Source organism: Zootoca vivipara, chromosome 7, assembly GCF_965207765.1.
Source record: "Zootoca vivipara chromosome 7, rZooViv2.hap1.1, whole genome shotgun sequence".
NCBI classification, from domain to species: Eukaryota; Metazoa; Chordata; class Lepidosauria; order Squamata; family Lacertidae; genus Zootoca; species Zootoca vivipara.
The window spans coordinates 14,974,697-15,085,269 of NC_142590.1; the positions used below are offsets into that span (position 1 = coordinate 14,974,697).

The following is a 110,573-nucleotide window of genomic DNA, read 5'->3' on the forward strand; positions in this document are numbered from 1 at the left end:
ATGCACAGTTCTGAGTCAGGACCTCGGGGAAAAGACATACAGTAGCTGATGTTTAGGAAGAGGTTGTAGTAGCACACAGTCAATGGCCCAATCTAGTTTTAGAGACCGCTCTGAAGGTCAAGTGATGCCACATTTGGATTGTGTAACACATGGCCAGACATCAGGGTGTTTCTTGACACCAGTTTTCTCCAGGAATTGTAGTGCTTTTCTCAGGCGACAACCCTCTGACAAAATGGCATGCTGACATACAGTGGTACCTCTACTTACGAATTCAATGTGTTCTGAATGCACATTTGTAAGTCGAAAAAAATTGTAAGTCGAATCCCATAGGAATGCATTGGGAGAAAAAATTCGTAAGTAGAAGCAACCCTATCTAAAAATGCGTAAGTAGAAAAAATCCTATCTAACCTGCATCCAAGATGGCGGACGGAGCTCCATTCGTAAGTAGAAACATTTGTAAGTAGAGTTATTCGTAAGTAGAGGTACCACTGTATTGCTCACCCACAATCCGGACAGCAACTGCGCTTGCCTCCCAACAAACCACAGCACACACAAAATGCTGGTCGCTATTATTTGAAACTTTCTAGCAGTGCATCAGGTTTCACCAGTATGTATGCTCAGATGTTTTGGACTACAACTTCCATCAGCTCCAGCCATCCTAGCCAATGCTCGGGGGTGATGGGAGTTGCCCACATCTGAAGGGCTATTGCTACATGTTTTTGTGGCATTCCTTCCAATTTAGGGAGGTAAATCAAGGCATCAAGAAGCTGTAACATACCCTCCAACATTCCTCAGACGAAAATAGGGACATTTCTTACTCCTCCTGCAACTGACCCTCCTCACCCCCCCATTTTTGTGTCACCGTCCCCCCACTGAGCATTTCCTATCAGAAGAAGGGTGACTGCCTTCAGTGGGACACAGCACATACACCCTTCACTGTCCTGTCCACTCCCCTTAAACCCAATTTTATTCTGTTTTATTATTTGGTAGATTTACAAAAAGAAAAAGAGATGCCAATTTTTTTTTTTAAAGAGCAAGATTAGGCATGGATACACAAAGCGCGTGCGCGCGCGCGCACACACACACACACACACACACACACACACACACACACACACATATATATATATATATATATATATATATATATATATATATATATATATATAATGTCCTTGCCCTCCACTCCATCCCCTTTCTTCTTGCCCAGGGCACTCCTGCCCTCTCCCTGCCCCTCAGAGCCAGCACAGCATGTGGGGCTCGGCCTCGATGTGGCAGCCTCTCCTCCTGCTCACCCACTCTCCAGGAGCTGCTACGAGCAGCAGTGGCAGCCATGGAGAGGCAACAGAATCGCAGTCCTTGCAGCCACCACTGTCACCACTCGGGATAAGCACCAGCTCATGTGACTTTACACCACAGTGGGTGGCACTGTGGTCTAAACCACTGGGCCTCTTGGACTTGCCAATTGGAAGGTCGACGGTTCGAATCCCCGTGACGGAGTGAGCTCCCGTTGCTCTGTCCCAGCTCCTGCCAACCTAGCAGTTCGAAAGCACGCCAGTGCAAGTAGATAAATAGGTACCACTGTGGTGGGAAGGTAAACGGCATTTCCATCGCGGTGTCCCATTGCACCAGAAGTGGTTTAGTCATGCTGGCCCCATGACCCAGAAAGCTGTCTGTGGACAAACGCCGGCTCCCTCGGCCTGAAAGCGAGATGAGAGCCACAACCCCATAGTCGCCTTTGACTGAACTTGACCATCCAAGGGTCCTTTACCTTTATCTACCTGACACTAGTTTTGCTGCCACTTATCTGGATGGAGCGGGTGCCAGGCAGTGAGCTTGAGGGTGTGCTGGTCGGAGCACCACATTGATGTTGCCAGTTTGCCCATGCTGCACTGCACCGGCCATGTAAGCAGCTGTGGTACCAGTGTTGGGATGACAGCTCTGCAGCGCCGTCTCCACCATGCCAGCTGTTCCTGGGTATTACGTTTTGCTCTGCCACAGGCAGGACTAGTGAGCAGGAACTCAAGAGATGAAGTCTGCTGATGCTGGATTTTGTCCATATGTAAAGGCCATTGTGCACTCGGTTCTGCTCATGTACATAGGTGCAGAGGCTGGGAGAAGTGAGTGTAAGGACAGCTCCAGATATTTGCTTTGCTTTTCCCAGCTCACTTACCCCCCTCCCCTTACTGTATATCCATTTTGCTGTAATGACACATGCTAACCACTCCCAACAGTTTAGTTTACATAGGTTTTGGAGTTTTTAAACTGGATTCATGTAATATTTTATTAGTACTGATGCCAACCAGCAGATGTCACTCTTTACTGTGAGCAAACATCTTGAGAAAACTCTTCTTGACTTCAGATTCTAATATATTCCATTTTCGGGGGAGGGGGGAGGGGGGATCCTCTTGCCAAGCATCTCAGTTACATCAAAAGCCCTTAAAGATGGGGTAAAATGTTTGGCACTAATTCCTCCAGTAATTAGGTTAACGCCGTGATGCCTTTTAAAGAGACTTGGAGAATTACTTCATGTGTCAGTCAGTCTAAATCCAAAGTGATCGGCAGTTTATTTTAATTTTTTTGGATGTTAAATATTAATTTTTAAAGAAATCTCTGTCAAAGCAGGTCACTGCTAAGTGATCTTAATTGGTTGAGAATTGGAGGGGGGGCACGTGTGATTCTTATTCTGCATTCAAAGAAAGAGCTTGCTCCCAACATCCCTGCAGATTTCAACCCCACTCTCCTCCCTCAAACCCTTTTTACACTCCTTTCTGACACTGTTAATTGGGACAATATTCTTGATCGAAGAACAGATGTTTGCACCTCGAGCATGAGGAAGCCCATGTGCCTATGCGCAGCAGGCTGATACCCCCTACCATGGGTTACTGAAACGGCAGGTCGCAGGAAAAGCGGCTCTCATGGAATCAGATACTTGCTTTCCTGCACGGAAAGGTCAGAAGCCAAGAAGCTCTCCTGTCTTTCCCTTTCCATTTTCCTGCACGCAACCCAGTTCAGCCTGCACCTTGAGAAGGACGTTATGGCAAGGTGGCACTGTGCCCTGTTTTATAGAGAGCTGACCTCTGTTTGCAGGGCTACCGGACAACAGTCCTCTATTTGAAAGGCTGTCTGGTCCAAGTCTGGTTTGAAGATAAGAGACCACAAAAGAAACCCAGACGGCAGGTCACCTGGCCACATTTCTCCTTATTATAGCAAGATGTATTGCATTTCTTCTTAAATCACAGCAATCCTTTCTAAAGTTGTGCCTATACATCTGAATTAGCATGTGTACATTTTATGCAAAACTGAACCTTTTTTGTGATGATGTATTTTCATCATTATTATTAATTACATTTGCATGCAGCCTCAAAACATCTCTGAAGAAGCTTACGATTAATAAGTTTAAAAAAAAACCTCTGCAAATGGCAAAATGAGGCATAAAACTGTAAGAATAGAAAAGCAACAAAAATACAGCAGGAAGATAAAACGTACCATGATTCCAAAGTTAGAACACAAATTTTGAAAGCAAGAGGTTTTATTGAAAGAGTTGGTTTTTGGTTTTGATTTCGTTTTAGTTTGGGCAAAGTCTAAGTGGCCATTCTAAGCTATGGAAAACAGCAAAACCCATTATTCACATTTGGCCAGATCCAAAGCTATGATAGATATTGCACAGAACACAGGTGTAACCTCCACAGTCTCTACACACAGATCCTGCAGTCTAAATGGTTATGAAGGCAAGCAGGAAGAAGGAGAATAATGTGCAGATAAAATAATAGATGTGAGGAATGTGGCCTGGGGTGGGTCCTGAAGGCCAGGTTGAAAGGTATGGAGGACTTTATTTGTTCCTCTGGCTTTGCAGAGCCCTGTCCCTATATGCAGTGTCAGCAGAGAGAATGAGGAGGTAAACAGAAGGCAGAGGGAAAATTGGAAATCTTAAACTACCTGACATTTATTTTCCATAATAAATTGCACTTTTGCATGTCATGGTTCACCGATAGATTAATTTCTGTGCACACTTCACCCCATATATGCTTTGGGTTTTTTTGTACACGTCGCTTGGCTGGAGAAGTGCATTGCAAAAATAAGAAAAGAAATTGAAGGAATGTTGTGTTTTGACTCATGTATTGTTTTGGGAAGGGTGAGCTTGTAAGGTTCTCCTTAAATCTGCAACCTCAACAGAATTTCTCTCCCGCCCCCACCCCAATCCTTAGCATAGACGACAACATTTTGTTGCAGCCACCCCACTTCTTGCTATACATTTTAATTGTCCCTGGAGTTGCCCATTAACCACTTGCCTTTCCTTTTTTAGAGTCACTTTGCCTAAAAGATGGTCCCAGGTGCCTGTCGAGCTCTTGCCAAAAGGATCCGGAATGTGGCGGTGCTGCCACAGAGGGTGGCTGCGGCTGTCCGGACTCGCCAGGTGTCACCCCGGCCAAAGGCTGTGCCAAGCGACCCTATGACCCTTGCTCCTCCAGCCCATGTCTTCACAATGCTACCTGCTCAAGTGCTGCAGGGAACCTCAGCTTTATTTGCACCTGCCCTGCGGGGTACGCCGGACCTACCTGCGAAACCGCTACCAGCATGTGTGGCTCACACTTCTGCGGCCACGGAGGCACATGCATGGAGGAGCCCGGTGGCCTCGCTTGCCTCTGTACAGAAGGGTACACAGGCCCATCCTGTGAAGCTGACATTGATGAATGCCTTTCCAGCCCTTGCCTCAATGGAGCAGTGTGCAGGGACCAGGTCCGTGGGTACGCCTGCTACTGTGTCCCGGGGTACCAAGGGAAGCACTGTGACCTGGAAGTGGATGAGTGTGCTTCAGATCCTTGCCTGAATGGTTCCACATGCCTCAACCTGATAGGGAAATATGAGTGTGTTTGCCCTCTTGAGTACACAGGTAAGAGCTCATTCATTCATTCATTATATTAGATTCATATACCACCCTTCAACATAAGCCCCCAGGGTGGTTCACAGAATAAAATACAGGATAAAAACATGGATATTATTATTATTATTATTATTATTATTATTATTATTTATTGAATTTATATACCACCCAATACCCAGGGCTCAGGGCGGTTCACAGAAAAAAATCAACCACAAAATACATAATAAAAATAAAAAACAACAACCCAATAGCCCCCCTTGGTTGATTTTAGAGCACCCAGAGGTGGTGAGTGTCGAGGAGCTGCCTCTCCCTCTCTCTCCATTGGAATCCTTCTCACAGAGCAGTTGTTGGTAGATCACTCTGTTTTTTTGTGGGGGGGATCTCTATACATTTGCAGAACCATCACACCCATCACACCCATCACAGTGGTTGGGTGACACAGTGTACAATGTTCAATGAATGACGGACAAGATTACTAATTTCCTAATGAATGTGGCATCTCAAAGTCTTTACATTGGAAGTGCCTGAAAGCTACTTCTGCAGAAACCTTGGCTGCTCACACTCCTTAAAACCCTGATCTGCAGCTCCAAGAATAATGTGCAGATTGAAACATAATTATCCTTCAGATTTCACGCTTCTCTGAATTTTCTGCTGTATAGTTTGTACATGGTTCTTCTCACCATTCTTCTGTAGCATGGAATCCACTTCTGAGGGCAGTCAGCAGGGGTGGTGAACCACTTACTCTCCTGTGTGGTAAACCCATGTCAGTCAGCGAGTAAGCACATACTTTCTTGTGCATGGTCAAAACAGCAAGACAATCACACACACCCTTCCCACAGACACATCTAAAAGGCTGTAGAATATTAAACAGCCAAAGGCCTGGCTGAAGAGAAATGTTTTCACCCAGCACCTAAAAATCTGTGATGAAGGTGCCAGGCAAGCCTCCCTGGGGAGAATATTCTGCAAACAAGGGGCCACTGCAGAGAAGGCCCAGTCTCATGTTACCACCCTCCGAACTTAAAATTGAGGAGGCACATGAAGAAGGGCCTCAGATGATGAGTGCAGGGTCTGGGTTGGTTTATATGGGGAAAGGTGGTCTTTGAGGTATTGCAGTCCTCAAAGGCTTTGTAGGTCAAAACCAGCATTTTGCATTAGGCCCGGAAACTAACCAGCAGCTGGGCCAGCAGTAGTGTAATATGCTCAAACTGTCTTGCCCTGATGAGCAACCTGGGCGGTGAATTCTACACCCACTGAAGCTTCTGAACCGTCTTATGATTCCTACTGATGCAAACAGCTTGTACTTTGCAAGCTTAGATGCAAAGGTGACCAGGTGGAACTCCCCTTTCTTGGCAAATGCAAGGCCGATTCAGCTGCGTAGTGTCAGGAGCAGGTAAGCAATAAGTCGCACGGTGTCAGCAAAGCTAACTCTTTATTCGAAGAAACAAAACAGCTCAGGAGGCCAGGCCTAGTGAGCGCAGCAAGCCTTCCCAGTAGATCTTGCCCTAATAAGGCAGTTGCGAAGACTGGAGGCCCTTGCCTTCCCACAGCTCGCTAAGGCTTCCCCTCCCTCAGCTCCTCCCCAAGCAATCTGAGACGCTGACGCCTCGTCTGCCTTTGCTCCGCTATCTTCATACCTCTTTTGGTGCTGAGAGACCAGAGGAGAGGGAAGCTGGTCGCAGAAGGAGGTGGGGTGCCCCTGGCTTCTTCAGTAGCCTGCCTGATCTCTGCCTCTTGGCATCTCTGCCCCAGTTCATATCACTAGCTGCATTTAGCAGTATGCTGGAATTGTGCAGAGGCAGGAAAGTGTCTCTGTAGGGTACATTCAGTACCCCTACTGTATAAACAAGCCAGGTGCTCTCCCTGCCCCCGAATCATATTTATTAAAACACAAAGTAGCATTCCTATACTGCAGCTATTAAAGACTAGCATTTTCATTTTAAAAAAAATACAACTCTTAAGTTGAAAAGGATGCTTAAGTGGTGAATGCCTACAGCAGGAGCAGGAAACCTGTAGCCGTCTAGATGTTCCTGGACTACGACTCCCATCATCCCTGACAATTAGCCATGCAGGCAGGGACCGCTGGGAGATGAGTCCAGCAGCTTCTTGGGGGGGATCACGTGTTTCCCAACCCTAGCCTACAGCTAACACACAAATGAAACCTGCAAGATTATATGTTCAAAAAACAGCAGGGGGGAATGTAAAAGAATAGGAAAACAATAATGCAAGCTTTTGCATTATCTCAGATTTTATGCATCTCAAAAAGAGGAAATGGAAGACAGCATAGCATGTACCACAGACTGCAGTCTGTTACAGGGTCAAACTACATGCTTTTTTTAAAAAAAGAAATGCATGCTTAAGCGGCCCGCTTTTGTTTGAAGGAGAAGCAGCTGCACAGAGGCCTGAATTGGATAGTGCTCCAAATTTAGGCTGGTGTTCCATGCAGTTCCCCACAGAACCCCATGCCCTGGCTCCTGTTTGCCCTCAAAGGCACTGTTTTGAACCCTTGCTCTGTTGACTTCATGCCAGTGAACGCTTCCTATATGCTGCTAAACCGTGCCTTTGCAGATCAATTGGCACCTGCCCAGACAATGCCTCCTGACCCCAAAAGCCTGTCTGTGGAGTAGTCATGTTCAGACAATTTCCTGTTCACCTTTGAGGTCTCGTTTCCATTCATCCACAGTCCATTCCTTTCTTTTCTGTGGAGAGGGTTTATTGAGCAAGCCATGCAACGCACTAGATTCTGTCTCTCTTTTTTCCAAAAGCCCTTCTGTATCTTCCACAACTGTCAGTCATCTTTGCCTTCCCAGCTCTCCGTGCCCACTAAGTTGTTCTAGCGATCTTCTTGACCTACAGTATTGTATACAACTTTCTCACATTCATGACTACCAGTGTCATTCTCAGCTGTGCTTCCTACTGCTCCTACATAATGTAGCCAGTAGCTTCACTATTCTGTTGCAACCTCTGGACACACAATCCCATTACGTTACTGACTACCACGTAAAATTATCTCTTAACTATTTAATTGGGAGACTGTATGAAACTGAAATTCCAGGCTCTCGTTTCACAATAACAATCACAATAATTTCATTATTTATACTCTGCTCATTTGGCTGGGTTTCCCAGCCACAATGTGCAACAGCTTTCCCAAGAATCTTATACTTTTGCACTGTCTTAAAAGTGAATGTTAATTTATCCAAACGTGGGTGTCTAATAACCCAGTTCTTTGAAAGCCCCTGAATTACCTCCGCATATATTTGGCATATATTTTGCAAACACAACCAATCCCCTTTGTGCATTTTAAAAATCACTTGGGGTCCCTATTTTACCTGCCATACAAGCAGAACCAACTAATCATTATTGTATATGCTTGGCATTTGCATTGCATGCGTACTAAGCTAGCAAACTCTCAAGCAGGGAAAGGAAGCGCAGCTGGAGGTCAGCACAATATGTTCTCAGTAAACCCATTTTCACAGAGTGCCTTTCTCGGGCATGCAAAATCTCCCCATGAAATTTTCTATAATAACCTTTAATATTGGACATAGTCTATAATAGTCAGTCCCTGAGCTTTAGCCACCTTTACTTGAAGACAGAGAGAAAGCATCTGTTTGCTGTTTGATAGGATTCCTTTGTAAGTAAGTTCTGTTAAAATCAAAGAGACTGACTTCTAAGGCAGCAGTCCAAACAAAGATCCACCCAAATGAGCATGTTAGGATCCATTGGATCTCCATCTCAGCTGACCAATTTCTGGGACAGTAGAACCCCACATCCTGGCTCAGTAGGACGTGGGTGGCGCTGTGGTCTAAACCACTGAGCCTCTTGGGCTTGCTGATCAGAAGTTCGGCGGTTTGAATCCCCACGACAGAGTGAGCTCCCATTGCTCTGTCCCAGCTCCTGCCAACCTGGCAGTTCGAAAGCACACCAGTTCGAAAGCACACGCTGTGGCGGGAAGGTAAACAGCATATCTGTGCGCTCTGGTTTCCATCACGGTGTTCCGTTGTGCCAGAAGTGGTTTAGTCCTGCTGGCCACATGACCTGGAAAGCTGCCCATGGACAAACGCTGGCTCTCTCAGTCTGAAAGCGAGATGAGCACCAGAACCCCATAGTTGCCTTCGACTGGACTTAACTGTCCAGGGGTCCTTTACCTTACCTTTTTGCATCCTGGCTCAGCCAGAGATACACTGGCATCATTCCTAATCTCGTTTTAGCCAGTTGAGTCAAGACCACCAATATAAGCTCTGAAAAAATGTGCCTTCCGTAGCAGGGGTGAGACTAGGCTTCAACTGGATCCTAATTCAGTTTATCTTGGTCACATGACCTGACAATTTGGCAGAGCTTACCCTGGAAAAATGGGTGGTGAAAAGGGCTTGCTTTTCCTCTGCCACTGGATTAGAAGAAATTTATGCCAGTTTAAATTAATTCTGCCAGCTTTGTTCAGATTTGGGGAAATGTTAAATTTGTTTTAATTTAATTTAATTTGTTTCAATTAGTGATCAGTTTGAAAAATTTGAAAATCAATAAAAAATGATTTGTTGGAGAAAATAATAATTTTTCCAGTTTCTTAGGCTTAGGCATGCTCTGCTTGCAAATTACCATAGACTAGCATAGAGTTAGCTATACTTATATTCAGTGAAATCAATAGACTTAAATTCTTCAGCAGATTTTGATGTGGCCAGTATGTCTCATAGCAGAGCACTGCTAGGATATTTCCATTCTTGTTTCGTTCAATAACATGACAGAAACTTGTCAGATTCTTTTGACGGTAACAATGTTTAAATGGCATTATGCAGACTAAAAACACGGGGCTGTAACTACTTGGAGTTTCTTATGAACAATTTGGCAGTGCCTTTTTTGAGGGGGGGGATATTTTTTTCACCACTCCTTGTGAAAATATTTGCTTAAACTGTGCTCCCCCTGCACTTTCCCTCACTCACCCTCACCAATAGCATCTTGCAACAAAATTGGATTGCAATGTCACTGATTAAGTAAAAACACCCATGTGATTGATCTGGGAAGGAAAGACCAGCTTCCAAGGGGGAAAATAGCACAGGAAAAGCAACTACAGTACAGGGACAAGAATACCACACCAGACCCTCCAAGTGCCCCTGTTTTCCAGGGACAGCCCCAAATTTACAGAAGCCATCCTGGTTTCTGATTAGATCCCAGAATGTCCTGCTTTTAGGGCATTCCTATTTTCGCCAGAGAAATGTTGGGAGGGTATGGAGTTATGTAACCCCTGAGCAACAGAGATAAGTAACTATACAACCTTTAGAAAACAGCCCTGCATATGGATTTTTTTAAATGTTCTATTATATTTATTTATTTATTTATTTATTTATTTATTTATTTGGAAGCTACCCAGAGTACCTGGGGCAACCTAATCAGATGGGCAGGGTATATATATATATATAAGATGATTATGGAATAGGATGTCCCTATTTTCATTGGAGAAATGTTCGAGGCTATGCCGTGCCAGTTTTAAAAAAGAAAAGTAAGTTAGCGTTTCCCTGAAGAAACTGGTAGTTTCCAAACTGGAAGTAAAAGGTGGCGGATATTTTGTACAGTACTATCTAAAAACAAATGGACACACACACACTCATAAACAAACAAGGTTTATTGGGCAATTTCTAGTGAGCTAACGAGACAAGAAGAGCAGACACTGCACGGTATACAAAGACATTATGATGGCTGCAAGCATTTTTGGAGAATGTGGATTAAAAATAGACTTAAGCCACTGTCCCATCCCCGCCCCCGCCCCCCGTCCCCAGCCACGAGTGCAGGGGTATGTAGAAAGGCAAAAACAGATCTCCTCTGTTGACCGACATCGGTTTCATTTGGGAGCCTGCCTTCAGTTAAGATCCATCATGCGCACACTGAGTGTTATTTCAAACAAGAAGTATGTTGCCTTCCTGCCTCCCTGCTGTTACCAGTAGGTGTCTCAGCTCAGGCCAAGTGATGAGAGAAACTACCGAACCACAGGAAAAGCTGGAGAGGGGAAGGAAGGAAAAGCCCATTAACTGCCAGCATGGCTGCTCTGAAATGATCACATTCGACCCGGACCTCCTGTCGTACGGAGGAAGCTGCATTTGTAACTTGTGACTCTCAGCCAAGCCTAAGGTTGTAGCACAGGGATGGACTCCTTGATGGACAGCGGGACATAATCCCCTCACCTCCAGGGACCATGAGAGAGAGGACAAGGCTCAAGTTAGGGAAGAACCAAAGCTTAGACAGGACTGGGGTTGCCCAGCAGGCCTGGTGAAGAGACAGTGGGCAGCCAATTCACAAACAGTAACTGGTTCCCTGCCTCCCTGCCTCTCTCTGTCTTATTATAACTTTTATCAGTTTATTTCCACTGGTCATCCAAATGCTTTGGCATTGATTGCTTATCTTCAAACATGTCAGAGCTGAAAAAAGGGACAGTCCTGTGTACTTGTAACCTCTGTCCTCACACTAAGGAACACTGCTGGAGGCACACACACACACACACACACACACACACACACACCGCCCACCCATTACTAGTTTCCAAAGGATGTGTTTGTAAATTGAGCTTAACATTTCCCCTCTTAAAAATTTGAAAACAGACAGTGTAATCTTGCCAAGGGAGTGGTTGGATACATTGTGTAAAAACTGCGACTCAAACTTACTCAGCACCATTTATTCTCTGGATATGTGAATCCCCCCCTCTCTCTGTGTGTGTTTGTGTGCATGCCTGGGAAGAAAGGAAGGAGTATACAGTGGTACCTCGCAAGACGAATGCCCTGCAAGACGAATATTTCGCAAGACGAATGGTGATCTGATGGTGACTCGCAAGACGAATTCGTTTTGCGAAAAAATTGTCTCGTGAATCGCGGTTTCCCATAGGAATACAGTACACTGAAATTTAATTAATGCGTTCCTATGGAAAAAAAAAAGAAATTTCAATGCACCCCTATGGGAAACCGCGATTCGCAAGATGAATTTTTCACAAAACGAATTGACTCGTGGAACGAATTAAATTCGTCTTGCGAAGCACCACTGTACTGGCATATATTGTGTTCATGTGCATGCATTTACATTCACCGGAGTCAAGCAACATCGTTTTCCTTTTATAGCATGGTCATATGCATGCTTTCTCAGATGAAAATGCCGCAGTTTTCAACTGAGTTTACTCAGCGGCAGGTGGATTTAGGATTGCTTCGTCAAGAGCTTTAACCTCTGCAAACCAAGGGGAAAGTCTGGGTCAGGGAGAGGAGAGTGCAAGAAGCAAGCTGACAAAATGTTTACAGGCAATTTCAGATATCTCCCCCAAAGGGAGCATAGTCCAGGGTCTATCAGGAGCAGGCAACCAATTGCTGCAAAATGTGGAGAACTGGAAAAACAGGAAACGGAGCAAACGGAAATTGACAGATCCTTCCATCCCTAATTACAGTACAGGAGGGCCTCTGCATAAACAGCTTCCCTAGGTACCCATTCATAAAAGTTGTTGTTGCTGTTTAGTCATGTCCGACTCTTCGTGACTCCATGGACCACAGCACGCCAGGCACTCCTGTCTTCCACTGCCTCCCGCAGTTTGGTCAAACTCATGTTCGTAGCTTTGAGAACACTGTCCAACCATCTCATCCTCTGTCGTCCCCTTCTCCTTGTGCCCTCCATCTTTCCCAACATCAGGGTCTTTTCCAGGAAGTCTTCTCTTCTCATGAGGTGGCCAAAGTATTGGAGCCTCAGCTTCACGATCTGTCCTTCCAGTGAGCACTCAGGGCTGATTTCCTTCAGAATGGATAGGCTTGATCTTCTTGCAGTCCATGGGACTCTCAAGAGTCTCCTCCAGCACCATAATTCAAAAGCATCAATTATTTGGCAATCAGCCTTCTTTATGGTCTAGCTCTCACTTCCATACATCACTACTGGGAAAACTATAGCTTTCTTTGTCAGCAAGGTGATGTCTCTGCTTTTTAAGATGCTGTCTCTGTTTGTCATTGCTTTCCTCCCAAGAAGTAGGCGTCTTTTAATTTTGGGACTGCTGTCACCATCTGCAGTCATCATGGAACCCAAGAAAGTAAAATCTCTCACTGCCTCCATTTCTTCCCCTTCTATTTGCCAGGAGGTGCCGGGACCAGTGGCCATGATCTTGTTGTTGTTTTTTATGTTGGGCTTCAGACCATATTTTGCGCTCTCCTCTTTCACCCTCATTAAAGGTTCTTTAATTCCTCCTTACTTTCTGCCACCAAGGGTGTGTCATCAGCCTTCCAGCAATCTTAATTCTTCCGACAATTTTCGGGCAATCTTAATTAATCTTAATCTTAAAAATCTTAATCTTAATAAAAGTTACCAGTGTAATATAATTGTTCCCTGTTGGCAGTCATCACAGTGCCATATCATAAGTGTAGGTCATATTATGTGAGTACAAAGGGGCTGCTGATTTGGGATCCAGCCTGCTCATTTTGATTAAATATTGTTACATTACCTGTGCATCATGAGAGCCAGTAATTGTGGAGCTCATGGTTGGGGGCAGCAGCTGTAGCCTGTGGAATGATCCTAAGCCTTCCTGGGACTTGGACCAAGTTTCATTCCTTGCCCCCTACTAAGACCTTCATTGCTTTGAGTCCTTCCAAATCCCTTAAATTTTCAGTGTTCTGCAGAGTCGAGTCTGGTTCCTGTTCCACCCGCCCCGTCTCTTCTTTGCAGAGCAGCCCATTCTGACTCTTAAAAAAGGCTTCCCCACTTAAAAACCACAAAACCAACTTTAGGCACATGGAAGATATGCACACAGAAGCAGCCTGCAGGACTCCTCTCTGGCTTGACAGCCCTCTCCCAGATTTTGGAGGCAACACATTTAATGTGTAATAAAAAAATTCCTTCAGTAGCACCTTAAAGACCAACTAAGTTTTTGCACACGAAAGCTCATACCAAAATAAAAACTTAGTTGGTCTTTAAGGTGCTACTGAAGGATTTTTTTTTATTTTGCTTCGACTCAGACCAACACGGCTACCTACCTGTAACATTTAATGTGTGTTTGTCCTCTCCCTCCCTCTGCTCCAGTCACTTCAGTCAGGGAAACCCAGGAGTCACTGGCAATGCTGAATTGTCAGGAGCATGAGAAGGGTTGAAAGTAGAGGAAAGAAACAGAGGAAAGAAAGTGGGGCATAAAACACAGACCCAAAGAGACTACATACGTTGACATATGGCTTGAGAACGGCTTCCAGCAGCAATGACTAAAATAATAAGGGTAAGAATGCCATAAAGGGGTAGTTTGCTGTTTCTGCCATAGTAAAATATTGGATTTTAAAGTCTGCTTAATAGTGATTTATCAGAAGCCTTTCATTTTTTTTTTTTTTGTGGTGGCTCTTGTTGTTGTGGTTGTTTGCTTTTCTGCACCTCGCCATGAGATGTGTTAAATGCACGAGCCAGAGGGATTCTTGGATGAAACCCCCAAGGTGTCCCTGCTGGTAATAAAAATCCTCATTTAGTCTGTCAGAGGGAGCTTGCCTATTGCTATTACCCCAGCCTGACACCATGAATCACAGTGGGGAATCATCCAGCCTCATCTCATTTCCCCAGGATGTTAAAAAGCTTATAACTTTTGATGTGTATGCCGAGGACTTGCAATAAATCGACAGCGGTAATGCTAACCAAATGCTCTCGTTACTGGCTCCGGGTTGCTACTTGCTCCGTGGGCTCTGCAGGCTGCTCTTACGCGGCTGGTATGCTGTGTGCTTCTTCCCTCAAAGAGCTGAGAAATGTCTCACATAATTCTCACACAAATGGAAGAGGTTATTGTGCAGGGATAACGGGAGGGCGGAACATTTAAGGCAGCCGGAGGAGGAGGAGGAGGAGGAGGAGGAGGAGGAGGGGTGGGTGGCTGCAAGAGGAATCTGCATTTTTATTACGATAATGCACCGCACATGTGCGCTCTGTTGACGGTGCATGTGCTGCACAGCTGTTGAATAATGGGACGCAACTGGTGCCGGGATAGGCTGGCGATCAAACGTAGCATCTCACCATTACTTTTAATGCTCTTTAATCCAAAGACGGAAGAATTTGGAAATCTAGTCCAGACAGTGGCTTCTCATGCTCCTGATTTCACATTGCAAAGCACGGCTGAGCGTAGGGGATTGACAATGTAGATGGTCTCCATGCAGAGACCAGGCCAAGCCACACAAAGCTAAAGCATCTCCCAGATCTGAATTGTGGTAGATCCTTTATCTGATCCTAGCTAGTATTCCAGAGCTCCCCAAGTCCACACTATGTTTTATATAGAAAGGCAAGGGCACTCTGATAAGAAAGATCAAACAAAGACTTGGCTGTGTGTGTGTTTGTGTGTGTGTGGGTTCGCCAGTGGAGATATTAAACTTTCCAGCCTATGTTGGCCTTATAAAACACTGAGTTTCAGCTCCGGCTATTTCTGAGGTTCCTGATAAAGTTTATTGGTCCCATCTTTTTCATGACATAGCTATTAAAGCTAACTTGTAATGCTCTGATTCTACGCAAGTTTTATATCCATTTCACTTCCATGGCTTCCTCCACAAAGAAGTGCTTACAGATCCACAAACTAGAAATTAAATAGGTTCACTTTAAAATGTGGACCGAACAAAATTCTCCTCCATCCCTAAGCACCTGGAATCTCCAAAGACCTTGCTCTCTAGTTGCTTGGAGCAGGAGGAACTGCTGAGCTGACATCTGCTATGTTGCTCTCTAGTTGACCTGGGGGTAGCATTGCTTCTGCCAGCCCATCAGGGTTCAGCTGACGCAAGGGACCATCGTAAGTCTCTACAGTGGCTTGCTCTGGCCCGGCTCTCCGGCCACTTTGACACAGAGTGAGCTGTCAGCAGATTGCTTATCCTTGCACGATCCCCTTCCTGCTTTATTCCATGCCATAGGCTCCGATGGTCAGAATGCTTACCCCACAATCTGGTCAACATTTGTTGGGATTTGATTAGATGCTAGGACAGTGATGGGCAACCTTTTGAGCTTGGTGTGTCAAAATTCGCCAAAAAACCAAGCATAACTCGGGTGGTGTGTCACTTCGAGAGAAAAAACCCCCACAATTTTGCGATATTTATAGTTTAAATAATAAAAATGTATAATTGTGATATATAACTGTATTTAATAAACCAAAAACTAATTATTTAACCTAACCAAACTAAAAAACCCTTATTTATCACAAAGTGACCAGAGTTATTGAGCATTTTGGGGGGAGCTGCTGACCAAAGTTTTGGAGGTTTTTTTGGGCGGTGCAAAAGTTGCTTTGCTTTTTTGGGGGGGTGCCCCAAAGCTGCCGCACTTTTTTGGGGGGGGGGAGAGAACAGAAATAACACGCAGCACCGACATAGTCTGCCAAAGTGCCAAAAAACCAGCATAGAACAGGTTAAAAAACGAATGCTGTTACACCCAATCATAGTCTGCCAAAGCGCCAGAAAAAAACAGCACAGAAAGGGTTAAAAAAACCAATCTCTGGCTACCAGCAGCAACAACAACAACAAAAAGGATCCGGGTTTTAACAGCGGAGACAAGCTGTAGCGGAGACAAGCTGTAGGAGGAATGGGAGAACAAATGGGGGGGGGACAACAACACCAGCGCGAATGGGCCAATGGGGCGCATGCCAGCAGTGAGGGCTCTGCGTGTCACGTCTGACACGCGTGTCATAGGTTCGCCATCACTGTGCTAGGAGAAGATTTATCTTTCCTTCCTCATGTTAGTGAGTTCAGCAGAGCGCCATTCCTTTGCAGATTAAAAGGGAGCTTGGGTAGTTTTAGCCTTTTAGCATTAATAATCCAGGATGCTTTAAGGCAGACTGGATGTTCCTGGTATTAACCCCCCTTTTCTCCCCCTCAAAATAATAACCACACACAATTTTTTTTTTTTAGTGAAAAGGTGAAACTAACATTTACTCGCTCAAGAATAGCAAATACAGCAGCACGACGTAGGCAGGCTAAAAATGCTAATTAAGTTACTAACGGATACTAAAGTCTAGCTTAAAAATGGAGTCTGAGCTAGAACTGAGACACACAGATGCTCTCACATTACAGACATGGTCGGAAAAAGTGTGCGCCGAGGCAGGGAAGAGCATATTAGGTTACGCCCCTTCCTGTTGGGGCACAAAAGGGAAGTGATGTCGTCAGAGGCAGAGCTAGCTGCTCCGGCACCTGGAGCGGTGCACATGGGGCAGGGGTGGGGTTAGAAGCCCACAGGGGCGAGTGGCGATGGCACCCCCCCTTAGGGCTAACACACGGGGCGGACTGCACCCCACCGCACCCCCTTTCTCCACCAGTGGATCTCGCATAATCGTCTCTAGGAAGTACCACAGGAAAACACTATGAGCTTCAGCCCCTATTATGTGCTTATCCCATATTGTTGATTTGACTGGGATAAATACCCCACACTTTGTTGGATCTTGTCCAGTACTTTTATTTGAATAACTAGAGACACAAGCTGCCATAGCCACAAAAGTTTGTGTGGGTCACAATGTTTCCTTCATTGCCACCTTACATGGCCCATATTTGGTAGGCTGTTAGGTAGGCTATTATTTTGTTTACAGATGGGGAATTGGGGCAGAGAGAGAATGATTTGCCCAAGGCTAGGAAGTGACATGCTGCCCAGTTGGGGGAAGAGAGCCATTTCCCTCTATCATCACCTTCCAAATTCCAGGTGAAAGCCATCTGAATCATTTGTCTGCTAGATAAGTCTGCCACCAAACTATAACATGTGCATATCCCCTTTCTTTAATTGAGAATACTTAAGTTTAAAATTCACCCGACTGGAGTCTTCTGGTTTTGTTTTGTTTTAATTTAGAGGAATGTAAATACAGTATACCTAATTTGCTTCATAGAATAACTTTTATGGCAGGGCATTGCATGCAAATGCCAAAACAATTCCATATCCATTTTCCCTCCTCCTCCTCCTCTTCCATGTCTCTTAAAATCCCATGTTTTTACAAGTTGACTACAGCAGTAGAGACCGGGGGGAATCCCTCCCATATATAATCCATCACATTGGCTAGACATTTTATAGATGGAAAGGACTTTTCGCTCAGTTGCCTAAGGCCGGTTACTTGATTTGACAGACCAATGGCCTGATCCAACATAGCAAATCCTGTGGTTTCATGTTAATAATCAGGCTGTTTTTCGGCCCGTAGTTTTGAATCTGGCTATGCTGAGACTCTCGATACACACTGCGTTTATTTTTGTCACTGTGTTTTCAAATGTTCACAGGGAGCTGCTGTTAACAAGCCCTGACAGATTTACGGTCACTAGACATAGTTTGGCAAATGCACACTAAAAAAAATAAAAATCCTTATGATGAATTCATAGAGCAAACAAAACAAAACAAAACAAGACAGAGACTTGCTTCATGTAATGATGGTGTAGGGGTGGCATACGTCCAGAATTTCCCGGATGTAGCCAGGATTCAGCCTTTGGAAACAGTATCTGGGCAGAAATCACTTAAGTGTCCAGGAAAATCCAGACATAAGGCAACCAATGTCGGAAGCGTAGAATTCCCTTAGAAGTAGCTCAAAAACTCGACAACTTTGCCCACCTCCCCAAACAAAGTTCAACAACTTTGTCAAGAAAATCTCAACAACTTCTGTGTACGGATTTTCACTTTTTGAAATATGGCAACCCTATGATGGGGCCTTTTTAGTCTTAAAACTGGCTCACACAGTTGTTCAGTAGGTAGAGTTAACAGACTGTGGGACATAGCAACGATTCTCGGGTTGAAAGATGTTCCCCATACATCCAGTGATCCACTGGCATAGGAACGGGGGTGCAGAGGGTGTGGACCGCCCCCGGCACCGCTATTCTGGTAGGGTGCCATCGCAGCGGGCCCCCCGGACACGCGCCGCGCACCCTCATGCGCCGGGCATCATGCCCTCAGAATGTGCACCACGACCTCGCGGGCGGCGTACCACACCCCGGGATGCGTGTCATGCCCCGCGGGCGGAGTGCCATGCCCCCGGGATGCGTGCCATGCCCCCGGGGGCACCAGCCATGCCCCCACCTGCCCCCAGTAGCGGAGCATGCAGCTTCGCCACTGCCGCAACCCCATAGTCGCCTTTGACTAGACTTAACCATCCAAGGGTCCTTTACCTTTTTGCCCCCCCCCCTTTTTAGTCACTGGCAGTTCACTGACTCCTTTTAAAAAATGAGGATACTTTTCACCTTTGCTCCAGAATTGCTGTGCTGTTGGATGGTATGGTGGAGGGATAGCACAAAGCTGCTTCAGCATATGACAGCAATGCTAACACGAGGAACACCAGCACAATCATTGGGGAGGGGAATAATGCTCTCCTGAACTTGTAAATATAATGTCATCCGTATGGAGCTGGGCATGATGCAACATGTAGATAGGACCAGAGCAACACAGCCTTCAGTAACCAACAGCTGTTCTGTAGTAATTGCCATGCTCACAGTAAATCTCGATGGCATGGCAGCCAGATACCAGTGGGCAACTGGGATCCTCTTCCCCTGCTACGCTTGCACTAGCTGAGCTATGCCAATACTAGAACAAGCATGTGAGATATACCCCACAAACTCAGCACAGCCAAGGGCACTGCACATCAGGGTAGCGAACAGAACACACCCAGAATTAATCTGCCAGCAGCTCAAACTGCAGCAATTTATGAGGATGAATAAGAGCCAAAATCAAGGCATGAACTTGCACTATTTTACCATTATCAGAAGAAGAAGAAATCAAGACGAAAGGTGCCAAATGAAAGAAGAATTTCATGATGCGCAGTTCATGAGCACTTAAGAAAAATTATTTTATGAATCTTATTTTTCTATCTTTCACTTTTAATCTCTCTACCCTTTTTCTTTCTTTGTATCTTTCTCCCCTCGCTTTTTGTGTTTTTATTGTATTTAGATAAAAGTCTTGGTTTGGCTAAAAAACAGGAAAACATACTAAGTTTTATAGTTTCTTCCATGTACCTTAATAGAATTATTTTATTTTTTTTAAAAATCTGCATGATGCAAAATAGAAGAGAATAAATATCAGTTCAAGGTCCAGACTTTAGAAAGGCTGTAGGTCAGTGACAGACCCCATGCCTTGTAAGCAAGAGGTCCCAGATTCAACCAGGTATGGCTGGGATTAAGATTCCCACCTGAAACCCTGGAGACCTGTGGGCAATGTAGATTTTGCAGAGCTAGAAAAATCAATGGAGCAACTCTGTGGTTCTAATGTTTAGTTAGTTTGTAGAAAATATCAGGGCCAGTGCAAAGCACTAAAGCACATAAGGCAGACAGTTACCACCTTCCCCCTCTTGCTGCCCCCCTCTGCACAGTTTTTGAAAGGAAAGAGCTGTAGCTATATGGCCATTTCCTATGTCCTATGTTGCAGGGACGCAGGTGGCGCTGTGGTCTAAAGCACTGAGCTTCTTGGACTTGCCAACCAGAAGGTTGGCAGTTCGAATCCACACAGCGGGCTGAGCTCCCAATGCTCTCTCCCAGCTTCTGCCAACCTAGCAGTTCGAAAGCACACTGGTGCAAGTAGATAAATAGGTACTGCTGCGGCGGGAAGGTAAATGGCATTTCCCGTGCACTCTGATTTCTGTCATGGTGTCCCATTGTGCCAGAAGTGGTTAAGTCATGCTGGCCACATGGCCTGGAAAGCTGTGGACAAACACTGGCTCCCTTGGCCTGAAAGCGAGTTGAGCGCCACAACCCCTTAGTCGCCTTTGACTGGACTTAACAGTCCAAGGGTCCTTTATATCTTTTTTTTTTTACCTTTACCTCCTGTTGCCCTCGTGGTAGCAGCACTAACACGCCCAAGATTTCCAGGGACATTTCACTTCTCACTTCCATGCTCTGATGGAATCCTTCAGAGCAATGCATTTAGGGTGAGGCGGCCCCAAAGGGAGCTTGTGCCACCACAACGGCCACGATGATGGCAAATACTGATGAAAGCTTAACAGCATCTCAATACCACTTAACAGAGGCAACTAAACATTAACTATTGTTTGTTGGCATAACAGCAAAATGACAGCGAGCCAGGCATCCCCCAGGGCCGCCTTACCCACAGAGTTTCAATCATAGAACTGTAGAGGGGGAGAATTCTAGAACGGACCACAAGGATCACCTCGTCCAGCCCTCTGCTATGTAGAAATCTTTTGCCCAACATGGGGCTCGAACCCATCAGATTAAGATTCTCATGCTCTACTGACTAAAGTGATCTACTTTCTGTCAGTGTGGTTACCTGACCCTATTTCCTAATCACCAATAGCTACTGGGCACTTAAGATTTCTAGGAACAAGAAGAACTGGAATAAAAATAAGCGTTGTAAGATCCGAGAACCAAAAGGTTCTGACGTCTCGCAAAGCAACCATCTCTTATCAAAATCACTTTCCAGAACAGGTGCTTTTGATGTGCACCCTTCAAACTTCCCCCTTTATCTGTCTTTTCCCACAGGTATCAACTGTGAGCTGGAAATTGACGAGTGTTTGTCACAGCCTTGCCTGAACGGCGGAACCTGTCATGATAGACTGGGTGGCTATTACTGTTCCTGTCCACTTGGCTTCCTGGGTGATCTCTGTGCCGTCAACATTGATGAGTGTGCAAGTCAGCCATGCCTCAATGGGGGGCAGTGTATTGATGGTATCAACGGGTACGTAATCTCAGTGTTGGGGAATGTGCTTACAACACATGACAAGCACTTGTTACCTTTATCCTAATAGACTGGAATCACCTCTAGGCCAAGTAGGCTGAGAATGTGAATATTATTATTATTATTATTATTATTATTATTATTATTATTATTATTATTATTCTGAAAATTTGACCTTTCATTGATTCCAGCTAGAATCTGTGTATATTTAGAAATATAGCAGAGACTATATTTAGCAGAGCCAAAATGGAAAAATTATGATTTCTCTAAAATATTATCCTTCCATTTATGGTGTGCAAAGGAGACTGCTTTTCTTAGGAATATATTTTAGGCATTCAAAACTGGAGGTAATAAATAATAGAGCTTTAGATTTGGACTTGGAATTGAACAGTAGCTGTTGTTTATGCCACTATACAGGTCATCTAGTTCATCCTCTTGCTTAGTGCTGGAATTTACATTGTCACAATAATGATAATAATTTATTATTTATACCCCGCCCACCTGGCTGGGTTTCCCCAGCCACTCTGGGCGGCTCCCAACAGAATATTAAAAACACGATAAAACATGAACCATTAAAAACTTCCCTAAACAGAGCTGCCTTCAGATCTCTTCTAAAAGTCAGATAGTTGTTTATTTCCTTGACAGCTGATGGAAAGGCATTCCACAGGGTGGGTGCCACTACTGAGAAGGCCCTCTGCCTGGTTCCCTGCAACCTCACTTCTTGCAGGGAGGGAACCAGCAGAAGACCCTCAGAGGTGGACCTCAGTGTCCAGGCTGAACGATGAGGGTGGAGACACTCCTTGAGGTATACTGGGCTGAGGCCATTTGCAGGGGTCAGCAACCTTTCTCAGCCGTGGGCTGGTCCACCGTCTCTCAGACCATGTGGTGGGCCAGACTATATTTTGGGGGGAAATATGAACAAATTCCTATGCCCCACAAATAACCCAGAGATGCATTTTAAATAAAAGAGCACATTCTACTCATGTAAAAACACGCCTATTCCCGGACCGTCCACGGGCTGGATTGAGAAGGCAATTGGGCCGTGGATGGCCCACAGGCCTTAGGTTGCCTACCCCTGATTTAGGGCTTTAAAGGTCAGAACCAAGACTATGAATTGTGCTCGGAAACATACTTGGAGCCAATGTAGGTCTTTCAGGACCAGTGTTATATGGTCTCGGCGGCCACTCCCAGTCACCAGTCTGGCTGCAGCATTCTGGATTAGTTGAAGTTTCCGGGTCACCTTCAAAGGTAGCCCCATGTAGAGCGCATTGCAGTAGTCCAAGCGGGAGATAACTAGAGCATGCACCACTCTGGCGAGACAGTCTGTGGGAAGATAGGGTCTCAGCCTGCGTACCAGATGGAGCTGGTAGACAGCTGCCAGATGGACATCCAGCCTCTTTTTAAATACCTGCTTTAATGAACACCCATGGGGTCAGGTACCAAGCTCCACTTATACGTCAGAACAGAGGTGGCTCACCTGTACCCTCCAGATGTTGCTGACTGCACAATCCTTTGGCTATGATGACCAAGCCTGATGGGAATTGTAGTTCAGCAACATCTGGAGGGCACAGATTTAGCCATCCATGCATTAGAGCAGGCATCCCCAAACTTCGGCCCTCCAGATGTTTTGGACTACAATCTCCATCATCCCTGACCACTGGTCCTGTTAGCTAGGGATCATGGGAGTTGTAAGCCAAAACATCTGGAGGGCCGCAGTTTGGGCATGCCTGCATTAGAGTGTCTAAAGCAGCGAGGGGAGACCTGTGGTCTCCCAGATGTTGGGTATCAAAGCAACTACTTAGCAACAACTGCCAGGCACGCCCTGAAAAAACAAAACCCACTAAAGTATCAAAACTTCGAATTTGTGTATGTGAGAAACAAAATACAGACTACCAAATTAAAACCAGTTAAATATTGCCTGGTTCTCATGGAGCTAACAAACCTATGGCTGGGTTACACAACTTCAAACCGCTGCGCTGACTGAATATTCTTCCTGACTAAAACACAAAGCCAGCATGTCACCTTCCTCATTGACACCCACTTTGATTTGCATAGGAAACATTTTTGTATGGGGGTGTATTTATGCATGGGAGATACCCGACCAGTAGGCTGAAGTGATACAGCCCAAAGTCCCAGATAAAGAGAGGTTTGCCACCTCAGTGACAGCTGAGCCAGAGTTTCCCAATGACTGGATACGAATCCATTTCAAGATAACTGCAATATCTGAATCCAATGAATTGTGGTGGTGGTTTTTTTTAAAAAAAGAGAGACCTGTTCAGATTGAAAGGGTTTCTGATCAATAGCTGAGCGGTCTCAAAAGCAGACTTTGGAATTAAACATTGAACGCATAAAGCGTTGCATTCTCCTGTCGCGGCGGAACAGATGTCACACAGAGGGAGAATTCCCTGTTCTGCTTGAATTGAACAATAGCAATTATTTATGCCACTATGGAGTCGGTGTGTGCCAATAAAGCTGTCCACCGAACTAATCTTTCCAATAAAGACACAGGTTTTCTGCTCTCATTAGATAAACTGAAATGCAAATTAGCACTGTGAGTGTCATGAAAGGCGTAGAGGACACACCAGCCCAGGGAGCTAGACAAACGTTTATTATCTCTCTTAAAAAAGGAAAAGAACAATAATAGGAGACTCCAGGCTCTTTCCAGATACTGCAAAGGCTAGTGCCACCCACTCACTAAACTATTTAATGACACTATCCATGCACACTTTGCAAAGGTGACTCTCAAGACAGTTTTGTATTGAACAGTGATGGGTTTTTTTTAACTAGATCTTTTGATTTGGGGGAATGATAAAATTTGAAGACTGGTGGGTGCAAATTCAGGAGCATGTATATGAACATGAACTGTGACAATTAAAAGTTCACCTTTTGACTATTGGAAGTATAAATCTGCCCATTTCAAATTTAAGGTTTTCACCCAAACAAGAAGCAAAATTTCATGTCAGATCTAGGGATTGCGGGGGGCGGGGGGAGGGCGGGAATGGTTTGCCGTTTACGTGAGCCTCTCATCTAGAAACTTTCTTACTCAGGAACACTTGCCGTACACTGGTATTATGTTTTCTGATTTTATATTGGCGAAAAAGAAATGCATATTATAGACAGAGTCTTAAGAAGTACGACTCATTGGAAATACGAAGCATTGGGTGCTAGGCAAATTGTGAAAAAGAGAAGTGGAGGCTGCTGGAATGGAATGGAGAAGTAAGTGAGAGAGGCAGAAAATGAAGAGGGAACTTGGACAGGAAATCAGAAGGTGTAACTAGGTGTATAGCTATAAGATGCTCCGATGAATCAAGGCTGGGGAAACTGTGGTTCTGTGATTCCCACCATTCATTGACCCAGCTAGTTGGGTCAGATGGAAGCTGGAGCTAAGGATGGACAAATCTATTCCTTTCAGTTCTGTAAGTTTCTCATTTTTTCCAGTCTTAAATTCAGTTCTCTCTCCACATTTCTACAACAATTCGCATTTTAAAAAAGAAAATCCTCATGAAAATTCACCCACATTTTAGTGCAAAGTTCTCCTAGGAACCATGTTTCTGTATGCTGCTTTGACTAATATGTACATTTTGCAAGCGATTCCCCCTGTTTGCACTTAATATATACCTCTTAATGTTACGCTAGTAGATGCGTTTTTTGCACATAGTACTTGGGCAGAGAACCTTATTGCAAAATGCGGAAAAGTGCAAATTTCAAAGAATAGCTGTGTTTCGGTTTGCACATTGTTGAGAAAAGTGTGAATTTGGTAGGCTTGCCTTTAAAGGCAAACCAAATAATAATAATAATAATAATAATAATAATAATAATAATAATAATAATAAATTTCCCATCTCCAGCCAGAGCTCAACAACAACTGAAGGGCTACAGCAGGCATCCCCAAACTGCGGCCCTCCAGATGTTTTGGCCTACAACTCCCATGATCCCTAGCTAAGAGGACTAGTGGTCAGGGAAGATGGGAATTGTAGTCCAAAACATATGGAGGGCCAAAGTTTGGGGATGCCTGGGCTACAGGTTCCCCATCTCTGTAATAAACAGTCTCTCTCTCCAGGCACCTCTCCTACACATGCTCATTCTCTATGGATATGGGACATCCAAGGGGCTATGGACCGCTGCAAGAGTGTAGAAGAGGCAGTCAAGTATGAAAGGGCACATTCTGAATCTGATTCAATATAAAAAAGATAAAGAAACATACCGGGAAGGGGACTTGATGCAACAGCTGAGAAAGAAGGGTGGATGCAAATGTGGGTCTGGAAATCTTTGCACGAGCACTGAGTTTTCAAAGACGAGCCCTCAGACCGAGGATGGCATTGATTTAATCAATTTTATTGCAATGCAGGTATAGTTGCAACTGTACAGGCAGCGGATATATGGGCCTTCACTGTGAAACGTTAATTCCTCTCTGCTGGTTCCACCCGTGCCTCAACAATGCTACCTGCGAGGATGCCGTGGAGAGTTACGTATGCCACTGCTGGCCAGGTAAACTCTGTTTTCTCACACACACAAGCTCCCCTCTCTTTAACCTCTGTGAGCTCTCTGTGTAAACAAACAATAAAAATAAATTAAATGATGCACCATGGCAGCCTAAATTCTATGCAGGCAGCCACTCCCCCCCCCCGGGGGGGGTTTTTACTGAGGGGTTACATTCTGAGGCAGCACGCGTGTCGGTGAAATCGTGTATTATTGAAACCCATTGAAAAAGCCTGCAAACACCCCGTTCCACCCTTTCGGTGAGGTTTCAGCAACATCTTTATGACATTTCTGGGTCACTTCCAGGTTCGGTGTGATGTGCCATCCTATGCCCCTTTAAAATGTGGTTTTTTTGGGATGGGGGTTATTGGGTTGTTGTTTTGATTTTGATTACAGTGGTACCTCGACTTACGAAGATAATCCGTTCTGAAGGCGCCTTCGTAGGTTGAAAATTTTGGAAGTCGAAAAAGCGGTTTCCTCTTTTAAAAAAAAGGATACAGAAACATTCGCAAGTCCAGTAAACCGCATCTAAAACGTCGTAAGTCGAGGAAACCGCACCTAAAAGCTCAGTGGTTTCCCTTTGGAGGTCGAAAAAAACATAAGCGTGCGGCCGTTTTGCCGCTCGTAACTCGAAAAATATGGAAGTCGAGTACATCGTAAGTCGAGGTACCACTGTGTATATTTTGTGGTTTTATATTTTGCTTTTGTTCTGTGAACCGCCCTGAGACCTCCAGGTATAGAGCAGTATATTAATAATAATAATAATAATAATGATACTATAATAACTTGCATATACACAGTTGCACACATGTTGAATGTATGTAAATGGGGGTTGGGGTGGGCCTGCCTGTACCAAAATATGCTGAACATCAGCAAAATATTATTAGGCAATTGAAACAAGTTCATCATATACGGATTTAGTATGCATTATTTATTCCATTCCTTCTAATTGCAGAGTGATGCAGTGAGATATACAGGGCCCTAATGGTCCAGGTCTGGAAGCCCTGCTTAAAGCTGCTATGGCAATTTCACAAGGCATTGCCAGAACACATTGTCATGGCTTTTAAAAACATAAATACAGTATGTTTAGATTCTCTGAATGGCATGGTCCGCACTGGCTACCAAATCCAGCAGCTTTTGTGCACTTGCCTGGAATTGCTGAAGATCACCCTGCCTGCACTTCTTCTGATTTGTTTTTTTGTTTTTGTTTTTTAAACTGGTACAATAGGGAACAGCAGTATGTACCTATTGAATGGGTGGCTCTTCGAGCTCTTAGTTAGTGATGATAGGCCAAGCGTCTGTGACTTCCCTACAAGCCACTGATTGAGTCCATGTGTCTTGCCTGGCTGAAACTCTATCCAACTCCTCTTTTCCATGGCTTTCATGCCAAATACATGCAGTGGCTCCCCGTCTGCGGAATGCTCTCCCCAGGGAAGTTCACCTGGCGCCTTCATTATTCACCTTTAGGCGCCAGGCAAAAACGTTCTTTTTTATCCAGGCCTTTGGTTGATCTATGCCCTTTTAAAATGTGGGGTTTTTTGGGGGGGTGACTATTGGGTTGTTGTTTTTATTTCTATTGCGTTTTTTGTGGTTTTATATATCTTGATTTTATTCTGTGAACCGCCCTGAGACCCCCGGGTATAGAGCAGTACAGTGGTACCTCTAGTTATGGACTCGATCCATTCCGGGGTGCTATTCGCACCCTGAAAAGTCCGTAACTGGAGCGCCGTTCCTGCGCATGCACGCAGCGCGATACAGCACTTCTGCGCATGCGCAAAGTGCGCAGCATGCTTCTGCGCGCACATGCACGGTGAAACCCAGAAGTATACACTTCTGGGTTTGCCATGTTTGCAAGCCGAAAAGACGCAACATGAACCTAACGCAACACAAGGTATGACTGTACTGTATATAAATTCAATTAATAATAATAATAATACAGTGGTACCTCGGGTTACAAACACTTCAGGTTACAGACTCTGCTTACCCAGAAATAGTACCTCGGGCTAAGAACTTTGCTTCAGGATGAGAACAGAAATCGTGTTCCTGTGGTGCAGCGGCAGCAGGAGGCCCCATTAGCTAAAGTGGTACCTCAGGTTAAGAACAGTTTCAAGTTAAGAATGGACCTCCAGAACAAATTAAGTTTTTAACCCGAGGTACCACTGTATAAAAAGATGGATACAGAAGTGGTTTGAGTTCTCCTACAGCTTTCTTCACTCTCCCCTGGCCCCATCCTTTCAGGCCCCTTAGATGTTCCGCAATACAGTCATACCTCGGTTTAAGTACGCATCGGTTTGAGTATTTTCAGTTTAAGTACTCTGCGGACCTGTCTGGAACGGATTAATCCACTTTCCATTACTTTCAATGGGAAAGTTCGCTTCAGGTTAAGTACAGACTTCCGGAACCAATTGTGTTTGTAAACCGAGGTACCACTGTATTATCTTTGCTGCTTCCACAGCGAATATAGCACAACCCCAAATAATGAACAATGAGATCGCTGTCCTAAACAACCTCAAGTTACAACCCCTTCTCAATTCTGCAGGCTATGGAGGGTCTCACTGTGAAATGGATATAAACGAGTGTAGCAGTAATCCCTGCCTCCATGGGAGTGAGTGTGTGGAGCTATCATGGTCGAGCTGGTATGGAAGAATACCAGAGCTACCCTCGGAATTCAGCTACCAGAGAGCATCGGGTTATGTGTGCAGCTGCCGTGCAGGATTCACAGGTAATGCAACCTCCAGATTTGTAGACTTGGTATTTTTAAGTGTCACAGTCTGAAGGGTCCCTCTGGTGGACTTACGCTGCAATAGAGGCTTAGGGCTGTTTTGTAAGCAAATGACTTGCCTTATTAGAAAAACTAACCACTAAACTGAAACAGACACAGGGACAAATAGAAGAAGACGCCTTCACCCCGGTTTGGTTATCACATACACAGCCCAACGAAACAACAAGAAGAACCCGCCGATAACATATGAATCAATCTGGCTAACCTGATCCACACACACACACACACACACACACACACACACACACACACACACCTCACTACAGGCAACCAAAGACAACCAACCACACCCTAAGCCACCCCCCAGCCTCTCTCGCCACCAAGGAAATACAACAAGCGAATAGTAAAAGAACCCATACAAGTAACGCTGACACAAAACCCCATACATACACTAAAAGTAGAAGAATAGAAGCATAACCACCCAACCCCACCCTGTTTACCATCCCCCCTTTCCCCCTCTTTCCTTCCTAACAAAACAAAACAAAAGGTTAGGAAGCTTTAAACAAAACAGAGCCGAGCAGTTCTATCCTGTTTCCACTTGCTGTTTTTATTCAATCCACTCCACCTGGTTTATTTAAACCCAGGATTTGTACATTGACCACTAATAATGAATCATATGTTGTAGATATTATTGCAAATTTATTATGCTATTTTTGTGGTGTACAAATGACATTAGAAGGCTTGGTCTTTTTATTTAGACCATTTATTGTTCCTATGATCCTTGTTTGTCAGCAAACGATTTCATACATAGCTGTGCTCTCGTGTGGAAGAAACCAGGGGTGCCGTCTCCTGTGTGATGAATATGCATTTGCTTCTGTCTGTCTGTCATATAAATGGTGTACAAATTGTAGTCCATTTTCACCTTGCCTTGAACAGCAGAGGGGTGCAGAGCCAGCCAATGTATAGAGGCCAGCAGCTATGATCCTGGCTCTTCTCCATTCACGGATAAAAAGTTAATTACAATTTTGAGAGTATCTTGTTTGCCTGGCGGCATTTCTGTTTGTTGCGTTAATAACAACTCTTTAAACGCATAATAAAATATTTCAGTGATTTGCTTCAGGAGCTAGGTTCCTGCAACATCTGGCTTCATTCTGGGAAATGTTCTATGTTATTTCCATCAAGTTGTGTGCATTTCAGGATAGTAATTAAATAAGGATGCGGGTGGCACTGTGGTCTAAATCACTAGGTCGGCAGTTTGAATCCCCACAATGGGATGAGCTCCTGTTGCTCTGTCCCAGCTCCTGCCAACCTAGCAGTTCGAAAGCACACCAGTGCATGTAGATAAATAGGTACCACTGTGACTGGAAGGTAAATGGCATTTCCATGCATTCTGGTTTCTGTCACAGTGTCCCATTGCACCAGAAGTGGTATAGTCATGCTGGCTGCATGACCTGGAAAGCTGTCTGTGGACAAACACCGGCTCCCTTGGCCTGAAAGCGAGATGAGCGCCACAACCCCATAGTTGCCTTTGTCTGGACTTAACCTTCCAGGGGTCCTTTACCTTTACCTTTTTACCTTATTAATTAAATAGTACTGTTCTTCTCATTTAGCATCCTTTCCAGGCACTGGCTAATTATTACAAAAAATACAGAATACCCTCTGCCTCGTTCATAAGTTGACTTCCAGCCTTTCTTACATTTCAACATACAATAATGCTAAAAACTAGCATTGAGTGTTCAATTTCAGCCAGAGTTTTGCAGGGTTGAGCCCCAGAATATTCTTTGGGTGCAAGTGCAGGCTATACGTTCATTTCAGAAAATACTATGTGACACCATTTAAATTTCCTACAATTCTCCTGCTGCCTCATCATTCCATTGTATTGCGATGAAATAACATTGGCATTCGACACCAGTTGTTGGGGGCAGAGCAAGTGTCAATGCCAGAGGCCCTAGCAACTCTTGAGTACCAATGCCAGGTCTGATCCCAGAACACATTTTGAAAACCACTGCCCTTTATGAGTCTAATTTCCTGAACACAGTGGGGTATTTTGAATGTGTCTGCTGCTATTTGCTTGTTCCTACTCTCTTTAAAATATATATTTAATTTTATTGAGTTTAAGAACAAACACAAAACAGACTAAAACCTTACTGTATTCAGAACTCAAAAATGTAAGTCCCCCTTCCCCACAACATCCACTGACCTTCCTCACCACCCCTTCCCCAATTCCTTTCCTTTCCAGATTCGTCTGTTTAGCTTTGATTCCAATTGTCTGCATCTTTTGTAACTTTAAAAATCTAATTTTAAAACAATATTTCTTGGTAGTGAATATGAGCAAAGTCCTTCTCAGTTGCTGGTCGTGAGAAAGGACAAACAGAACACCACCCTGATGGGAACAGTAATTCCTTCCATTTGCAGGGAAATGTGCAGGCTCCATTTCATGTTGCATCATCAACAAATTAATGAAGCCCTTGGCTGATTAGAGATTGCTGTAATTCATTTGACAGCATGGGCCCATGGGTTCGTGAATGTCCAGCAGTCACCTCCAGCAATGACAGGGCATTCAGGAGCATATTTCCTAACAATTCTTCCAAGGTCAGTGAGTGGGACGCACACACACACTGTTTGTTCAATATGTTGGTCAACACACCCGATATTTCTGAAGGTCAGTTGCTGGCTGGACGAGGAGGTGTGGGAGGTGGGAGGCTCCAGGAGGAGAACCCCCTAGAAAAGCCAAGGGCGTGGTGGTGGGATCCTGAAGATAGGTCAGAGGATCAAGAGGGGTGGGCAGAATGGTTGGATGCTGAACAAGCAGCAGGCTTCAGTGAGAGAGAGGAAGAAGAGGCAGAAAGCACTGCAGATGTAGGCCAGGCAGCTGAGGAGGAGGTGAGGGCTGAGGCTGCAACAGATTCAGAGGAGCCGGCCAGTCCTACTGTCTCCAGCTCCCCTCCTCCCTTGTCCCCAAAGGCATTGAGAGCTTTGCTTGTAGAAGAGCAGAGAGCACAGAGAGTCCATCCCCAACAGATTTTAAGACTGATGGGGAAAGAGCTGGACAGGGAGGAGACTTAGGGGAGACACAGATTGTCAGGTCTGGAAACTGGCTTACTGGAGCCAGTCTTGCTCATAGGCTTCTCTGTTTGGATTCTGCTTCCTTGAATAAAGAATCAACTTTACTGCTCATCTCTGAGTCTCCGTGCTGACCTGTAGCTGAACCAGCCCTGAGAGTTGCCCTCCTAGACAGAGCAGTATCAGGGCTGATTGACACCTTAGAAAAGGGGTTCGAGAGAGAGCATAGCCAATGAGTCGTTTTTGGGTTGTGAGCTGGCTGGGTTGCAGTGGAGCCAGGAGCTGGGTGTGTCATAATCTCCACACACACACACACACACACACACACACACACACACACACACACACCAATCTCATAACTTTATCATGACTGTCATTCACCACGGATGGGCTCAGCCCACATTCTAACTATACCAATTTATTCTTGTGAATTGGTCTCTCTAAAAGGTTACTGTATAAAACTTTGAGCATCTGGACCAGTCCCTTTCTCGTGAACCTCAGGAAACATCCAGTTGGTCTTGGAGCTGCAAAAGTCATTTTAGAAACGCACACATTGCCAAGGATTCTCTATTATCCCGCACCACTGCCAACAAAATGTCACAGATTAAGACTGCTTTCCCTGTAATCCCACTTTGTGTGAAATTTACACTCCTGTTATTACTATCCCACATGGCATACTAACACATGGGGTGATATATCACAGGCATCCCCAAATTGTGGCCTTCCAGATGTTTTGGCCTACAACTCCCATGATCCCTAGCTAACAGGACCAGTGGTCAGGGATGATGGGGATTGTAGTCCGAAACATCTTGAGGGCCAAAGTTTGGGGATGCCTAATATATCACATTGTTGTTGTTTAGTTGTTTAGTCGTGTCCGACTCTTCGTGACCCCATGGACCACAGCACGCCAGGCACTCCTGTCTTCCACTGCCTCCCGCAGTTTGGTCAAACTCATGTTCGTAGCTTCGAGAACACTGTCCAACCATCTCATCCTCTGTCGTCCCCTTCTCCTAGTGCCCTCCGTCTTTCCCAACATCAGGGTCTTTTCCAGGGAGTCTTCTCTTCTCATGAGGTGGCCAAAGTATTGGAGCCTCAGCTTCAGGATCTGTTCTTCCAGTGAGCACTCAGGGCTGATTTCCTTCAGAATGGATAGGTTTGATCTTCTTGCAGTCCATGGGACTCTCAAGAGTCTCCTCCAGCACCATAATTCAAAAGCATCAATTCTTCGGCGATCAGCCTTCTTTATGGTCCAGCTCTCACTTCCATACATCACTACTGGGAAAACCATAGCTTTAACTAGACGGACCTTTGTCGGCAAGGTGATGTCTCTGCTTTTTAAGATGCTGTCTAGGTTTGTCATTGCTTTTCTCCCAAGAAGCAGGCTTCTTTTAATTTCATGACTGCTGTCACCATCTGCAGTGATCAAGGAGCCCAAGAAAGTAAAATCTCTCACTGCCTCCATTTCTTCCCCTTCTATTTACCAGGAGGTGATGGGACCAGGAGGTGATGGGAGGTGTTGAGCTTCAGACCATATTTTGCACTCTCCTCTTTCACCCTCATTAAAAGGTTCTTTAATTCCTCCTCACTTTCTGCCATCAAGGTTGTGTCATCTGCATATCTCAGGTTGTTGATATTTCTTCCGGCAATCTTAATTCCGGTTTGGGATTCATCTAGTCCAGCCTTTCGCATGATGAATTCTGCATATAAGTTAAATAAGCAGGGAGACAATATACAACCTTGTCGTACTCCTTTCCCAATTTTGAACCAATCAGTTGTTCCATTTCCAGTTCTAACTGTAGCTTCTTTTCCCACATAGAGATTTCTCAGGAGACAGATGAGGTGATCAGGCACTCCCATTTCTTTAATAACTTGCCATAGTTTGCTGTGGTCAACACAGTCAAAGGCTTTTGCATAGTCAATGAAGCAGAAGTAGATGTTTTTCTGGAACTCTCTAGCTTTCTCCATAACCCAGTGCATGTTTGCTATTTGGTCTCTGGTTCCTCTGCCCCTTCGAAATCCAGCTTGCACTTCTGGGAGTTCTCAGTCCACATACTGCCTAAGCCTGCCTTGTAGAATTTTAAGCATAACCTTGCTAGCGTGTGAAATGAGGGCAATTGTGCAGTAGTTGGAGCATTCTTTGGCACTGCCCTTCTTTGGAATTGGGATGTAGACTGATCTTCTCCAATCCTCTGGCCATTGCTGAGTTTTCCAAACTTGCTAGAATATTGGGTGTAGCACCTTAACAGCATCATCTTTTAAAATTTTAAATAGTTCAGCTGGAATATCATCACTTCCACTGGCCTTGTTATTAGCAGTGCTTTCTAAGGCCCATTTGACTTCACTCTCCAAGATGTCTGGCTCAAGGTCAGAAACCACACTACCTGGGGTGTACGAGACCTCCATATCTTTAGAGAGATATATCACATATATCTCACTAAAAATAGCTGCTCCTTTCTCCCTGTTCTCCAACCACTTCAAATTTACCGTATTGGCCCAAATATAAGCCGCACCTTAAAAATTGGAGGGGGGAATACTTGAATATAAGCCGCTCCCTTCCTTGCTGCTCCTGGCTGCATACTGGGGGGGAGCGAGCCACGCTGTGTTGCTGGTGGGCTTTCCCTTTCCTCGCTCTCTTTCCCTTCCTGGCCTTGGGGGAGAGGACGGGGGACTATGCGTGAGGCAGGCACTTCACAGCACTTCTGGCGTTGTTTGCCCCTCACTGCTGGCTGTATACTGTAAGGTCACAGATATAAGCCGCACTTTAACTTTTCACGGTCGGAATTTTTGGGGAAAGTGATGCTTATATTCAGGCCAATATGGTATTGCATTTACTTAACAGTTCAAAACCTTTTCCCGCTGTCAAACCCAGTCACTCAACAATCACACTCCATGCACCTACCGTACCATATAAGTTGTACCTTGGTTGTCGAATGCCCTGGAACTCGGACGTTTTGGCTCCTGAATGATCAAAACCCGGAAGTAACTGTTCCGGTTTTCAAATGTTCTTTTGGAAGCCGAACGTCCGATGGGGCTTCAGTGGCTTCCAACTGGCTGCAGGAGCTTCAGAAACCATGATTTGGAAGTTGAATGCTTTGGAAGTCACACGTACTTCCAGAACGGATCCGTTTTACTTCCAAGGTACAACTGTACTGATTTCTGACTTCAGTAAAACACTCAAAATGTTCAGCAACCAATACTCATTGTACAGATGCAACAGCAGGTGAAAAGCCAGAGCAAAAAACAAATTCCAATCATTTCCATCCCCTCTCTCACCAGGACCAAGACCAAGACCGTCTCTCCACCCCTTAACTAGGGAGACTTAGCCTTTCTCTGTCAACAGACTTCGCCTGCAGAGGGAGTTTCTGCTGTGAACTCTTTCCTGGGCTGGGAAAGAGATCTAACATCAGCTGCTGGCCTTCAATAAGGACAAGGAAAGGAATGGTAGGCTACAATTGGGTCCTTTTGGCTGTGAGATCTCTTGGACATTCTGTGTCCAAGCTACTGTGAGGGGGGAAATGTCGGCCTTCATTATACTGTTCACACAGTCTAGGCCCTCCTTGCCTGCAGGTACCATTTGGGGTGGGCTTTTCATAAAGGACTCTGCTAGCTGCCTCTCTTCCAGCACCACTATTCATCTTGGCATCTTAAATCCCCAGGGGGACTCTCTCGACATCTTTAGTCCTTTCCTGCTGCGTCGAGCCAATGCGAAAGAGAAGAATGTCACAGTACTGGAAACGTATGTGCATTAATTTCTTGGCACAAGAATCATAGATTTGGAAAAGACCTTGGAGTCCAGCCTTCTGCTCAGTGCAGGATCTGTGACTACAGCATCTCTGACGGATGGCCATCCATCCTCTGCTTAGATACCTCCAGCCACCACCTTCTCTCTTTCAAGAGAGAAGGAGAGGGGCACTCTGCACCATTGCCAAACAGCTCTTCCTGTTAGAAGGTCTCTCTTAATGACTAGCTAACATCTGCTGACCTGTCTCATTTCCACCAATTAGTCTTAGTCCTGCCTTCTGGAGCAAAACAGAACAAGTCTCCATGTTCTGCAGGGTGGACCTTCAGATATTTGAAGACCGCAATCGTGTGTCCTCTTATTTTTTCCTCTCCTCCAGGTTAAATGTACCTGCCTCTTTCAACTCATAGGACTTGGTTTCTTGACTCCTCGCCTTCCTGGTCACCCTCCTCTGGTCTTTCTCCCCAGTAGATTGATGTCCTTCTTAAAATGTGGCACCCAGAATTGGGCACAGTATTCAAGATGTGTGCTGACCAGCATAATACACAATGGGACTATGCCTTCACCTGAGCTCGACACTATGCTCTGTTAGTACAGCCTAAGTTTGCATTAAGTTTTTTAGCAGCTTCATCGAATTGCTGGCTCATGTTCAGGTTACGATTGACTATTGACACCTGGATCCTTTTTACATGTACTGCAGCTAGGGATGGATGAATCTGTCAGTCTTGGTGTGTCTCGGTTTCTCATTTTTCCAAGTTTTAGTTCAGTTTGCAATATTCCAGCATCAGCATGTGATTGTTATGATTTTTAAGTCCTCATGAAAACACATAAGTATTTTGGTACATGCGTCTCCTAACATACACATTTTAGCAAACAATTTTCCCAGATAAAATGCATCTTGGATGTTATTTCCATGCGCCACATTTTACAATCAGGAATATACATTTTTATGCACAATTCTCTAAAATACACATTTTATTAGAGGTTACCGTCCACACACTTTCGCTGCGCAGATACTGGTGGTTAGGTAATACCTCTTTTAAACTGTTTAGCAGAGTTTATCTTCTTTCTCTCGCGGAAGTGGTATACAATGACAAAGTTGTTCTAAAGATGACTCACAAACTCTGTGAAGACTTGGTCAAGAGATTTTATTCCCAGTCCGGGTACAAGCATTACGGTAGCAAAGATATTTTCAACTGTTAAAATAAACAGCAATTAACAGTACACTTTCAAACAAATGTCTTTTCTTATCTCCCACACGTCGTAAATTACAGCAACAGTCCTTCAGCAGAATTTACAGACAGTCCTCTTTGGACAGACGTTTGCTATCAGGCGTCTGCAAAAACAAATCCGAGTGGCCGTCTTCTTATTGGCCAATGCCAATTCAGTGGCTCAGAGTGCTACTCCCATACATAAAGGAAAAACCTCTGGAACCTTCTAGAAACTTTCTACTTTTGTTTCTTTGCGGAATGATTCCCTAACACATTTTTGTACGTTTTTGATGGGGAATTGCATTGCACAGTTTTGAAAAGTGTGACTTTTGAAGGATAGGGGTATCATCTGAGGAACTGTAAATAAGGCAGGTTTACATTAAAATAGCTCCTGCATCCCTATGCCTCCCCTTTGAGTCATCTCTCATACACAAAGTCCACTGGATGGCTCTGGGTAGCTTCTTATCTCTTATTCCCATCTGCCGCTCCGTACCATTGCATAATAAGGAACAATGATTTTGGCAGGGCCGGCTCTAGGTAGAGTCCTGGTGGCGCGGGGCGCCAGGCCGGTAGGCAGGGCGCCGCAAAGCGAAGCTGCGCGGAAGCCATGCTGCACCCTGTGAGGGCGGGGGCGCCGGAGCGATTTCCACCCCTCAGCGCCAGGGCACGCGACCTGCTCGAGACTGCCCTGGATTTTGGACAATGGAGGTATTAACAGTAGAATGGACTCCCTTGGGAGGTAGTAGACTCGCCTTCCTTGGATGTTTATAAGCAGAGGTTGGATGTCCAGCTGCAATGGATTCTTTAGTTGAGGTTCCTGCATTTCTTGGGGTTGGGCTAGATGAACCTCGCGATCCCTTCTAACTCTACAGTTCTATGATTTAATGAGGACACAGTTCTAACTTAGGGGCTATGAGCACTGAGGGAAAGGGCAAAGTGATTCACTGCTTCCTACTGCCATCTTCTTTCATCCACCAAAGCTACCAAGATCCCTGGAGGTTTATGCTGGAGGGAATCCAGCAGACTGATATTGATGACTGGTGGCGATTGTTGTATTCCAAAGCCTGCTGTTCTGAAAGCCTTGGGCATTCTCAAGATCGGTTCTGCATCAGCTGCCTGATTTAGCTTGGAGGGGAGGAATAAAGGCAGCCAAACCCCTTTCAGGAATGGACAGGACTGTCAATTCTGGTTTCCTCTCCATTTCTCCTTTTTCCAGTCTCCACATTCAAGTTCAGTTCTCCACATTTCCAAATCAGTTTTCAATTTTTTTTAGAAGTCTTTATAAAAATTCACCAGCATGTTAATGCAATCTTTTCATCGTATATACATTTTTGTACGCAATTCTGCCTTATATTTTCGCAAAGTATTTCCCCCTAATATAGTGCATTTTTGTATGTTATTTTCATTAGCATATGCATGCACAGTTCCCCCTATTATATGGATTTTTGCACACATTACTTGGCTGGAGAACTGCATTGCAAAATTCAGAGAAGTGTGAATTTTGAAGGATTGTAGCAATTGTAAATTAGGTAGGTTTTAAATGTGAACTGAATTGAAAATCTCCCCCTGCAGAACAAGAAGACTCTAGAGTTTGTTTCCTTGCCCTAACAATTTTTGAGATACATTGTTTCCCTATCCATAGCTTTCGTATCTTTCCCATCTCTGTTGCAGTCCAACACTGAAATCACTTGGGGGGGGGGAGGTTGGAGGCAAACTTCTGAAACAGTCTGTCGTAATACATTTAGCCAGGTAATTCAGTTCCAAAATATGACTATAGAGAAGGTAATTCCATAAGATAAGTGCCACCACCAAAAAGGCTTTGCTCCATGCAGGGGTGCCAACTTGAATAAAATATTGTGGGGGCCCAGATAAGCCCCACCCACACATAGTCGGTCACATGATGCAGTGCACACACACCATTTGAATGGGAATGCCCATCAACTTTGTGGGGGCCCAGCATAGCTGCCAAGTCTCCCGTATTCCCCGGGAAACCCCCATTTTTCCAGCTGTTCCCAGCCCCAAAAATGGAATTTTTTGTTTTCCCCCGGTTTATTCTGGCGCAGTGGCCATTTTGGAACTGGGCGGAGCATGCTCAGAAGGGACTTTTGATGCTGCTCTGCCCAGTTCCAAAATGGCTGCAGTGCGACTTCTGGTGCGGCGGCCATTTTGGAACTGGGCGGAGCAGCATCAAAAGTCACTTCTGAGCATGCTCCGCCCAGTTCCAAAATGGCGGCAGTGCTACTTCCCGTCTGCTACTTCCGGTCCGATCCCTTAATTTTCAGGCAGGAACTTGGCAGGTATGGGGCCCAGCCCCCTCAAATATTTTATTGTGGGGGCCGAAGCCCCTGTGGCCCCTAGGAGTTGGTTCCTATGACCCATGCTTCAGTGCAACAGTAGGGAACCTGCACCCCTACAGATGTTGAACTACAACTCCCATGAATCCTGATTATTCTGGATGGAACTGATGGGGGCTGGAGTCCAATAAAACAGGTTCTCCATCCCTATTTCAGCTTCGCATTTAGAGGAGAATTGAACGAATTGTTTCTGCAGTCCTATATTTGCATACCTGCGGGTAAATCCTATTCAGTTCAGTGGCATGTCTACAGTTGCACTGTAATATAATGCCCTCAGCCTAGCATCACAGGACCCCCTCGGGACTAGTGAGTATGTGCCGTCTGCAATTAAAAATATATATGAAAAAGAGAGAGACAATTAGCACTTTAAAGCACTTTTCCCTCTTTCAGAAACCTTCTGATCTTGAAAGAGCATTTGGACAAGCTCAAAATAGATCTTAGGGTTTTTCTTTTTGCCGTCATTTTTTTAAACCTTTCTTTAATCCATCGCATCCCTAATGTGAAAAGCTGTTCGCCCTGTCATCGACGGCGCACACAACGGCTTATCCCACACCCCTTCTGCTGTTGACTTTCATGGGGCTTGTTTAGTTTGGGAGAAATCCTGACAAAGTGTTCTCTTTGAATTACATATAAGCATCACTTAACCTCAGTCACAAGAGGAGAATGCTTGTAAGAGGAATGGGACCGGGGGTTTTGCATATAAGCAGCTCATGCTGCTAAATTCTGGTTCCCCTCGGTTCTTCTTACATGCCAGGACTGTGTCTTTCTTTCTGTGATTTCACGGGAACACGGGGGTGGGGAGAGAGAGTACAGGACGTGTTATTGGCTTGAGAATTTGGCTTCCAGAGAATTTGGGGTTATGCTTTCATTTTTTAAAAAAAAGAACAAGCCTCTAGTCCATATGGATGTGAAAATCTACATGAACGTGGACAACACCTAGTAAAGTTTCACAAATCAGAGGGTTGGCTAAAGCATAGCTGCCAAGTCTCCCGTTTTTCATGGGAAACCCCCGTATTTAAACCCGTTTTCCGCTGTTATCTACGCATGTCCAGACATGTGAAGAAGCCATAGCTGCCAAGTTATCCCTTTTTTAAAGGGATTTTCCCTTATGCTGAATAGGCTTCCTCGCGAGAAAAGGGGAAACTTGGCAGCTATGGTAGAAGCGACTTCCGGTGCCATGCCGTTGCTGATCCCGGATTTCTCTTACCGGGATTTGGAGGGTATGGGCTAAAGAAGGTTTTTACTGCTTTGAGTGGATCTTTTCAGCTCTTTGTCCATTCCAAATGCTAACAAGTCACACAAAAGTAGCAAAAATGGCAGAATTATGTCAGCTAAAAGAATACGTGGCGCAGCTTTTGTCAGCACATAACTTTCTGGGGAGTGGGGAAGGGTGGGTACAAACTGCACACAGCTTTGGCTATAAAGATTTAGGTCAAGACAATTTGATGCAGATTGCACCAAACAGTCAAAATGGGTGCTTCTCTGAATTTTGCAATGCAATCCTTCAGCCAAGTAATGTGTACGAGAACGCACACACCGGGTGAAAATAACATTTAAAAATGCATTACATTGGGGGAAATGTACATACTCGGAAAAATCCTCACTAAAATACCGATGAATTTTTGTAAGGCCATTAAAACAAATTGACAAAAGACTGTAAAAATTAGAAACTGAGAGAAATAAAAATTGACAGATAGCTACAACTGGGTAAGGACACTTTCAGCTGATTTGCCTTTTTACTGACTCAGCCAATTAAATTTGAATGGTTTTTGAAAATATAATCAAAAGCGTAATGTAGGTGGGTTATAAGACCTTGTAAGACCTATGAGATACTTTACAAGATGTACCCATGCTGTTTGGAAGCAAAACATCTGTTCTAATATTTCTGTGCCACCAAAGGCGTTGGAGGGAGAACTGACAGGGTCAGAAATTCCAGTGAGTGTTGCACCAGCCTCAGAAAAAAGATGAAGACCATGTGGTTCTTATCTCTGTATTTTATGGTTAGTTTTAAGTAATACCGTATTGGCCCGAATATAAGCCACAACTTCAAAATTCAGGGGGGGGGGAGAGAAAAGACAATACCCGAATATAAGCTGCTCCCTTAAAAATTCCACAGGCACTCACACCCATTTTACTGTATGTCTGCTTCAGCAGCTATATCATAAAAGCCTATATTTGTAAGGCCGTGAATTTAAGCCGCACTTTAACTTTTCATGGTCAGAATTTGGGGGGGAGAGTGTGGCTTATATTCGGGCCAATATGGTAGATACTCTTAAGTGATAGGATATATAGGCAGCAGAAAGGCGGGACTCCCCCCCCCCCACATCATAAACAAATACAACTTGGACCGTAGGATTAAAGCTTTCCCTTATTTCAGCCAAGGAAGGTGGCTTCTCCAAACGCTGAATTGCGACAAGCTCCTGTAATGTGTGTTTTCCAAATGGAAACTCTGCTGTGCCATGCTGAAATATCCAAATGCTATTTAAAGTACTACCAAAGTTTACAAATACTCAGTTCCAATCACACACCGGCATTTTACTCTCCGGAGGTGAGGCACTTTTGTGCACTGGCTGCACAGCACTGAGGACTTGCTTTCCCCTCTATGATCCATCCTGTCTTGTTGCAAGAACTCTGCTGCATAATACAACTGGACGTGATTGGCAAAGCCTTCAGGCAGTAGATCCTTGGAACCTGGCAGATCTCTCTGTGTTTGCCATTGATTCACAGAAACCTTTGGGAACATACGCCTCTGACTTTCCTGAAATTATAGGTGAGGGGGTGCCTACATGCCAGTCACCCCAGAAGGACAACCTATCTTCAGCGAACAGTTCCTGATAAAACACGGTCCATATTTTGCTTTGGGGGTGGATAACGGGATGCCTTTTAAAAACTCGTAAAAATCTCCGAGAGTACAAATCTCTTAAGTGCCACTGAGTAGCCCTGTGTAGGATTCGCAGCCTGAGAAATGTGTTTGGGGCTGCCTCTTGATCTGAGCTTCCATGTACGTAATTATGCACAGACACAGAAATGAAAAACAGGCCTAAGGTTTGAAGTCTCTTCATGACGAGAGTTTCACACACAAAAATAGAATTTCCAAGAATCCGAGAGCATTTTCTTTTCCAATAATTGAATTAAATATAAGAGTTTTGGGTGTGAAAAATTAATCAAATTTCAACACTGCATTGTAGAGTGCTTGTAGTCACTCCAGCGGGGATTTGATATAATTTAGAAATAAATGTTCTGAGGATAATAGACAGTGGCCCAGATCCAGTGGCGTTCTCCCTCCCCTCTTTTTTAACATCGCTGGGTTAATAGCTGATGCTATCTTCATATTAGATGTGCCCATCCAATTAAATGCAGACAGATGGGCTTCCTCATCTAAAACTATGAAGTTCATTGCTGAGGATGAGATGCTTTGGGCGAGGTGTGTCTGCATCCAGACACAGATACCCACATTAGGTACATACAAACAGCTCCCTGGCTGGATCGCCATGAATGCATTTTAAAGCCAGCTTGTTCTTCTTTTAATCTCCTGCGCTTCAGAACAGCTGCTCCAGTGGTTATGTTAATGGTCTCCTTCCAAAAGGCTTCAGTTCCTCAACAGCTTTCGTTGAGCCAGGCATAGAGCAGGGCAAGTGTTCTGCATTATCTGTTACTAAATCGACTAATTCAAAAAGCCCATCTCTCAGTTTTTTGTTCTGGTAAATGAAGAATGCATTTGTCTTCACTTCTCCTTCTGCGCTCTTATGCGTGTAATGTTGAATGGGTGCCCTTTCCCCCCCTTTTTCCTTTACAAATGAGCCAGTGCCCACATTTTCCCCACATGAGCAAGCCTTCAAAAGCTTGGGACCAGTTTGCCTTACCCCAGAGATGCCCACTTTGATCTGCAGAACAAACACTTCTGCAAGTGCAGCACAACGTTTGTAAGTAAATAAGTAAGCAAGCAAAGAATTGATCTTTCAGTGTGGCAACATCTAGATTCTGGAACTGCTGCCCACTGACATTCGGCAGGTACCTTTGCTGCTAAAAAAAATACGTTGCATAGGCAAACCTACCCAGATAGGTTAATAATAATAATAATAATAATAATAATAATAATAATAATAATATATTTATACCCCGCCCATCTAACTGGGTTTCCCCAGCCACGCTGGGTGGCTCCCTACCGAATATTAAAAACATAATGCTGCATTAAACATTTAAAACTTCTCTAAATAGGGCTGCCTTCAGATGTCTTTTAAAAGTAAGATAGTTGCTTATTATGTAGATTTGGCTCATATACATATGCTGGTTTTATTTCTACTTAATTTTTTTTAAATTCAACTTGTTTTTAGCTTTCACTTACTTTTATTGGTACCTTTAATGTATGTTTTATCTTTTGTGTACATTGCTTAGAGCAGGCATATGCAAACTCCGGCCCTCCAGATGTTTGGGACTACAATTCCCATCATCCCTGACCACTGGTCCTGTTAGCTAGGGATGTTGGGAGTTTGCCCATGCCTGGCTTAGAGGCTTCTACAATTATGCAGCATACAGATTCTGCAAATCTAGCCCCGCCCACTGAAAACAACTGATCCGACAACATCTTGAATGGTCCTCTAAGCCAGTGGTCCCCAAATCCTTTTGGGCCACTGCCTCCTTGGTTCAATAAACTCATCCCCGGTGCCCCCGAAGCATGATTCAGAATAGCACTTTGCACAATCCACTAAAGAACCTGATAATGAAATTCAAAACAGTAACCATTAATTGCACATAGAATCAAAGTCCAAGTAAAACTATTTAGCCTAATTAATTCAACAAAATTGATGCCCTTCATGCGGTGAAACCAGATTTTCAGAGTCTGAAAGTCATTTACACCTCCAGTGCCCCCCCCTGCTGCCTCACCTGCCTCTTAGGGCCCTCTAGGTAATCCCCCCCCCCGAGAACCCCTTTGGAAACCCCTGCTCCAAGCCCCCATCATACTGTATCCATACAAGAAAGTTGCCATGTGAGAGAGGGCAGTGGGTATGGTCACACTAGCTCCCCCCCCCCCACCAAGCACGTCTGTTTTTTATCACCTTCCAATTTGTGGAAGCTGAAAGGGCGAAATAGTAGTTTTGGAACCCTGGAAATTATTAGAAGAGTCCGTTATCAAAAGGCCAGTTCTATAAAAATTTCAAGCCAGCTGCCCTTCTCAGAACGATGACAACTTTTTCTTTTTTCAAGAAACATATTTTTGTGTGTGCAAAATTGGTTTGCTGTGCAACGTAACATACATTTCCCCAAGGCCCATAAAAAACAAACCTAGCGCATTTTGCCGCTGTATCTTTAACAGGAAAATTATAGGAGTAAAAAAAGAGGGCTGTAGAGCGGGGGAGAGGGGGGGTCACTTCCTAATTAGCAGTACCCACAGTGTGTTGCACAATCCCAGGAAAACAGATCTCAAGTTTAGCTATTCTATATGTTCTCCTTTATGTTTGCTAAAGCTGCAGTAATGCAGATTAGAAGCCAGTCTGTAGCCACTTACATAAGGATTCCATAAGGCCTGTGGCAGGAATGATGTCACCTTAGAAAAACAACTCTGTCGTAGCGGTCGCAGTTAGGAGGCTCAGAAATGTCTGTAACAATTACAAACTTGGCTCTCAAATCTATTTCAGACTTTTTATGGATGGTGTGAAACACGTCTTCGCCCCTTTGAACTCTCCCGAGTTTCTGGGGTGCGCAAAATGGCTCGTGTTTTCCTTTAAACATAATTGCACCTGGAATCCAGGAACTGCATGCCGGGCCGCGGCCTGGCGTATAAATTAAGTGGCTTGACTGAGCAGGCTGGCCTGAGGTAGAATTCAGCGCTGCCATACAAGAGGCTTCCAGAATACGACCTCTCAAGTTAAGGGGTCAGAACAGGTGGGGAACGCGGTGGTGATCGGATTTTTTTTGGGGGGGAGGGGAGAGCAAGCGAACACTGACAAGTCCCAAACTGTCCAGTCTGCAAAAGAGAAACAATGTCATCCTCCACTGAGAAACCAGGTTGAGTGTACATAGGTCATTGCAGGTCTTTCCTCAGATTGGTGGAAAATGAGGGAAAGGCTGAGAAGAGGTTAAACACCCTCCAGTCTGTTTCTCATATACACACACACACACACGCACACAACCCCTTAATTATACCAGCACCGCCAAGGGCATCTTGAACGCTCTCAGCTGCAAAATGGTGTTCAGCTTCGTCTCGAAAGCATTGAGATGTAAACATATTTCCATTCACACTGTTTCCAACCCCCTTTCCTTCACAGCCGTTTTCTTGTTATTTAATGTGAAGTCCTTCAGTTTCCACAAATGAATGCAGCTTTAAAGAAGTCAAGTACAGACAGTACCTATTTTCTAAGTTTAATGGTTAATCCCTCCCTCCCTCCCTCTCCCCTCCCTCCCGCTACAAAATAAATAAAATAACATTCCATTTCTGGGTTTAGCAGATGGTAATAAATCTAAGGGCTAATTCACCTGCCACAATATGGAGGGCATACCTGGAGATGAGCGTTTGTTTGTGTTTTACTAACTCGGTGGTAGGGCCAGGCTTGCTGTATGCAGTTGGCCATTTTGGGCACTGGCTGAGGATCCCAGGACCCCTCACCCTCCTGACTCAGCTGCACCACCATTCACTGTGCTGCCCATTGCCTCCCCCCCCAAAAAATATACATTTAAGTGGTGGATGGTTGTTAGCTCTGCTTCCATCCATGGTGGTCACCCACCATTTTAAGTTGTAATGCCTCAGGCCATAGATCTATGAATAAATTTCATAGATCTGTGGGCCAGGGCATTACATTATATTCTGGGTTATTTAACAACGTGGGTGCCCACCATGGATGGGAACCAATCCAAGTTCTTGAGAATTATTTTTAATTATAGCAGGAGGGGCAGAATGTGGCTTCTTCCTGGTGATGGAAGCCCAGTTGAATTCAGTGGGACTTACTCCTGGTAGGTAGATAAAGAATTGTAGCCTGAGAGGGAGTTTGCCCGTCTTGGCAATCTTAACCCATTTTTGTAACCACTACAGCACGTTGGACTTTGAAGTCTCGATGATTATGCAACTCATAATGCCTGCATGCACCGGGCTCTAACTTCCCTCCAGCAGACTCAGCAGCAAAGCCTTGGGGGGTTCTCCCCACACTAGGAACTACAGGGGTTCCTTGCATTAGCGTGGGTAATTATTGTAGGTGAGCCTCATGAATAAGCTCACAACAAACAATGCGAAAAAAACCTGTTGTGATGCAAACCGCCAAAATAAAGTGTGCTAACAAATACCAGAGAAGGTACATTTTAGGTGGTGTGTCACATAAATTATCTTTTTACCTAAATGATCCCCCATAGCATCTCAGCTCCTAATTGCAGGGTGTTTACAGGTAAGTAAGAATGTGAATGATAATGCATATTTATAAAGACTTCTACCACACTGTAGGAAACAGATGCTGAGTTTGATTATGAAGAGGCATTACGCGTTTTAAGTTTTTAAGATAACCTTCACGCACCCCAAGCTAACCTTTCCGGACATGAAAGTTGTGGCACGAAAAATGTTTGGGAGCTATTTTAAAGGAAATTCAGCAAAATCTAGATTTCTGACATGGATTGCCATACATCCGGATTTTCCTGGGCATTTCAGCAATTTGCAGCCGGACGCAGCTTCTGACTATGTCCAGGAAATCCCGGGCATATGGCAACCCTATATGTCAACACCATTATTATAACTCTGCAGAAGAGGACCTCTTGCTGCCACCTAATGGCTATCATTTTATTATTCCTCAATTATGACTGTTCTGAGAGGCTTCCTGGAGTTGTTTCTGTCCATCCCATGTTGCAGTCAGTTGGTCACAAAATATCACTATGACAGCATTTCCAATTCCCAGCGAAGCGGCTGAGGGATGTGGCATTAAAAGAAAAGAAAAGAAAAGCAGCAATTCTCACAAACATGTGGCCAAAGTTTTAAGTAGAGCTGCAGAACTCCTTTGCTCTTCCATTCCTCCTTTTATGTCCTTTCACCTGATCAGTAGCAATAGCCAACCAGAGAAGTCCCTCAGAACCTGTTAAGTGACTTAGGGCTTGTGCCTCAGATTTTGGGGGTGTGCAAGAAGAGGAGAGGGAAGCAGCCTAGCCTACTGTGGCCTAACCTATGAATAGCTCAGTTGGTACAGCATGAGAGTTGTGGGTTTGAGCCCCACACTGGGCAAAAGATTCCTGCATTGAAGAGGGTTGAACTAGAGGACCCCACGGCCCCTTCCAACTCTGCAGTTCTATGGTTCTCTCTCGCTAGATTGAATTCAGTTAGATGCTAATAATTGTACGACTGCATTAAATGTCCACAGTACCTTTGGTAGGGAGAAAGATGGGGAGAAAATAACATTTTTTGGTTTTTATGTATTTTTGTGATTGTGGAGTTGTGCCGCTCATCTCGTTTTCAGGCCAGGGGAGCCGGTGTTTGTCCGCAGACAGCTTTCTGGGTCATGTGGGCAGCATGACCAAACCACTTCTGGTGCGACGGAACACCGTGACAGAAACCAGAGCACACAGAAACACTGTTTACCTTCCCACCACAGCGGTACCTATTTATCTACTTGCACTGGCCTGCTTTCGAGCTTGCTAGGTTGGCAGGAGCTGGAACAGAGCAACGGGAGCTCATTCCTTTGCGGGGATTCCAATAGCCAACCTTCCAATTGGCAAGCCCAAGAGGCTCAGTGGTTTAGACCACAGTGCCACCTGCATCCCTCTTGTTTAAATAATAACAACAATAACAGCAACAAATTGACCCTGCTTCTGGTGAACCCCTTCTCTGCCTCACCAATTTCACTTCTCACCATTCATCTGGTTCCAGTATCAATGGATGATATTTCCGGGAGGTCTCTCAGAAATGGGGCACGGTGACCATCCCCCAGCCTTCTGCACCCGAACCCAATTTGAAAACAAACAAACAAACACAAAGGCAAATGCAAATGTTATGCACACAGCTACTAGACATAAGCGATATTCTAGATTGGCTATTGGTGCGTTACAGATATGAGCCACCCAGGCTTTCTTTTCTTCTGTGCTCCTCTTAGGACTGTGTTCCTCTTCCAACTAGCCCCATCCTATTAAAACTATCACTTTCTACCTTGCTGGCTCCAAGACTCTGTTTTAACATGGTCTGACAACGAGGCTATGCAAACTCAGTCACTTTTACATATTACACAGACGCGTTTGCATTTTAGCGATACAGGGAATTCTCGCAAGCCACTGAACTGTTTCCCGCAGCTGCTATCTCCCTGGGCAAGAGTTAAAGGCAGGAGCAGTTTCACACTAGACAGCACAATGGCTGTACATGCCCATCTCAATTAGGGTGAACAAGAAGCAGCCAACAAGCGACAAGATGCACAATCCCCTTTCATAGCAGATTGGACGTTGCCCAAGCCCTCTATGTAATGGAATTCATCTAAGAAGCAAACATGCTTTTAAGCCCCTTAAGTGTTGTCAAGAAGGGAAAGCAAATTTGCTTGCCAAGTCCACTGCAATATATATATATATATATATATATATATATATATATATATATATATATTATTTAATCCAGTGCTCTCAACCATTTGGAAAGCAACACATTTTGACCTTAGCCAGTCTTTTCAAAACAGATGAAAGGTAATAGCACTTACCGTCATACCTTTGTACAGCTTGTAATATAGACTATATCCTCAGGAATACAGAATCAGATAGATGTCCGAACACGCAGATGGCAAGAAAGTGTTTCTGCCGCACAGGGCACAGGTGGTGGGGCTCCTAAGCCATAGTGAGGCTTGAACCACCACGAAGGCTTGAAGAACAAGGTTTATTCCCCAGGGATCCTTGAGGACAGGAGACTAGAACTGCCCCTCCCAATGGCAGGGTCCAAATAAGTGATCCTCCGCAGGGGAAGGGCCATCTCACTCCCCACAACAGGCCCTTCCCCTGCAGATAGTCAAGTCTCCACTTTCAATTTTTGCATGCTTTCCTCCTTACCTGTGTTCTCCTTTCTGCACTTTCTGTGGCCCTCTCCTTTCCTCATGTTCTCCCACCATCCGCACTAGCTTAGTCAGCAGAGGTAAAGGCCTTTGGAGTAGACGGCCCGATGGAGATCTGGGCCCCAGGCCTGCTGTATGCATTCCCACCCGAGGTCTTGCACAGGATCTGACTGATGAGAGCGGACATAGTTCTCGTGGCACCCGCCTGGTCATGCAAGTCTGGGATCTCAGATGTTCTCCATCTTTCTAAGGAACCCCTCTCCCTTTGTCTCCCCCACTCCTGACGGTCCTTCTTTTGCAGTGGCTAGTTGTCCATCCACATCAGAAATGTGGCTCTGGTTGAAGGAACATTGCCAGGCAATGTTCTAGAGATGTTACTAGCAGGGCATTTCCCCCCCCCCAGATGGAACTTGCTGGAACTCAATTCCGGCACCTCTCAGGTGGGCGCCATTGTAAGAGAGCAAGAGAGGTGTTCATGGCATCCCTACCAAGTTCCTCTCTGAAAAATAAGGGACCGGACCGAAAGTAGCATACCGGAAGTAGCGCGGCGGCCATTTTGGAACTGGGCGGAGCATGCTCAGAAGTGACTTTTGATGCTGCTGTGCCCAGTTCCAAAATGGCCGCCGCACCAGAAGTCGCGCTGCAGCCATTTTGGAACTGGGCAGAGCAGCATCAAAAGTCGCTTCTGAGCATGCTCCGCCCAGTTCCAAAATGGCCACCGTGCCAGAATAAACTGGGGAAAAATAAAAAAATCTGTTTTTTCGGCTGGGGACAGCTGGAAAAACGGGGGTTTCTCGGGGAAAACGGGAGACTTGGTAGCTATGGTTCATGGTGAGTTATGGCACCTCTTTTTCTAGAAAAATAGCACTGGTTCATTGATTGGTGCAGGAATAGTGGGAAGGAGGGGATGAATATTCTGAACGTCCCCACAGGTGTTTCATCAGATGAGGTGGGGGCTGTGAGCAGTATTCTGGGGTGCAAGTGGGACTTTGTCCTGTCAAGCAGTGCTCTCTTTTGATGATTTCTGAAAGGGGTTAAGCAGATGAACCTGCCTACAGCGCACCAGCACCTGAGGTGGTTGGAGCAGCACTGTGCAATTGGGGTAGAAGGGATTGTCTCTGCTCTAGCAGCCAGTGCTAATCAATGTGTTATTGGTGATATATAAAGCCTAAACAACTTGGGATCCGGACAGCCCATGTTCTTCTCAATATTCTGCTGCCAAGAATGGTAGTTAGCAGAAACACAGAAAGGGGCTCAATTGGGGAATATCTTTCTTTAGGAGGTACAGTTGGTGTCAACAATATTTTATTTCTGGTGTCAATTTAAAATGTACCTGTTCTCTCAAACATTTATATGCAATGAGCCTGTGAGATTTATTTTTGCGGTATCATCTGGACTTTTTAATATGATTTTTTAAAAATCGGTGTTTTAACTGTAGTGTTATCTGCTCTAATTTCATTGCATTGTTTTGATTTCCTATATATGACATAACCCACCCTGAGCTTAGTGACAAAGAAGGTTGGAATAGAAACATTCAAAATAGGGCAGGTTCCACCAGGGACAACAGCACCACGTCAGTTGTGTAGGCATGTATTATTATGAGGAGGACGAGAAAATGTGAGAGAGGTCAAGACAGAGAGCAAGAAGGGGAAAACAGAGAGGGAGAAAGATGATCATACATGGGGACCGGGGAATGAAATGAGACCAGTGCACTAGCACAGAAGGAAACAGTGTGAGCTGAGCAGTGGGATTCTGAATTGTACTTTGTGGTGTTGATCAGGCAAGTTGATTTGTTGGCTACAAGCAGGGAACAGCTACAGCGAGCACAATAAAATAATGTAGTTGCCTCTCAGGCAGGGCAGAGACGTGCCTTAGCCGTACTAATACAATCATGAGGTTTGCTGGACCAGATTAGGTTATTCAATTTAGAATCTAGCAGCCCTCGGAATGAACAGAAGAAAGGGAAAGGCTTGGATGATCCTTCCATTCGCCAGCTGAAGTAAAAGGGGGAGAGATGATCATTGGTTGGACTGAACATTCCTTTCCAACCCTTTCAGCATAGAATGGATTTATGCCCCGAAGCATGAGGGTTAATTACCATTACTTTAGCCTGGCTGGCTTCACTTCCTTGCTCACCCGCTTCCTCTCAGTCTCTCTCATGAAGGTGCATTTCCTCCTTTCAGCAAGGAGCAATTATCACTTGACAATTAGCAGCACAGATGTGGCAAAATTTGAATTTTCATGATTATTCAATAAGATATGGAGTGGCGCCTCAGGATGAAGAAGCCTTTGGAAAATACTGAGCGGTAAAGAATTGCTGCAGCTCATTTATTTATTTATATTAAGCATGAGGCAGTCAGTGTTAAAACCGGGGGTGGGGTGGGGGGGTGAGTTTGATAATCAAAACGCTCAAGCCATACTCACCAATCCCTTTCTCCAAACTGCAGTTGCCACCTTTGAAACAGAACAGTTTGTTGTTGTTGTTGTTTAGTCGTTTAGTCGTGTCCGACTCTTCGTGACCCCATGGACCAGAGCATGCCAGGCACTCCTGTCTTCCACTGCCTCCCACAGTTTGGTCAGACTCATGTTGGTAGCTTCGAGAACACTGTCCAACCATCTTGTCCTCTGTTGTCCCCTTCTCCTTGTGCCCTCCATCTTTCCCAACATCAGGGTCTTTTCCAGGGAGTCTTCTCTTCTCATGAGGTGGCCCAAAGTATTGGAGCCTCAGCTTCAGGAGCTGTCCTTCCAGTGAGCACTCGGGGCTGTTTTCCTTCAGAATGGATTCTTACAGTCCATGGGACTCTCAAGAGTCTCCTCAAGAGTTTAGTTGTACAATTTATACACGGTGGTACCTGCAGCCAATCGGAAGCCGTGCCTTGGTTTCCGAATGTATTGGAAGTCGAACAGACTTCCAGAACGGATTCTGTTCGACTTCCGAGGTACCACTTTAGAAGACACCTTCAGAAGAGCCCTGTATAGGGATGTTGTTTAATGTTTAATGCTTTCTTACGTTTTTAAATATGTTAGAAGCTGCCCAGAGTGGCTAGGGCAACCCATAATAAAATTGTTGTTGTTGTTGTTGTTGTTGTTGTTGAATAGGAGGTCCCTGTTTTCATCAGGGAAATATTGGAGGGTATGCAATTTATAGGTCAACCTTCGTTGTAGCTGAATTGTATTGGATGTTGTGGGCAGTTCAGTGGGCAGGGAATGTACCACACATCAAAAACACCATCAAAAACACATTAACCTAGAAGTTATTGAATTCTGTCAGAATATAATTCCAGGTTAGTGTGTCTGGGATTGCAGCCTAAGTATATATAACGTGCAATAATTGCGTCAGCACGTAATGAGCCTTAGGTTAAGCCCTGCTGATCTGGCTTGTCGAGGAAAAACGCTACCAAGCTAAACTGACATTTGCAGATTCACCTGCCCAGGTCTTCCTCTTCAGACCCCATACTTATCTCGTGGAATATGCAATGCAGCTATAAGGACCACGTCTGCCGTGGGGGAAAATGGTTGCGGCTACAATACAAGCTTGGGCTCTTTTAATCACAATGGTCGCAGGTAATTTTGGTTGTGGCGTTGGTTGTTTTCAGGCTCTAAGCTAATATTTTTTCTCAGACCTAGATGTTAGGCTTACAATTTGAATATCACATTGCTTCTAATAAAATATAATTGGGATATATTTTGAGCAGGGTTGGAAGAAAATGTTGTTCATGTATCTATTTTTCCAAACCAACAGGCTTGTGTTGCTTATCTATGGTAGTGGTCACGGGTTATTATTTTCTTTCTGTCTCAACTCAGATCTAGCTGTTACATCTCTCACCACCTAAATATCAGATTTCTAATTATATCAGTGTAATATAATTAGAATATATTTGGAAACTGTGGGAAGAAAGACATGTTTTGGGTTTTTTTCCCCTAAACCAAGTTTGCTGTCAGTAATGATATCAAGCAGTTGCTTCGTGTTTGGCGAAGTCGTAAAAAGTAGTGTTCACAGAATAGCGTTCAGCCTGATTAACTGCTTTTGTAAGCCCGTGAATCTATTCAGAGCCACATTTAAGGCGGCTTACATTGCAATCTTACGCTTACCTACTTGGAAGCAAGTCTCACTGAGTTCAATGAGGCTTACGCCCAGGTAAGTGGGCACAGAATTGCATACTCATAGTTATTTTTCATGAACGCCAGTTAGCTGCAGCTGGGCAATACAAAAAGCATGAAGGAAGTATCAAAGGGAAAGGGTCTGCAAATAGAAGAGGAATGGGAGATACCTGGCCTCATTTTCAAGTACAATCCATGACAATGGACAGAAAGAGAGCTACTGAATGCTGTAGGCAGGGAGTAGAACATCTGACGTATGCTTACTTAATCAGAAACGTCTGCTCGCTGTAAATATCAATAAAAGTTGGGATAGTTTGATCCCCCCACAATAACAAAATGCAGAACATTTGGTTTAGCAGATGCCGGTGCTGGCTGAAAACAATTAATGCCTGAGAAACCCTTCCCTTTCCACACCTAACTTTTGAGGCATCTCACACTTTGCTGGCACGCAAATAATTTTCAGTCCACTGAAATATGGGCCTCTCTGAGTGGCTGGATCTGAAGTTCTCTAAATGCTCTCTAATCCAGTTAGCGTGAGTGACAGTGGCCTTGCTTCCCAGAAGGCCACCAATAAGCAATATTTGCTGCTAATTACAGAAAGAGTTGGTGGCGCTGCCTCGAGAACGTAAGACAGATTCCCTTCATTAGCTCTACAAGCTACTTTCAGATGAAAAATCTAAAGTTTAAAAATGCACATACCCTGCAATGGTTCAAAGGTATTAAGGACACTCCCCACTTTCTGATTCCTGACCTTGATTAAGCACTGCGACTGTTTTGCTGCTATGTTTAGTCTGAAGGGATATCTGAAGGGTGCCATTTAATTTAATTTAATTTTTTGCTTGAATTTGGACAGTTAAGAGAAATCTATTTCAATTGAGGTTTAGATTCCTCAGCCTGGTTTTAGAAGTTAAATATCTGAGTGGACAGTAGTGTAGATAAGATAAGCATAGCAGACCCTCCAGGTCCCCCTATTTTCCAGAGACAATCCCAGATTTACAGAAGCGGTGCCAGTTTCTGATTTGATTCTGGAGGAATGTTCCGCTTTTCCTTAGGACATCCTTATTTTCTTCAAAGAAAGGCTGAAGGGTGTGGTATAGGCTTTGATTTAATGGTTTTATGGAGGGTGCTGTTCAGATGGGCATTACTCAGGTCAGGGGGGACCCAGGTGGCGCTGTGGGTTAAACCACAGAGCCTAGGGCTTGCTGATCAGAAGGTCAGCGGTTCAAATCCCTGTGACGGGGTGAGCTCCCGTTGCTCGGTCCCAGCTCCTGCCAACCTAGCAGTTCGAAAGCACGTCAAAATGCAAGTAGATAAATAGGAACCGCTACAGCCAGAAGGTAAACAGTGTTTCCATGTGCTGCTCTGGTTCACCAGAAGCGGCTTTGTTATGCTGGCCACATGACCTGGAAGCTATACGCCGGCTCCCTCGGCCAATAATGCGAGATGAGCGCGCAACCCCAGAGTCGGTCACGACTGGACCTAATGGTCAGGGGTCCCTTTACCTTTACCTTTACTCAGGTCAGGAGTAGGTGTCATCAAGCACCTGCTACGGCCCTCACCCCTGCAAGGCTCTCTCACTCTCTTGACCTTCCTGGTCCTTCTGTTCTTTCTCCTCCCCTACCCTATCCAAACATGAAAGCAATGACAAACGTGCTGTGCCTTTCAATCCAAAAATCTGTATCTTCTCCTGATTAATTAATCTCCCGGGGGGAGGAGGCAAATATACAATCCCACTGCATATGATAACAATGCCTTCTTTCTGACTTTTCTAGTAAATAGGCAGAATTTATTTTATTTTATTTATCTATGCCAGTGAAAGGTACCATCTTTTCATAACTATATCATTGTCTAATGTGGCCATGTTTAAAGAGAATTTGTGTGCTGTGTTCCGTAACTTCTCCCATATGTCTGCTGCTGCTCCTCTGTACGTTGAACCCATTCTTAACATGTAGTGGCATCAGGGATCAAGCTGGAACCCCTGTTTTGGCAATCTGCAATGAGGTTTCAAGAGTGATCGGGCAGCGATGGCGTAGTATAAGGGCAGGAATGTTTCAAGCAACATTGTAGTGGAGCTAGGGACCAGCCAGGGACGAGGCATTGCCACTTATGTCACAGCAGGGATGGTGGTGATATCTCTTGGGGCACTATTTGCAAATCCTCTGCATGCAAAAATGATTAAGCAATAATTAAGTTATTGATTGTTAATTAATTAATTAGTAAGTAAGTAAGTAAGTAAGTAAGTAAGTAAGTAATAACCCCAAGAAGGTAGTAGCAAAGAGAGGAATTCCCCGCCTAGACTAGACAATGAGATTAATTACGCTATCGTTTTCTCACTTCTGTGCCCACAATATTCAATAAATACTGGAAGCTCACAGGGTCTTGTGTGGTATCTAACCAAACCATTTTCCGAGTAGATCCGTTGCAATCAGTTAAGTTAGTCATTATTTTACCCACTTTGTCCCGATTTCCCACAGCAGGTGCAAGTAATTTGTGTGGGCTGCAAGGCGTGGACTGACACCTTGGCTGCCTTTTTCACTTTTCTTTTAATTGACACACTTGTCTTTATCTCAGGAGCCCCTTGAGAAACTAGATCCTTATTTGAGGTGTTCTTCATTTTGCTTCCAAACTCATAGATGCTCGACCACCTGAGTTTGGTATTACAGGGCCTGACACATAACTCCATACAGGGACGGCACCATAGAGTTCGTCTGCTGCAGGATAGAGTGGCCTACCTTCTGTAAGCCACCTTGGAACCTGGCAGACCTGAAAGGTAGATAATCAGAGGAGATGATTTGGAAAGAGGCCAACTCAGAATCAAGAGAAAAGTTCTGAATTCTTCCTCAATTTTTTCTTTCTTTTAAAGTTAATAATGTGTTCTGTATTGCAATAGGACAATACTGTTGATATTGAATCTACTATTTGGTGGTGGCACTTTGTTTTGGTTTCTAAAGCATTTTCCTACATTCAGGCTGTTTAGAACTAGCAAATAAATCTCACCTCATTGTTACTTTAGATTCACTTTGCATTAACAACTGCATTTTGCTCCATAGCACATTTTGTTGCTTCTACTAATTATAAAGCGTGTTGCTTAATTTAAAGGTGGAAATGTATTGGCTTTACAAACAAATGTTTTCCTGGAACTATTTTCCATCTCTCTCTCTCCCCCCCCCCTCTCTCTATATAAACACATGATGTTAATATTTTTTAACATAGCCGGCACCATTCATTGCTGCCTTGCAGCTCAAGCAAGTCATTTGCACCTGTGGGAAATGAATACAAAGTGGGTAAAATAATGTTTCCTTCCTGACTTAGAAATACTTTGCAGCTGTTTTGCACTGCTGTCTTCCAGGGCAAGTGACTAGACAAGAGGCAAGAAGGTGGGGAAACAGCCCCGGAATGTACCTGCTTCAAAAGCTATAGCCAGTTCACACCAGTGGCGGAGGAACCCTCTCTGCCACCCAGGGCGGCACAGCCCATACAGACTGCACATGTGCGGCATCCTGTACGGAGTACGTATGTGCAGACGCCCGTACGGACGCCGCTCCCTCGGCCGCTCTACAGCTGGGGGGAGTCAGGGGCCATCTTGTCGCCCCTCTCAGAGTGGCACCCGGGGCGACCCACCCCCTCTGCCCCCCCTTCCTACACCACTGGTTCACACCAACTATGAGAGAGATTTCCAAAGTGGGAGCTTGACTTACTACATAAGGATTAAGGTCCAATTGCTGAAACAATGTGGTTGGCTTCACATTTTAATCAGACCCTCAGCTAATAAAGTTGCAATGTGAGTATGCCAGCAGCCACAAATCCCTAAGGTATTTAACATGCACATAAGCACTGATACAAAATGTGACAGTGAGCACGTGGGCAGTATTTTCTCTATATATACACCATCTTGTTTAAATTGGATCTAAGAAGTCCAAAAGGGAGTAGACAGATACAGCAAGGACAGTTTAGGTATCTCCCCCCCCCCCGGCCATCAACAAACTCAGCCATACTTGGGGGACAAAAACATACATTTTTTGCCACATGGTTCATTATGTTTCTATTTTTGAGAGATGAAAAGATGCTTCCAGACAGGTGTATATTGTGGGATAAGGTGCTCCTCATGCATTAAAAATTTTTTTGCAGCACTCACCAGATGCCATAGTCTGTATTTTACTCCAGTAAGTTAAAAAATAAACTTGGCAATGACCCATTTGAGAGATCTCAGTGACCCATTTACAGTATTAAGTCTCCACCTGGAAGCACCCCAATTTTAAGCCTAACCTGGTCTATAGGATCAAGGCCTTCATTCTTCCTTTCTGCTTTCTCGCAGGCATCCACTGTGAAGAAGACATTGATGAATGTCACACGAACCCTTGCCAAAACGGAGGGACCTGTGAGAATTATCTTGGGAATTATACTTGTCATTGCCTAACCGGAGTGGAGGAGGGCATATATTATGGCGGCTGGAATTGCACAGAAGTCCTTCTCGGATGTGTTCAACATAAATGCCAAAATGGGGGGCTGTGTGTTCCTCACTTTACAGACGGACAACACAGATTTAGCTGCATATGTTCAAATGGATATACCGGAGTACACTGTGAAACAATGACCACATTGTCTTTTCAGGGAAATGGGTTCCTTCAGGTTAACAGCGTCACAACGCCTGTCCAGGATGGTTTCTATAACATAAACCTTAGGTTTCTGACTATTCAGCCAACAACTTTTCTATTCCACCGAGGGGACAAAAGCACATTTGTGAAGTTGGAGTTACTGAATGGCTACTTACACTTATCCATGCAAGTCAATAATAACCAGTCAAAGGCCTTTTTGCATATAGCACAGAATGTCAGTGATGGTGAATGGCATTCAGTGGAGGTAACCATAGCAAGAGCAGTTACTCTTAGGTTACTCGACAGCTCTTGTATAGAGCCATGTCTCAGTAAAGCTACTGCCACAGTAGATAGCGATCAGCCAATGTTTACTTTTCAGAGCACTTTTTTGGGTGGTTTGCCAGTGGGGAACAGGAGCGATGACTCTCCACTAAACATCTATAATATGCATTCTGCACCTTCGTTTGTAGGCTGTCTTCAGGACATTGAAATAGACTTGAACATTATAATCCCAGAGAACATGTCATCTGATTCATCTTTAAATGTCAAGGCAGGCTGCACCAAAAAGGATTGGTGCGAACACCACCCTTGTCAAAACAAGGGGCGCTGCATCAACTTGTGGCTGAGCTATCAGTGCGATTGCTACAGGCCCTATGCGGAGCCAAACTGTGCTACAGGTAAGGTAATGCCCTCAACCCCAGAACCTTAATTGCCACCTGAAATCATATTGTACAACAGGTCTTATCAGACTGCAGAGCCCTATACTCCAAGCTTTGCTATTGTCCGTCATCTGCTGCTGGAATATTCCTCAGCTACAATGGTGGCCAAAAATTTACAGCTTCACCACCATCTTTGCATAAGCATAAGCTATGCATATACAAAGATGGTGTCAATGCTGCCATGTTGAAGGATATGCCAGCAGTCAGAACTCAGGCTATGTTAGGGGAGAATGAATGCAGATGGAGGGGGCATTGCGTTCTTTTCAAGGGTTTTCTGCTTGCTACTACCTGTTTGGTTGAGCTATCCGCGCCACTACAATTGTAAACGATGTTGGCCCACCAAAACTGGCCCAAGATCCACTGGGGAATTTGAGTGAACTCCTACCCATCTCTGTTGTAGAACATAAATACACACACATATGCACCAGTTACAAACTCTGTAAAGTGATCACAAATGCACAGATACTGGAAGGTTTGCAGAATTTTAGTCCATGTTTTGAAAATTTAGACCCAGGTGTGCGGATCCCCAGCTCATTTTTGGACTGAAACTTAAAGCTTATTGCCACAGATAGACCACTGAACAAAATAACACAACACAGTGGCCAATAACAATGGCACTAAACACTATTTATAGACTAATACAAATGATCAGAAATTACAACCATTATCTCTAAATCTTCTTCACCAGTCATGGTAGAATAATTCAAAAGTTTGATATATACATAATCTGTCACCAAATATCGCTGGAACAGAGTTTCTGGATAACCAATCTGTTGCGTTCAATGCTTCATCAGCCAATCTTGATCAATTCTTCATCAGCCAGACTTGTAAGAATTAACATGAGAAGGATGCAGTTCAATTTCTTAACAAGCCAATCTTACATGTAAGTAAATATAAACGCTGTAGAAAATATGCTCTGTATCAGTGCTCATATGATACTGTAGTCACTGATGACTAGAGAAAGGGATTTATGGAACAGGAGATGAATTAGACTACATAGCTTCTAGGTAAGTGAGGCTTTACTATAAGTATACAAGGAAGCAACTTGTCTCACTATACAAGATGACATCTCATGGCCATGAAGGAACGAGGAATTGCTCACAGCACCAGTTCAGTGTTTTCTTGTTTTGTCTCTCTCTACAACCCATTTCCAGCCAGGTAGAAAAGTCCAGGTAGTTTCAAGCTAACTAAATGCCTCTCCAATAGCTAGCAGGCATATTTGGTACTTGTTCTGGCTGGCATCAATATGCCACATTCATTCCTGGTCTTTTGTTCCCAGGCCTCTTAATAATGGCAGTCTCTACCCTTCTCTTTAATGTGAAACATGTTGGCTGTTAATTATTCAGATAGATCTGAAGTGAGGATGGGGATTGTTGCAATGGCTCCCTAAGGCAGTGAGGAGAGAGGCAGAGAGAAGGAATTAATTATTCCCCTATATAGTTTCTAGGGATTTTACTGGTGTTGTTAATATTGGTCCAGATCAGGGGGGGATTGCAAAAACAGCTCCCAGGGCAGAAAGGCTCTGGTGCAATTGTCTTTCATGAAGCAGCACATGTGAGGTGGGTCACAGCATCTTGACTTTTCCACCAAGCTAGTCAAAACAGACTTTTCTAACGTTGTATTATTTCCATTCTGTGCTGTTGTTTTGATTTCTTCCGAGACATGTGGCCATGGGGTGATAATGAGTTGTCTGGTGAGGCGATGTAGCTAACATCTCAACTTCCTGACAGTGGCCAAAGATAGCCTTTCAGAAAATGTTATGGGAGCCAATTCTCACATGCGTTTCATAGTCCTCCATTATCTGCATTGCTGTGAAAAATAGCAACAGTGATACATGGGATTCCTTCCCGCTTTTCCTCTGCAATCAAGTGGTTAATTCAGTGTCTCAAGAATATACAAACCCAGGGTACAATTTAGTTAAAGTCTTAAACCCCAAAGATTTCAGCAAGTGACTTTTAAACTTTATTCTAGGCATTTTCTTTACTGTCCTGCCAACCTCAGCCTGTTCTTTTCCAGCCTCTGCCTTCTTACTTACAATCAGTCCAGGGAATGACACCGCCTGTCATTTGCCTCCTTCTTAGTAGTGTCAGACTTATGCACATGCTAAGGTGACAGCCATGTAAAGCCAGAAATTATGAGGGCCCTCTAAGTCCATAAAAAGTTATATATTTTGGTCAGATTGTTAGGGTTTTTTTTGTTGCATATTCACCTAATTTACTGGCTGTTGGCACCCATCTGTCTCTTGAGACAACGGCATGTGCCTCTGTGGGTGAAAGCGTGGGCAGCGTGTATGGAGATCCCGGGTTGCCCTGTTCTCAGCCTCACTGATTTGGTCCAAAGGAAAGCAGAATAATACGGTTGGCACCAGCTTGGCTGCAGGAGTTTCCAGAAGGAAGCATACAAGGCACCCACCGTCCAACCGTCTTTGGGACTTCAGTCTGGATTTGTGGAGGGTTTACTCCTTAGCCTTCACTTTCCTCAATGATGTTCCACAAGGCAGAAGAGGTTTAGGATCAATGCGATACAGCAAATTAACCAGTTAGAAGTACTGTTTGTGGGGGACAGGAGGCGGGCAGGTGTGGAGGACTCCCTGGTCCTGAATGGGGTAACTGTGTCCCTGAAGGACCAGGTGCGTAGCCTGGGAGTCATTCTGGACTCACAGCTGTCCATGGAGGCGCAGGTCAATTCTGTGTCCAGGGCAGCTGTTTATCAGCTCCAACTGGTACGCAGGCTGAGACCCTACCTGCCTGCGGACTGCCTCGCCAGAGTGGTGCATGCTCTAGTTATCTCCCGCTTGGACTACTGCAATGCGCTCTACGGGGGGCTATGTTTGAAGGTGACCCAGAAATAACAACTAATCCAGAATGCGGCAGCTAGACTGGTGACTGGGAGCAGCTGCCGAGACCACAAACCACCGGTCCTGAAAGATCTACATTGGCTCCCAGTATGTTTCCGAGCACAATTAAAAGTGTGGTGCTGACCTTTAAAGCCCTAAACGGCCTCGGTCCAGTATACCTGAAGGAGCGTCTCCACCCCCATCGTTCTACCCAGACACTGAGGTCCAGTGCCGAGGGCCTTCTGGCGGTTCCCTCGCTATGAGAAGCCAAGTTACAGGGAACCAGGCAGAGGGCCTTCTCAGTGGTGGCGCCTGCCCTGCGAAATGCCCTCCCACCAGAGGTCAAAGAGAACAATTACCAGACCTTTAGAAGGCATCTCAAGGCAGCCCTGTTTAGGGAAGCTTTTAATGTTTAATAGATGATTGTATTTTAATATCCTTCTGGAAGCTGCCCAGAGTGGCTGGGGAAACCCAGCCAGGTGGGCGGGGTATAAATAAAAAATTATTATTATTATTATTAGGCAAATAAAAAGGTCTTTATCTTCTGCCCAAATGACATCTTAGTCGGTGCCGGGCAAGTCTCCCAGGGATGGGCATTTCATAAGCAGGGTGTCATAACTGAAAAGCCCATCACTAGTCAACCATTGTTACCTAACTTTGCTGGGGGGCGGGGGGCATCTGGAAGAGAGTCCCAGACATCAGACATGAATATTCAGGCAGGCACGTGTGATGAAAAGTGACCCTTTTAAGTAATCTAGTCCCAATGCAATTATGAACTTAAAAGGTTAAAGTACCAGTACTTTGAATGGTGCCCAGAAACAGACCAGTAGCCAAAACAATGGGCAGGGATCCAAATATGAGAGATGGGTCTGGCATCCCCGCTTTCGTCCTGAAATTGCAAAGTATAAAATCATGCAAAACTAGCCACCACAGGCCAGAGAGAATAAAAATATTGGGCTGCAGTTCTATACCTACTGTACTTACCTAAGGCCCATTGAACTCAGTAGACAGACAGTGAGCTACTTGAACATATACAGCAAAGCAGTTAGCTCTGAGAGTTTGTCTTATATTTGAACGTATTTAACTTTGACCAAACTGCATCCACCGTTCGCATTCAGATATTTTTATCTGTGAGAAAAGGTAGCTCTTCTTTTCTTAACCCTCCCCACCAAAAAAGCACAGCAAAATCAGATAAAAAGTGTGGGGGAGGGGAGAGACATGAAAGGCAACGTTGCAAATCTCTGGCTCAATCCAAAGCGCCGTATCTATTGCAGATGTTAAATGGCACAGTTGCACTGAATTTAGTGGAGTTATATGGATTTACACCAGCTGATATCTGGTCTGGTTGGGGAGGGGGGGCTTACTAGATCCATTTGTTCAGAAAGCTTCAGCTTCAAAATGCATTCCAATATTTTTTAAATACTATATCATTTCACATGCTACCCCGTGTGTGCACCTACCTCTTTTTTTTATTATTGAAAAATGACATTACCGGAGCTGTAATTGTAGCAGACGGCTTTGAAGTTGAGCAGTAATTTATCCAAAGGTTTGAAAAGCAACTTTGTGATAGGGGGACCCCATCTGGTAAATATGTTTGCCTCTTTATATGAAGCAAAATTAAAACCATGCAGCTCCAAGAGAAGCTTATACTTCCATTAGGACTGTTGCAAATGATTAGAAAGTATTTGAAACTCCCCCTGCCCACTTCTCCCTAACCGCAATATTCTTCTCAATTCACAGCATCCTACCATTTTGATTAAAGGTGTGTGTGTGAGAGGGGGGGGGGACGGAAGGGAAAGAGAAGATTGGGAGCAAATAACAGTCTCACTGACTGAGTGAGTGTATCCAAATTGCTAGAGTATTCCTTTGAAAAGGTGGTCCAAGCCATTCAAACTTTTAGAAAAATCCAAACATGCAGCACATCTCTTCTGAAAACAGGGAACATGAAGTATATTCTGAAATGGTTAAGGTATGCTCATATTGCCTAGCTAGTTGAAACTTTGCAACAGTTTCTCACACATGTTTACCTCATGCATAGGTTTGGCTCACAGCAGAGATATAAAGAAACCCAAGTCGATTTCCTATACTAGCCAAGTATAGTATAACATCTGCCTGTCAGCAAATAAATTACATGTCTGTGCACACATATGTGTGTTGATTTAAGTAACTGGCAAAATGGAGATCGTCTTAGCTTCTTTCAATAAACTGATAGTCAGATTAGATGAAACGTTGGAGTGCTGTAATCATATCTTCCAGCTCTTTAATTCCCCTCCCCCCCCAAAAAAACACACAAAAAGTAGCTGCAGGGAGGGGATTTGGACTGGGACTGCTAGGACAGAGGAAGAGTTTGGACTTGATATCCCGCCTTTCACTCCTCTTAAGGAGTCTCAAAGCGGCTAACAACCTCCTTTCCCTTCCTCCTCCACAACAAACACTCTGTGAGGTGAGTGAGGCTGAGAGACTTCAGAGAAGTGTGGCTAGCCCAAGGTCACCCAGCAGCTGCATGTGGAGGAGCGGGGAAGCGAACCTGGTTCACCAGATTGCAAGTCTACTGCTCTTAACCACTCCACCACACTGGCTCCTTTATCCCTTTCCCCCTGAGGTTTTCTCAATGAAAATGACCCCTCCCCCCTATTGCTATGGTATTTGTCTTGCTGGGGGAAACCTATTGGTGCAGGGGCGGGTTTTATGGGGGAAATGGGACAGAGGAAAGGGTTAACTGGGCTCCAGCACTGGGGTCCTGATATGAATCAGGATAATCCGCAGCTTGATTTTATCAAAAGAAAGAACTCAAAGAAATTAGAGATTTGATCACAGATGTCGTTTGGAGTTCAACACTGGGCATCACAGTGCTAGTTCTAAGATGTGGGTGGCACTGTGGTCTAAACCACTGAGCCTCTTGGGCTTGCCGATCAGCGGTTCGAATCCCCACAAAGGAGTGAGCTCCCTTTCCTCTGTCCCAGCTCCTGCCAACCTAGCAGTTCAAAAGCACACCAGTGCAAGTAGATAAATAGGACAGGGGCATAGCTGCCAAGTCCGGATCGTAAAGATCCGGGATCGGCAGCTCGCGCACGACCGGAAGTTGCGTGACGCAACTTCCGGTGGCGCTTTGCCCTTCTATGGGCACCAGAAAATGGCGGCGCAAGCGCCGAAAGTCGCTTCCGCGCATGACCGGAAACACGTAAAAGCGACTTCCGGCGCCGGTGCCGCCATTTTCTGATGCCCATAGAAGGGCGAAGCGCCACCGGAAGTCGCGTCACGCAACTTCCGGTCATGCGCGGAAGCGACTTCCGGCGCCGCCGGCGCCATTTTCTGGTGCCCATAGAAGGGCAAAGCGGCACCAGAAAAATGGCCGCCAGGAAGAATCGAATTTAAGGGACAATGCCGGGATTCTCTGCCAAACGGGAGACTGCCGGGAAACGGTGAGAAAAAAGGGGTTTTCCCGGCGGATACGGGATACTTGGCAGCTATGGACAGGGGCAGGAAGGTAAACAGTGTTTCTGTGTGCTCTGGCACTCATAATGGTTCTCTCTGGTTTCCGTAAGGGTGTTCCATTGCATCAGAAGCGGTTTAGTAATGCTGGCCACATGACCCAGAAAGCTGTCTGTGGACAAATACTGGCTCCCTTGGCCTGAAAGTGAGATGAGCACCACAACCCCCACACTGGCGGGGGAAGAGGAATGCGGGAGGAGTGCACCGCCCCTGGCAGCACGATCCCAGTGGGGTGCCATCATGGCTGCCCCCCGCCCATGCTTGGTGCCACACCCCCACAGGCGGTGTGCCACTCCCCCAGGCTGCATGTCATGCCCTATGGGTGGCACACCCCATGCCTGGGACACACGCCAGCCCCACCCCGCCTGCTCTCTGCCCCCCAGTGCTTGAGCATGAAGCTCTGCCACTGCAACCCCATGGTCACCTTTGACTGGACTTAACCATCTAGGGGTTCTTTGCCTTTTACCTAGTTCTTAGAATGAGGAGGATGGGGAAAATATCAGGAACATTGGTCATACCTCATGTTGCGTCCGCTGCGGGTTGCGTTTTTGCAGGTATGCGAACGCGGCGGACCCGGAAGTGTTTACTTCCGAGTTTCATCGCATGTGCATGCGCAGAAGCATTCTGTGCACTTCGCACATGCGCCAGAAGTGCTCTATTGCGCTTTCGCGCGTGCGCAAAAGCACTGCTCAGGGTGCGAATGGCATCCCGGAATGGATTGGGTCCGCAACCCGAGGTACCACTGTATTTCTGTGATGACCTCTGCTTCAAGGGGCACAATGAGGGCAGCAGAGTCAATGAAGGCAGGAACAAGATCTGGTGGAACAAGCCTTTTAGAGGCATGGGTCATAGCAGGGAGGGGATAGTGCCATTGGGGCTTCACTTCAGGCAGGAAAGTGCCTCAGGCCAACACTGCATAAGACAGTGTTTCTCAACCTTTTTTGGGCCACGGCACACTTGTTCCGTGAAAAAAATCACAAGGCACACCACCATTAAAAAAGTTAAAAAAATTAACTCTGTGCCGCCCTATATTATAATTATGACTGTAAGAAACACTTGCCAAATATTGCTTTCCGATGGGTTAGTGTCGTGTATTGGCGGCCGCCAGGCTCGTTTGCACTGAGCTTTGGGAAAGAGGAGGAGAAATATTGCTTTCCGGCGGGTCAGTGTTGTTTATTGGCGGCCGCCAGGCACGTGACAATGCAAATCGCCCTTCACGTCGCCGCACGTCGCGGCACACCAGCCAGCGTCTCGCGGCACACTAGTGTGCCGCGGAACAGCGGTTGAGAAACGCTGGCATAAGATACACTGATTACAACATTTGTTGTTCAGGAGTCTCTCTCTCTGTGTGTGTGTGTGTGTGTGTGTGTGTGTTTGCATGCGCATGCGTGCTTGCCCAGCACGGGCGGGGGGGGGCAGCCGTGTGTGTGTGAGCAACACACCAAAATTCAGCCTAATGCACAGGTTCATTTGCTCTGTGCTGAAACACACTGGTCTCTTTTATGAGATAAACTACATGCTCCAAGTTAGGTACAAAAATGTCCTGTTTCCAACTTTTGTCATAATCAGTGTACCTTGGGCTATGAGTGTACCAAATTTCAACTTTCTGGGTGGCCTACTTGTATTTAGCTTGTGCCCCCCATTTCTGGGGGGAGAAAGCAAACAGCTTTTTGCATGGTGCAGAAAGATATTTATCATACGGGGATGCACTTTGCTAACCCCTAGAGACTAACAGCTGCCACATTTTCAGACGTTTCTGGTAATCGGGGTGTCCTGGACTATAGAATTCCCCAGATATACATCTGAATGAGTGTAAAAGGGCCCCATTTCCTATAAATGTTCAGCTTACTGGGATTGTGGCTTGGGGGAAAGTGGGAGAAATAAGCAGAAGCTCTTCCAAAGCGGGCCAAGCCCAATCCAGGCAAAGTCAAGGCAGGTCACTCTAAGCAAGTCAAAACCCTGGACAGTTCCCAGTGCCCCTTGCTGAATGAACTATAGGAGGTGTTATTTCAAGCAAGAACTGAGGCAATTTGAGGCATTGCAGAGGTTGCTAGAGCTTATACTGCATTTGGCCACATCTCCTTGACATAACGGCTCTTCTGACTTACCATGTCCAGGTTTTGTTTTTACAAACATTATTAATTTATATTTTGACAAATTAATAATCATAAATAAATAAGAATAAAAACGTGCATCCCGTCACCGAGAGTGTTCCATTGTAACTATCCAACCTCCCAAAATTTCAACACCTCTTGCGGTGGTTTGACCCCTTTCCGTTTTAACAGTACAAATTCTACAAAAACCTTCCAAATGTCTTCGAAATCATTTCTCCTGCATATTCTCCATCTTGCTTTAATGTCACATGTTAATTTATCACAAATAGCTATACCCCACACCATTCTTCCATTTGATATTCTGCTTGCCCCTCCCACTTCCTAGCTATCATAATTTGTGCAGGTGTCAATAAATTTGTGAGCAAGTCCTCCATAGCCTGCGAACCTTCCACCTCATACCATGTCCAGGTTTTCAGAGTCTACAGTTCACTGTGGATGTGATGGGAATGTTCATGGGGGGCTCCTCTTCTGAGACTGAGGAAGGGCTATAACCTCAGGCTGGGAGAACCCAAGGGGAAGGTCTGAGATTCCTGCATTGCCAGGGGTTGGACTAGATGACTCATGTGGTCCTTTCCAGCTCAATTCTACCTATGATTCTATGTGCACCAAATGCACACATATTAGGGTTGCCCACCAATTATATTGAATAGCCATTGGATTAATGAATTGCTTTTGATAGAATTGAATTGATTAAATTGATTGATTGATTAATTAACTGATTAATTGATTAAATAAATGGATTGAATTGAATTGATTAAATTGGTTAATTGATTAAATATAACCACATCTGCGTATCACTAAAGCCCTAGTAGGTGACTTTTGAGTGTGTTGAAGGAAGCAAATGCAAATTGCAACTTAAGAAACAAAGACTGGAACCCTCAACACATTTACTTGGGAGTATGACCCCTTCATGGATCAATGCCTTGTTCAAGCCCCTTGAAGGGGCTTGAATAACTCAGAGAAGCTATGAGCTATGCCATGCAGGGCCACCTAAGATGGACAGGTCATAGTGGAGAGTTTTGACTAAACGTGATCCACCTGGAGAAGGAACTGGCAAGCCACTGCAGTATCCCTGCCAAGAAAACTCCATGGGAAGACTCCCTGGAAAAGACCTTGATGTTGGGAAAGATTGAGGGCACTAGGAGAAGGGGACGACAGAGGACGAGATGGTTGGACAGTGTTCTCGAAGCTATGAACATGAGTTTGACCAAACTGCGGGAGGCAGTGCAAGATAGGAGTGCCTGGCGTGCTCTGGTCCATGGGGTCACGAAGAGTCGGACACGACTAAACGACTAAACAACAACATGACCCACTGAATGCAATGGGATTTGCAATCATTCATAGAGTTGAACAGAAGTGAAAGGCCCACCAACCAACATAAAATAAATAAATAGAATCAAACATAGAAGGAATTATCCCCTTAAACTGCAACTTCACTGAATAAAATTGACCATCCCCAATCAGTCTATTAAAACTTTACAGCCAATCCTGTTCATGCTTATGCAGAAATGAGTCCCAATGGATTGAATGGAGCTTACTCCCAAGTCAGTTGCCTGGAGGTTTCTTCCAAAAAGTAGAGATCTTTCCCAGCTAGCATCTGCATAGGAATTGCTTTTGGATGTTTTTTAAATGTTTTATTGCTTGTGTGTTTCCCTCCCTAGGCTCCTTTGGAAGGAAGGGCAGGGCATAAATTTAATTAACAACAATTGTGCACTGGATTATAGCTTTACTAGGTTAAGCTATCAATTAAAGTTTAAATTCCTAATATACAAGGGCACACTCACTTTGGAATTTAAAGATAATGGAAGAGATCTTCAAAGTGCTGCTGTTGCTGCTGTGTGTGCTTTGTGGTACAGAAATTATTTGCATCTTTGTTAAAGAGAAGCTGACAAACAGTAAGCGCTGGGGGAAATTTCCATTGCGTACTGCACTCTCTCAGCAGTAGCAGGCAAGCAAGAAAGTTGATTTATTTCCATCCGCACCCAGACGTAATGGCTCAAGAGGTTAATATTGACCAAGGTTATGCTAAATGCCCATCAAACCACATACCAGATCCAATATTTCTTTTGAAGCAGAGTAATTGAAAACTGCAAGCTCGCCGTGCTACCTTTTAAAAGACTAACCTTGCTTCCTTTGCCTTCTTTGTAACGTTGCGCTTCTTCCTGCCACTCGCAGGCTTTGCTGCATCATAAGCATTCTCTCTTCAACAAGAAAAATGTCTTTCAAGTACTCCCTTAATAGAGAGAGATGGGTTTTTTTTATATAAAAAATAAACTAACCTTTCATGCTTGAAAAATGACCATTTCAACACCGAGGGGGAAGATTTATGAACATATGCCTTGTTTTTTAACAAGCACATACAGAAAGAAGTTTAAGATCACCTCATTCACAAAATTAAAACATTTCTCACACGTTATTTATGAAATTGTCTATTCAGAAATAAGCCAGGGATTTATTTCCCCATACTAAATAAACGGAGCCAGATATGAATCCTGTAAAACTTAGAAGGCAGGTTTCCACAATGATCACCCCTGTTTTCATGAGTCTTAGAATCATTTCATTAAAATAAAACACTGCAGGCAGTGTGTGTGTGTGTGTGTGTGTGTGTGTGTGTGTGAGAGAGAGAGAGAGAGAGAGAGAGAGAGAGAGAGAGAGAGAGAGAGAGAGAGAGAGAGAGAGATCTCAGCACCAAAGCAGCTTTCCCGCCCTATGAACGAAAAGTCTGATTATAAGTTTTTGAACAGCTGGGGTTTGTTTTGTTTAAGTCCAGTTAACGCTGTTGATGTTGTTTGGTCTGTGAAACCGCACATTAAAGGTTTTAGTTTAGGTTAGCCAATTCTGATTATTGATTTGGGGCCAATTCTTCTAGTAATATAGCACTTTGGAAGCCATGCTGGGTTAAGATATTCTGCTACCTGAAACAGAAATGATACGCCTCCTCAGCCCTCCCTTTGCCACGCAAGGGCCAACACTTTAACTTCAGAAAGCCTCCCTGGGCTGTTTAGACATCAGTCCTTGCCTTCATCTCCCTGCTTCCCGCTTAAATCCTGCTAAATTGGTGGAAGGACCATAGTTCAGTGCATTTTGTTTGCATACAGGTTCAATCCCCGGCATTTCCAGGTAGGGCTGTGTGAGACCTCTGTCTAAAACCCTGGAGAACTGATCCTGGTCTATGTAGACAATACTGAACTAGAGGAAACAATGATCTGACTAGGCATCAATAAGTTTTTTAATGTTCCTGTGCCGGAAGCAAGCTACTTCACCCTGCCATATGGTAAAGTCGACCTAGAGGGGAAGCCATTTCCACATGATAGTGTATCTCCAAATGATTTCCAGAATATTTTGGATCAGCTGCCCTGAACTGTTGCGGTGTTCAGGGAGCCACTTCACACTAATTAGTGTATTATTATTTTTTAGATTTATCATCATAAGATTTTGGGGCAGTTCACAGAATAAAATACAGGATTAAAAAAAATAAGTAAAGCAAAACAGCAAAACAATAACACCCCCCCCTTCCCACAGACACATTTTAAAGACTGTAGAATATGAATCAGCCAAGGGCCCGATTGAAGAGGAATGTTTCTGTCTGGCACCTAAAATATACTATATAATGAAGACTAGGCGAGCCTCCCTAGGTCACCACACTGTTTGAGTAAATGATGAGACTCCATCCCACTTTATTATTATTATTATTATTTATTTGATTTCTTTTCCCGAACTTTGCCATGTTATTGCCATGCCTCAATGAAGAGTGAAGATAGCTTGGGATTAATAATAATAACAACAATAATTTATTATTTATACCCCGCCCATCTGGCTGGGTTTCCCCAGCCACTCTGGGCGGCTTCCAACAGAAGAATAAAATAATCGATTAAAGATTAAAAGCCTCCCTAAACAGATGTCTTCTAAAAATCTGGTAGCTGTTTTTCTCTTTGACATCTGATGGGAGGGCGTTCCACAGGGCGGGCGCCACTACCGAGAAGGCCCTCTGCCTGGTTCCCTGCAACTTGGCTTTTCGCAACGAGGGAACCGCCAGAAGGCCCTCGGCACTGGACCTCAGTGTCCGGGCAGAACGATGGGGGTGGAGACGCTCCTTTAGGTAGAAGCCAACCAACATCATTTGTCCAATCCTAGGTGTGATCTTCTCTGAAAGCTAGTAAGCCAGATGGTCCTTTGGGGCACATGCTCGTGTTAGCAGTATAGTTGCTTCATCTGTTTTCTTACATGTGCTGATCACCCATCATGGAATCCAAGGTGGCATAAATCTGGTTTCTAGGTGGTCATCCATCTAGGCTCTGTCTAGACCAAGACCTGCTTAGCTTTAGCAAGCCTCATGTACCTTCAGACAATATCCTGGGGCCACAACCTGTGTGTACAAGGCCGAGGTTAACGATGGGCAAAAGATTCCTGCATTGCAGGGGGTTGTACTAGATTACCCTTGTGGTCCCTTCCAACTCTACAATTCTATGATTCGTAGGTACAAGAAGAAAAATAAGATTTAAGTTTGACCATTTTCTTTCACTTGAACGTTTTAAGATTTTTGATTATTGGGGTTTGTTGTTGTTTGAGAGATCGGCATTTGTGCCATACTAGATTTCAGATCAAGAAAACATCAGCCAAAAGGATGATCAGCCATCATACCTGGCCATCTAAATTCTCAGTGTAGTCTACTTTAATGTGGAGAATACGGCACATCAGTAGATTGGCTATGACCAGAAGGAAATCTGTACAACGGGAACTGCCAAGGCAAATCCCAATTTATTTTTTTAAAAGATTGTTACAGCATATTGGGTCTCACATCCCTCAGAGCTGATGGCAAAACACCCAAAATAGACACAGAGAGGCACATATCCAATTGCCAGCCTACACCCTGTTAGAAGCTTATCTAGAGCTGAACACAGCAGAAGGAGAAAGAGGAAGCAACATTGCTGCCTGATGTCCCAAGACGAAAAGAGTCTGCTGTATGGTTTGATCAACAAGCATGCCGCATATGCGACAGAGCTGGGATCCACTCAGACTAGAGGCCCTGCTCTGGTGTAAGCATCAGAGGAAATGTTTCCTTTCATAGGGCCCACTCTACATCATCCCCGGTTCAGTCAACACTGACCTCTCTTCTTGCATGGTAGGAGTCAGGCTGAGCTGAAAATAACATGGGAATGGGGAAATTAACCTGGATTGTTTCCTATATCAAATAGCTGTGGTTTCTACTGTACATTGTGGCAGATTTCCAGAACTAGCTCGCAGGGACTAAAGAAGTGTTCTTTCTTGTATGTGTTTGCATGGAACTCAAGCTTGCTATTCTCATACTTGTTCCTCAGAACTTTCATCAGACTCACAGGGAGACAGAAATGTCCAAAGTTGGCCCCTGTGATTGGCAGATAAGAGCCAAAATGTATGTTGAGGGGGGAGGCCAACAGTTCCCTTGCCCTCTAAAATTCAGGAGAAATTTTGAGTTCAGGAGGCAATCCTTCCCAATTCAGGTTTGTCTACCAATAGTCCCTGAGCGTGAGCAAAATTCACGTAGTCATCCAACAAAAAGCGAAACAATGTTGGGGCCATGGCATTCAAGGCCCTCAATATTTTATCTGTCTTTTCCTCACACATTAGAGATGGGCCATCAGGGGGAAACAGAACTTCTGAACAGAATGTTGGGCGATCCCTGGTGAGATTGGAAATGAGGAATGTAAGACGTGTGGGTCGCAACCCTTGCCTTCCCAAAAGGACTGAAACTGAAGCATCAGAACCAGCCATTGCTGGTCTCCTAGCTTTGAATGGGTGCCAGTTATATCATACCATCTCAGATAGAAGGTAGAATTATATATCTCAATCTTTAAACAGCTGCACTTGCTTTGCAGGATTCGTAATGCATCTTTCAAACGAATGGTACAAACCATAGTAGTTTGCAAACTGAAAGTCCCATCAGGTAGTTTAGTTTATAATGCCAGAGCATTCCCGATCTGTTTCATGATATGTCAATTTTTCCATCAGTACTCCTGTCTTAAAGATGTTTGTTTTTTTTCCTCTCTCTCTCTTCGCCATGTGAACTCAAGAGTACATTCCAGGAAGATTTGGGCATGAGGAATCCAAAGGGTTTGCTGCTTTTCCTTTAGAGGGCAGCGGCGACGAAAGTGTGACAATCTCAATGTTTGTCCGAACACGCAAGACTTCTGGCTTGTTGCTGTCTCTGAAAAAAGGCACAATCCTATTTCTTAAGGTCTGGTTGGAAGGTGGGAAACTCCTGGCGTCAGGCCTAAGCTCCGACAAACTCCTAGGAACGCAGCCTGTGAATGATGGAAATTTCTATTTGATATCCTTAAAAATCAAGCCAAACAAGACCGAGCTATTCCAGTCTTCGCAGAACCTGGGCTCCATTTCTACTCCTGTAATAAAAATCCAGAGCGGTGATATTATGTACATCGGAGGATTACCCGATGACCAAGAAACCCATGTAAATGGTGGATATTTCAAAGGCTGCATCCAAGATTTAAGACTGGGCAACCAACCACTGGAATTCTTCCCCGTCACGACTTCATCAGATTCTGTCATCAGAAAGAGCACGCTGATCAACATTGCCCCAGGCTGCATCGGAGACAACCTCTGTCAGGTAAGGATGCTGTTTCTCAAAGTGCCGTTTCCATGTTTGCAGCAAGGAATTCTCTTTTGAACTAGCAGTGCTCCGAAAACAGCATGTGACAGTTAGAATATCTGAACACGATATCCGAAACAGGCAGGTAAGATCAGGTTTTTGTCAAACAGACCCACACTTTGCGGGCGCCAAGACCGCAGAACATCTGGGAGGCTGGAAAGCCCAGCGCTTGAATGGCAAGGTAATGATAACCAGTTAGCAAGCCTGCTATTCATTAAGGGCAACTTGAACTCGCTGTAGTTTTTCCAAACCAAAATATTCTCATAATTACTGTAAAACCAGACTTTCGAAGCAGGCTAATCACATGGTATGTTACGGGCATTTGGGCCTGGCAATGAAGCCTGTAAAAATATTAAAGAAGAGAGGAATGTTGTATCACCACACAAATACAAAGGGGGTTGGGTCTACCAGAAATCACACGGTCCTCATTTAACATTGCATAAAAAGTAATGGATTTATAAACAAACGCCATTTCTGTTACATATGTGCAAATACAAGTGGACTGACGGAATGTGTTCTAATGTCAGTTGTATGTTCCTGTCCAGTATGTTTCATACGAAACAGCTTTTTTCCCCTTAATGTCTCAAGCATTTCGTGATTTTTTTTTTTAAATGCTTACAACCATGCTGAGCACTTTTTCCTGTGCTTAGCCTTCTTTCAACTTATTATCATTATTAATGTATTATTTGCCTTTCATGCAAGCACCTCAAGGCGATGTACAATAAAAACAGTTAAAGGCAGTTAAAAACACAAAAAAGCAAATAGGTTTAAGACAAAACAAAAAACTGGACACCCATGGCACAGGCCCATTCACCCAGCTGGGAAAGCTTGAAACAGAAAAGTTTTCAATTCCCCCCCCCCCCCGAAAAGTGCAGATGATGGGCTCCTGTTATATCTTGACAGGCATGCTATTCCACAGAACGTACTATCATCCCTTCATAAAAGACTTCAAGAATGGCACTTTTTCCTAATTTACTTTCACGTCTCCTAGACATACGAAGCCTCACAGAGAGGCACCAACTGACTAGGCCCTTCTTCTCTGTTCTCTTCCATTTATAGCCCAATGCTGCTCTGAAAACTGAGAACCAGTTCACGCATGCACAGACATAATTTGATTTCTCACAATTTGATTATATGGCCCATGTTGACTTGTCCCAGAATCTACGTATGAATGGGTTCAGTTGAACAGCAAGGGATCCCCAGACCTCTTTGTGAAGATTGATCTGTGATAACTCATTCACACATGTAAATTGCCATTTGACGCTGCAGTAACCACACAATCAGCATGAACCAGGTCTTGGTGATAAAGTAGGCAATATCACATTATCCTGGCTTCAGTTCATAACTCCTAAGGAAAAGCGGGACATTCCGGGATCAATCAATCTGTAAATCTGGGATTGCCCCTGGAAAATAGGAACACTTGGAAGGTCTGCAATCTCTATTCCCAAACATACCTCTAACTTCTGTTTTACTGCTGGCTGTCCTAAGACAGAACCTAGAGAGCTCTTTTGTGGTTTCACCAAAAGGCCGACACAACCAGCCTGTGATTCTCCATTGTTTCAGACCAGGAATCTGTTCCAGGCTTGTCTGGAGTCACACAGCACTGAACCTGGGATCTTTGCACTGAAAACATGTGTGGCGGCCTTTTGCTAAAGGAAGGTCAGGCCTTGATATGCAGCAAACTTATGCATGCTCAACACTCCCTAGCCAGAAAGGCCTTCTTTGCATTGTGCATTATCTACAAAGCCTCTTTTAAAAAAAAGGAGGTTTCAGGGCACCACCCGATTTCAGCAAGAGTTGTTTGTAAAAAAATTCCCATTCTTATTCGACAACGGCTTTCCTTGACATGCCTCCTTTCCTCCCTTTGACCACTTTCGCCTTGAATAATCTCTTCTTCTTTTTTATCTTTTGATATCCTTTCTCCTAGGACTAAGTCAAATGGTCTGTTTAAGTGGTTTTCGGAACAAAAGAAATATATCTTATCTAAGCTTGTCTGATATAAGGTGATACAACTGTGATAATCTTATAGAATCATAGATTTGGGGGGAAATAAAAAACTCTATTCTGCCAGGCAGGAACATTTTCCTTATGGTATGTCGGAAATGTGCTTTTGCAATGCAGACTACTACAGAAAGCAGTTGGATTGCAACAGTACCTTAAAACAGTAAAGGAGCTCTATGACACCTGCAATTATCACAAAAAGAATTCTGTATGATGCCATCCCATGTTCCTGGTTCCTCACGATACTTAGTGAGTTCCCAGACAGCCTGAAAATGATTGGCCCCAATCCAGAAAAAAATCCCATTAAAATTGATGGGGAAAACCTGGTCATGAATAACTGGCTAGTCTCATAGCTTTAGGGTTGTGTCCCAGTTGTTCTAGTGAGAGTAGACCAGGGTTTCTCCAGACTGTTTCTGGATCAGGGTCTCCAGCTGTTGTTGTTTTTTTAGACTACAACTCCTATCATCCCTAGCTAGCAAGACTAGTAGTCAGGGATGATGGGAACTGTAGTCCAAAAACAGTTTGGGAAACCCTGGAGTAGACCCACTGAAATTAACAAAACTGAAATCCATTGATTTTCAGTGAATTTACTCTGAGTAGGACTAGCATTGGATACAACCGCTAGCGATGATTAATCGAGACCATTAATCCTATAGAATACAGACAGCTGCCTTATGCTAAGACCATTGATACATCTCTATCATCATCAGTTGGGGAATCTAGTTTTGACTGGAGCAACAGCTCTGGGGAGGGGATATTTAACCCCCCCCCCAATCTCTCCTGTTTTCCTAATCTAAAGCACCCACAATTGTATTTGGGCTCTTTTCTAGTAGGCATTTACAGCAGTAGAGCGTGTTTTCATGGCACTTTTTTAATGAGGAAAATGGGGAAACATGATAGAGCAGTGAAAGAGGTCAGAGGAAATAAGTCAGCTTCTTTCTTTCTCCCACAGCCACTTTCCTCGCTTGCCTTGCTAGAGATACTTGCTTACATCTGACTCCCCTCTCTCCTGTTTAGCCGAACCCCTGCCAAAACGGTGGCGTTTGCTATTCAATCTGGGATGACTTCACTTGCACCTGCCCACCAAATACAGCTGGGAAAGCCTGTGAGGAAGTAAAATGGTGTGAACTCAGTCCGTGCCCCCATGAAGCCCAATGCCAGCTGGTGCATCGAGGATTTGAATGCAAGTATTCCCCACTCCCCACCCCTGAAAAACCCTAACGCCTAACCCCCATCTCCTTAACTTTGAGGGACTAAGGCAACAAATTTTTTCACAAGTGTTTCAGGCTTTCCCAATCCTTGTGATGTATTTATTGGGGCATTTGTTGCTGAACATAGCACCACTCTGAAGTTGAGTGTTTCTTAGCAACTTCATTCACCTTATATTGCAGGAGAGAATTTGCTAAGCAGTAGCATTACCGGGTGCAAAAACAGCTAGACATTAGGGGGACTGAGGCATTGTGCAGCCCCTACACTAGAAAAACACTGTTAAGGTCCCTTATAAGAACACTGGATAAAAAGCCAGTCATTTATCCAGGCATCTCTGTTGCCTTTTCAGCACCCGCTAGAACCAGAGGTGGATTTAGGGCAGCGTGACTCATTCCACCACATAGGCGCTGAGCCTAGAGGGCGCTGCAGGGTGCTGTGGGACGTGGGTGGTACTGTGATCTAAACAACAGAGCCTCTTGGGCTTGCCAATCAGAAGGTCGGCAGTTCAAATCCCCGCAACGGGGTGAGCTCCCGTTGCTCTATTCCAGCTCCTGCCAACCTAGCAGTTCAAAAGTATGCCAGTGCAAGTAGATAAATAGGTATCACTGCGGCAGGAAGGTAAACGGTGTTTCCATGTGCTGTGGTTTCCGTCACGGTGTCCCGTTGCGCCAGACAGCAGCGGAGCTTCATGCTCTGCCACTGGGGGCGGAGAGCAGGCGCGCTGCCCCCAGGGACGTGGCGCACATTCTGGGGGCGGGACGCGTCGTGCGCAGGGGTGTGCATTTTGGGGGGCGGGGGCACGCTGTGTGCAGGAGTGGGGCATGCATTTTGGGACAAGGCGTGCATTTGGGGGGCAGGGCGGGGAGCCGCAATGGCGGCCCGCGCCCACCGCTCCTATCTTCCTACGCCCCTGGCGCCAGAAGCAATTTAGTCATGCTGGCCACATGACTTAGAAAGCTGTCTGTGGACAAACACTGACTTGCTCAGCCTGAAAGCGAGATGAGCGCCATGACCCCATAGTCGCCTTTGACTGGACTTAACCGTCCAGGGGTCCTTTCCTTTTTTTGCAGGGTGCTGAAACTATGACATAGTGAATTGAGCAAATCTCTCTCTCTCTCAAAATATATATCCCTCTATCACCATTTTATCTCAATCTTCCATCCATATACCGAGAGGGTGTGTGTGTGTGTGTGTGTGTGTGTGTGTGTGTGTGTGTGTGTGTTGCATTTTTAATGACTATAAAAGCAATCAAGGGCACTAAGCTATCTTGCCAGTATATAAAGGCAAAAACCAAAAAGTTAAATACAATGTAATGTGCATGACTAAATACACCACTCTAGATGCTTAATGCCTTTTGCTATCTCTACACAGGTATTGCCAATGCAATTTTTAGTGGCAGGAGCAGTGCAATATTTTACAGAAGCAATGGGAAGATCAGCAGGGACCTTACCAACATCACCTTTGGCTTTCGGACTCGGGACTCTGACGTGATCCTGCTTTACGCAGAAAAGGAGCCAGAGTTTGTCACCGTCCGCATCCAGAATGCAAAATTGGTGTTCCAGCTGCAAAGTGGCAACAGCTTGTATACGCTGAGCCTGGCTAGCTCGCGGCCGGTGAATGATGGGATCCTGCACCAGGTGACCTTCTCAATGATGGAGCCCTTATCTCAGCCCTCAAGGTGGCTCATGGATATGAATGATAAGGAAGACATTGCAACGAGTATGGTTGCCACAGGAAACCTCAACTTCTTGAGAGAAGAGACAGATATCTACCTTGCTGACAAAGCTTTTGATAACCTGGACGGGCTCAGAGGATGCATGAGCACTGTGGAAATTGGTGGCATCCACCTCTCCTACTTTGAAACCATTGATGGCTATATGAAGAAACCACAGGAAGAGCAGTTCCTCAAGATATCTGCCAACCCTGTTATCACTGGCTGCCTTCCATTGGACGCTTGCAGCTCAAACCCTTGCATGCACAACGGGATATGTGAAGACTTCTACTCTTATTATAGTTGCACGTGCGCCGAGGGGTGGACTGGAACCCACTGCGAAACCAACATTGATGAGTGCGCATCAAATCCCTGTGTGCATGGAAACTGCAGCGACAGAGTCGCAATGTACAAGTGCATATGTGAGCTGGGGTACACGGGGTCGAGGTGCGAAGAAGACATTGACGACTGCCAGGGCCATCTATGTGCAAATGGGGCCACCTGTGTTGATGAGATTAACGGCTATTCCTGCCTATGTGCCGGGAATTTCACCGGACGGTTTTGCAGGTACTGTCATGAAGCCTGATGAAGAAATTCACCTGCTACAGTATCAGTTGCTTCCGATCTCTTAAATGAGGCAGTGATTAAAAGCTGAACACACCCCTGGGTTAGCAATTGCACTACTAAGAGTTGCATGGTGAGGAAATCAGGTAACGTCGTGGGCACCCTCACTCTTATAAATGTATAAGTGTACACAGGACTAGTTCTCTTCCAAAGCGTTTAAAGCAGGGCTTCCCAAACTTAGGTCTCCAGTTGTTTTTGGACTACAACTCCCATCATCCCTAGCTGGCAGGACCAGTGGTGAGGGATGATGGGAATTGTAGTCCAAAAAAATCAGCTGGAGACCTAAGTTTGGGAAACTGTCTAAACAGATGGAGATTTAGCACTGAATCAGAACTAATGGTAATCAGGTTTTCCGTGGATTGTTGTTTGTTCAAATTTAGTGCTAAATTTGTGGGTTTTCCAGGGGAAAGCGGCAAGGCGAAGGCAAAACCATGCGGACTCATGTTTAGAGAGAACTGCATAGCAAAATTTGGAGGTGTGAATTTCAAAGGAGAGCTGTGTTTCAGCTCACACATTGCTTTCGAACGTGAGAATTAGGTAAGTTGGCATTAAAACCGTACCCCCGTGTTTCTCAAACCTGGGTCCTCATCTGCTGTTTGAATACATCATCCCTGACCACTGGTCCTGCTAGCTAGGAATGACGATGGGAGTTGTTAGTTCAACAGCTGGGGACCCACGTTTGAGAAACACTGTCCTAACCCAACCTGATTTCTTCTCCATCCCTACTTACAAGCAAGCATGTATAGGATTGTGCTATCAGTCAGTCAGCAAAGCCAGTCTAGATACGTATACTGCCAACTTTTATCACCTTAAAAGTTCATTTAAACAGAGACGATTGATGAAAGACTCCAGTCTAATTCAAATGTTGTTTTCATGGTATAGGAGCTGAGCTACCTATTAAAGGCACACCCTCATGCCGCTTCAGGAAAGCTGTGACTGGATGATAGAGTTACCTCCAATGCCCTGGGGAGTGGGAAGCACCAATGGGAAAGGCCTGTGTCACCCGCAAGGTGGCTCCTGTTTAGACATGTGATGCCAGGACACCTGGCAGCAGGTGTGATACTACCAACATAATATTTGCCTCCTCTGTGTTAATATATTGCAGACAGGGTTTGTTACTAAAACAATTCCCATGTGAGACTAAAATAAACCCCAAGAGAATAAATAGACTGGAGGTGGAGGGGGCAGGCTTTTTATCATGTTTTTTTTTGTTTCTGTTTTTTAGTGGAAATCAGACTGGCTTTGAAAAATGATAGGGGAAAGTGATTTTGTAGGCTTACCACTGTTGTTTCGCTTTAGATATATACAGCTACCGTCTACAGTGTGCGGGAATGAGATCAAAAACATTACCTGTTACAACTACGGCAACTGTTCCGAGCTCCAAGGACTCTTGGAATGCATGTGCCTCCCAGGCTTTACAGGACGACGGTGAGATAATTTGACGTATCATAAATTTTTTTCATGCAATAATTGGACTCAATAGAAATAGGAGCAGGGCTTTTTTTTCAGCTGGAACTCACGGAACACAGTTCCAGAACACTGAAACGGTACCATCCCAGGAAAGAGTGTGCCACATGATTACTCTGCCTGTGCCGCTCAGCACTGACTCATGGGCAGAGACCCGTGAGCTTGGAGGCAATCCACATGTAGCACTCCTGCATAGGATGGCTTCCTTTCCTATTTACTTTTGCCCCATGCAATGATCCTTTCCAGTGAAGTTGACAGGAAGCCCTTTGTGCATAGGCGTCTTCACCAAAGCCCTGGGCTGGGCAGAGAGCACCACTCTGTAAAGTCTTGCAAATGCCCCCCTGCGATCTCGGTTACCGACAGCGAAAAGACGTGTTTGCTAAATTGACAAGACACTGGGTACTAAATGTAAAGAATAGAAAAGAAATCATTTGGTAAAGATTTCATTCTGTGTGGGAGATATTTTTTGCAACATTCCAATTCCCACCCAGTGTGTGGGAACATGCAGCATGTATGTAACTTGCCCTCAACACTTTTTTCTTCTTCAAAATAAGTAATTCCAGATCATCCATTTGCCTTTTCTGGATTGCTAAATTACACTAATCATACAATCCCTTTTCCGTCTTGGAAGATGTGTTTAGTAGTAACTGGGAGCTTTTGAACTTGCTTTCTTCTTTGCATTTTCCTCTCCTTCAGCCATTTTACATCAAAGGGCTTGCCCCCAAACCCCAGCACATTGTTGAAGGTCATAGAGCACAGTCTATGGTGCACGCTAATATCATGTAGGGAACTAGGACGACCTTTTCAGCCAGTGCTCTGCAATGAACTGACAGCATAACCTGGCAGAAAACCCATTTTTGTCCTGTGGCTTCATTGTGCAGGGAAAGATTGATAGTAAAATCCACAATTTTTTCACCCCTCCAAAAATGCAAAGCGTAGACCAACCCCTACGGCACATGCCGTGTCAAAGTGTTGCTTTTAAATATGGTGTAAGACAAAGTGCCACGTTGGCATATGATCTTCAACCTTTTCAAATACAGGACCCAACTAGATCAGCCAGCCAGCCACTTGGGACTTTCTAGTACCCTTACTTATTTGCTTTACACGTTTGCCTTCTCCCCTTTCTGTATCTTCTTCGCATCTCTCTCTTTAAAAAACAAAAAACATTCATTCTAAGATTCAAATGGGACCAGTATAGGTGATACAACTCCATGTCAGTCACAGCTCAGGGGTTGCCAGGCTCTCCCAAGAAGCTGTTGGCTGCATTAGACAGTTTATATCAAGTCTAATTTAGGCGGTGGGTGGGGTTTGGGGAAGGGGGGACCCCACTGGCAAGGCCTCTGCAACCCCTTTCAGTGAGCCATTGAAAGTGGTCTCACTCCTGTATACCTGAAGGAGTGTCTCCACCCCTATCGTTCAGCCCAGACACTGAGGTCCAGCTCCCGAGGGCCTTCTGGCAGTTTCCTCACTGCGAGAAGTGAAGTTACAGGCAGGGTCTTCTCCCTTTGGCCCACCCTACCATTAGATGTCAAGGAGATAAAGAACTACACAACTTTTATTTTTTATTTTTAAATAATTTTATTGGATTTTCAAAAACACAGACATTAAAGACAAAACAAAAACAAAACAAAAAATACAATATAACAGCAAACACACAACACAAACACTACTTTTTTCATCAATTTTCTGAGTCATTATCTTAGACTTCCCCTTCCTCCCCCCTTTCTGATTTCCAATTTACTCTCCTCTTTAGCAATTTACCTCTCTCCTAATTTCCTTGCTTTAAAATCCTACCCCTCCCAGACCTCCTCCTGCCACAAGGACACTCCAGAATAAGGTAGAACAACAACCAATCCTCTTTACAATTGGCCCCCCGCCCCCCATCCTGTCACCCCCCCCCCGCCACTAGGAGGAACAGAATAGGGGGAGCACATAGAAGCGTAGGACTGCCCAACTATCCTAAAATATCAAAATTTACTATTGTAATTTACAACTTCTTTATCTATATCAATTTCACACAATTTATTTATTCTCCTTTCGCCTATAAACCCCTTCCAAATTTCTGCAAAGCAATTCAACATTTAATCCTAATATAATGCATTATATTTAATAATCATAATTCTCTTCCTTGCTGCAGATTTCACCAATTTTCAACATAAAATTCATATCATTACTTCTCATCCTTACTTAGTTATCCGTCCTCTAATAAACTTTTATTTATTTACCCCACACCCATTCTCCAATGTTTCACAACCCCCATCCCCCTGATTATCCCCCTGCCACCTCCCCAGCCACCCCTCTTCTTCCCATCTCCACGGAAAGTCACATCCACTTAAAAGAACTACACAACTTTTAGAAGACATCTGAAGGCAGCCCTGTATGGGGGCATTTTTAATGTTTTCATATGCGTTGGAGGGGCAACCCAGCCAGATGGGTGGAATATAAATAATGAAGTTAATTTATACCACCATCCCACCTTTTCCATTCACATTAGTGAGTAGTTGGCCCATGTATTTACCTTTTTTTAAAAAAAAAAATCTTGCAGATGTGAAGTGGACATCAACGAGTGCACCTCTGACCCATGCCGCAACGGGGGCCTCTGCCAGAACCTGCTCAACAAATTCAACTGTGTCTGTGACTTGAACTATGCCGGCGATCGCTGCGAGATAGACGTAAGCGACCTCTCCTTCTTTGTCTCTCTCTTGTTGTGGCAGAACCTCTTTCAACTTCTCTCCTACCTCATTCTGCGCATGGATGACGACCCAGCAGTGGAGTGGGGGGAACAGGACGACTACTAGCAGTCAGATTGGGGCGTCATTTTTAAAGCCATCAGAGCACAAGGGAAGATTGGCCAAACAAGTTCAGCTAGGCTGGGAATCAGAACAGCGAGGGTAACCATAATCACACGCTGATTCTGTTACTCTAACATTTTGAGCATATTTAAATTGTGCATTGTTTGGTGCCCTGATTCCGATGGAGAGACTGCGAGATTCATGCTGCAGTTTAGCTTTTGATGTGAGATGAAAGCAAAACATCCCTAAAGCAAGTTTTTGATATTTCAAAAGGATATACGCATCATCTTTTTGCTCTGGATTTGCTTAGCAGTTTGGATTTGAAATACTTCCCATTTGTATAGCGCTTTCCCGCAAAATTGTGGCTGAAGTGGCTCACAACATAACAATTCGAAACATGTTAGGTATGGTTATAATCATAGTATCAGTAAATACAGAAAATGTTTAAAATATCAATCCATAAAATATTGTGTGGAAACAATGTAAATAAGCTAGGCTCATAATAGAGTCATAGAACATTAGGAGTTGAGAAGAACTTTGGAGGCCAGAGTTCTTCAACCTTGGCTCACCAGATGTTGTTGGACTGCAATTCCCATCATCCCCAGCCAGCTTAGTCTATAGTAAAGGAATAATGGAAGTTGTAGTCCAGTAACATCCAAAGACCAAAGGTTGAAGAGGTCAGATCGGCGGCATATTAATAATAAATTATTATTATAGCTTTCTTATACATTATACAGTACTGTTAAATCTGTTTTAATGATGTTTGTGACTTTATTATTATTATTATTTACTTTGGTTGCAAAAGTCCTTTTTTTGGTACAAAGCAATCAATTTAATAATCCTATGAAACTTTAAAAACCACCCTGTGATCTTCAGATGAAGGGCAGTATATAAATGTAATCAAAAATAATAATAATGTCTGCTAGTGCAGGAGCAAAAATAGGAGGTAAACCACCTTGCTTATTAGTTGAATTAAGTAACTCTTTAATTAAATGATAATTAATTAAATGATAAATCCCCCTTCCTCTTCCCACCCCAAACCACAATTTGGCTTTCGTACCAAAGAACAAGTATACCACCAATGCACTGAAGTTATTACGAATGGAAAAAGTCGTGTTTCATGCAATTGAGTAAAACACATTCTCTCAGCCACCACTGATAATATAAACTAATTACTGGGCTGCCTCAGGGCAGGCCTCCCCAAACAGGTGTAATCCAGATATTTTGGAATACGTCTCCCTTTGATGGCAGAGGCTGATGTGAGTGGCAGTCCAGGATTTCGTTTTTACTTTTTATTTGTATACCACTTTTCAGTGGTATACCCAAGGGGGTTTGCCTCATTCCTAAAGGACTCTTCACCCCTTATATTCCCAGCCAATCAATCACTGTGCTATGCCACTGCATGTCTCCTGAAGACCCCATCCTATCAAGAAGTCATTTCCACATAATGTAGAAATTGGATCTTTAGTGTTGTGGCACCTGCCCTTTGGAATGCACTCCCCTTGAATATTAGACATGTGCCATCTCTCTTGTCTTTCCAGAACCTACAGAAGACCTTCCTTTTCCCCATAAGCCTTCTAAGTTGAGGTCTTTCCCGGCCTGCATCTTTATTGGAATTGTTTCAAAAGATGTTGTTTGCTGTGCTGGACTTCTTTGGGAGGAAGCGTAGGGTTACAGATTTATTAAATAATTCTGTATAAAATACACAATCCGTGTAAAACCAGGGCCTTTTTTTGCAGCAGGAACTCAGTTCCGGCACCTCTCAGGTAGACACCATTGGCATTTAAGAGAACAAGCAAAGCATTCATGGTGAGTTCTGGCACCTCTTTTTCTAAAAAATAAAAAAATCACTGTCACAAATTAAATAACGCCATATTACATACAGCAATAAATAAGACCAGCAGGGGCAGCTCCACATCCAATGTAACAAAAGGCCTGGGTGAACAGATATATTTTTCACTGGTGCCAGAAACCCATTGGGATTTGTGAGGGAAGGGCATCCCACACGGTTGGAGAAGGTTGCCTGCTTAGAGATTGTCCTAGCTGAAGCATACTATTTTTTAAATCCATTACAAAAGAGCTCACAGCTAATTGCCATAAATAAGATTTCTTTATAGGCACATAAGGAAAAGAATAGGAACTTGAACGAGAGCTAAGCACCACAAAGGGATCTACAAAAGCAAGATGCATTTTCAGTTGGTATAAGGAAACACGGAATTTGGAAACTTTGAACTCTCAGGGGCATTTCCCTTGCATACTGTGCTGCTATTTCACAAGATGAAAAATAGATCAAGCACAAAAACCATATAAGATAGACACGGAGCGTATAAATAACCCTCTGAATATTTGTGCAGAGCTAGGAGCCTGATATCGGAGGGAAACTGTATACTGTACGTATGATGTGTCTTATGTGATCACTAACACAATACTGTAAAGCAGCATTCTAGTCTTGTTGAACTGTATCCATGCTGTTAATACTGGTGTTCTCAATGTGACCCTGCAGACTGTCGCTTTCTTTAACCACCCTGTCATCAAGAGCATCTTCTGTCTTCACACATGCTTGTTTGTCCTTCTCTTTGTGAATGTGTATTTTTCAGCTACATTGTGTGTCTGTGTGGGCATCTGCATACATTTAGCTTTCCTGCCTTTGTACGTAACAATAAACCTTCTGCCTTTGTCATGTTACATCTCCCTTTTGCATTTTTGTTTGTGCTGTTGCCTGCGTTCTCATTTGCTTCATGTGCGTCGGGAATCTGCTACCCAGAAAGCTGAAGTTCAGTCCCCCTAACACCGCCTTCCGCCCAACCCTTGAGGTGCGCGATTGCTTAAACATCTCCCGAGACCGGTGTCTTCCAAGTAAGGAGACTATCATCTGTCCTCCCTGAGGACAGAAAGCCTTCATTTCCAGAATACATTTGGTGCCTGCTATTTTGATTTCACCAAATGTCATCAGAAAAAGAGAAGCCACTTGGGATTTCTTTCTGCTTAAATTTTAATTTCTCTTTCTTCCTCATTTCCCTCCCCCCAGTCACCCACCAAAAGCTAAAAGAAGAATGCATCAGAACAATATGTACCTGACTCAATTACTATCCTGAGTCAGCAACAATATCATAACGGTTGAGGTTGTATACTTTGCTCAAGTGAGTAAATAATTCAGTTCTCCCATACCTCTGAATCCTTTGCAGTTGCTCAAGACTCAGGTGGCCACAGTGGCCCGGAGTGCCTTCCATAAATTTTGGTTGGTGGCCCAGCTGTGCCCCTGTCTGAACAGGGATAGCCTAACTACATCAGCTCTGCTCTAGTAACCTCTAGGTTAAAGGTACAGTGGTGCCTCGCTAGACTAAATTAATTCATTCCACGGGTCAATTCGTGTAACGAATTTTTCATCTAGCGAGTCCCAGTTTCCCATAGGAATGCATTGAAACTTAATCAATGCATTCCTATAGGCTCTGGGCAACTGGCGGCGGCATGCGACGGGGCTTCGGAGAAGGTCTCCGAAGCCCCGTCCGATGCCAGCTGCGTGCAAGGTGGCTGGGGGAGAAGCTCTCTTCTCCCAGCCACCGCCTTGTCTGACTCCCCCGACATGGAGCGCAGCTTCAGAGACATCTGAAGTTGCGCTCCATGCCGGCTGTGCGCGGCGAGGGAAGCTTCTCCCGCCTGCCTTCTCCGGTGTGGGGTGCAGCTTCGGAAGCCTCCGAAAGTGCACCCCATGCCGGCTTTACGTGGCGAGAAGCGGCGGCGGGGGAAGCTTCTCCCGCCGCCGCCTCCCGCCTGCCTTCTCTGACATGAGACGGCACTTCGGAGACCTTCTCCGAAGTGCCGTCTCATGCCGCTGGTGCACGGCGAGGCGGCGGGGGAGAGAAGCGCTTCTCCCCCCCCTGCCTCCCACCTGTCTTCCCCGGTGGTGCGCGGCGGTGCAGTGGCTTCAAGGGGAAGACAGGCAGGGGCAGCCACTGCACCGCCGCATTTCGGCTCCGCCCCCCTGGCAAAGGAAGATTAGCTGACAGCTGATCTTCCTTTGCCGCGCTTCGTAAGACGAAGCGGCGGTCATAGAAAATTTTGTCGTCTTACGAATGCCTCGTGCAACGCAAAACTCTTTCGGCTAGCTAGTTTTTCATTGTGCGAGGCATTCGTAAAGCGAGGCACCACTGTAAAGGGACCCCTGACTGTTAAGTCCAGTTACGGACGACTCTGGGGTTGCAGCACTCATCTTGCTTTACTGGTTGAGGCAGCCGATGTACAGATTCCGGGTCATGACAAAGCCGCTTCTGGCGAACCAGAGCAGCACACGGAAATGCCGTTTACCTTCCTGCTGTAGTGGTACCTATTTATCTACTTGCACTTTGACGTGCTTTCGAACTGCTACATTGGCAGGAGCAGGGACCGAACAACGGGAGGTCACCCTATCATGGGGATTCGAACCAACGACCTTCTGATCAACAAATCCTAGGCTCTGTGGATTAGACCACAGCACCACCCACGACCTCTTAACCTCTAGGTTAGATTACTGCAATGTGTTACACATGTCCTCCAACATTTCTCCAGTGAAAATAGGGGCATTCTATTCTACATCAAGAGGTTTCTCTGGCATTTGATGGCCCGCACAAAAATATACATTGGTCACCTTGAGCAAATTACAACCTCTCTGCCTAACCTACCTCACAAGACTGTTGTAAAGAAAAAAATGTGCGAAAAAAGGGATCGTGTAGACACCTTCAACATGGAATGGAATTTTAGCTGTAGGCTACCTTGAGTCTCTGCCAGGGGAATAGATGAGATATAATTATTATTAATAATTGGAGGAGGAGGAAGAGGAGGAGAGGAAGAAGAAACTGATCGGGAACATACCTGAGTAAATCATATTGAACTCAGTGGGACTTAGTTCTGAGGAAAAAATGCTTAGGGTTGTAGTGTAAGGCCGCACAGCATTTACCCAGTTACCTGGGAGTAAGCTCCATTAAATACAGTGGGACTTACTTCTGAGTAGACTTGTAAAGGCTTGCCATTTAAGGCTCCATTTACAATAAAGGAATAAACACACCACGCATTTCCTAAAAAATGGCTGGCTGCTGAAGCATTGCCATTTAAGAATTTAAAGTGGACTGGTGACATTTTCCTTCAAAATTATAGGAAGGGGTTCACATGATACATGGTATGTAGGGAGAAAAGCTTCTCCCTCTATCATGATATAAGAACCAGTTTAATCAAACAAAGCTCAATTGTGGGAGATCCAGGCAGATAAAAAAGGGAAGGAAATAATTCTTCACACAGAACATAGTTATTATAATTATGATTGATTGACTAATCACCTTCAAAACAACCATCTCAAGGCAACGTGCATTAAAAAAATAGCAAATGCATTGGAAACAAAACTTCCAAAGTAGACATCCATGGTCAAGACCCATTGTATCTATCTGGGAAACCTTTTGGAACAAAAACGTCTTCAATTTACAGGTCAGTGCAGGTGATGGGCACCTGTCGTATCATGAGAGGAATGCAGTTCCACAGAACAGGGGCAGCCACACACAAAAACCCTGCTTCATGTTACCGCAGAGCAGACTTCTGAGATCTTTGGAGCTTGCATGAGAAACTCTTCCAGAGACCACAGAGATTTACTGGGCATGTAAGGGATAAGGCGGTCTCTCAAGTAACCTGGTCCCACAAAATATAGTGATAGTCTATATTAATATTAATAAATTGGTGGCTATCACTGCAAGTACTTGGCAATCAGTTTTAATGATTTCTGTGCAATTTTACACAAAATCTAGTTACCAAGCAAAACTATATTAATTTTACCAAAGTATATTTTGAACTCCCAAGTCATGTTACAGCTTTTTTTTTTTGCAATCCTCATTTTGGGAATTTGAAAGTTGAAAAATTCAACACAACCTACAAGGCTGGCCTAGGGTTTTACTTAGGGACTTGTGCTTGGATGTTCACATGGATTTCTTGTGCATGCTGCCTCTCCCAGTCGTCGTCATCATCATCATTACAAAAACTTATTATTCATTATTTATACCCCAGCCACTCTGGGCAGCTCCCAACAGAATATTAAAGTCACAATAAATCATCAAAAACTTCCCTAAACATTCATTATAGTGGAGGAATAGAAAATCCACACATGTAGAAGAATGCACACATATTTCTGCTTCCTCCATTAGAATGAATGGGGTAGCACTCATGTTAATCTGGAACCAGCAGCTGGCATCCTCGGGCAGCTGCCATGACAAGGCTCACTGTAGACGTCCGATTTCCCCCAAGCAACATTCATGAATGACCACTGTATTTCCCTTTCACATATCAAATGCCAGTCTCTCCAGTTATCATTCTTGAGGTTCAGGGGACAGCAACGTGTTCAGGGCGGTAGAATCCAAAGGAACAGGATCTCTCCAAATTGGAGAGGTGACAACACGCCCAATAAATTTAGACTGGAGGTAAGCGTGAATCTGCAAGCACACACTAGACCACGTGGAAGAGTATCACACCCCACGCTACTGGAAGAGGTGATGTTCCACAAGTTCCCATTCCCACCATGCATTTGGTTTAATCACTGTGCAGAGTGGACCGCACTTTTGAGTAGGCGCTCCTGTACCTGCTCAAACAAGCCTGCTTGAAAAGTGTGGCACACAGGAATGATCTATATGGCACAGACTTAAAATGTTATGGGGCCTGGGCCTTCCTCCTTACTCTCTTGGTAGCTAACAATAGCCCACACACTACTTTTGCAACGTCTTCTGGATAATATTATTTTAGCCTTTGGGGCAAGTTAGAATCATAGAATCGTAGAGTTGGAAGGGACCACAAGGGTCCTCTAGTAGTCCAACTGCCTGCAATGCAGGAATCTCAGCTAAAGCATCCATGACAGATAGCCATCCAACCTCTGCTTTAAAAACCTCCAGAGGAGGAAAGTTCAACCACCTCCCAAAGGCATCTGTTCCACTGTTGAACAGCTCTTACCGTCAGAAAGTTATTCCTGGTATTTAGCCGGAATCTCCTTTCTTGTAACTTGAATCCATTGGTTTGGCTCCTACCCTTCAGAGCAGGAGAAAACCAGCTTGCTCCATCTTCCATGTGACAGCCCTTGAGATATTTGAAGATGACTGTTTTATCTCCTCTCAGTCGCCTCTTTCCCAGGCTAAAGACGCCCAGCTCTCTCAAACGTTCCTCACAACGTTACACACCTAACAGCAACAACAATAGAAAACATGAATGAGTGTGGCAGACATCAGCAATATGAAATTCAGCGCAACTAAAACACTGTAAGTGAAGGAGTTTGGGATTCTCACCGAATTTGCCTTTCAGAGATTACTTAATATATTCATTAACCGCAAGTGTTAGTTATGTGAACATGTCCTAATGACACTTAAATTACAATAATAAATGCCCACTGCCTCATGAATAATTTATTCCCCATTTGCATAGTCATCCTTATGCAGTTATTCCTGAGTAATTATCATACTGACTTTAAAAGGTGTCAAGGACTGAATAACTGCATTCCCTTTCCTGGGCTCATCCTCTCCCTCCATTGGCCATGTGCATCTTTCTTTTGTAATTCTACCCTTACCCTGTGCCATCTCCATTCAAAAGCAGGCAAAGAGCAAAACTCCCTCTAGTCCAGAGGCGCCACTTCAAATTTCAATAGTTACAGGAGGAACAAGATTCAACAAGGCCCACCAGAACTTGTAGGTGGGGTGAAAAAGCAGTGCATGATAAGAGCGTTTTTGGTGATTAAGGTTATTATGAATTAGTTGTTATTCAATGTATTTTGTGTGCATTTAAACCCCAACAGTCTCCAAATTGGGCGGAGTACGATGCAGACCCAGGTTTTTGTTACTTCATATCATAATACTATGGGACCCAGGTGGCGCTGTGGTTAAACCACTGAACCTAGGGCTTGCTGATCAGAAGGTCGGCGGTTCGAATCCCTGTGACGGGGTGAGCTCCCGTTGCTTGGTCCCAGCTTCTGCCAACCTAGCAGTTCGAAAGCATGTCAAAATGCAAGTAGATAAATAGGAACCGCTACAGTGGGAAGGTAAACGGCGTTTCCGTGTGCTGCTCTGGTTTGCCAGAAGCAGCTTTGTCATGCTGGCCACATGAACTGGAAGCTATACGCCGGCTCCCTCGGCCAATAATGCGAGATGAGCGCGCAACCCCAGAGTCGGTCACGACTGGACCTAATGGTCAGGGGTCCCTTTACCTTTACCTTATCATAATACTGTAAGAATTCAAAAGAAACATGCAAAGGCTATGTCTAGCTTAATCATTCAAAAATGAAAACTACTTATAATGGAATACGTTTCCTCTTTCCTTCCATATATAACAGGAAACTCCATAGCCTATCAGTTCGTTTTTCACTTTAACGACAACAACAAATCAGTTTGTGACGACCATGCCTTTACACAAATATCAACACGACAACAAAGAGAAGAGAATCTGCATTCTACATGGATACCAGTTAAATTTTAGGAGTGACAAGCAAGCAAGTTCTTGGCTCCTGGTCTTACGTATGAGGTAAAGGACCCCTGGACAGTTAACTCCAGTCAAACTTGACTATGGGGTGTGGCGCTCATCTTGCTCGCCGAGGGAGCTGGTGTTTGCCCGCAGACAAGGAAATTATACAGAAAAGAAGGTGGCTGGCCCACAGTTTTCGTGTTTTATAAACCACATCAAGGTTTTCTTACAATCAAGCGGTATACAAATTTTGTTAAATAATGAAAAAAAGTAAATAAATAAAATTGGTAGGGACTTTCCCTCGAAAATAAGAATGGTCCTAACATCTGCCTATATAAGCACCTATTCTGTTGCTTCTTTCCACTCATTTCCAATGATTTATTCAGCTCCAAGATGACCCCTTTTAAAACAAGAACTGCAAGACTCTTCTAGTCCTTTTAATTAATTAATTTAAACAGGGCATCTCATCCAAGGGACATGGGTGGCACTGTGGTCTAAACCACTGAGCCTCTTGGGCTTGCCGATCAGAAGGTCAGCGGTTCGAATCCCTGTGACCGAGTGAGCTCGTTGCTCTGTCCCAGCTCCTGCCAACCTAGCAGTTCGAAAGCACACTAGTGCAAGTAGATAAATAGGTACTGCTGTGGCGGGAAGGTAAGCGCTCTGGTTTCTGTCACTATGTTCCGTTGCACCAGAAGCGGTTTAGTCATGCTAGCCACATGACCGGAAAGCTGTCTGTGGACAAATGCCTGCTCCCTCGGCCTGAAAGCAAGATGAGCGTCGCAACCCCATAGTCGCCTTTGAATGGACTTAACAGTCCAGGGGTCCTTTACCTTTACCTTTTTACCTATCCAAGGACATTTTTGTGACCCCTCTCCAAAGAAAAACTGGAACCAACACTGATCTACACTACACACCTCCCCATGTCCAAGGGAATCCTGAGAACTATGATTCTGTTAGGAGGACTACATACCCTACAACATTTCTCCAATGAAAATAGGGATTGCCCTGTTCAAAACTACTACTAATAATATTATTTACAGCCCACCCATCTGACTGGGTTGTCCCAGCCACTCTGGGCGGTTTCCAATATACGGTATATAAGATGATGATAAAACTATACAGGGCTGCCTTCAGATGTCTTCAAGGTTATATAGTTACTTATCTCCTTGGCTCAGGGGACACATAACTCCGTACCCTTCAATATTTCTCTGATGAAAACAGGCACGTCTTACCTTACCCTCTTTTAAATCTTGCAAAACCAGAAGAGAAGCTGCATGGGAACACACCCAGAGTCAGGTACAGTGTGGGGTTAAGTGTGTGGCTCTTCATTTGGCTAGCATCCCTCCCTTTTGGATTTGTGTCTAGTCAAACTTCCACCTTGTAAGAAGTAAAATCCACAAGGGGGTTTCAGAAAGGCGCCAAAATGGATGGGGCAACTCCCCTGTTTCTGTTGATAGAGCAGGTGGGGGGGAGGGGGGCACATACTGCTAGTTAAAAAAGAAACAGGGCTTCATTGGTTTGGGGGCAATTACAGATAATGAGATGGATGGGAATAGATCATTTCAATGTCTTGGAATATTTTAGCTGAAATCAAGTCTCTCCGGTTTCGTTTTCTCCCCTTCTGTCTTCATGCAACATTCCCACAGGAGTATGAAGCTCAGGCACCAGGAGAAGCTAGTGGGGATCTTCTAAGCTTTATTTACATTAGAAAGGATGATTCACTTGGGAGTACAAGCTACACAGGGAAGGGGGGGGGAGTATACGACACAGTCTGCTACTATAAGGCCACATTTTAAAAAATCTGTGAACCTGATCTCAGGTTAAAGATCTCTGGATATGCCCCAAATGTTCACACCCTGGTCAGAGCCTGATGTCCAATTTAAGCGCAAATTGAAATGGACTTAAACTTATAAGCACCCTCTATTAGGGGGAGGCACAATGACTGAGGAAGAGATTTCAATGGCAATTCAAATGCCCATCTTCATTATATCTCTTGACATGCGAGGATTGATCAGGTCCACTCAGGTTAAACTGGTGAATTCCATCTTGAAATGGAAGTAGTTTCAACTAGTAAAAATCCAAACAACTGCTGCTGTTTTCAGTAAAGGTTACTGCTTCTTGCATACAACAATCCAACTGTTCCAACTTTCCAGGGAAAGTCCCTCTCTCTTTTAGGAAAGTCACTATCTTGCTTTTTGAAGGGAGAAATCAAGTATGCTTTAACAATATACAGTATGCAGTCATACCTCGGTTTAAGTATGCCTCGGTTTGAGTATTTTCAGTCTGGAACGGATTAATCCACTTTCCATTACTTTTAATGGGAAAGTTCGCTTCATATTAAGTACGCTTCAGGTTAAGTACAGACTTCCGGAACCAATTGTGTTTGTAAACCAAGGTACCACTGTATATAGTATGCAGGGGCAGGGCATTTGGTTCACGCTTCCCCCAGAAAACACAGCAATCTTTTGAAATGTGTGCATCTCTGAATTTTGTAAATTGAATTCCCCAACCAAATAATGTACACAAAAATGTGTACATAAAATGCATGTGAGTGAAAATGACATAGAAAATTAAATTGTCTTAGGTAAAACTGCTTACATACTAAAATGCTGATGAATTTTCATGAGGGCTTTTCACGAGGAAAACTGAACTTAAGAGTAGGAAAGTGAGAAAGTAAAATAATCTGAAGACCCGTGTACCCCTTAAATCTGTTCTAGGAGTTTTCCCTACTCTTTAGAGTAAATATGGGTGTGTGTGCAGGTCATGCACGGGGAAAGATCGGTTTGTAAAAAAAAAATTATTAAAAAAAGAGTCCCCATGAACATTTATCAGCATTTAATGCAAATTTCTCTTAATGCACAGGCGTCTATATATAACTTCCCCTAATATGCACATTTTCATATGCACACTGTAGGGCATTTTGCATTTTATCCTTGTATGTGCAGTTTTGTACACATTACTTGGTGGGGAACTGAATTGTAAAATTCAAAGAAGTGTGCATTTCCAAGGATGACTGTTTCGAAAAGTGTTCGGATTTTTACATGTGAACTGAATTGAATTCCCTCCCCCATCCCCAGTTGGAATGCAGTTCCTTCAAACACAGTTAAATCCTAAAACACAGTTAGTTAGATATCTAACTTACTGAAAAACAGTCTCAGCAGGAAACTGACCAATTTACCAAGTTCACTTTAATTGACAGAAGTCTGGAAAAAATATATATATATACAGGGTGCTAAGTTGATACTATTGCCACAATTGGACAATCACCATCCAGAGGCTCAGATCCGAGACGCAAGATAAATGATCCAGCCATGGATAACCATCTCATCAAAAAGAAAAGCAAATATTTCAATTATTTTAAAAAAATGATTTCCAAGTTTCTTTCAAACCCAAATCAGTTGTGCTTGCTCTGCAATCCCTGAGCCTCGATTAACTTTCTTCCAAGGAACTACTCACAGGGATAAGACTTGCTCACACAGGTCACAATCATCTACTTATCAGTGAGCAAAAACATAGCAGCTATGTGTAATATGTGAGGCCGGTAGGGCCCTGGCTTCTGACAATCAATATTTAGAGCTGGAAGCAGAAGATGGCTGCAATTTAAGTGTTGCACCCAGGGAGAGTTGTTGGCTTGCTATCTTGCTGTCTGACAGCATGAACCATCCAAAGAGCTATTTTTTGCTAACCAGCGATTTGAGCTAATTATTCGCTAACCTGCCAGGATTGTTTTGCAGAATCCTAGCACTGACTGGAGAGGGCAGTTCTCCAAGTTATTCCTTGTACAGTGGTACCTCTACTTACGAATTTAATGCATTCCGAACGCACATTTGTAAGTCGGGAAAAAATTGTAAGTCGAATCCCAAAGGAATTCATTGGGAGAAAAAATTCGTAAGTAGAAGCAACCCTATCTAAAAAATTGTAAGTAGAAAAAATCCTATCTAAACCGCATCCAAGATGGCGGGCGGAGCTCCATTTGTAAGTAGAAACATTCGTAAGTAGAGTTATTCGTAAGTAGAGGTACCACTGTATTGATAAGCATATCTGATTGTGCAAGAACCAAGGAATTTGGAACGGCTAGGAAGTTATGTGTATGGTATACATTAGTTGTCCAGGGAGATGGGCAGGGATGGGGGACATCACAACACATTTCTATGCATATTGTAAGTCGTTAGGGAAGCAATGTGGGAAGCATATGCAAAATCACTGACTGCTAGTGCTTACATCTGGTTAATCTCGTCATCCTGTGCTCCTAACACAGGCCCAATTCAGACATGCATCTCAGTATCTCATGCAGCATCTTTGTGCTGCTCCTTCTTTCCTCTTTTGCAATGATTCAACACTTCCCAAGTTAATTATTATTTCAGTGTCTGAACAGGGAAACTGTAGTTACCAAGATCAGACCAAGCCAGGATCTTAAACCAAAATTAACTGTGGTTGGAGATTCTGTTTTATGCCAATCCAAGCAACCATCCTTTCAAAGTTTGACTGAAATGGGAAACAATGAATTAATTAACAATGAATTAAAGCAGATTCCGACTAAATATCAGGAAGAACCTTCTGATGGTAAGAGTTGTTTTAGAGTGGAGGTGGGGAACTTCATTTGAGGTTTTAAAGCAGAGGTTGGGTGACCATCTGTCATCCTGCACTGACCATCTGTCATCCTGCACTGCTGTTGAGCTTCCTGCACTGCAGGGGGTTGGACTAGATGGCCCTCAAGGTCCTTTCCAATTCTTTGATTCCATAACCCAGAAAATGTTGAATTGTCACTACGCCAAGAAGGAAAGAGGGAAGGGACAACGCATGGGTGGAACATACAGGTGCAAAACATAATAACACCTGATGTATTAAAGTGAGACATGAATATGCAAACTAGGCTGTATCACAACTTCACACAATATTTTAGAAATGCATAAATTTTAGAAATTTTTGCACTTACCAGCTTAGTTGCTGAGGAAGGTGATTTCAGAATTTTGGGGCATGCTGTCACACAACATTGTCATTATTCGGCTAATCTTCTGAGATATCAGGATGCCATTAAAAATCACTGCAGACCTTGAAACAAAAAACATTTCCTTGCCTTTTAAATTGTTTTCCCACAATAGTTCCTTTCAATATCACCACCAGGGCAGCTGTCTTGATCAAAACTTTAGTGACAACAAATTCTGTTTGTCTAACACAGTGATGGGGATGCTGCAGCCCCCTAGCTGTTGATGGACTACAAATTCCCATAATCTCTGACCACTGTCTATGGTGGCTGGAATTAAAAGAGAACAGAAGTCCCAGGTTTCCCATCCCTGATCTACTGGCTTCCTTTGAAATCCTAAATACGTTTTCACCGAGGAGGAAATCTCCAAATTTGCTTCAAATTTCTCTTTCGGCAAAATCTTTGAGAGACAAATCTCTTCTTTTCACAAAATTGTTGGGGATGAATTTATGCAGAACTTAAAGCAAAGTTATTTTGCCTTCCCTCATAAGCCTAGATGTTTTCCTTACAGGAGAACCGTCAAATTCACTTCATATTTAACTTCAGGTGAAATTTGTTGGAAACCCTATTTAACACTCATGAGTGACAGAAGTGTCACAATAAAAGTGGAAAAGGTGCTATGCCAGGCTGACAAGCAAAGCTATGAGTTCTATATTTTCATTCTATAAAGTGGTAATCGGCATAAAGGCCTACATCCGAAGACCTCTGAGCGCCTCTTGTAATCTGAGGAGTGTTTGGCTTGAGCCCATATTGCTAACCATCTGGTGCCTCAGCATAGCCGTAGTCTCCAAAGACCGGCTATTCCAACAGTTATCACATGCCCTGTTGTGAACACCAGGCTCCCGTTGGTGAACAATTACTCACATAATTGGAGTTTGTGGCTGATGTCAATCCAAGTGAGGAATTTGCCATCTGGCTGCTTGTGGCATGATATGTAAAAGGTAGAGCTAAAAAGTGAACTATTTATTTATTGCCCTTAAATCATCCCACTCTTCCCTCTGAGAAGCTTTCAGAACAACCTCCCGTCTTTCCTACCCAGATAATGACCAGGTTGAAGCCCTTTTAAGTTTTAACAATACAAGTGGTGTAGCAATAAAACTTCTAGCACATTTGCAAAGCTAAGCAGGGCCCGCTATGGTTTCAACTTGGATGGGAGACAGTGTGTTGAGATCCATGCATTGCAGGGGGTTGGACTAGATGACCCTCGGGATCCCTTCCAACTCTACAATTCTATGATTCTAACAGCATAGCTGGCATATAGTTCTGTGGTCAAAAAACAAATGGCTGATTCAGTCTCTCCAGTTAAAGAGCCTTGCCCCCAAATCTTAGAAAACATTTCCCAATTAAATCAGACAGTACTGGACAAAAGAGTCTGAACTGGTTTCACAAATTCACTTTGTGAGCCCAGAAAATCCCATTTGATATTTATTTCATTTATTTTAAGTTACTTACTTTCCACTTTTAAAAAATATCCATTCCCAAAAGCACCTTAAATTGTAAAAAATAAAAAGAGCCCAAATCTTCTCAAAAGCACAGGAGCTTTGTAAACATGTAGGGGGAAAACAATCTTTATAAATAGAGATGGGGAGCCTATTTCCCTCCAGAGGTTGTTGGACTACAACTCCCATCATGCTTGACTATTGGCCAGGTGTTGGGGCTGATGGGACTTATAGTAATTGTACCCTGTTCATATGACTGGGTTGCCCCAGCCACTCTGGGCAGCTTTCAGCATATGGGGCTTCAAGTCAAACAATACCCGGAGGATCACAAGTTTAGACCCCCTAGTCTAAAAACAGGAGAGGGGTTTTGTTGAATCTCCTTAGAAATTCCTGTAATCACAGTGCCACCACTGAGAAAACCCTCTCTCTGCTCTCTCCCTATGGAAGCAGGACCTCCTATAATGATATAAAACTTGGGCAGGCTCATATAATTAAAGGTGGCCAAAATAGCCTGGCCCTGAGTGGCAAAGGGCTTTAAAGTTTATATTGCCATTACTTGATGAAGGTATGGCATTTTTGTCCACCTTTCCAGAGACCATTTTACCAACCCCAACTTATCTCTCTGATTAGCCAGTCTATTTTGTGTCCTAAGATATGGTTCAGGCCCTCAGGCATCCCCAAACTGCGGCCCTCCAGATGTTTTGGCCTACAACTCCCATGATCCCTAGCTAAGAGGACCAGTGGTCAGGGATGATGGGAATTGTAGTCCAAAACATCTGGAGGGCCAAAGTTTGGGGGTGCCTGGTTCAGGGCTTCATTGTAAAGTTCAGAGACCAGCCAATGCTCATCTCTATGTTCCTTGGCATTGAAATACTGTGGCTAGTAGACCCTAATGTTGAGTCAGCCAAAACCTCTTCCGTCATCATCTTTTCAGAAACAAAACAAAAACCTAATAAAGCACTTCTCTCCAATAAGCCACACTCTTTTATGTTAATTAGGCACTCAGCTATCAATTGGCCAAGCAATACATACTTGATCCTGATGGGACTCGACTGGTGAGCCTGCTGGCAATTGTAAAGCCAGTCCACAGCTAGCAAGGCAACCTGCCCAGAAGACCAGGACCTTGCCGTGGGAACCAGCCGATTGGTATGGAAGTACAGAACCAGGGGTTTATGCTGCTATCGAGTGCAATGGGAAAGGGAAGGTGGCAGCGAGGATAGCTGTGAAATTGGATGAGAGAACTGAACTGTTACAAAGGATTACTTCATCAAGCTGTGCGTAATTTACTTTAAAATGAAAGTAGCAGATTGTAAGCCTGCAGAAAGTTGTGTGTCGTGCCACAAATCCCAGCTAAGTTACTTGGCGGTCAAGGGAAAAGGCTCCTCTGTAGGGCTAGTATCTGAATTGGCTAACCAACCAATATTTTACCAGAATGACCATTAAAACCAGGTTCTGCAAGGAAACCATAGCTGTTTAGCACCTGTAACAAGGTGTAGGGGTTGGGGCCGGAATCCATTATACTTTAGGAATGAAGGAACAATCCCTTATATCAGGAACACAGAAGTTCAGTTTATGATTCATCAGCCCAACCAATCATGCACAGTGGTCTGCCAAGGGTTCAACTCTTTTAAAAAGTAAGTTTTTAATTAGGATTTCATTGCTATTAATAGTGAGCTCAATAGCTTCGAAGAATTTCCACTTCTTGGGGGATTTACTTCAGAGTACAATATTAATTTTGCACAGAATAGGTCCCCTAAAGCAATTTGTTATTTCATATTTTCCCAAGCTATATTTATGGGTTTACATTTTGGGGAGATGCCACATTCCCTCGGCAAGCCCACCAATCAATCCATACCACCTTTGTGTCAAACACCTTCACATCACAAAATGCAAGGATATTAGTTTAGGCTGCGACCCTAAAGCAAAAACTATGGGGCAGTGCATGGGGAGGACTCAAGTTGTGCTGGCCTGAATGGTTGTGGTCATGAGAAAGTGTTTCCCAATCAATGCCATATCTCTCTGGGGTGGAATTAAGAGTGACTTTAATTAAGGAAATGTGGTTTCTAATCCTAGGTAAGAGCTGCCTAAAAGAGGTATGAGTGCTGTAGATAATAATTAACACATTTTCTAAATATAATCATAATTGATTTTATTTCCTCAGACAGAGGGCAATCATGAGGGCACAAGGAGGCTGTAATATCTGCTGATCATGAGCCCTGAGCCAAGTTTACATTTCTTGAATGCTACACGGATTTACTTAACCTCCCCTCACCCACTTCAAGGCTATCTTAATGTTTCTCCTGGCATGCTGTCACTTCCTTACATTGCATAGTAAATGCTACTCTACAGGCCATTTCTATGTAGAGAGTAACCCCAAACAGTGATGAGCTTTTACTCAACGCATTATCGGTAGGAATCAACGTCAGAAAGATTCCTCCATGCAGGTAGCCAAATCGGGTTCCTTAGTCTCCAGGAAGTGCTTTTGAGATTTTTTTGACCTTTTGAGTTCTTTCGTTTTTTGTCTTTTTAAAAAAATTGGATTTGAAAGTTCTGCCCCAAGCACATGTTCCATCTCTGACAGTTCAATTGTCACTAGGGATACATATCAAAAAAAACCAAAGCAAAATCTGCCTGGACGATCAAAATCCTCCCAGGGTGATGTTGTCCACAATGGCCATGTTTTTCCTATAGCACTTCCTGCCGTTTCAGAGGTTTCCAGTACAAATTGGACTTGAAACAGAGATCACATTAAAACAGTTTCCTCCTCTCTTAAAATTCTAGCTTCTTCCAACAGCTGATTGGAAGAATCTTTGATTATACTTGCTTTATGGGCAATGATTTCATGAAAACTTCCTAGCGTTTTATAAAACTTGTGCATCAAAGAACATAGTAGATCCAGCCAGCCTACAAGTTTTTTCCCTTTAAAAAAAAAGCAGGGGGGAGATCAGAATGACTGTGCTTATGTGGAGGAAGCAACTGGGAGACTCCCCCCCCCCCCACTAAAGCAGCTGCAGATAGGGGGCATCAGTGAAGACTATGGGGAAATGTGGGAGTCTGGTTGGGAGGGATATTTGAAGTTATTTGCATCATTAATCATATATAACAATTTTCAACATGCAGATTGCCTTGGCATATGTAAACTGTTTTGATAAAGTAAGCTACTTTGGGGGGGGGAATCGTTTGAGAAGCGGGGTAGAAATAATCTAAATAAACGAGTTTGTATCAAATGTTCCATGTGAGTAATCTCACTGGAACAACTGGACTTCTGTTTACTCTCCTCTCCCTGCCCCACTCTAATCTTCACTGGAGGGTCCCCCAACTGCCCCAGATTATGGGGAAGTGGACAGTGCCAGACCTTGGGGTCTCAAATTTCTGTGTCGCCCACTGCCTCTCACCTTCCATTCTACATAATACAGTGGTACCTTGGTTCTTGGACATAATCTATTCCGGAATACCATTCGACTTCCGAAACGTTTGAAAACCGAGGTGCAAAGGGCTGGCTGCAAATTCAATTGGAAAAACTGAAAACACGTAGCGGAAGCCGTTCAACTTCTGAGAAGTGTTCAAAAACAGAAGCAATTACTTCTGGGTTTTCAGCGTTTGAAAACCAAAACGTTTGGCTTCAGAGACGCTCGAAAACCAAGGTACCACTGTAGTTGCTGCACCCCCGAGGCTCCACACCCAGAGCGACTGAACTGGTTGCACTCCCCTAAATCCGTCTCTGGTGTAGGAAAGGAGAGGAAGTTCGGTTGTGCACATGAAAGTCCCTTGCACCAGTGGAGCTGCCATGTTGGCTATAGCCCATAAACTTGCAATCTTTCTTAATATGCGATTTTATTAATTCAGAAAATATAGCAGCAAAACTATTACTTTTTCAGTATACAAAACATTCAGACTGTCAACAGGTTTTTTTGCACAGCAAAAAATGAATTCATTCCTCGGCAAATACAGAACTGCACACCCCCATCACTTACAAATACAGACTAACTAGATGGACTTTCCTTGGTAGGTACACCTTTAAACGGAAATTGTTCACGTCACATGGTTTCCCTTCATGGTAACTCCTATGCATGTTCCTTTTCTCTTTCCACACCAACCACATTGTGTGTTGTTTCCATCCTTCCAGCTAACAACTGACCTGGCCTCCAATATATTCACCGCCATTGGCTCAGTGACACTGGCCTTGTTACTGATCTTCCTTCTTGCGGCCACAGCTTCCATCATAACTTCCAACAAACGGGCTACCCAAGGAACCTACAGCCCCAGCCGCCAGGAGAAAGAGGGGTCCCGAGTCGAAATGTGGAACATGGTGCAACCTCCCCCAATGGAACGGTTGATCTAGCTTGAACTCCTGCTGTACCTCCTACGTATATGGAAGCCTCCGGCTAGAATGGGTTGTTCTGGATACCAGGGAAAGGACTCCCCTCTAGACCATGATGACCTCTGCCATTTAACTCAACACCTTGGTCAGTATCCAAAGCACCATGCACATTATCCCAGGTGTACCTGGGGGCTTTTCCGCTTCCCCTTTCACCAGTAGCCTCCGATTCGTCTGAAATTCATGGGAGCCTTCAGGAGATGTGAGGGACTGCAGTTGGAAAGGGAACTAAGCACTCAGACACACGTACCTGGAAATACTATGGGGCGCAGATCTCAGCTCCAGAAAGCATTAAAGAATGGAGTTAATGGGTGCCATATTTCCCACTTTCTGGAAATTCTTATTTATTGCACTGGAAATTTTAGCTTTAGTCGAATCGCCTGTAGACTATAAAGACTGCAATGGCTCTAGGATACTTGTTAAGTGCCTGCATTTCAGATACAACTGAAGCCACATATTTTGTCTCACTCCCTGTGCATCTGCCTAGCATTCACTATCACTGCAAAAGACAAAGCGGACGTAACCCCAGATAATCTGTCTGCCATTCAATCATCGCTGTGCATCTCAAGAAGTTTTAGGAGTAGAGGTCTTTCTTAGCAGCAGATCTATCTTAATTCTTTAATCAGGGACTAAATTAATACTCCGGAGAAAAGCTCTTCATGCAGCAAAATAAACATTTCAAATGATCACTGCTTGGTGTGTTCATTGCACCTGTTTTTCCACTGGGTTGTTCTAGATCACGTTTGGCCCTCCAGATGTTGCTACACTACAACTCCCACCAGCCCCATGTGAACATGGCCAATAATCAGGAGTGATGGGAGCAACATCTGGAGGAAAAATATTCTCTGCACCTGTTACAGATCTAGAGAAAGCTATAGTTCCTTTCATGGAGAATAAACTGGTGATTTTTTTTATAAAAAAAACAGTTCCTTAGACTATTGATCATGCTGGGTGGGGCTGATATTAAGCTTAAACTCCCAACATGTGGAGGGCCACAGGTTACCCACCCCTGATTGACCTACTTTTCTAATGAAATTCAAAGCAGTCAGAATTGTAAAATAAGAAACCAACACTGTGCAATGACCCACCAGATGCTATATCCTGCAGCTCACTAACCAATGATGGTCTGGCCCTCATCAGCGCAGGGTATTATTATTATTATTACTAGTGTATTTCAGCCCGTTTAATAATGGGCGCTAGAACATCCTGGGGTTCGGGGAAGCGCTTGTGCAGCGCTTCTCCGAACCCTGGGACCTGTCCTTGCTGTCGGCGGCAGGGGGACAGGAACGGAGGAGGAGAAAGCGCTGCGTTCTCCTCCTCCGTTCCTCTCCCCCAGCCGCCGACAGGAAGGACGCGCACACTCTCCCCCCCCGCCTCCTCCAACCGCCGCTCCTCACGGCCAGGGAGGGTTGTGAGGAGGCCTTCGCCGGCCTCCACCCTCGCTTCCCTGACGTGCCCTGCAGTGAGGCGGTGTCCGGCGGGAGCGGCGGTTGGAGGAGGCGGGGGGGAGAGTGCGCGCGCGCAGTCTCTGCTGTCCAATCCCTGTATCTCTGGGGCACATGCGCAGTGACCCAGGGACACACGGGACAGCTTGGACGCAGGGACAACTTGGACATTATTATATAGGATTATTATTATTATTATTATTATTAAAAAAACAGGGGCAAAGAATTTCCAGCCTTCCAGATATTGTTGGACTACAATTCTCAACACCCCAAACCATTGGCCGTGTTGGCTGAAGCTGATGGAAGTGCAATCCCACAATATTTGGAGGGAGACAGCTTCAGGTCTTCAGTCAGGACAGCTGTGTAAATGACTCAGAGCTGGGATTACTGTGGTCTGCAGTGAGAGAAGGGGGGTGGGAATCTATGAATGGTATTGCCTATATAGAAAGGCAGAGCCAAGAGGGGAGTGGCGTTGCAGTTCCAGACATCTAGTCAACTCACCCTTCTCTTATCCAAGAGTTGGAGAAATGTTATAAGGTCATGAAGCTTAGTTACCTTCACATAATCAGAGGCCTAGCAGCCACTATATCCAGCCCAGAAGGGTGTGTCTCCTGGCAGGGCCAACCCTCATACATCATTGAACAAGTCTTAGGTTTAAAGTGAAAATCTTCCCTGTGTTAAATGAAATGTGGAAAGCTTTCAGAATTCTGGGTGGGGGTGTCATAACTTTATTTCTGAAGTCTAATGCAGTTGAGTGAGAGTTACCGGGATCAGGGTTCCAAACAGACACACAGAAAAACAGTGCCTCACTCTTCATTCCAATAGATGTGATTAGTCTCCGTGCAGTAGAGCAGGGGTCAGCAAACTTTTTCAGCAGGGGGCCGGTCCTCTGTCCCTCAGACCAGACTATATTTTATGAGGGGGAGTGGGAATGAACAAATTCCTATGCCGCACAAATAACCCAGAGATGCATTTTATATAAAAGCACACATTCTACTCATGTAAAAACACACTGATTCCTGGACTGTCTGCGGGCCGGATTTAGAAGGTGATTGGGCCAGATCCGGCCCCCAGGCCTTAGTTTGCCTACCCATGGAGTAGAGCCTCCCTTATTTGGAGAGGGATATGGGGCAGCAATGAGGGAATCTGTGGCCTTTCAGATGTCATAAGCAGGCATCCCCAAACTGCAGCCCTCCAGATGTTTTGGCCTACAACTCCCATGATCCCTAGCTAATAGGACCAGTGGTCAGGGAAGATGGGAATTGTAGTCCAAAACATCTGGAGGGCCGCAGTTTGGGGGTGCCTGGTCATAAGACTCTACTGCTCATCATCTCCCGCTAACATGGCTAATGACTGGAGATTATGGGAGTTGCAGTCCAGCAATATATTGGGGGTGGGGTGGGTAACCAGGTTCCCCCCCCATGCCTGATGCAGGTGGGGTGCATCCTCAAGTTTCAAAAACAAGCCTTATGTCCCTGAAGTTAACAGGCTTATCAGAGATGAAAAACAACCCAGAAGTTAAACCTAGTTCCACACAACTTCAGAGCAATTCTAACAAACGCCTATGTACCACATGCCTAAATTGACAGTTCCCCCACTGGACAAATTTAAGATCTGGTGAGAGACATCAAGTGCTTGTTACTAAACCAATGGGCAAATTTGACCTTCCCGCCAGAACAAAACACAATGAAATCAACAGAAAACAGTGTGTCAGTTGTTATGCAAAACGTATTGTGGTGTGGGGCAAAGCGACAGACTACATACAAAGCCTTGCATGGGCAGGGCTGTGAACCGCTGAGTGGCAGCTGGGGGCCACAGAGGCTTCTGCTCCTGCTGTTTTAGTTGATGTGATGGTGAATATAAAGGAAACAGAAAGCATCTTATGTAACCTGCAAGCCCCCTGTCCCCTTCCTAGAGATCCCAATGCACCCCTCAGTGGAAACAGAGGCATGCCTTGTAAGAGCTCAACGTTCCCTGACAGACATTACAATCCAGGTAAGTGAAGCTCCTCTGGACTGCTCTAATAACTCTTTGTATGCAAGTCAAAGCTAGCACCCAGAGAAGACGACTACAAGGCAATCGTGTATGACAAACATAATAATTGGCAGCACTCACCACTCCCTTCTGTATTCCAAACACCACAGCTCACTGAATGGATCTCTTCTGTTGCCTACTGGTACATGTCAAAAGGCCGGCACCATGTCACACTTCTAAGAAATGCATCTAGTTGGTGTCTGATGAAGTGCCCCCCTTGTTAACTGGAAGGAAAGGGTTTAAGAGCCTGGGTGAAAGATATCATCTTTGGGTGAAGAGCATCATCATATCTGAGCTCCTTGGATGGCCACCTAATGCAAGCCAGAGTGTCAATTCTCAGAAACCAGGGCCTGCACAAGACATTTTGGAGCTTGAGGCAAACCGCAAAATGGCACTTCCTTCCCTGCCAGCAAAGAAGGGGGGAGTGAAGATCCACATCAGGAACAAGGGGGCAATACAGATCTACATCTGGATCTGATGCCCCTGTGGATCTTGCTGGCTGAGGCAGTTGCTTCACCTTGCCTCATGTGGGAGAGCCCTGTCAGTAACTGAAGGAGCGTCTCCACCCTCATCGTTCTGCCCGGACACTGAGGTCCAGCGCCGAGGGCCTTCTGGCGGTTCCCTCACTGCGAAAAGCAAAGCTACAGGGAACCAGGCAGAGGGCCTTCTCGGTAGTGGCACCCGCCCTGTGGAATGCCCTCCCATCAGAGGTCAGAGAGATAAACCTGACATTTAGAAAATACCTAATGGCAGCCTTGTTTAGGGAAGCTTTTAATCTGTGATATTTGATGTATTTTAATGTTTGTTGGAAGCCACCCAGAGTGGCAGGGGAAGCCCAGCCAGATGGGCGGGGTATAAATAACAAATAATAATAATTTATTATTATTATTATTATTATTATTATTATTATTATTATTATTATTATTATATCCCTACATTTCTTGTGGGTGTGAGAGAGTTATTTGATTCATTTGATTGCATTCAATAAACGCATGTTCTTTCCTTTCTCATAAGGGCCTTGAGACTTTTCAAGTTTAGCTTTCATGCACAGCGTATTGGATTGTACCCTACACATGTCAATTTGGCAGAAATAAATCAGGGAACCTAACCCTAACCCTTGTCCTGAAATAAAAGTATGTTGTACCTTACCATCCCCCTCAGTGCATATTGCAAACTGTTCATGCTTTGTAGACACTGAATGGTGAGGGGGGCAGAAAGCACCAGACAAATTTCAGAATGAAAGCTGTCATGAAAATATTCTATAATACCTTACTTCTGCCTGAGAAGTCTGGCTTCAATGGGGGAAGAGTCCCATTTCTACTGCAATGCATCCCATCACTCCTTTTTATGAATGGGATAAGACTAAAGGCTGGTACACACATGGCAGATGCTCACCCCCTGGCTACAACTTCAAGGGTTGACCAGCCCTTCCACATCATCTCATTGCTTTTCAGTAGTGTCAGTTGACCAAACCCTTCTTGCTCTCAGGCAACTTTTTCTCATAAGCTCTTTTTATTTCAGGGGGATTTACTTCAAAACCACTATGCTTAGGATTGCAAACCAAATACTGTAAAGCAATCATCGTTGAAAAGGTTGGGGCAACACTTTGACTTTTTTTCCACCACTGTTGTTCTTCCTTTATGCTTTTATTAGACCGTAATTTCCATCCCCATCTTCAACTTGTTTGGCAAAGCAATTCCACACGCCACTAATTCATCCAATATTGTCAAATGGCAGCAAGGCTGACGGGTCCAAAATTGTGACTTTAAATCATCCTTTTGATCATACCAAATCTACCTGAGCCTTCATCTGGTTTTTATGCTCTTGGTGGTAGAAGTCAAAGTCCATCATTTTCTTTTCCTCAATATTGTAGGCGACCTTTCAGATGTCACCTGTAGTTCCTCACAAGTGTAATTTACATTGGCATGTATAGCTATAAAATACAGATTAGCAGGAGTCTGGGGTTCTTGTCTAAAGCCCCTTCAGCTCCCTTCACACCTGTGCTGATTTTGTTTCTCCTTTGCTATACAAAGGCAAAACGTACACTGTCAGACACAAAGAGGAAAATGCAGTCTTTAAGAGCAGAGACTTTGCAAATGAGTTATTCATAGATTTCTTTCCATGCACTTCCAAGGTCTGTGCAAAACTGAATTTGGTGCAAAAAATTATTCTGCTTGATTGGAACCTGCTGTGGAACCTGCAACATCATGCCCAAATGCATTTGGTGGTGGTGGGAAGATGACTGCCCCTATGGCCACAATCCTCCCCCCCCCATAAAACTCCCATGAAATTCTTTAGATGCAGAACTGAAGCACAAACAGAACAAAAGAAGAACTCTGAATTTGGATCTGTGAAATTTCTAAGTACCAAAACAGTTGTCCTAAACGTGTGGCCTACCTGGCAGCAAGTCAAATCCCCAGTACAGGGTCAAGACGCGTGTCCGAAGCCCAAACCAAAGCACACTCCCACAGAGATTCTGGAGCATCCAAGCAACAGCCTCTCAACTCTGCTGCCCTTTTACACAATGCCTGCTGATTGCAGCATCTGGGCTTGATGAGGCAAGGAACCCTCACCTGTTCCAGCTGAAGAATCACACACCTCCCAGAGCTAGCGAGCCCCACCTGGCCAGCCAAGGAGCTGGGCTGTGGGCCCTTGCCTATCTAGGAGAAGGAAAACTCTGATCCTTGTGGGATATCATCAGGAGAAAAAAAAAGCTAAGGAGTAAATCATGGGTAGGCAAACTAAGGCCCAGGGGCCACATCCGGCCCAATCGCCTTCTAAATCCAGCCCACAGACAGTCTGGGAATCAGCATGTTTTTGCATGAGTATAATGTGTGATTTTATTTAAAATGCATCTTTGGGTTACAAATGTTACTAATGGGTTATTTTAAATATGGCACTCCCAAATTGAAAAACTGTTTTGCTGTAATTAATGTATGATGAATTGTTTGTTTCTGTTTCTGTTTTGTTTTTGATATGGGCCAATGGCCGCAATAAACTAAACTTCAACTGATCTGGATTATTTGTGGGGCCTGCCTGGTGTTTTTACATGAGTAGAATGTGTGCTTTTATTTAAAATGCATCTAAGGGTTATTTGTGGGGCATAGGAATTCGTTCATCCCCCCCCCCAAATATGCATGGTCCAGCCCCCCACAAGGTCTGAGGGACCTGCTGAAAAAGTTTGCTGACCCCTGGAGTAAATGCTACAAAAATCAAGAGTATCTAAGGTGGTTGGATGGCACCTTGTGTGCCTCCTGTAGCCCAGCTGGTGCCAAACACATTGCTCTGCTTTTCTGTGGGCCACATCAGCGATGCCAAGAATGGGGTCTTGTCATCTGGGCAGCCCAGGACCTCTGTACACACTGTCCAGGCTTGCACCCCAGTGAGGTCACTTCAGTGCTGCTAATGCAGCAGTTTGACTTCACCCCCAGAGGCACACTCCATTGTCTCTCGAGACTGACTAATGCCAACAATGCAATGATGCCATGTCTGCTCATTGACGAGGTCAGGTGGGTTGCTCCACCAATAATGTTCAGTGGCGGTTTGGGCAAAGGATAGATGCAGGCTGGGAAACGGCAGCAAGAGCAATGAGCACAACAGAGCAGTGTTGGAACAGGAGGTTCCAAAGTGGTGGTTGTGGTGGTCATTGGCAAATGTGCTGCCTTCGAAGTGAATAATGAAACGAGAGAATATTCGGCACAGTCCTAGCCAATCTGCATCAGGAAAATGCTAAGTCATATTTTTTGATGGGAAGGAGAAACACAGTGGGGTGGAATAAACAAAGACAGGCTGTTTGACATTTTAAAAAGCAACAAATGAGACAAGCACACTAAGAAGGGACAGGCAAGGGGCGGGGAAACCTCTGGCCAGTAACCAAAAGGTCCAAAAGTCAAAAAATAAAATAAAATAAATCCTAACTAATTAGGTTGAAATGCCAACACTGTTCAAAGTATCCTAACTGTCAGTGCTAATCCTGACCCTGCGGTTTAAATATGCCAGGGGGATCTGGAGCAAGCACTGACTCGAGAAGTCAAATACAAATATTTGTAAGTGACATTTTAATTCCCAGCAAGCTGCTTTAATATATATTTCAAATAGGAGAAGCATATCATCTAGCCTTGGAATAGATAAAAATGTCAGATGTTTTATGTGTGTAACTTAATGATACATGCATAGCATTTTACCTGCACAGGTTCTGGTGGAGTCTTGGAATATCAGAGAGGAAAAATAGATAGCATATCTTACACACAGAAGCTCACAGAGTCCAGCAGGGGCAAGCCCCCAAAAGTCCTTACAGGATCAAGGCTTAGAGGACAACTGGCCATTTCCCAATTTAAGTCACACCCCATCTCAGATCTCTGGGGGAAACATACACAAATACCATCTTGCATGCAGGACTGCAGTTAACAGTAAGGGGAAACATCATGCGGGGAATGGTTAAACACCCCTCTCCCAGCTCAAATAGCATGTGAAATGTTTTAAAGTTTAAAAGGGGAAGGGGAATCACAGATGGTT

General features: G+C 44.4%; 1 protein-coding gene across 1 annotated transcript; it reads left to right on the top strand.

Annotated features, from left to right (window-relative positions):
- The first annotated feature begins 2,029 nt into the window (after positions 1 to 2,029).
- CRB1 (crumbs cell polarity complex component 1) lies at positions 2,030 to 103,267 on the top strand. Its single transcript, XM_088673583.1, has 12 exons — positions 2,030 to 2,120; positions 4,307 to 4,894; positions 21,265 to 21,460; positions 25,809 to 25,948; positions 28,479 to 28,661; positions 57,437 to 58,393; positions 72,928 to 73,481; positions 76,542 to 76,707; positions 78,105 to 79,011; positions 80,368 to 80,496; positions 83,081 to 83,207; positions 102,328 to 103,267. Exons 1-12 carry the CDS (start codon positions 2,030 to 2,032, stop codon positions 102,541 to 102,543), a joined length of 4,254 nt encoding a protein of 1,417 aa, XP_088529709.1. The 3' UTR covers positions 102,544 to 103,267.
- The last annotated feature ends 7,306 nt before the right edge of the window (positions 103,268 to 110,573 follow it).

Bases quoted from the DNA above. Each gene is read 5' to 3' on its own strand.
- CRB1 (XM_088673583.1), top strand. From the start codon at position 2,030: ATGAAGTCTGCTGATGCTGGATTTTGTCCATATGTAAAGGCCATTGTG. The intron at 2,121-4,306 runs GTGAGTGTAAGG...TTCCTTTTTTAG, and splicing joins AGGTGCAGAGGCTGGGAGAA to AGTCACTTTGCCTAAAAGAT. The intron at 4,895-21,264 runs GTAAGAGCTCAT...CTTTTCCCACAG, and splicing joins TTGCCCTCTTGAGTACACAG to GTATCAACTGTGAGCTGGAA.